Source organism: Littorina saxatilis, linkage group LG12, assembly GCF_037325665.1.
Source record: "Littorina saxatilis isolate snail1 linkage group LG12, US_GU_Lsax_2.0, whole genome shotgun sequence".
Lineage (NCBI taxonomy): Eukaryota > Metazoa > Mollusca > Gastropoda > Littorinimorpha > Littorinidae > Littorina > Littorina saxatilis.
The window spans coordinates 65,949,231-66,093,409 of record NC_090256.1 but is presented as its reverse complement, the minus strand read 5'-3'; the positions used below and the strand labels follow the sequence as shown (position 1 = coordinate 66,093,409).

The 144,179-nt window shown below is 41.1% G+C and overlaps 8 protein-coding genes across 8 annotated transcripts in view; 3 read left to right on the top strand and 5 right to left on the bottom strand.

The window, feature by feature from the left end:
• The window catches only part of LOC138982597 (major vault protein-like), a 41,873-nt gene extending 18,493 nt beyond the window's left edge, over window positions 1–23,380 (top strand). Inside the window, exons 15-26 of the mRNA XM_070355923.1 lie at window positions 615–671; window positions 942–1,038; window positions 1,615–1,694; window positions 1,972–2,031; window positions 2,550–2,628; window positions 3,180–3,322; window positions 3,984–4,084; window positions 5,840–6,066; window positions 14,793–14,857; window positions 15,613–15,693; window positions 16,933–17,013; window positions 17,716–23,380. Of these exons, the coding sequence (XP_070212024.1) occupies window positions 615–671; window positions 942–1,038; window positions 1,615–1,694; window positions 1,972–2,031; window positions 2,550–2,628; window positions 3,180–3,322; window positions 3,984–4,084; window positions 5,840–6,066; window positions 14,793–14,857; window positions 15,613–15,693; window positions 16,933–17,013; window positions 17,716–17,829 (1,185 nt within the window). The 3' untranslated portion in view covers window positions 17,830–23,380. The remainder of the gene's footprint in view (window positions 1–614; window positions 672–941; window positions 1,039–1,614; window positions 1,695–1,971; window positions 2,032–2,549; window positions 2,629–3,179; window positions 3,323–3,983; window positions 4,085–5,839; window positions 6,067–14,792; window positions 14,858–15,612; window positions 15,694–16,932; window positions 17,014–17,715) is intronic.
• On the bottom strand, window positions 23,187–34,346 carry LOC138983164 (sialin-like). The gene is made up of 9 exons (XM_070356574.1): window positions 33,945–34,346; window positions 32,586–32,822; window positions 31,842–32,025; window positions 30,213–30,366; window positions 29,327–29,492; window positions 28,453–28,585; window positions 28,047–28,197; window positions 24,646–24,736; window positions 23,187–24,092 (listed from the first exon to the last, which is right to left on the bottom strand). The coding sequence occupies exons 1-9, from the start codon at window positions 34,344–34,346 to the stop codon at window positions 23,844–23,846; spliced, it is 1,767 nt and encodes a 588-aa protein (XP_070212675.1). The 3' UTR covers window positions 23,187–23,843.
• Window positions 34,347–54,252: 19,906 nt separating this feature from the next.
• On the bottom strand, window positions 54,253–80,840 carry LOC138982596 (citrate synthase, mitochondrial-like). The gene is made up of 10 exons (XM_070355922.1): window positions 80,714–80,840; window positions 76,927–76,977; window positions 76,005–76,112; window positions 65,155–65,370; window positions 62,551–62,721; window positions 62,174–62,373; window positions 61,595–61,724; window positions 60,829–60,930; window positions 56,138–56,347; window positions 54,253–55,630 (listed from the first exon to the last, which is right to left on the bottom strand). Exons 1-10 carry the CDS (start codon window positions 80,768–80,770, stop codon window positions 55,466–55,468), a joined length of 1,410 nt encoding a protein of 469 aa, XP_070212023.1. The 5' UTR covers window positions 80,771–80,840; the 3' UTR covers window positions 54,253–55,465.
• Window positions 80,841–85,098: 4,258 nt separating this feature from the next.
• Window positions 85,099–95,347, bottom strand: LOC138982594 (kinetochore protein Spc25-like). Its single transcript, XM_070355920.1, has 6 exons — window positions 95,299–95,347; window positions 92,339–92,545; window positions 91,685–91,831; window positions 90,657–90,761; window positions 90,026–90,121; window positions 85,099–86,627 (listed from the first exon to the last, which is right to left on the bottom strand). Exons 2-6 carry the CDS (start codon window positions 92,487–92,489, stop codon window positions 86,503–86,505), a joined length of 624 nt encoding a protein of 207 aa, XP_070212021.1. The 5' UTR covers window positions 92,490–92,545; window positions 95,299–95,347; the 3' UTR covers window positions 85,099–86,502.
• Window positions 95,348–95,408: 61 nt separating this feature from the next.
• On the top strand, window positions 95,409–104,245 carry LOC138982595 (ras-related protein Rab-18A). Its single transcript, XM_070355921.1, has 7 exons — window positions 95,409–95,601; window positions 96,498–96,553; window positions 99,838–99,899; window positions 100,850–100,922; window positions 101,950–102,068; window positions 102,453–102,578; window positions 103,029–104,245. The coding sequence occupies exons 1-7, from the start codon at window positions 95,531–95,533 to the stop codon at window positions 103,125–103,127; spliced, it is 606 nt and encodes a 201-aa protein (XP_070212022.1). The 5' UTR covers window positions 95,409–95,530; the 3' UTR covers window positions 103,128–104,245.
• A 4,407-nt stretch (window positions 104,246–108,652) lies between these two features.
• LOC138982593 (evolutionarily conserved signaling intermediate in Toll pathway, mitochondrial-like) lies at window positions 108,653–111,175 on the bottom strand. Its single transcript, XM_070355919.1, has one exon. It carries the CDS (start codon window positions 111,011–111,013, stop codon window positions 109,790–109,792), a length of 1,224 nt encoding a protein of 407 aa, XP_070212020.1. The 5' UTR covers window positions 111,014–111,175; the 3' UTR covers window positions 108,653–109,789.
• A 3,862-nt stretch (window positions 111,176–115,037) lies between these two features.
• LOC138982588 (uncharacterized) lies at window positions 115,038–127,541 on the bottom strand. Its single transcript, XM_070355911.1, has 4 exons — window positions 127,416–127,541; window positions 124,275–125,023; window positions 123,146–123,351; window positions 115,038–120,499 (listed from the first exon to the last, which is right to left on the bottom strand). The coding sequence occupies exons 2-4, from the start codon at window positions 125,005–125,007 to the stop codon at window positions 119,303–119,305; spliced, it is 2,136 nt and encodes a 711-aa protein (XP_070212012.1). The 5' UTR covers window positions 125,008–125,023; window positions 127,416–127,541; the 3' UTR covers window positions 115,038–119,302.
• Window positions 127,542–128,172: 631 nt separating this feature from the next.
• LOC138982587 (protein MAK16 homolog) lies at window positions 128,173–138,924 on the top strand. Its single transcript, XM_070355910.1, has 10 exons — window positions 128,173–128,248; window positions 128,792–128,838; window positions 130,177–130,286; window positions 130,784–130,916; window positions 133,532–133,615; window positions 134,447–134,501; window positions 135,328–135,402; window positions 135,570–135,722; window positions 137,782–137,847; window positions 138,188–138,924. Exons 1-10 carry the CDS (start codon window positions 128,234–128,236, stop codon window positions 138,353–138,355), a joined length of 906 nt encoding a protein of 301 aa, XP_070212011.1. The 5' UTR covers window positions 128,173–128,233; the 3' UTR covers window positions 138,356–138,924.
• Window positions 138,925–144,179: the final 5,255 nt, after the last annotated feature.

Below are 144,179 nucleotides of genomic sequence, written 5' to 3'. Positions count from 1 at the left end.
GACCACATATTGATTTAACTTTTTCCGCGTTTGCTTTCAAAACCTCATCTTATGAGTATGACGGTAACTGTCGGTTGGATATGATACCCAGACAAAGTTTAGTCCAATTCTTTTGAAATGGAAAAAAAAATCAAGACATATTTTAAAACAACAGTCAAATGCTGCTGAAAGCACTTCAATACAAAGTTCAACATCTATGGAGGGCACCATTTGACTTTTGTTTGCTGGTTTGTTCAAGGGTGCAGTGTTTTTTTGCTATTATCTAACCCAACCATGCTTAAAATTGTTGGTGTCTGGGGTGTAAAATATGTTCTGATTTTTCTTTCAAACACCACTACTGTATCTTCTAACTGTCAATATACGCTTATGCAGTTGGCTTTACTAGTGTGCTTGATATCACCTCAGTTTTGCTACAAATTACCTGGTTTGATGCACTGTCCAGATTGGGAGATTTGACTTGTATTTATATTTTTTTACATTTAGTCAAGTTTTTCTTTAAAGTTAGTTCCTTGAAAACAAATATCAGTATTCTTTACAAATATCAGACAAGCTGTGCTGGCAAGTGATCAAATTTGATATTTAAAAAAACCTCTACTGTGTAATGTGTATTTCAGGGACGCAACAAGAGCCGAGTCATTACATACCGATGTCCTGGCAATACTGCAGTGCAAGTGAGTATGTTAGAAGTATTACATTATTGATGCATGTGATTTTCTTGTTTCTTTTTCTTTTATTTCCTGAACCACATTGTTAGTCATTTTGTATTCATGTGTTGCTTACGAAAGCTGAAGTTAATTATATTAGGTTGTGTTGTTAGGATATAATTTTGTATGTCCTGTGTGGCATGGGCCTTGTTTCCAAAGGTAGACTTAACTCACCTGTCCTGTCCTAGCCTACTCACCAACAATTATGCAGTCATTCCAATTTTTTTCTTTTTTCAGGTTAATAATTTCACGAGGAAAACCTCTCGTGCGATCTTTGGCCCTGACCTTGTGATTCTTGGACCTGATGAAAGCTTCAACGTTCTCAGTCTGAGTGGTAAGTTAACTCACAACTGTAAGAATCTGAAACATAGTTTTAAGTGTGATTATCTTGGGAGCTGTTAATGTTGCATCATAAGGGTGAAAAAGTGAAATTGGTTTGTTTAGGAAAAAAAAAATAGTCTGTTTACGGTATCCTGACCTACCCTATTTTTTCGCGCGACCCTTTGGGGGAAAAAAAGTCTTTGTTTTTTGGCAAAATAACTTAAAAATATGTTTTTTTGTAGAAAAAATAAATAAATCCCGACCTACCGACCCTATTTTTTTGGCCTATGTTATCGTAAACAGACTTTTTTTTTTGTGGCCTTAGCCTTCTTTGTGGGGTGGGAGTTAAAGGAAGTGTAGTGTGCCACTGTTTAATACTTCCTTATATTCAATCCTTTATTTCTTTATGTGTTTATCTATTTATAAGAAAGAAAAACACAGTAAAGTTAGCAATCAGGCATAATACTGACTGCTAGATGATATTTGCTGAAAGAAGATTGCACTGCCTTTTTGTAACTGGAGCAAAGGTGGTGCATTGAATTTGTAACCCATGATCGATATTTAAATGTCTAATTTTCTGTGTCTTCAGCTGGCAAACCAAAACAGCCGAATGCGCTCAAGTCACTGTGTTTGATGCTTGGACCTGACTTCATAACAGATATCATGGAGGTACAATACAATTGTGTGGGGTGGGGTGTGTGTGTGTGTGTGTGTGTTTTGTAGTGTGTGTGTGTCTTTGTTTGAATGTGTGCATGCTACATGTGTTTGTGTGTATGTGTGTGTGCATATGTGTATGCGTGTACAAGTGTATGCACATGTGTGCTTATGTGTGCATGTATGCACATTTTTTTTTGCATGCGTACATGTACGTGCATGTGTTTGAATGAGAGGAAACAATGCCCCAGACTTGCCTTGTATGTTACTTACTACACTCACAATGTTACAGGTGGAGACTTCAGATCATGCTAGACTCCGTGTGCAAGTGGCCTTTAACAACCACTTTGAGGTATGTGATCACAACACGGTTTACATTGACAATTGCTGTCTGTTCATATAACAAGATAGAGAACGTTGAATATAGAAAGCAAAAATGTTGCTGGGATATATTTTCTTTTGCAAAATTTGCCTAAATGACTGTGGAAAAAAGGATCTAAAGATCTGCAATTTACAAAAATGTCAGCCTTTTTGCAGACTGCCAATATCATCCAAAAGCATTGACAGAAGAAAAAAACCACTTATAAGTATGGCAGAAATTGTACTTACTACGCATCCCTCTTAGGGAAAAATAAACTTAATTACTCTGAATCATGTTTGAACTATTATTGAATTTATTATCTGTAACAGTTCTATCAAGAGCTTGTTTGTGTGATACTTCTGCATTGATTTTGAAACATTTTCGAATTGTCCGGGGAACGCAGAAGAAGAAGAATTGTCTCCGTTGTTTATCTGTTTTATGTCGCTGGTGATATGTTTTTTAGTCTGCTGCTCTGTTAAGATTTTGTAAGTGACTGAAAACTGTTACAGGTGGACAAGAAAGATCCAGACAGTGTGAATAAGATTTTTGCAGTTCCTGATTTCATTGGCTTTGCATGCAACCAGTTAGGTAAGTCATTGAGGCATTCACCTGTCTTTATAATTATATAGGCGTATGCTAGTTGTGAGGGTGTTTGTGCGTTGTTTGTTCGTTGCATGTATATAGGAATGATTCAGTTCAAACCCTTCTGTTTTACAAATAAAAAGACCAAATGCTGAGAATCAAATGTTTGATTTTATATATTGCGAGCACTAGTTGTGTTTCTTTTTTTTTATGTGTTCAGTTTATTCTTTCCAATGGAACTGAGGAATTATGCTTTCAATAGTCTTTTTATCGGGCTCACATTTTTAATCATTTGATGTTTTACAATTTATTTTTTTTTCTCCAATATCTTGAACAAGGTTTGGAGCAGCAGCAGTGGAAATTAAGTTCACATGTGATAATTAGCCTGCAGGTATTGTTGTTTCTTTAGGGCGGGGGGGGGGGGGGAGGGAGGGGGGTTCGACTGGTGGTGTTGGTGATTTTTTGTGTGTCTATGTGTGTGTGGTTTTTTTTTCTTCTGGGGAGGGCGGTTGAGAATTCGAAATGGTTGACATTTTCCATGTAATAATCTTCAACAGGTAGTCGCATCAGAGCCAAGGTAGCGCTGACGCCTTTCGATGAGTTCCATCGTCACTCTGTTGCTATCATCCAGGCCGCTGTCTTTGGCACGGACACAGGAGGAAAACTGAACCATTTCCTCAAGTTTGATGCCAACAACCTGGTATGTTTATTTAACTTCATTCAAATTGCATTATTTTTTTGATAGTACAGTTAAAATGTGAAAACCGCTGCAGTGAAACTTCATGTGATTAGTTACTTTCTTATTGAAGTTTTTAGGAATGAGTATGTAAAAGGATGCCTTCTGTGCAGATTCTTTCACTCTGCAATGATATCTGTCTGTTAGTCCTGTGGTTTTGAGTGTGTTGCGTGTGTGTGTGTTTGTATGTGTGTGTGTATGTGTGCATGTGTTTGTGTGTGTGTATGTGTGTATGCGTTTGTTTGTTTGTGTGTGTGTGTGTGTGTGTGTGTGTGTGTGTGTGTGTGTATTGCGTCTGTGTCAGTTGTTCTGTGTGTCAGTCTTTGTCTTTCTTTTGACTAGATTGCTCATTTTGACTGGAAGATGTTTTGTGTGTGATGAATGAGCCACTTTGGTGCTATGTGTGTGCCAATGACTGTGTTTGTTGTTTTGTCTGTCAGTGTCTGTCTCATGACAAGATAGTTCATTTTGATGGAAAAATGTTTTGTGTGTGATAATCGAGTCATTTTGTTGCTATGTATGTGCCAATGACTGTGTCTGTCTCATGACAAGATTGTCCATTTTGATAGGAAATTGTTTTGTGTGGGACAATTAAGTCACTTTGTTGCTATGTGTGTGTACAAAGGTGGTTAGCAGCATCGACATCCAGAGCATAGAGCCTGTGGACATTAAGATGAGGGACAGTCTCATGAAGTCTGTGCAGCTGGCCATTGAAATCTCCACAAGGTCTGTGCCATCAAACCTTCATTTTACCACTCTCCATTCCAAGACTTGTTTCAAGACTCTCAGTTTTAAAACCTGTTTTAAGATCTTCCATTTTAAAACTCTCCATGTCATATGGTGATATATTCAGATGGCAATGTAATGTATCTTTTGAGATTGTAACGTTGACCTTTGCCTTGAGAAATGTTATGACAGGGTTGTTTTATTTTTTGAAAGTTGCCATGGTACTTAGCCAAAAAGTAAACATTTACTAGGTTTTGAAAAAAATAAAAACAAGGATTAAACAATTCAAATCTCTGCATGTACACCACATTTACATTTTCCAGAGATTTGATTTTGTTTTTCCTTTTGGGGGAATTTCTGCTTGTTAACTCTGGTTTGATATGAAAAATTGAACAAGTTTCATTCATTGTGAATTCAGTAAACGGCCCCACCGTCATGTATGAATCATTGCCTGTCTTCTCTTCATTCAGAAAATCTATGCAACTCTTTATATTTTTCTCCAATTTTGATACTTCTATTTCCCACCTTTTTGACCACTTTTCATTCTAGTTTCATAATGATTTATGATCCTGTCTTTCAGATCTGTGAAAGGTTTGGCAAAATCTATGCAAATCTGGACATTTTTCTCTGATTTAGAAACTTGTATTTTCCACCTTTTTGACCCATTTCCATTCTAGTCTCTGATTGACTTATTATTCTGTATCTTGGCCTTTTTCTCCAATTTTGAGACTTCTATTTAATTGCACATACTGTGCCATACCTTACAATTGCCTAGCCCTCGGGGGTTAGGCAATTGTAAGGTATGGTAAGAATGCTTATTAAAACAAATGTTAAGAGAAAATCAGAGTTTCCCACCTATTTGACCCATTTTCATCCTAGTCTCTGATTGACTTGTCGTCACGCTCATAAGAAAAATACCTACTACTCAGTGTTGGCTATTTCTGCAGTGAGATTACAGGGGAAGCTACTGGAAGGGTACAGGCCATTTGTTAGAGAATAGAAACTCTCAGACCATCGGAAACTAGTGCCACAGTTACATGAGCAAAACTGCTGTTCTCGTTTCTGAGTTAGGTACTTTTTGGCTCACGAAGTGTAGCCTATGCGATCGTAACTTTGTCTGTCTGTGCGTTTGTGCGTGTGTGTGTGTGTGTGTGTGCGTGTGTGTGTATGTCTGTGGTAGAAACTTTAACATTTCCGAGTCTATGTGTGAGTGGTTATCCAAGACTATGGATAAAGCTCGCATAAGATTACGTCACGGTCAAAAGTGTTTGACGTCAATTAATGCATCATGACGGCATGCCTCCCTGTAGTCTTTCTCTCTCGCGTGGTGTGTGTGGTCTCGGTCATTGTTATTTTGAGCGGGCCGAGACTATTTGGCAGTCGTGTCCCTGTACATGCAGACACAGACAGATCTAGATCTAGTGTCTCTCTTTCTTGCACAGTGTCACCTAAGCTTACTGTATGTGTGGGTGTGTATGTGTGACGGAGTGATTGAGTTTGTGTTACTGTTTGTCTATTTCTTACGTGAGCCTTGAAGGCTTCGCCTCTTGTTCATTTTGGTACTTAAAAACTTGTTTGGAGAATGTGAAGGTATGCAAAAAATTTTCCGGGGTGGTTATGCAATTGTGCATTTTGATAATGTTGCTGTCAGCTCCTTATCTCATGCGTATACCGCTGTCAACTGCTCTCAAAACTCAAAAAAATTATATAGGCAATTATCTTATGAGCGTGACGTTATATTATTCTGTCTCTCAGATCTGTGGAAGCTTCAGCGGAGCACGAAGCAGCCCGGAAAGATCAAATAGCTAGAGGTCAGCTGGAGAGGCAGCGTCTGCAGAACGAGGTAGAGGCGGAGAGGGAGCGTGCCAAGCTGTACGACCTGAGAGCCGAAGCCTGTGCCGTTGAATCCTGCGGACAAGCAAAGGCCGAGGCGCAGGCAGAAGCGGAGAAAACGCTCATTGAGTGTCAGAGTGAAATCACAGGTGTGTTGGTGTTTTAAACGAATTCTAGTTTTTGCCTGCGTACATTGTCATGGGTGAAACTAGCCCGTCAATTGACTGAAATCCGTCAATCTGAAATAAGTCTGACGGAAATTCCGTCAATCCGTAATTTAAAAAAATGAGAGAAAAAACCATGCAACTACTTGCGGAACGCGTTTTCGAACTGCTATAGTGGACCGGTTGCAGTTTGCCCGGAAACGGAAGCGCTTTTGCCCGTGCTCGCGGTAAACCCCGTAGGTGAGGTTTCTTTGCTTTCGGATTCGCTCTGCATCACGATAAAAAAAAAGTTCTCTCGCGTTTTGGCAGGCATTACGAAGTGGGGACACGATTTCTGCGACAAAGATGCCGGTTTTGACGGAAAACGCACGGACAGATCTTATTGATGCTGGTCTAGCCAACAAATGGCGATGGGACTGGTTGGAGTTCATAAAACTAAAACTGTGTGTGATTGAAACTCAAGTGCTTTTCCTTGAGAACTTTGCAATACAGTGGAACCCCTCTCTAGCGACATTGAAAATGTTGACAAAAATCGGTCCTTATGGAGGGGGGTCCTTACAGAGGGAGGGGGCGGGGTCAGGGGGCCACAAAGAAAGTCACCTCAGATTTTCTTAAAAAAAGAAAACAGAAGTTTGAGTTGCTGACGACCGTTTCCTCAAGCAAACTGCTTCGATTTCATGTTTGACATTGTCGATGGTGTCCACCAGTTCTGGTGCATGTACTACCCTCAGATCTCAGTACCCTGGCCAAGTTTCCTCTCAAGACATCAAAGAGACCGCCCATAGGTTAAACTCGGTCACTGACCCGGTGCAGGAAGTGTTTCCTCTCTCAGATATATGAAAGGGGAACCACCTCTCGTAGCTAAAACTGGGTCAATGACCCCTGGGAAGAAGGGCACCCAGCTATCACAATGGACCTGCCTTTGATCTCGATGATTGGTTTGTGATGTTTACTCAGCCCACCCAACCATCACACCTCTCAGCGGTTTAGTGCCTTTGCTTAAAAGAGACGGTTATAACTGGTTATAACCGGTTTGTCAGTGATGCGTTAGGCTGACTGAGAGTCTTGGATTTTTCTGACAAAGTCGTTGCACAAGCTGTTAGGTCGGTCCTTAGACGTTGGTCGCTACACTGGTGACAACTATATAAGGAAACACATCGGTTAAAAAAAAGGTCGTTGTGGCGGGGTAGTCCTTAGAGAGGGGGGTCTTAGAGAGGGGTTCCACTGTATAAGAGATGCTACTGCTTAGTTGCTACTTTGTGCAGTGCTACATCATGCTGTTTGCATGTGTGACATTCTGTTTCATCATTTATTTCAATGCCTGTCTGGCAATGTTTGCTTCTTATAATTAAATATTTCGAACTTTTATTTCAGTTGTTCAGTTGTTCACTTTCTATTTCATGTAGTATGGCTGTTGTCAATGTTAATTGTTATCAATTGTGTCGTTGTGTTGGAAGATGCAAGTGTGAAAGGATACACAAACAAATGATTACTTCTGTGAATTGTTTTGATTTTGTTTACCCTTTTTACCATATCATTAGAATCTGAAGGTATTTTTTTGACCTGCATGATAGTGTATTTTTTTGCCAGGAAAGGCCACAAAATCACAATGAATAATGCAAAAATTTGTTTTCGGCCGGGGGGCGTTGCCCCCCTGGACCCCCTATCGGGGCCTGCCCCGTACCCCGCCAGGGCCTAGGCGGCCCCTGGACCCCTGCCTCAAAAAATATTTCACTCAATTTGATTTTCCTAGGTTTCACCCATGCATTGTGACTAGGCAAAGGCTCAGGCACAGGTAGACAGAATGCTCTTAAAGAGTCAGAGTGAACTTGCAGCAGGTGCTTCAGTGTGTTGAGACATTTGATTACGAAAGTCTTGCCAGAAGAACTGTCACACCCTGCACAACTGTTTTCAAAATTATGTATTATGACTACCGTATTTTCCGGATAAGGCGCGACTTTTTTCCTTGAGTTTGACCCCTGCGCCTTGTATAACAAAGCGCCTAATCCGTGTATGAAATACGAAAAAAAATAAATTGGGAAAAAATCATGGGGAACAAAACGTGACAAGAACTCACCTCCATCATACCGGTCGTCGTTTTTTTAAATTCCGTGAGCATCAAAGAGACCGCCTGAGTACCAGTCAAACAACTTGTGATAATGCATGTTTCAGCTACTAGGTACAGTAAAACCTGTCTCTAAAGGACACCCTTGGGGTATAGTAATGGTGTCCCTATTAGACAGGTGTCCTTTCTTCACAGGTGGAGGGGCCGGGGCAATTTTTACAAAGAGCACTGAAAATAGAGAGAGAGAGAGAGAGAGAGAGAGAGAGAGAGAGAGAGAGAAAGAGAGAGAATTGAGCTATTGAATACATAGGCTACAGTAGAACCCCCTGTTTACGACTTTGGAAAAACCTTGAAAATTAGGTCGTAAAAAGGGGGGGGGGGGGGGGTCTTAAAAGGGGGGGTTGAGTTTTTGGCCCGGGCGGTCATGAATTTGGTTGCCGTGTATCTACTGTCATGTTTACACACAAACACACAGTTGCAGTTTACTGTCATTATAGTGAACAGCTCAGATCATGGGTCAATAAAGTGTTACACAGATGGTCAAAATTAAAGTACAAGATATTGCACTGGAAGTGGTACTACACTGTTGCTTAGTGTCTGTATGAAGCTACAAGGTGAAAATAGAAAAAGAAAAACACGATTCTTGACTTTGATGGGCTTTTTCTGCTCGTAAACACACATTCTTCTGTTCTTCACAGCATGCCCCATTATTGAGTTTAAAACACCAATTAAATTTGTTTTGAATAAAACTCACAATTTTACAATAAGAATTTAGAGACCTGAATCAATTAGGTATATCATACTTAGTTTGACTTTTGCAAAACTAAGTAATTACACATTTAATTGAATCAGTCAGACAGACGGAGACATAGAGAGACAGACAAAGGGCAAACACAAATCTGAGAAAGAAACCCCTTTAAAAATGTTACCATGTTTGAAATGAAACATCGCAAGGTGAAGCCATAATTCATCACCTTTCAGTATGACGTCATGAGCGTGTTTCACACTTGAAATGACGTGCTTTTGGAGCTTGGAAGTATAATTTCCATTCAACGATCCGAGTTTGTTAAGTTTGAGCATATTTTCAACGTCAAACACCATGCAACTATATATATTTGGAATCAGAAAATGATAAGGAATAGATAGAAGTTGTTTTTAAGTGTCTTTTCTATCTATCTATACATATAATAAAAGAGAGTGTCTGTCTGTGTGTCTGTGTGTCTGTCTGTGGTCGCCATACCTCAGAGATGGCAAGAGGCAGGAACAAGATATTTTGCATGCACACTCCCTAGGTGCCGCAGATGTGCACCTGGGTTTTAGTTTCTCCAGACATTGTTTCCTTCCTCGGATAATGACCCTCCCCATCTATCAATACAGTCTACATAGTACAAGGGAGGTAAGTCATGCTTTGTCACCCACGGAAGGGAGGTAACTCTCATCAAACCAGTATACCGTGTAATTCTCAAGGGTTACCCCCCGCCCGCTATCATCCCGCCCCCCCCCCCCCCCCCCCCCCACACACACACTAACCCTGCCCCCTGCTGTGCAAGGCCAGTTCAGTGCCTGGTGATCACATGTAGCAAGCACATAATGCCAGTGATATTACAGACTCTCTATCGCTCCTATGAGGAGAAGAAATGAAGAAGAAAAAGTTAACCGGACAGTTCAGGAAATTTCTAGAAGCAAAGGGAGGTAACTCTTATTTTGTATACAGTGTGCATGCACACTCCCTAGGTGCCGCTGATGTGCACCTGGGTTTTAGTTTCTTGATTCATTGTTTCCTTTCTCAGATTATGGACCTCCCATTTATTGAATACAGCCTATATGGTGCAAGACCAGTTCAGTGCCTACTGTTCATCTGTAGCAAGCACATCATGCCAGTGATATTAGAGACTTGCTATTGCTCCTATGAGGGGAAGAAATGAAGAATGAAAAATTAACTGGACAGTTCCGGAAATTTCTAGAAGGTAAGGGAGATAACTCTTTTTTGTCTGTAGCAAGCACATCATGCCAGTGATATTAGAGACTTGCTATTGCTCCTATGAGGGGAAGAAATGAAGAATGAAAAATTAACTGGACAGTTCCGGAAATTTCTAGAAGGTAAGGGAGATAACTCTTTTTTGTCTGTAGCAAGCACATCATGCCAGTGATATTAGAGACTTGCTATTGCTCCTATGAGGGGAAGAAATGAAGAATGAAAAATTAACTGGACAGTTCCGGAAATTTCTAGAAGGTAAGGGAGATAACTCTTTTTTGTCTGTAGCAAGCACATCATGCCAGTGATATTAGAGACTTGCTATTGCTCCTATGAGGGGAAGAAATGAAGAATGAAAAATTAACTGGACAGTTCCGGAAATTTCTAGAAGGTAAGGGAGATAACTCTTTTTTGTCTGTAGCAAGCACATCATGCCAGTGATATTAGAGACTTGCTATTGCTCCTATGAGGGGAAGAAATGAAGAATGAAAAATTAACTGGACAGTTCCGGAAATTTCTAGAAGGTAAGGGAGATAACTCTTTTTTGTCTGTAGCAAGCACATCATGCCAGTGATATTAGAGACTTGCTATTGCTCCTATGAGGGGAAGAAATGAAGAATGAAAAATTAACTGGACAGTTCCGGAAATTTCTAGAAGGTAAGGGAGATAACTCTTTTTTGTCTGTAGCAAGCACATCATGCCAGTGATATTAGAGACTTGCTATTGCTCCTATGAGAGGAAGAAATGAAGAATGAAAAATTAACTGGACAGTTCCGGAAATTTCTAGAAGGTAAGGGAGATAACTCTTTTTTGTCTGTGGTCGCCATACCTCTGAGATGGCAAGAGGCAGGAACAAGATAGTGTGCACGTACACTCCCTAGGTGCCGCAGATGTGCACCTGGGTTTTAGTTTCTTGATTCATTGTTTCCTTTCTCAGATTATGGACCTCCCATTTATTGAATACAGCCTATATGGTGCAAGACCAGTTCAGTGCCTACTGTTCACCTGTAGCAAGCACATCATGCCAGTGATATTAGAGACTCACTATAATTGCTCCTATGAGGGGAAGAAATGAAGAATGAAAAATTAACTGGACCGTTCCGGAAATTTCTAGAAGGTAAGGGAGATAACTCTTTTTTGTCTGTGGTCGCCATACCTCTGAGATGGCAAGAGGCAGGAACAAGATAGTACATCATGCCAGTGATATTAGAGACTCGCTATTGCTCCTATGAGGGGAAGAAATGAAGAAAGAAAAATTAACTGGACAGTTCCGGAAATTTCTAGAAGGTAAGGGAGATAACTCTTTTTTTGTATCCAAACAAAGGAGGTAAAGCTAATGATAATGGGATAGCGAGCGTCTTAAATTGCTACAGGGCTCCGCTTACTCCCGGGCGAAGCCGGGGTTAACTGCTAGTTTCATAAATAAAGATAGTGGTTTTTTATCAGTTTTCTTCATTTTAAAGCATAATTATCAATACAAAACAACAAAACTAAACAGTTTTAGATACAGGACGCAATAGGGAATACACCAATATAAATTTTCTGTTTCAAATATTAGTTTTTAAAAATTTGAAAAAATGACATATTTCGAACAAACATTTCAATAACAAAACTTTAAGTGACCAAACTGAAATGCAATCCCATAATCCGGCCTAGATCTGAGATTGTGTGATAAGAAATTCGATCAAATTGATGAAAAACTGTAACTGTGAAAGTGCTGCCTCGACCTTTTGGCAAACGGTAAAATATGACGTCATCAAACTGTCCTATCAATAAACGGAAAAACCTTCTATGAGAAAATCCAGTCAAAAATATCCATATCAAATTTCATAAAGATCCACTCAGTAGGTTTTGAGATATGATCTGAAGTGTGAAAAAAAACAATCTCACGCCCATAACGCAAACTCATTTGGTCGTGTTCTGCCGATACTATAATGTTTTTCTTTCCTAAAACACACTATAATAGTAGCCCTTCCCAATGTCTATGCTAAAACTGACTTGTCTGTGTTGTCAATGATTTTGCTACAGTGTGAGAACAAAAAGTCTAACAAATCTCACGCCCATAACGCTGTGACACGAAAACTCATTTGGTCGTGTTCTGCCGATGCTATAATGTTTTTCTTTCTTAAAACACACTATGATAGTAGCCCTTCCCAAATGCAATGCTAAAAATGACTGGTCTGTGTTGTCAATGATTTTCTGCGAGAATGCGATCTATCTGTTTGTCGCAAAGACCGTGTGATACGAAAGTTATGAGCGGAAGACAAATCTGCTGAGTGCAATTACGTTTCAGAATAGAGTTGGTTAAAACAGTTTATCACTCAGACACGCAAAGGAACACTATAACTTTATTATTCAGGCCATATTTGCTTTCCTTTGTCATGTATGAAAGTACTGGCCTTGGTTGAAGAAAATGACCTGTCGCTGTGCAACAAATTTGTCGCCATTTTCCGCCGTGTTTTGTAAATAAAACGTGTTTACTACCCACACATACAAAACGATGTTGTTGGTTCTTTTTATTTTCTTATTGTTTGATTCATGCTTAGCAGTTTAGTATGCTTTGTTTTCTTCTCAATTCAATGGATGGCTATAAAATAAGCATTTAAATGTGAAGGTGTTAAAATTACCCATGATCTGAGCTGTTCACCATATCAAAACACACACACACACACCCAAACACATTACAGCAGAACAACTTGAACTCAAATTTCAAAGAAAATTTACTCATGGCGTAATACTCGCTCCCCGCTGAGTGAAGCACATTTGACATTGTGGCGCAACCAGTAAAATCCGAATGTCCTAACTCGATAGAAAGCATAACGACTTTTCTCCCGAATCATCTTTCCGCTCATATGAATGATTCTTCGCCTTGCATCGCTAAACTTGACGACGATCGTTGAGGTCTTTGTACAGGCTCCTCTCTTTGCGTACTTTCGCTTCGCTATCCTTCTCACCATCTAGATAACACCGAGTCATTATCCTTGACGACACACAGGATTTTCGTATTCCCGACTCCCAAGAAAGTCGCCGCGGATAGCCACTTCGCTCGATTAGCGATTACTTTATTAGCTCTCTACTCAAGAGTCAGCGCTTTTCTTTTTCTTTCGCGAATCTTCGTTTGTCAACAAGACAGTCGTCGTGACAAGATAGCGTGCAGAAAAAAACGGATGTATCAGGATCTCGCGCGCGCGAGATTTCATTTTTATTTCTTCTCGCGATAGTTGGAGGAGCGAGAGCCGCCATGTTGTGTTTTCGTCTGCTCGAAATATGCGCAAAAGTCGTAAATCATCCCAAAAAGCTCGGTCGTAAGTCGCGTTTTGGGTCATTATCCTTGACGATACACAGGATTTGCGTCTTCCCGACTCCTAAGGAAGTCGCCGCGGATTCTATCGTGCGCGAGATTTAATTTTTTTTTTCGTCTCTCGAGGAGCAAGAGCCGCCATGTATTGTTTTCGTCTTTTCGAAGTTGCGTTTTCATGTACGTATTGTCCGTTTGTGACAGTGTTTACACTTCCTACGGTCCGAAAAATCGTGTCCGCGTCCGTAAGTGGCAGGTGTCCGTCCGTTAAAGGTTAGTTATTGTTGAAATCGTGTTCGTTCCATGATAAACTGTCCGTATGTAGCAGGTGGCCGTTACAACAAGAGTCCGCTAGACTCAGGTTTTACTGTACTACCCTGGCCAAGTTTCCTCTCAAGACATCAAAGAGACCGCCCCATAGGTTGGTGCAAGAAGTGTTTCCTCTGTCAGATATGACAGGGGAACCACCTCTCTTAGCTAAAACTGGGTCATTGACCCCTGGGAAGAAGGTCAGTGTCTATAAAGAAGGCAACCCAGCTATCACAATAGACCTGCCTTTGATCTTGCCGCACACACAGAGCACACATATTTCCACTCTGTATTCTTCCTTTGATGTGCGGCTTATTTTCATTCTTCCCTTTGTTACCGGTATACTTTTTCAATTTTGGTGCGCCCTATCGGCCCCCTGCGCCCAATGGGTGACTGGATTACAATTTTTTTTAAAAGAAGGGGGTGCGCCTTATGCGCTGTAGCGCCTTGTAACCCGGAAAATACGGTACATAAAGAGGCTAAATCTTAGGTACAATCATATTCTTTTCCAGTAAAACAAAAACTGCAGAACTCAAATGTTGTCAATACAGATCTGACGCTTTTGTACTTTTGTACTATGTCCTATTCTGTCCCTTATCACTTTCCACCCCACCTATGTTGACCAAGTTTTTTTTAGCCGAGACCAGCTGTGCTGCAGCAGGTCACTCAGAATTGTAGTAACTGTGTAATAACTGTGTATCAACACGCTGGAATGCATGCGTTAGATGGACTTTACAGGAAGCGACTGAAGCTAACAGTCTGACCGGATATATCCGTACCTGGTCAGATAGAGCAATATGAGTGGCTGGGAGACAATGAGTTAAATATATATATACGATATGAATGTATGCTAGATGCAAGGAGTGTATGGATGTATGATTGTTTCCACACCAGGACAAATACCAATGGCTTTTATGCTATAGGGCAGATTGAATTCTTCTTCTTCTTCTTCTTCTTCTTCTTGTTAAGAATCTCACACTAATTGAAGAGTTACACCCAAATTAGAGGATAAAACATTTCTGAATACCAGAGTGTGAAGATTCTCTGCATGTTTGCACTTTCAGCTGTCACGCTCAAGGCAAAGGCTGAGGAGATAGAACATTACTGCAAGCTGGAGTCACAAAGCATGGTGAGCTCTAGTCTTATGATCATCTTCATAACTTTTATTGATAAAAAGAAGTTACATTTTTTGTTTCAAAGTCTGTTGTTTGCACTAAACAGATTATCATTGTTGGGATTCTGTAGTTGAATTTTGAAGATGAGATGACTGAGTGATTTTGTTGGAAAGTCTGTCTCTTGAACTAAAACGAAAAAATCATTAATCTAAACAACGAAGTGACTGTGGTAAGATGTCAACAAAGTTAAAAAAAACAAATGATTACTGTACTCACCAATACAAAGACGACACAAGACGATAACGAATTTTCGCTTCTGGAAGCTTCATAAGAAAAAACAAGAACACAAAAGACAACAAAAAGCAGACGCAACACGGAACGAACAAGGTTTGAAAGAAAATGGAGGGGGAACACGCAAAAAGGGGAAGGAACTCTAGAAACGGAAATGAATGAAAGGGGAGGGAAGTGGTTGGATGATGTCAAGGGCACAGGCATACAGACTAAAAGTAATACACATTCATAAAGGGGGAGGGGGGGAGAAAAAAAGGGGGGGGGGACACACGCACGCACACCACCGTGAAAAAATCATTGTCAAGGATTGCTTAATTGGGAAATAATGTTGAATAAAAAAAATAATAATGGCATCACATAAATTAAATGCTACATGCATAATTGAGAACAACAATTCAAGTCATGATTGTCTGTTTATCTGTTTTGCTACTTCTGCACTTGCTTTTATATTTTTATGTTTATGTTTCCGCAATTTCAGCTGCGTAAGAGTGAAATGGACTACAAGCGCAAATTGATGGAGCTGATGGTCAAGAAAGAGAAAAATCAGGCTAATATTGAGGTAAGCATAATTGGTTAATCTGTTTCCCATTTCTTTAAGGCGAGAATTGGCAAACAAAGCCAGTGGGGCGAGGAAGTACCGTTTCTTGGGCAATTCTCGCCGTGAGGAATGCTAGGATTTGGCGAGAGAACGCTAGCATGCCTTGGAGGTGCTCGCTATGCAAGAAAAAATGGTTGTCGCACTGCTGCCAATCCGATTGGCTGTTTGTGGCCGGTTACCAAACAGTGCAGATGATCTTTTTGGTATCAACCAATGGTGTTTAATTCTTGCGTAGCCAGCCATCAAACCGTTTCATATTCACTCTCGCTTCCTAGCTCCGCGAGAGGCTAGTCGCGAGCAAGTCTAGCCTGAAAGAAACACACATCTGGTTTAAACTGAGAAAGTAAAGTAGACCAAAGGTTCACTTTTTGTAAGGAAATGAGCCAGATTTGTTCCATGTGTGCCCTGGAAGTTGCATTCACAGAAACTGTTTGTTTTACTGGTTTAAACTAAGAAAGTAAAGTAGACCAATGGTTCACTTTAAATAAGCAAATGAGCGAGATTTGTACATGCCTTGGATCCACAGAAACAGTTTGTTTTACTGGGTTGAACTGAGAAAGGAAAATAGACCAATGCTTCATTTAAAGTCAGAAAATGAGCCATATTTGTACATGCCTTGGATCCACAGAATGTTTTTACTGGTTTGGACTGAGGAAGGAAAAAAGAACAATGGTTCACTTTAAGTCAGAAATGAGCCAGATGTTTTCATGCCTTGGAGCTACAGAATCTGTTAAATACACACCTCTGGTTAGCCAGGATTACTGTGAAATTTAAGATTTCAAATGTTTTTTTGGCAAGTAAGCTAAAGAAATTTTTTTTTAAAAAAGAGATGTGCATGCATCTCTTTTGTATTTTCTTTGAATTGATTTCGTAGATGATTTTTATTTTTAAATCATTGGGATAAAACTTGTCAACTCAGGCGTAGCATAGGAGCATTCATAAAAACATCAAGTTTCATGCATCAAAAGAATTATCTTTATTTTTTTCTCTCTGTTTTTTTTGTTGCCTCGGTTAAGTTAATTTCTGGGTAAACAAATTCTGCCCTTGGACCAAGTTGCCTGAATATATTTTCCAGTGTTGTTTTTCTTTCTTTTGTTGTTCACGATTCTTTCTTCTTTCCTTTCTTTCTTTCTTTCTTTTGTTGTTCTCTGTTTTAATATTTTAAGATGAAGTTGATTATACATGTACACATTTTTCCAGATCACCAAGTTTGGAAACATGGTCCAAGCCATAGGAGCACCGACTATCATAAAGATTGCCCGTGCCGGACCGCAGAGCAAGGTAATGACTGTGGTTGTTTTGCACTTATTGTATCAGTGCCATGTGTAAGATAGAGAGAGAGTGTGTGTGTGTGTGTGTGTGGGTTTGTGTGTTCTTCCTCATTATTTCTCGCCTCTTACCTCTCTCAATCTCTTCAATGACCGGCCCGGTTGGCCTAGTGGTAGGGCGTCCGCCCCGTGATCGGGAGGTGGTGGGTTCGAACCCCGGCCGGGTCATACCTAAGACTTTAAAATTGGCAATCTAGTGGCTGCTCCGCCTGGCGTCTGGCATTATGGGGTTAGTGCTAGGACTGGTTGGTCCGGTGTCAGAATAATGTGACTGGGTGAGACATGAAGCCTGTGCTGCGACTTCTGTCTTGTGTGTGGCGCACGTTATATGTCAAAGCAGCACCGCCCTGATATGGCCCTTCGTGGTCGGCTGGGCGTTAAGCAAACAAACAAACAAAATCTCTTCAATCTTCTACCTTACCCCTCGGCCCATCCCAACCCCACCACACTACTCTATGCCTTAATTCACCTCCCCTACTTACTCCTGTACTTACACTGCCACTCCAATACCTCCTTCCTTTTATCTGTGGTATCATGAAGATTATTATTATTATGAGAATGTAGCAGTCTATCCATTTCAGGTGTGTGTTTTTTGTTTGTCTTGCCCTATCATGCAATGATTTTTCCCTTTTCTGTTTTGTACATGTACTTGCAGCTCGATCTGCTCTCTGCACTGGGAATGGAAAGTGTTCTTCTGACAGACGGCTCGAGCCCAGTCAACCTCTTCAACACTGCCAATGGGCTGGTCGGAGGGGAGAGAAATACTTAAATTGCCGTCCACTCGACCATCAGCTGCTGAAAAAACACATCTGTTCTGACGCTTTTGGGCAACATTTTCAGGAAGAACAAATTCTGTGATGTTTATTTGTGTTGTTGGGTTGTACATTTACTATTTGTTTTTGTTGTTGTTGTTTTTTAGGTGATTCTGTTATTGTGAACCTGTTATCATGAACCTGTTATTTCACACATGTGACTGACTGTTAACTAACAAATATTGTATGATCATATTCAGTGAATATCCACATCCTAATGGAACGTTAAAACTGAGTCTGTGATAGTGATGTCTGTGCCTTTTAATTGCTGTTCAAAACTCTTTTTTTTATCTCTAAAGTCTAATGTGTGATTGTTGAGTTTTGAGTATTTCCTGTAATAATAATATTACCGCCAAATACACACTGCTGGTATGCAGGATAACGCTAATTTAACTGTTGAGCACTCTTCTCACTAAATATGCAAATAAAAATAAGAAAATAATTTCATAATTTGGAGGAAGGCTTATGAAAACTGCGGCATATTTTATCTTACCAATGGTGTTACTTATCCTTTTTTAAAAGTCATATATACTCTGATGTTTGTAAGAGAGTTCTGAGACATCCACAAAGAACATTAGAACTGACCTTTGCAAGTGAGTTCTGACATTGCACAAAGAACTGATTTTTGTCCAAAAGACAAACTGATCGTTGTCCAAAAGACAAACTGATCGTTGTCCAAAAGACAAACTGATCGTTGTCCAAAAGACAAACTGATCGTTGTCCAAAAGACAAACTGATCGTTGTCCAAAAGACAAACTGATCGTTGTTCAAAAGACAAACCGATCGTTGTCCAAAAGACAAATTGGTGTCAGGCGTTAGGAGACTGGTTCTGCATAACTCTCACTCGCTCTTGTTGCACATGTTGTATACACGTAGAGCGCTTACGTCCCTTTGTTTCTCATAATCTTTGTCCAGCAGTCTCTACAGTCTAATTACAGAGCTCCCACATGTGGGGTTTAGAAAAGATGCAGAATTCAAGCTTCTCAAAAATGATTGTTTTCCTGCTATACAGGGCTCTGTGCTTAGCAAAACATTACTGGTGTTAGCAAAAGGCAACACTTGATGTACTTCACAAAAAGTTACAGGTGTTAGCAACAGGCAATACTTTTGTCTGCAAGTGCTTTATCACTACATGAACATGTACATGTACTTTGCATGCAATGATAATCACACTTTTCTGTGATCTGCAATGGTCACAACTGAAGCTGTTCTTATCACGAATTGTGAACTGTTTTGGACATGAATTTTGTTTGTGTATGTTGCTATTCAAAGTTGGTTGTTGATTTTTAACCAAGACATGTTGACGACAAGATGTAGACCTGTTCCTCTGATGTTTACTTTCACATAGATTGTCATCATTCAAAAAAGTTCACAGCTTGCTTTTTTTTTTTATTCACTCTAAGGCGAAATTACTACATTTAGTCAAGCAGTGGAACTCACAGAATGAAATTGAACGTAGTCCGCCGCTCGTGCAAAAGGCAGTGAAAGTGACGAGCCTGTTTGGCGCGGTAGCGGTTGCACTGTGCTTCATAGCACGCTTTACTGTACCTCTCTTCGTTTTAACTTTCTGAGCGTGTTAATAATCCAAACATATCATATCTATATGTTTTTGGAATCAGGAACTGACAAGGAATAAGATGAAAGTGTTTTTAAATTGATTTCGAAAATTTAATTTTGATCATAATTTTTAATTTTTTTTAATTTTCAGAGCTTGTATTTAATCCAAATATAACATATTTATATGTTTTTGGAATCAGAAAATGATGAAGAATAAGATGAACGTAAATTTGGATCGTTTTATAAAAAAAATTTTTTTTTTTACAATTTTCAGATTTTTAATGACCAAAGTCATTAATTAATTTTTAAGCCACCAAGCTGAAATGTAATACCGAAGTCCGGCCTTCGTCGAAGATTGCTTGGCCAAACTTTCAATCAATTTGATTGAAAAATGAGAGTGTGACAGTGCCGCCTCAACTTTTACAAAAAGCCGGATATGACGTCATCAAAGACATTGATCGAAAAAATGAAAAAAACGTCCGGGGATATGGTCCAGTAGTTTACTCTGAATCGCTCTACACACACACACACACACACACACACACCACGACCCTCGTCTCGATTCCCCCTCTATGTTAAAACATTTAGTCAAAACTTGACTGAATGTAAAAAGGGACTTAAAACACCCCTTGTTTTTAGTGTCTTCATGTATGTATTTTATACACAATATGTATTACAGATATTTTCTGTGTTGAAGCTGAACAAAAGGACAGTTATATACTGATGATTTTTATTGAGAAATACTTTGCTATGATTACACTAATGATATGTTTATACATGTATCTTTTTTGTTTGGTTTAACTTTTGTGTGAATTCACTTTAAGGCAGGTCAAATGGAGACAGGGATATTACTCTTCATACACAAAGGGAAGCCACTGAGTTGTGTCGCCATTTTTTCCTGGCAGGCTGGGAATTCGAACACATCGAACAGGGAACGCAGAAGAAGAAGAAGAAGAAGAACACGTCGAACATTCGAATGACGTAAATAGAACAAACGTCACATTTTTCAGGCAGCGGAAGTGTGGTGACGCGGCCCAGAACAAATGACGTCAGAAAATGACGACACCGCCAGAAATAAAAACAATGCGACACGCCTACCAACCACGAGGTCAAAAACACGTGGGCATCTAATGAAATCGGTACAAAGCCGTTCTCTTTGCCAGTGACATCGTAATAATCACCAAAGCTAACATTGAAGCTCCGGTAGCAGGTAAGAGAGTGTCTCCCAACCCGTGATGCTCACAGCGTGATTGCATCAGAATACCACATGTTAAAACCGGTGTTTGAACTAGAATAACAGCCAGTGTCTTGTGTATGCAGCCCTCTTTCTACTGTACGCTGGCAGCAGATAATACAATAATTGAAGTCCTTCGATGCATAAGGGGCCCATAAGGCGAAAAATTGCTTTAATTCCACCCTCAAAAAGTCCCAGCCTTCAAACCGTAACAAATAACAGTACGCACTATTAAGCAAAATTATAAACCAAGCCTTGATTATTAATTTTTATTATTACACTTGTATCAAACAAGTGACCTCCACCTTTTGATTGGCGTTTTTATTACATTTGAATCGGACTTGTGGCCTTTCAAAGTTGCGGTGACCTTTGACTTTCAACAGAGGTCATATGTAACAGTGGTTTTTAAAAACATAATTTAGTTGGCTCATATATCTGAGACAAATGATCGGACAACAACCCTTTACATTATCGTGACACATATTTTTCTGAGGCACACTGGACAGTAATAGTGCAAAGGGTGGGGTTAATCAAGGGAGTGAACCCCCCCTAAAAACACCACCAACCTGTCGTTTTTTTTGTTTTTTTTAATGCCGTTTTGATCGCTCTTGCGTTTACAACCCATCTCATCAAATCGTAATTTATTTCCAGGCTACCAGCAATAAAATACCTCAACATGAGGAACAAATTTAAAATAAACTCTGGCAAAAGACGTGACGTCACAAAGTTTGAGTATGCGCAACATTTTCGTTTACCAGTGCACTTCGTTACCTGCCCATTGCTGCTTTGGGTGATATTTGTTAAATGACTATTCCTATGCAGATGTTTGTGTAATTGGCCGTTTTCAAAACATACCCATTTTTCGATTTTTCGGTCCAAAATTCAAAACGGGCACTGTCTTCCGAGACTCATAGCTCCGAAACGAACCCACTACCCTATATTTTTTTTATGCTGAATGCATAGCAGACAGATCGAACTTAAAAAATAACCAACTTTTGGGAGAAACCAAATTATATTTAACGGGTCCAGTGAACTACCTTAAACAGAATTGTGCGCATCTTCAAACATTTGATTCTGAGGTCACGATAGAATTTTCATGCAAGTCGCTTTTTGCGTGAATACTTGAAGCTTGAACGGATTTGTATAATTGTCCCAAGAAGAAAAAACACATTTTCAGCAGACCTCAGGTCTTGTTTTGTGACAGAAACATTCAAACCTCGCACAAAAAAGTCCGCCAGCAGGATTGATGCAAGCTTCTGGCTGGGGCAAATATGTGATAATTTGGGGTTGTTGTTTTTTTAGTACAATTTTGTTTTATTCCATTTGTGTTACTTCTTGGCTCCATGATAAGGTTTGCCCTTATGAGAATTTTACTGATTGTGATAGATATTGGTTTTGTATAAATTTTACAATGCTTCACAATCTGACACAATTTTTGTTATACATGACATGGTGTACTTTTTATATTGTTTGTTTTCTGTTTATTCCTCACTGACCAGTTTCATTTAAATCAACTTGGATGTTTAAGCAGAGACATACATTGAAGAGATGCGAAGTGAGGCCGCTCGCGTGAACTCGTGGGGTACCACGCTCGGTCAGCGGGACCTCGCGCGATTGTCAGCCATCTTCCCGTACTACGTTGTTGTTCGCTTGCTCTCTGACACCGATTTGAAGTGCTTTTCTGTCATATTTCTTTGGATATATCCAGCTTCAGACGAGAGATATCAGTGGTAAATAAACTTGATTCATATTCTGTAGCTTCAATAGTGTGCACACGAACGCATTTGAGACGATTGGGTTCCCGAAGTGAGTCAAAAACACAGTTCCCTCGGTTCTTGCGGCCATTGTTCTAAGTCCATGCCTTGCATTGTGCGTGGAGGCAATGTTTGGGAGCTAATATTTTCTTTTGTGCGCAACGTTACTTTCCCTTAACTGGCAAATGCATTACTGGTGTATACATTAATCTGTTTGTATAATTGTTGATGCGCTGTAATTAAATTTGATACCCCCCGCGGGTTAGGGGGAAGAATTTACCCGATGCTCCCCAGCATGTCGTAAGAGGCGACTAACGGATTCTGTTTCTCCTTTTACCCTTGTTAAGTGTTTCTTGTATAGAATATAGTCAATGTTTGTAAGGATTTTAGTCAAGCAGTATGTAAGAAATTTTTTGATTAGTGCTTTTGTGAACAAGAAACAATTAACAAGTGGCTCTATCCCATCTCCCCCCCTTTCCCCGTCGCGATATAACCTTCGTGGTTGAAAACGACGTTAAACACCAAATAAAAAAAGAAAGAATTAAATTTGATGCTTTTAAGTCTCGCTCAAGTGGTTCTCGCACTTACACTGGCGTGTGAATAAAAAGTTTTCAAGGAGAAATGAGCGAAATTGCTTACTTTAGGATTCATCTTCTAATCACCAAATGATGCAATAATCTTCTTCGTGTGATTTTCTGTTTCTCTTGAGTGCAAATAATTAACAGTTTGCATGGTTTATTATCTATGATTTTCTATGAAACAGTTATAATTCTTTAAAAACACAACAATTGCCAGCTTGGCGCCTGGGGGAGGATTACTTGCCCTTGCCGTAGGCGAAGATAACGCGAGCAAGAAGACAGCGCTTCGCATCTCTTCTATCTATGTCTCTGGTTTAAGAAAACAAAATGTGAATGTCCAAGCATGTTGCTTTTTCGAAGTTGAATAAACAAGAATCAAACTCTCTTTACTGAGGTCTTAATACTTGTTCCTTTCCATGATACATCAGAGTTTTTAAGATCTTCTTTGTGACAGTGTGCATGAACATTTTTAATTGTATATGCACTTTTTATATGTGCACTTCAGTGGGTTTTCCCCCTGAAATATGTTTCAAATGATGTGGGACATATGGTGGAAAAAGCCAGTTTTCTACTGAATAAAGCAGTTCTTTTAGCAGGTGAACAGAAAAAGATACCTTCCCGAATCCAGGGATCTATAATACGTTTTCGGGCACACACACATAAAATCTAGCCAATTCCAGCCAAATTCATTTAAACTCCCCTCTGGAATGTGAACACTCGATTTTTGCCTTTGACTTTGTGTATCCATGTCGTCATCATGGAAATGCCAGTCGTTTTCTTCTTCATCAAAAACTAGTTCACTTTCTTTCCTACTCTCCTGGGGCCTGTACGTCTTCACAGATTCTTCGTTAGAGTGAAGTACCTAGCTCCTCTTCAAGCGTCTTTTCAATCTCGTGTGTTCTGTCATGTGACGTGGAATCATGTGACGTAGAAGGTCCCAGGGTATCTACGTCACACACGGTGATGACGATATCACAGCTTTGCGGCAGAGCCCAGTCCTGAACCTCACCGCTGCTAAAAATGCAAAATACCACGCCCCCCACGATGTTCAGTGACGCCACGATGATGAACACTATCAGCCACTCCTCTTGCGTGTCCTGTGAAGCATAAACAGAATGGTCATGTTATAGTAAAACAGAGAGAGTGAGGCAATACTAGTTCAGACAACTTTTTTTTATTCTTGCATTTTCATAACTTTATTGTCCCATTGCTGGAAAACTCGGGTCGCTTCCTCCCAGTGGAAAGCTAGCAGCAACAGAGTCGCGCTGCCCAGGTGTGTGTGTGTTTAGGTGTAATCAGCCATGCACCTGCCCTAATGGCAGAATAACTGAGGTCTTTTACGTGCCACTATGGTGACACGGGGATGAAACATGGATACCGTCTCTCAGTTTGCACATAAAGTTGACATATGTCAGTCCCGGCCTGGATTCGAACCTGTGACTCCAGGATCACTAGTCCAGTGCTCTACCAACTAAGCTACCGGGCCCCCACATCTTCATTTACGATAGGCACGTGAACCTATGTCGTTTTTTGTTCCGTTTTGTGTGTGGTTTTTTTTCATCCAGCCCTCGGCCTAAAGAGGGTCAACTCAAATAACTTAAGAGAGAGAGAGCGAGTAGTATCTTTTGCGCTGTTTGTGCTGTAACTTACATTCTTGATGATGGCTTCTGTGATAGGCGGCCCGGACAGAGCAACACCCATGGCGCCGGTCACTGTGATGCCCATCATGACCCCAGCGAATCTGTAACAGAAAGTGTATTACTTTTATCACAAAAGCGAAGCTGTTGTTCAGACAGAACTATGCCCATCACACCCACAAGAGCTTGAATCAATGTGCTGTGCTTGGTCCAGTCGATCAATGCAACACTCCACAAGTATAACCTTCCACAATTAGAAGAAGCTTATGCGGGCTGTTTCTGTTGACTTGCCTATGCTAGGTACTTTAATATAGGCTCCTGTGGTAAAATCAGCAAGCCTTGACAACTTGATGAGGAACAGTGGAGACTCTGAGCAGGGACCTATATAGGTCTATGCTCTGAGGAACAGTCCAGACTCTGACGCCAAAGGGCAGGTCCGTTCCAATATTCACATTCATTTAAAGGCACACTCCTTTCCGTGTAAACAGTTCGGCATCAGCAGAGTTTATATGGCTTTAAAACTTGATAGTACAACCGAAAGTTTTGCATTTGACTAGAATTTTCACTAGCCAGCCGGGCGAGCTGCCAACGGGTTTCTACTAGCCCGGCGGATTGTTTACTCGCCCCTGGCGACTGGGCGATGGATTTGGCCATCCCTGGGGACATATGGTGATAGAACGCCAGTTTCTACAGAATAAAGCAGTTCTTTTAGCAGGTGAACAGGGAAAAAAACCTTTCTGAATCCAGGGATCTATATTACGATCTGAGATCTGGCGGGGATTGTCCATGATATAAGACCAAGCCTCAACTTGGACACATACCAAACACCAACAGCCTTTCTTTCTTTATTTGGTGTTTAACGTCGTTTTCAACCACGAAGGTTATATCGCGACGGGGAAAGGGGGGAAGAGGGGATAGAGCCACTTGTCAATTGTTTCTTGTTCACAAAAGCACTAATCAAAAAATTGCTCCAGGGGCTTGCAACGTAGTACAATATATGACCTTACTGGGAGAATGCAAGTTTCCAGTACAAAGGACTTAACTCTTTTCTGACGGGCTACGACTATAGTCGTAACAGCTAAACAGTCTCTACTGCCGGGCTACGAATATAAACGTAACAGCAAAACTCCGTACAAATCCACATCTGAGTCCATGTTTTCAGTGCATAAAAGTGTTTCAGTGGTTACTTCCCTTAACCACTTCCTGTGTTTTCCCGATCACGTTTAATTTGGAGCATTATCTGCCGAAAATGAATCGAAATCGAAGATTTTCTTTACAAGAGGTTGTGAGAGAGCTCCAACTTGACTCTGATAGTGACATTGAAGACGACGATGATATTGAAGTTTTTGAAAACTGTTTAAAACCGAAAAATCCGGTTTCTTAAAGTAATGGTTGATGGAGGCAAAATGTGTATTATTTTATCATTTATTGTAATTCAATCAAGTTTGCGTTTTAATGAAACAGATCCTGTGATTGGTCAGAATGCCCTAACTCATTAAAAATTACTGGTCATTAATTGTCGATATAACCACTCGCTAAAAAATCCATTAACAACCTGCTGGCGAGGCACATTGATACAGCTTCAACTAATCTCGGTTAGCTTTGAGGGTCATTTCACAAGTAGGAAATATGAAGACCAACGAAATACCGAGACCATAAGGTATGCGAAGTGATGACGTCGAATACGTGACGTAAGTTGATGCATGAATTCTTCCGGACTACGTCAGTCAATTCCAAAGATCGCTTTTGTGATGAAAAGAATTTGTTTTAGAGTTTGCTGTCCAGAAACTCGTCAAAAAAGAAGGGAAAATGTGTGTGAAAGAAAACAAAACAGGAGCAGAGTGATACGATAGGAATTCAGAGACATATATTTCTTGGGACTTGACCCTTGCAGGTAGGTGGACTGAAAGTAGTGTGTGAACAGAACAGAACCAATTCTGTCTGTTTACCATCGCATGAAAGCAGGAAAGAGATCGTCGTCAGGTTGAATTACAATAACATTAACATGCTTCCATTTGAAACTTCTCGGTCTTCATCATGGATTGACGCCCTCCCAAAGTCTAATTGAAGCCCTCCGTCGCTTCGCTCCGTCGGGCTTCAATTACCTTTGGTCTCTGGATCTAGATCTGGATAACCCGCCTGGGTTGGTAGTTGGCGGGTGCGCCACAGAAGCCGACGACGACTATCAACGTGACGTTTTTTGGGTGTGCGCATCTAAAAGAGTCTTAAGAGTTCACTGTACACAAGGTGGATATAGTGTACAACTCCAGCTGGTCTTCTTGCTGCTGTACTTGCGGTTTTAGTCCGTTTGCCCTAGAATGTAGGCTTTTCAAGCACAGTTAAAAACAAGAAGGGCAAAGCCCATACGACTCACATGCTTGACCTTGACCTTTACATGACCTTGACCTTCAGCTAAACCTAGCAATGACATCATACACTAAGAACTGCTTTACACATTTTTTCTACCAAAATACATGTGACCTTGACCCAAGGTCAAGGTCATCCAAGGTCATGCAACACAAAGCTGTTAATTCAAGACATAGGAAGTACAATGGTGCTTATTGGCTCTTTCTACCATGAGATATGGTCACTTTTAGTGGTTCACTACCTTATTTTGGTCACATTTCATAAGAGTCAAAGTGACCTTGATCATATGTGACCAAATGTGTCTCATGATGAAAGCATAACATGTGCCCCACATAATTTTTAAGTTTGAAACAGTTATCTTCCATAGTTCAGGGTCAAGGTCACTTCAAAATATGTATACAATCCAACTTTGAAGAGCTCCTGTGACCTTGACCTTGAAGCAAGGTAAACCAAACTGGTATCAAAAGATGGGGCTTACTTTGCCCTATATATCATATATAGGTGAGGTATTAAATCTCAAAAACTTAAGAGAAAATGGGAAAAATAGCTGTTTTTTAGACAACATTTATGGCCCCTGCGACCTTGACCTTGAAGCAAGGTCAAGATGCTATGTATGTTTTTTGGGGCCTTGTCATCATACACCATCTTGCCAAATTTGGTACTGATAGACTGAATAGTGTCCAAGAAATATCCAACGTTAAAGTTTTCCGGACGGACGGACGGCCGGACGGACGGACGGACGGGGGGGACGGACGGACGGACGACTCGGGTGAGTACATAGACTCACTTTTGCTTCGCATGTGAGTCAAAAAAGTGCTATGGTCGGGCGTCAATCCCCAATGAAGACCTCGAAGTTTCAAATGGAAGCATGTTAATGTGTAATTATCACAGCTATGTTGCATTTTTTGGCAGAAGTGTGCTTCTCAGAAATCGTATGCCGAGCGTTCCTATCAGACTTTGGCAAGAAAAGGTCTTCAAAACGGCGTCTGATTTCACCTTTAATCTCTCCATAAAACGTCTTCTCGATGCTTCTATACCTGAGTTTACCTGGGTGCAATGTCCAGATGATTGATACGGAAGGCCAGTGAGGTGACATTCTGAAAAGACATGGCCAGCACCAGCAGAGCCACCGCGACACCACGTGATGTGTGGTCCAAGAATCCCACAGCCAACGCGCATGCAGCACACCCCAGACATCCTGCGCACAATTTCATTCAATCAAGTGTTGAAAACACATGTCATTGTGGAAGCCACAAAACATAATTATGCTGACACCTCACACACACTGGGACAGGGAGTGTTACAGTGGAACCCCCTTTTCAAGAACTCCAAAATTCTGAGGAAATCCGACAGGTCTTAAAAAGGAGGGAGTCTTAAAACGGATGAAATTTACCGAGGTTATGAACAGAAGATCTGAGAAAATAGGGTCTTACATTGCTATAAACTCACTGACCTACTAACTGGAAGAGCTTTCTGCAGCTTCCAGTAGACAGCACACCCGAGTGTTGCAGCTTGTCAGAAAGGTAGCTGCACACAAATCCCGACAGCAGACGTCCCACGTATGGCAGGGAAGAGTACAAACCATCCTGCATAAAGACACACGCACGCGTGTAAGCACACACACACACACACACACACACACGCCCGCGCCCGAACGAACGAACGCACACAGAACGATCGCGGATAAACACATGCACGCACACACACATACACGTATGCGTACTTGTTGTTAACGCGGAACATACACGTATGCGTACAAACGAACACGCACACACATACACACGCACACAGACTGACACGCACACACACACACGGCACACACATACACATGCACACACACACACACGCCGCGCACACATATATACACGCACGAATGCACACACGTGCGCACAGACAGACATACACGGATGCGTATAAATATACACGCATGCACACACAAGCATACAAGAGTGTAAACACACACACACCACACACACACTCACATTGACACCATGTTAGGCTACGTCGATGCTTACTTATGTATGACGATGTTGAGATCCATTGTATTAATTCTTCAATACATGTTATAGTTATTCTGTCAAAGGTTGAACGTTGCCTGCACTAATTTCATGCGATTTCAGACATAATGACAATTTTGAGACAAGACAACGAAACATGACATAAGCAATGGTTCAAATGCCAACAATTGATGACAGAAAATATATGCATCACCGAAGACATACAAGCGGTTAAAGCTGGTGTTTACTTAAAGTTAAAAACTGGAGTAGTCTAGGGCTTGGACTAAAAAAAAGTTAACCTGATGGGAATTACATTTGTATATGTCTCACCTCCTCAACGTTAAACTTCATGACGTCACTGAGGTACATTGGCAGGTATGACATCATCCATGACGTCACCCAGGTGTAGGTAATGTGAGCTACGGCAATGGCCCAGAACGGTCCTGACGTCAACATGCTTTTCCAAGGAGTCTTAACAGTCTGTGGACAAAAGCACATAAGTAAACATGCATTTTTTCAAGTGTAAACGATTATGCTCACCATTTCAGATTTGTCAAGGCTATTACCTGGGATAAGATCATCTCTTCACTTGGACACATAGTAAAATCGACTGATCAACTGCTATCGATACAGCGTTGGAATTTTTGGATGAATTAATTACACATGCGAAATGAATTCATCACAAAATTTTAACTCTGCATAGGAAGCAAGCTGTTGGTTTGTTTGTTTGTTTGTTTGTTTGTTTGTTTGTTTGTTTGTTTGCTTAACGCCCAGCCGACCACGAAGGGCCATATCAGGGCGGTGCTGCTTTGACATTTAACGTGCGCCACACACAAGACAGAAATCGCAGCACAGGCTTCATGTCTCACCCAGTCACATTATTCTGACACCGGACCAACCAGTCCTAGCACTAACCCCATAATGCCAGACGCCAGGCGGAGCAGCCACTAGATTGCCAATTTTAAAGTCTTAGGTATGACCCGGCCGGGGTTCGAACCCACGACCTCCCGATCACGGGGCGGACGCCTTACCACTAGGCCAACCGTGCCGGTCATAGGAAGCAAGCAGGGTGTTGATTTTGTATATATGTTCAAGTGGAAGGATGCTCTGATTTCATGAAGATCAGATCTGTGATGGTTTACTGCAGCCGGAACTCCTATCAAAAAGCCGAATCTCAGGCTTCCGGCAAAGCCACATGCAACGATGCTAATTCTACCGAGCATAAATTGTGTTCTCTGCCTTGCTGCCTTCGCTGGGATCCTTTTCTTTAGCGATGAGGTTCAGCTCGTAGTCCAGGATACGTGGGTGTTGTTCCGGAGAATCGTACACCAAGAAGATCCAGGGGATGGAGCAGAAAAAGGCAAACCCACCTGAAAGAATACAAGTCGCGTAAGGCGAAATTACAACATTTAGTCAAGCTGTCGAACTAACAGAATGAAACTGAACTCACTGCATTTTTACAGCAAGAGCGTATACTCGTAGCATCGTCAGTCCACCGTTCGATGCAAAGGCAGTGAAATTGACAAGAAGCCGAGCGGGGTAGTAGTTGCGCTGAGAAGGATAGCACGCTTTTCTTTATCTCTATTCTTTTTAACTTTCTGAGCGTGTTTTTAATCCAAACATATCACATCTATATGTTTTTGGAATCAGGAACCCACAAGGAATAAGATGAAATTGTTTTTAAATCGATTTCGAAAATTTTATTTTAATAATAATTTTTATATTTTTAATTTTCAGAGCTTGTTTTTAATCCGAATATAACATATTTATATGTTTTTGGAATCAGAAAATGATGAAGAATAAGATGAACGTAAATTTGGATCGTTTTAAAAACAAATTTTTTTTTTACAATTTTCAGATTTTTAATGACCAAAGTCATCAATTAATTTTTAAGCCACCAAGCTGAAATGCAATACCGAAGTCCGGCCTTCGTCGAAGATTGCTTGGCCAAAATTTCAATCAATTTGATTGAAAAATGAGAGTATGACAGTGCCACCTCAACTAGTTTTACAAAAAGCCGGATATGACGTCATCAAAGGTATTTATCGAAAAAACGAAAAAAAGTCCGGGGATATCATTCCCAGGAACTCTCATGTCAAATTTCATAAAGATCGGTCCAGTAGTTTGGTCTGAATCGCTCTACACACACACACGCACAGACAGACAGACCGACAGACACACACACACACCACGACCCTCGTTTCGATTCCCCCTCTACGTTAAAACATTTAGTCAAAACTTGACTAAATGTTAAAAGTCGAGAAGGTTCACAAAGCGCCCATGTCCGCCAACCCCTTGAGAGACGGCTATCGATAGTTGTTGAAAGCCTCAGAAAGAAGTTCAGTGGTTCACCGTACCTTAATGATAACTGTATTATACGCATCGGTTCATGTGGGGTTCAAAAGCCCTGTCAGAACTTTCATGCCATAGAATCTTCCATTGAACTGGTATATATGCTTCTTCTTTCATGGGTTTAGACTCCCACGTTCATTCATGTTTTTAGCACGAGTGCAGTTTTACGTGTATGACCGTTTTTTCCCCGCCATTTGGGCAGCACACGCCGATTTCGGGGGAGAACTGGTAGGCCTATATCAAACCAGATATCTAAATGGGGACAAACAAGGAGACAGACAAACAAACAAACAAACAGAGTGAAACCTACACCCCCCCCCCCCCCCCCCCCCCGAATATAAAAAAAATTCCGGCTTCCGGCATATTCACATGCAACCCCTCCAGACATGGCCTTGTCCACTCGAGTAACTATGCGTTGTGACACGTTTCATAATCGAGCTGGAGTTCCCCAATAGGTGGATCCCAAGGCTTACCAAAAAATCCATCTTCTCACCAAAAAAGTAGAAAATTAAAGGCCATCCGTGGTTATTGTTTACGCCACAGAGTTTCCCTGAGATGTAGAAAGTGACAATGCCCGCCAAACTGAGACCCGAGTAGGAGCAAGTGGTCAGCTGGGCTTTCTCGTGCTTTGGTGCCCATCTGGCCCACAACGCCTGGATAGCTGGGTCGACGACACCCTGTGGAAAGATCAGAAATCTTTATGATACCTCTGAAATGATAAGCTGAAATGGGGAAGTTGGTTGCCACGTTGTTAGCTTCCCATCGGTACTAAACCTTAACTTTAACGAAACGATATAAGCCTGAACCAAGGACGACTGAAAACATGAACTATCTTGCTTAGCCTACCGTGCCTGCAAGAACAACAGCAACAACGAAATGACTCATATCAGCTGATCATGAATCGAAGGAAATTGACACACAACGTCGTCATGATTCATCCACTTGTGATTAACTGACTAACTAACTAACGAAATAACTAACTAACTGACTGACTGACTGACTAACGAACTGAGGTAACAGTGATGTCTTTTGTAAATCACCTAGTCGTCCATCTTCCCTTTTAACCCATGTGCACTTCTATTAACCTCACTGATCCACAATCGGCATCGTGAAGCAATCCGGCGTTAGATTATTTATCCTAAAAGCCAACTTTACAAAAAGACGGTGCGCACAAAACAAAAACAGAAAGCATGTTAGTGTAAGAGAAGTATGTTTAACTTTAATGCCTATTTCATACCAGAAAAACGCCAGCGAGGATTCTCAATACAATGATAAAAATATAATTGAAGTTCGCGGCCAAAGGGAGACAAATGGTGACGATGGATCCCGCTAGGAGCGCTACCAGCACCACGCGCTTGCCACCAAAACGTCCGGCAATATGGCCGCCAATGATGGGCGAGAAGAAAAAGCCGATGTTGTAAGCGTTCAGGATGAGCCCCTCAAACCCCGGTGTCCATTCCAAATCTCCAATCTTCTGAGGATGAAAAAAAAAGTCTGCATTATAGCTGACCTGGTGGCTGAAAAGTAAGTCCAGAATGACTCAGTCCAGGAACACACTTTGTATAACCTTTAGACTGACATCACTGAGTTATGAAGGTAAAACCTTATGCATGCTTCTTTCTGTGAGGAACTGGCTTTTGAGAACGTGAACAAAAGCGAAAGACTGAAGACGAACAGAAAACAAAAAATGTCGTGCTATCACGAGGTGGCTAACCTTAGCTTAAAGACGTGATTTCAAAGAAAACAGAAGCTGTACATTAAGTATTCACCGACGAGGCTCATAAATTAGTTAGTCTATAATCTAAATTATAATCAAGAGAATAGTTCGAACATTTTCTGCTGAATTAATTTCCCAAAATTCAAATAGGAGTCAGGTGACGAAATTAATAGATCAGAAATATTCCCACTCAGCAGAGACAGCAAGTGCAAGTGCAATGAGGGGGGCGATGCTTTACCACGTGCACCGGGAATGGGCTTTTTAGACGTAACGTGCATGGGCATGGGGAAATTCTCGTAGCGTGCACCGTGCACAGAGGTCACGGTCCGGCGTGCACCGTGCATGGAGCTTTTTCGTAACGTGCACCGTGGATCACCGTGCAAGGCACTTTTCGCCTCAACGTGCACGTGCACTAGTCTGCACCATATATCCTGGACCGCCAACTAGCTCTCTCTCCGCTCTTTCTCTCTATTACGAGGTAGCGCCTCTCGCATTTAGGAAACTACGCTTACATGGCCTTTCAGAAATCAGGGGGATGTAATATCCGGTGTCGATTGTAAACATGGACGAAGTTGCCGAGGTAAGTTCTGAAAATGCTAAAATAAACTAAGCAAAAGTGCATATCATCGGAACATGTTTTTCGATGAGGTTTGTTAAGTTTAGTTTGGAGTTTTGGAAAATCCAGTTCATTGTCACCTCCCATTGTCACAAATAACTGGAGCGTGCTTTCTTTTCACTGTCTTCGAATCGCTGGCCTTTCAAACTGGACGTCACGCGTCCTTGAAAGTCGAGAGTCGTAACCTCGAAGGGTCACGTGACGAGTTGGCGGTCCAGGCTATTTGGTCTATGTCTGCACATAAGGAACGTATTTAAACTCACCATTCCAGTACTGACGTTATGAGCTACAGTCCCGTTGAATGAGACGTTTTGCCCCGCCACTGTTTCCTGCAGCTGAGAGACTGGCAGAAAAGACTCCACCGTGGGTTTCGTCGTTGTCTTCTCAGCAGTCCGCACCATCATGCAGACGACGGCCATGCCGATACACTGACGGATGGCCGACTGCGAAAAACGGGCTGCGCAGCACATGTAACCAATCACCCAGCGACATGACGTCATCTTGTCGCAAAAACTCTCCACGTCATCATCAGCGACATCGTCGTTTTTGATGATGGCGGGCGTCTTCGGACCTTTGAGAGACGTTTTGGATGTGTGGAGTTTGTTCTTCTCTGTGCCTGCGAGAGAGCGAATAGCATGTAAAGCAAATACATGGAAGACATTCATGTTTTATTCTTTCTTACCGTTTCTGTATTTGCCTGTTGTTTATTATGATTATTCACTCCAAAGACGTATTAGTTGAAGATCTGTGATTGAATTTGTTTTGCATTGTATTTGAAATGGTACGCTTCAAAAATTAAAAAGTACAATTTTTACAAGAAAATGTGTCAAAAATTACAATTGTTTTTGACTTGATAATAAAACATTGGCAGTCGGTTTCGGATTTTTTTAATGGAAAATGTAGATTTTTTTTAATCTTTGCTTGAAACGTCCAAACTCGTATATCTAAAAACGTTTGTTTTCGTGCCTGTGTGCGAGAAAAAAAAAGATTATTTATCTTCTTCGGGATGGGGTTCAGTTGGGTCATTTGTGAACAGTGAAAAAGCGTAAGCAACTGGCGAACTTTGACTCCTTTTGCTGTAGCATGTGTTGAGTCGCAAACACGACAATTTCATCACCAGTCTGAGCTTGCAGTGGTTGTGCGTCAGACTACCACAAAGCATATTACGCAGACAAAGAAAGATATTTAGCTTGCAGTGGTTGTGCGTCAGACTACCACAAAGCATATTACGCAGACTAAGAAAGATATTTTTAAGTACTTGTGGCTAAAGGAATATGTTCCGCTTGTATGTGTGTTTCTTGTAGCCCAAACACATTGACATATTCCGTAATAAGCAAAGTGCAATGATCATCTTGTAATGGTACACTTGAAAACAAATTCTTCCGGTTTTTGAGACATTTGAATCATATGCCTTTTCTTTCGTGTGTTACCTAAGTAGCCTAAACCGCTATCGACATCATCATTCCTGATAAATGATAATGGAGTATTCATTGTGTCTTAATTAATTTAGACAAGCATGCCATGGATCAATCAACGGAGTAGGCCTATTCCGTGTAACGATGTACGACACCGACCCATGCACAACCTAGCGGCAACAATTTTTCAACTGCTAATGTGACCTAGGTTTTTTTTTAAAATAAATATTGACTTGACTTGGTCTTGCAGATCAACGTCATTCTCGAACCTCCCAGTTTGTTCAGATATAAACTGAAGAAGTGACGTAAACTTTACTTCATCATTTGCATTTACACAGACGACAGCAGCCTCTCTCACAAGAATATTAACAGCCGGAGAAGAAATTAAGGGGCCGTGTGTATGTAGTGTTATTGTGTGAATGAAAGCGAGTGTGCGGGGGTCTCAATCACTTTTTCTAAGTCTTACACCACAGTAAATGTATGACTGGGCCAGCTCCCCAGTTACCACACGATCAAGAATCCCTTGCCTGTTTTTTTGTGTTTGTTTTGTGTGTGTGTGTGTGTGTGTGTGTGTGTGTGTGTGTGTGTGTGTGTGTGTGTGTGTGTTGCTGTTTTGTTGTTGTTTTGTTGGGGGGGGGGGGGGGGGCAAACAACAAAAACACATAACTGCATGGCAAGGTCAATAATTTGTCAGATGCCTTCCGTATTGAGGATGCAACTAGTTATCCTTTTAAATATGTTGGTTAAACGACACAGAGGGGTGTCCGTCAGGACTGAAATAATGAAGCCAAGAAATGACACACCCAATTTGCAGCAGTGGCGATGAAATATTAATCAAACTCACTTCGTAATCCCTGCACCTGCAATAAATATGTAATACGAGCGTATGGCGGCACCCTTGCACCAAAAGTGGGAAATATGAAGAATATAGTAGCGGTTAAGTGTGCAGGGATGTGGGTTGTTGTTGTTGTTAGCACTACTTAACAGTTACAACTTCCAGCTAAGACTTGTGGCACTAGGTATATTCCATCAGACCGTTGAGTGACAAGTGTCAGTTACAAAGGAATATGTAGTTATCATCACCGATAATATAAACGGGAGTTAATGTTGCAATCGTAAATAAGTACACAATAATAACGTGATACACGTGGTACCATGCCAGTGTGCATTAAATAATTGCAGATAAAAGTGTTGGCGCTCGTATGGTTAGGCCTATCAAACACTGTACATTGTAGTTTCTTTGGGCCTATGCCGTTTAACCTTCGCCCCGCGTCCGGGTTATCGACTACACACGGAAGTCGTGGGGCCGTGCGGACCCATGCTTCTCGTTTCCTTCTTTGAAAAACATGGGTCCGCCCGGCCCCACGAAGTTTGTAGTCTAAATATGACCTTTTTATATTTAGTCAAGTTTTGACTAAATATTTTAACATCGAGGGGGAATCGAAACGAGGGTCGTGGTGTGTGTGTGTGTGTGTGTGTGTGTGTGTGTGTGTGCGTCTCTGTGTGTGTGTGTGTGTGTGTGTAGAGCGATTCAGACTAAACTACTGGACCGATCTTTCTGAAATTTGACATGAGAGTTCCTGGGAATGGTATCCCCGGACCTTTTTTGCGATAAAAGTCTTTGATGACGTCATATCCGGCTTTTTGTAAAAGTTGAGGCGGCACGTACTGTCACACCCTCATTTTTCCATCAAATTGATTGAAATTTTGGCCAAGCAATCTTCGACAAAGGCCGGACTTCGGTATTGGATTTCAGTTTGGTGGCTTAAAAATTAATGTATGACTTTGGTCATTACAAATCTGAAAATTGTAAAACAAAAAATGTTTTTATAAAACGATCCAAATTTACGTTCATCTTATTCTTCATCATTTTCTGATTCCAAAAACGTATAAATATGTTAATTTGGATGAATAACAAGCTCTGAAAATTAAAACAATTAATAATTATGATCAAAATTAAATTTCCAAAATCGTTTCAAAAACTCTTTCATCTTATTTCTTGTCGGTTCCTGATTCCAAAAACATATAGATATGATATGTTTGGATTAAAAACACGCTCAGAAACTTAAAACGAAGAGAGGTACAGTAAAGCGTGCTATGAAGCACAGCGCAACCGCTGCCGCGCCAAACAGGCTCGTCACTTTCACTGCCTTTTGCACTAGCGGCGGAATACGTTCAGTTTTATTCTGTGAGTTCCACAGCTTGACTAAATGTAGTAATTTCGCCTTACGCGACTTGTTTTTTATTACTTCTCGCTAAAATGTTAGGACATAAGAGCTTTTTAGGTGCCTGAGGCATTCTTAAAAGCTCATTAAAAAATTCCAACTAGTTTAAAGAGATATTTGCAATTAAACACCCTTCTGGGTCCCCACGGACCCTCGACCACCGGCGAAAGTTAAAGAGTGATCCACCTGTATGCAGTACAGGACTGATATGACTGCTCAATGAATGTCATACCTATAACAGTCGATTTGAGCGGTTTTCTTCCAATAATGTTCACTTCCTAGTCCAGATGCTAGCAGCATTCCAGCATGTATGCACCAAACAAATGTATCATGATTCTCATCAACCTGTCAAAATACCAGTAATACCTTGGACGTCGTACATTGTTACCTACCAAGATCTCAATGTTTTATATCGGCTTTTGACTCAAAGGGCGTTTTAGCTCAGGCTCAAACGATAACAACTATGAATAAATCACATGCACAACGTGAGAATTGCATGTAAACACAGCAAACGTCGATCTAAACTAAGCAACAATCAATCAATATATCCATCGTAATTAACCAGAAATCTTTAAACTTACCAAGGACAATAACCCTTATATGTCATACTGTTCACTATGATTTTTACTTCTCACGTCAGAAGACTGTCACACGCACGTCGACGTCATGTTAGCGGACGGTGCACCTTCCCGGTGTGCTCAGCAGGAGAGCAGGAAGGGATGGCTGGCTGACCGTGCAACGGAAACGGTGACTCATTATCCTCATTTTTCTGCGGTCTTTTGTCTACGATTATTGACCACTTGGGGGCAAAGACTGAACTTGTCAATAGGATGTTTTTCCGTTGAATTTTTAAAACCTTTTCCTTTCTACTTCAGGAAACGACTGAGACATGTCTTTGAAGTGAAAACTCCCCTATCAGTCGCCACAAAGCACCAGTACCAGATTGTATGACAGGCCTATTCCGAACGAATTCCTCCAAAATGTTGTGTGTGTGTGTGTGTGTGTGTGTGTGTGTGTGTGTGTGTGTGTGTGTGTGTGTGTGTGTGTGTGTTCGTGCCACTCATGGCCGGGTCATGGTAACATTTAACGAAATTCCATTTTTCTGTTCGTTTTGGAGGCGTTTCTTGCTAATTTAAAGCATATGAGGAATCCGGTGTACCTTCACCTAGACGCGCAAAGCCGGCACGAGAACAAAAAACCCACGAGTATTAATTAAATCAAAGTGAGTCAATGAGCTTCTAGGCGTCGCTTCTCTTCGGTGTTGGAAACAAAAATAGCACGAACGCACGCACACATAAAGCGAAAAAACCACATTCAGACAACATAACACACCGACACACGCAAGTGGACATTCCCGGTACCTCTGTAGTCGGTAGACAAACTGAGAATAGACCACTGATGCGAGAATTCATAAAAAGCGGAGTAGACAAACTGGGAGTACAACACGTAGGCCTACGAAAAGACTTATGCAACCATTTCCAACGATTTTCAGGCTGCTGCTCAAAATTCTGTTCTGTATAAATGCAAGGAATAAAATCGTTTAAAAAGCAACGTGTCACTTCTAGGGCCGCATCGACTAGCTGTTACTCTAAACTTTTAAGGCAAATGGCAAAAGAACTATGTAAAAAAAAAAATCTGCACTACACACAAACAGTTTCTAAAAGATCATCTCAGATCTGTATTCAAATGATCTGCTGTACTCGAAATTCTGAAATGAAAGACATGTGCGGGGGGGGGAGGGGGGGGGAAATCGCAGGGGGTTAGCTCATTTACATTATGTTTGCTCAAGCTTCTTCGTTCGCTCAGACAGGCACCGTTTGCTCAAGCATTTGCTTAAATGAACGTACTTTTAAGTAAAACATACTTACGAACTTGAAGGTTCATGCCTGCTGAAATTTGGTTAGAAATGTATACACACAAGGAGCTTAAGAATTGCTGCAGTGTAACGCAATCTGAAACATCGGTTTACATCTTAAAATTATCATCATGCCAAGATTATGCATACGCATTCCTGTTTTGTTTTTACGTCACGCATTTTCCGCGTTCTACATGTCGCGCTAGTCACGACGTGTAAAATGGATTCCGAAGAGTGGTCGTTTTGAAGACGAATGCATTTGATTCTAAACTTTCTCTGTTTGTACAATTTCAGCATTGTAAACTAACACTGTTGATGAACGGTTGTAGTGTAAGAATTGGTGGATTTCAATGTGCTGTTCTTTGGGGAAATACAAGTTTGATCGCATCGAAGAGAGAAGGCATTTCCGCTCAGGAATTAGTCGGAAGGAGTCGTGCAATCAGTCATTCTTGTGACGTCAACTGACTGCATTATCATTCTTATGACGACTGCTTCCTTATCGTTGATGTTGTCTGCAGTTCACTCGCCACGAGCAGACCCTTGTCTTCCGCCTCCGGACAGGCCACTACGGACTGAACAGCCACATAAAAAGGATTGGCATCAGACAGTCGGCCCTGTGCGACTGTTCAGGCAAGGGTAGGGCGGATGGTGGCGAGAGAGGTGAAGGGACGGGGAATGTTTACAGTGCCGTGTGTCGGGCTGTGAGCAGTGCCCACCAATGTTTAGCTCATTAGCTCAGGCACCGTCGCGGCAGACGCCCCTTAGTTCTATGCAGGAAAAGGCAGCGCGCTATTCTGTCCATCTGGCCAACTGTCGTCCTCGTGGTTGAAAGCGACGTTAAACACCAAATAAAGTAAAGAAACTGTCGTCCTCATCTCAGACTGATACCACGAGGTGTAAGTTACACCCGCCTTCAGGCTCAGGCATTTTCAAACGCTCGACTCAAGACTGTGTTGAGAGACAGACCAGACACCGCAGCAGACTGAGCAGTTCCTGCAGACCTGCCAACTCCACTGCAGCGAGAGGAAATAAGTCTGGCCCAAGGGGACAACGATGGATACCAAGCTGTGGGGCAGCACGAAGGACCTCGAACTGACAGCCCACTTAGTCAACATCGCGGGGTAACGGATATATATGTCACAGTACAAACGAGTATCCAGGACAATCCAGAATTGTCCCAGGACAATCGCGGATCCTTGTTTTTCCTAGGAGAAACAAGGCTCCCTGTTCTTCCTGGAAAATATCAAGTACAAATGCAGATCCTTGTTCTTCCTAAGAGAAATGAGGATCCTCATTCTTCCTAGCGGCCAGTAGAAACTGAGATCTGGTACAATCCAAGTCTTCATTGTTTCAATATGTTCTTTCAAAAGCCTGTAAAAAGTGTCCTTTTGAGCCATTTTGACACTTGAACAACTGCGCTAAAGTCAGATCACAATAATTTATCATCGACCAGCAAAAAAGTTGTGAACCTTACAGCTCAATGTCAATTTCAATGTCAGCAGGTATTCGAATACAACTCACTTCCCGAAGAAAAGTCCTGTTCCATGCATTGCACAGCAGGTATTCAATACAACTCACTTCCCGAAGAAAAGTCCTGTTCCATGCATTGCACAGCAGGTATTCAAATACAACTCACTTCCCGAAGTTTCCCACTGTAAGCAATATGTAAATAGGACAATCCGGATTTTTACTAATTCTTGGTTTCTACTGGCCGCTAGGAAGAATGAGGATCCTCATTTCTCCTATGAAGAACAAGGATCTGCATTTGTACTTGATATTTTCCATGAATAAGTGGGATCCTTGTTTCTCCTAGGAAAAACAAGGATCCGCGTTTGTCCTAGGACAATTCTGGATTGTCCTGGATACTCGTTTGTCCTGTGACATATATAGACACAACCACCATCGAACGCTGAAGAAGAAGAAGAAGAAGTCTGCTGCACTCCCATTCTGTGACGTATACTGTGGGATTCTCGTTTTTTTACGTCTACTGATTCAAAATTCGTCCGACGCTCACAGAATTAATGTTATAATGACGTTGCCGCGTTGTCATTCGGTCTGAGAAACAAAAGGACGTGAGCTCTCTAAATGCATACGACGTATGCAACGAGAGTAGGGGAAGGGCTCCTAATATGGACCACTTTTTGTTTCATGCTGATAACTAGCTTGTTTTCTTGCGAAAAAGTGTCATTTTGTGTTTGGTAGTCCTTCTCTCTTAGGTTAACCGTCAGGCCTAATTAGAGGGAGAAAGCTTTGATAGACATTTATCAAAAAATTAAATACAGACAAAATCACAAATGGTCCATATTAGGAGCCTGGGCGCTTAATATGGACCAGTGAAGCGGCCTTCACGAATCATTGTAAAAAGCCCCCTATACTTCAAAATAACACGATACAACTTAGTGTACAAGTCAGACTAATTAAAATATGCTTTAGATTTATCTATTTCGGGTTGATGAGAGCATTATTTGAAGCACACCAGGAAACTAAAGCAGCTTATCAAAAACAGAGTGAAAATAAGTGAAATTATCAACTTCCACGAAACAAAGACTTTGGTATATTTTTTTTTAAATCTCGAGGGCTAGTTATAGGTTATTTCCAGCAAGCTTCTTAATGAATTAATGAAAATAGCCTTTAGCTTTTATTTTCTTCGATTTGTTGAAGGTGGTCCATATTAGGGGACTCACACATACTTTGAGATTTTGCTATTATTTTTTGTTTGCAGTAGAAACTCGGGGTCAACACTGCTAAAATGTAACAAATACGGTTTTAGCTGTCATATATAGCAATTTTTGTGTGATAAAAGCTTTGGTTGTGGACAGAAACGATTCCGTTTTAGGCGGCAAATTTAGAGTGAACGCTGCCAAAAGTGAAAAAAATAGAAAAAGCCTAACGGTTTTGAGATTTGTGTTTCTGCAACTGTTTGGACATTCTTTCTTTATTTGGTGTTTAACGTCGTTTTCAACCACGAAGGTTATATCGCGACGGAGAAAGGGGGGAGATGGGATAGAGCCACTTGTCAATTGTTTCTTGTTCACAAAAGCACTAATCAAAAATTTGCTCCAGGGGCTTGCAACGTATAGTACAATGTATTACATTACTGGGAGAATGCAAGTTTCCAGTACAAAGGACTTAACATTTCTTACATACTGCTTGACTAAAATCTTTACAAAAATTGACTATATTCTATACAAGAAACACTTAACAAGGGTAAAAAGAGAAACAGAATCCGTTAGTCGCCTCTTACGACATGCTGGGGAGCATCGGGTAAATTCTTCCCCCTAACCCGCGGGGGGTCTGTTTGGACATGTGCAAGTTATCCAGAGAAGGTGAATACAGCGAATAAAACTTTTTTGAGCGCTCTAGCGCCGTTAGTTTGTCAGAACAGGAGGTGGTCCATATTAGGAGCCGGTCCATATTAGGAGCCCTTCCCCTAAGTGAGAGTTATGGGGAATCAATCTCCTGGCACCTGAGAGAATAACAAGCATTGAAGTGAACATCCTCAAAATAGGATGCTCGATGCAAGCTCATATGTGCTTGATTCTCGAAGGCATGCTATCTAACACTTACGTACACAGTCATACACAAGAATCAGCTTTTATTCCTGACCGGACAAAGTGCTGAGATCCTTCAGGACTGTTTTGTATGAAAAACACACAAATACAAACATTGTTACGGGGTTGCTTCGATATCATATTCGACTGAGAATCTTAATCAAATCAGGCAGAGCGTTATTATAAAATCTGAGAAACAATGGGACGTCAAAATATTGCATACGACGTTTGCAGCATTATGATTCTCAGGGAGATAAGATAAGATAAAATAAGGTAAGTCTTTTTTTCAGTTTGGAGTGTTATACAAATACACTTTCGTTCCTTCATGTTTGCATCCAGCCTTTGCCTAAACTGGGGGTCAGAGAGAGAGAGAGAGAGAGAGAGAGAGAGAGAGAGAGAGAGAGAGAGAGAGAGAGAACAAAAACATAAATTATGTATGTTTCAGCTTCAGACAAAAGTGTAACATCCTTTACAATGTTCCTCGCTGTGTAAGAGCTATAGTCTGCGCGATGTTTCACCTTACTTATATTGGTGACAAGAGATTGAATGTGTTGTGGGTTTTTTTGGTTTTTTTATTAATCGGTGACAACACCCTTCATGCAATTTGAAGAAGTGATGAAAGGATTTACATTGTTTTTTGTTTACTTTGGTTGGCTCGGAAGTGATTGAGTCAGAGTATGGTGTAAGCGTTCCTCTGAATGAGTGTACTGAGTTGCAGGTGCGTGTAATATGATGGGAAGAGGGGAAAAGGGTGTGTGGATGAAGGGTATGTGTGTACGCAGGTGCGTGCGTGTTTGTGTGCGTGCGCGGCAAAAATCATTTGTGGTTCACACAAACAAAATGTATGGTCGTTCAAAGACACATAAAAAAGCCCCAAAACGACACACACACACACACACACACACACACACACACACACACACACATAAACACACACATATATGCGCGTGCGCGCGAGACACCCGTGTATAGAGTATAACAAAGACATAAAATACGTGAACAGTTATGACTGAATTTGACAAAAAAACTTGTGCGAAAGAAGGAACAGAAGGAGGAGAAGACGAAGAACTCGAACACTTTATTACTCAAGGATAGTAGCGTTAGATCCATAAGCTTCTGTCCTACGGCTAGTACAAAACACACAAGCAAACAGACACAGAATTAAACAAACACCGCAACACGGTGGCCTAGTGGTAAGGCGTCCGCCCCGTGCATGAGCGGGAGGTCGTGGGTTCGAACCCCGGCCGGGTCATACCTAAGACTTTAAAATTGGCAATCTAGTGGATGCTCCGCCTGGCGTCTGGCATTATAGGGTTAGTGCTAGGACTGGTTGGTCCGGTGTCAGAATAATGTGACTGGGTGAGACATAAAGCCTGTGCTGCGACTTCTGTCTTGTGTGTGTGGCGCACGTTAAATGTCAAAGCAGCACCGCCCTGATATGGCCCTTCGTGGTCGGCTGGGCGTTAAGCAAACAAAAACCATTAAACAAACAGACAAATAAACACACAAACAAGAAACAAACACACATAAAACAAACGATGAAAACCAATAAATAAACCAAAAAAATTTTGAAGTAAATCAGTCAGAATAATTAAACAAACAAAAAACCCTCAGTAAGGTTAACAATGATGAAACACTATTAAACTCATATAGTAAGACAGACAATAAATGGATAAAATAGAACACTTTTAAGTAATATATGATACACTAGATGAATACTCGGCTTTGACGGCTTTGCCGGGTGGATCGCGAGACAGAGTATGCAGCGTGGCGGTTCGCCGGTTTAGAGCACGTTTTGAAAATTTTCATCGACCAGTTTGTGCCCGGGGTCCACCTGAATATGCCCACCAAATTTGATGCAGATCCGTCGAGAACTTTGGCAGTGCATCGCGGCAAACAGACAGACACACAGATACACACAGACTGCAGTAGTCGTACCTACTATCTACTGTAGAGCTTCTGGGTAGACACAGAAACACCGGCAAAGCTCCTGACTATTAATCGGGTTGCAACGAATATTTACGCCGATGGGAGGGGTAGTATTAGTGGCAATATTTTGAAGACTGGAGGGATTTTGTACACGAATTGCAATACTTAGATGTACTACCTGTGCAGAAAAGCGCTGCTTAGATTCGTTTTCGTTGTGTGGCGGAAGTGAAAGAAGTGAAGAAGTAGAGCCGAAAAAAAGTGTTTAGTTTCGTAATTCGTATCGCGAAACAGAGTATTCACCGCGGTTCACCGCGCCGCGCTTAGAGCACGTGTTGACATTTTCATCGACCAGTTTGTGCCCGGGGTCCACCTGAATGCACCTACCAAATTTGAAGCAGATCCATCGAGAACTTTGGCCGTGCCGGCATCGCGAACACACACACACACACACACAAGCCGTATATATATACTAGAGGAATACCCGGCTTCGCCGGGGTGAATCGCGAGACAGAGACAGACAGCGTGGCGGTTCACCACAATCACCTTTGAAGGCGAAGTCCTGTCAAACGGGATTGAGAATTTTAGAGCTTATTTCTTAGCCCTATATTATCTGTTGTGGCTTCTCAAATGCCAGAACATACAGACAGACAAAAGCCGCTAGAACCCATCACAAACAGAACTCTATAATCCACAGGTGTTGCTTACACACACACACACACACAAACACACACACACACACAGAGAGAAGCCGTATATATATATATGTATATCTATAAATATATAGAGATAGGTGACAGTGTATTTTTCGCGTGGCTTTAAATTGATTCGACCTTTTCACTGTGACAGTAAGAACAACTTACGGGTGCAAGGGAAGCGTTCTGGACAGCGCAGTGACATTCTAAAAATAGTAACGTAGAAACGGGAATGTGGATTGAAGCCACGCGAAGGAAGGGAGATGAACGGGGTGAATCGCGAGACAGACAGCGTGGCGGTTCACCACAATCACCTTTGAAGGCGAAGTCCTGTCAAACGGGATTGAGAATTTTAGAGCTTATTTCTTAGCCCTATATTATCTGTTGTGGCTTCTCAAGTGCCAGAACATACAGACAGACAAAAGCCGCTAGACCCCATCACAAACAGAACTCTATAATCCACAGGTGTTGCTTACACACACACAAACACACACACAGAGAGAGAGAAGCCGTATATACATATATATATATATATATATATATGTATATCTATAAATATATAGAGATAGGTGACAGTGTATTTTTCGCGTGGCTTTAAATTGATTCGACCTTTTCACTTTGACAGTAAGAACAACTTACGGGTGCAAGGGAAGCGTTCTGGACAGCGCAGTGACATTCTAAAAATAGTAACGTAGACTGAAACGGGAATATGGATTGAAGCCACACGAAGGAAGGGAGATAAACGCAAAACACTGGAGAAGATAAGGAAGAGTTACTGGGAATGGTGAAATGAACAGAAAAACCAAAATCGGTTCAGCGCTGCGCGCTGAGAGCACGTGTTGAAATATCTCATCGATGATATTGTGTCCGGGGTGTAGCTGAATACGGTGTCCAAATTTGAAAAAGATCCACCGAGAACTTTGGCTTTGGTGTATCGGTATGGGGGCCCGGGTAGCTGAGGTGGAACCAAAATCGGTTCAGCGCTGCGCGCTGAGAGCACGTGTTGAAATATCGACCAGGTTGTGTCCTGTCCCGGGTGTACCTGAATATGCCCACCAAATTTGAAGCAGATCCATCGAGAACTTTGGCCGTGCATCGCGCGCACACACACACACAGACAGACAGACACAAGTCGTATATATATATAATAATAATATATATAGATTTGTTTGTTTGTTTGTTTGTTTGTTTGTTTATTTGTTGCTTAACGTCCAGTCGACTACGCAGAGCCATATCAGGACGAGGAAGGGGGGGATGAAGGGGGCCACTTGTCTCGCGATTCCTGTTTACAAATGCACTAACCCATTACTTGTGTCCCAGCAGGCTTTAGTAAAACTAAATTAATACCTACTGGAAGATTACCAGTTTCCAGTATGTTAAAATAGGCTTAACCTATCTACTGCTGGACTTACATCAGAACACTAACAGATTAAACTATACATGAATCGCGAGACAAGCGGCAAGAGAAGAGATTTTTGGAAAAAATACAGGTGAATGAGCAAGAAGGCAGAAAAAAGAAAAGAATTCATGAAGAAAAAGAGAGCATGACAGGAAAGAGGAACCAAAAATCTACCTAACAGCAAACTAGAAAGCTCCTGCGGTTCCAAAAACAGGAGGGGCTTTTAATTTCATAACCGCAGTGCCCCACTGCGGGAATATATATAGATGATTAATTTGTAAATGTCAATGGGACGAAGAAGAAGAAATAAAATGCTTTATGTATATATTTACCTTTACGTTTCCTTTCATTGCCGTTGCCTGTAAAACCCACGACGCCACCGTCAAAGCCACTGCTGCTGCTGTTTTTGCTGATGTTATTGCTGTTGCTGTTCTTCGAACTCTTTGCAACACTCCTTCCGTAATCTTCTGATGGAGAGGATATCTTGTAAGTCCCTTCCATCCAGTCGTCGCTGCAGCCACTTATCCTATTGGGCCGAAAACGTTCACAACCAGAATGATATAGTTCAGTCCGGGAGAATGATGATTTGACAGCAGTCTTTGTCGGCCGGACGCGGTGTTTCAGAAGGTTATGTTTTGCCGGTGATCGGCTTTTGTCACACGCGTGTGGTATGCAAGACAAAGACGTCACACAGCTATCGACTTACTTTCCTGCTGGCTTTCACTTGTCGTTTTACATTTAGTCAAGTTTTGACTAAATGTTTTAACATAGAGGGGGGAATCGAGACGAGGGTCGTGGTGTATGTGTCTGTGTGTGTGTCTGTGTGTGTGTGTAGAGCGATTCAGACTAAACTACTGGGCCGATCTTTATGAAATTTGACAGGAGAGTTCCTGGGTATGATATCCCCGGACTTTTTTTCATTTTTTCGATAAATACCTTTGATGACGTCATATCCGGCTTTTTGTAAAAGTTGAGGCGGCACTGTCACACCCTCATTTTTCAATTAAATTGATTGAAATTTTGGCAAAGCAATCTTCGACGAAGGCCGGGGTTTGGTATTGCATTTCAGCTTGGTGGCTTAAAAACTAATGAGTGAGTTTGGTCATTAAAAATCGGAAACTTCTAATTAAAATTATTTTTTTTATTAAACGATCCAAAAACAATTTCATCTTATGCTTCGTCATTTTCTGATTCCAAAAACATATACATATGTTATATTTGGATTAAAAACAAGCTCTGAAAATTAAAAATATAAAAATTATGATCAAAATCAAATTTCCGAAATCGTTTTAAAAACTATTTCATCTTATTCCTTGTCGGTTCCTGATTCCAAAAACATATAGATATGATATGTTTGGATTAAAAACACGCTCAGAAAGTTAAAACGAAGAGAGGTACAGTAAAGCTCGGCGCAATCGCCACCGCGCCAAACAGGCTCGTCACTTTCACTGCCTTTTGCACTAGCGGCGGACTACGTTCAGTTTCATTCTGTGAGTTCCACAGCTTGGCTAAATGTAGTAATTTCGCCTTACGCGACTTGTTTTTTAGTTGACCTGTCATAATCTCTGTGTGTCATTGCTTTGTCCATCATTTGCAAAATACTGAGTATCTTTTTTATGTATTTATTATTTTGTGTGTGTGTGTTGTGTGTTTAGTGTTATAAAAGAGTACAGCAATGGAAAGAAGTCTCGATATTTTGTATCCACTTATTGTCAACTTGAAGATACTGAAAAAAATTTGCTCAAAACATTACAAATAGATTCAACACGCGGAGAGCCTAAAAATATTCTGTTTGTATCTGTTTTTCCAATATGACCGAAGATTGTTATAACATGAATGTAACTTTTTGTGCAGAAATCGGTGTTTTCACCACCAAGACGTCCAACAGGAAAATGTTCCAAGCTTTTATGCAGATAAGTGATGCTACTGCGCATTGGAAATAACCACTGAAAAGTGAGATACAGTGACGGAAGTCACACACGATATCCCTCACACCCACACAAGCACCATCACCACTGTCACCACTACATCGATTCTGAACAGAAACTGACAGGACTGCAAGCAAATGAGAAATGTAAGGTACTTTCGAAACTCTGTAGAAATGAAAGCTGAGATACGGGTGTGCCAGCAGAGAGGGGAGGTTTTTACCCCCACTGATTTTGCGTCGAAGTTTAAAGGGGAGGGAGGGGGGAGACAGAGACAGAGACAGAGAGCACACACCCGTAAAGAAAACACAGCGTTCTGATGCAAACATTTCTCCAATTGTTCGTGCTAGCCAAATTTCAACCTTCTTACAATGTGATTTCAATACAATATTCAACGCTCATTTGCGATTACACCCAATTTGTCGCGTTTTATCGTGCACATGTTTGACTTTGTATATTTTAGGATAGTCTCACAGCTTTGTCTGGCCGTCAGGGCTGGGTCGGAGTTGTAGTCTGCCAAAGTAGCAGGGTGACTGCGCTGTGATGTCACAGTGTAACTGTGTTTATCATTGCAGGTTTGTTATAATCACAGCACAGCGAATATGTCCCTTGGAAGTGACGCAGGCTTAGATGATTTTCGGAAATAACTCCGTCGGGTGTGTATACTGAGGCCAGTGGAAGAGTAAATACCCTTGCCAAAACCTCTGACAAGCATTGGACGGAGGGGCCAGTTACTAGCTAAGGTGTGTCGGAAACACGTGGACAGGAGCACAACTCAACCACTTCCACATGAGGAGATATAAGGACACGTTAAAAGCCTCTCTGAAAAACCTGGACATTCCGGTCGACACTTGGGAGCAACTTGCTCAAGACAGATCGAAATGGCGTAGCCACATCCATACTGGTGCCCAGACCGCGGAACAGGGAAGAATCCAAATTGCAGAGCAAAAACGCACACTCCGGAAAACCATAGCAGCCAGTACCCCAGCAGCTGACCCGTCCCATGTGTGCCCCACATGCGGGAAGGGATTGCTGACCCGGATTGGCCTCACCAGCCATCCCCGGACCCGCATGATCAGACCAGACACCCAAGCCTACCATGAGTCTGCGGTCATCTTCGAGAACGAAGGACGAACAACAACAGCCTTCCATGACGATTCTCGCCTTACATCAGTGAAGATTCTAGTCTTACATGACGATTCTAGCCTTACATGACGATTCTAGCCTTACATGAAGTGTCTAGCATTTCCTGACTAGCCTAGCATTTGGTCGTAAAACATTTGAGCAAATTAACAGCACGAACTTGGTGTGACTTTTGATAAAACCAACAACGTGCGTGGCCGGCTAAGCTCGAAGGAACGGCGTTTCTAACGGTTACGGTTGGTAGGATGCAGATTCATTGGGCCTAAAGAATCTACTCAGCAGACAGCAGCAGAGTTTCAGAATGTATTCTAAAGGATTAGTCAGATTACCCTTGCAAAGACCATACTTCAAAGAAATGACTTTTGGTTTAAACTGCAAGGTTGTATTCAATTGTATCCTACATACGTGAGAGAGACACTCGTTAGATAATAATCGTTCAAATCACACGTGTGTATATCATGCAAATGAGGTCATGTCAAGCAAGTCTGGCAGAGACCTGTTTTTCCACTGCTTAAATGATGCCAAAGTCACCGAGACAAACGTCATTATAGAAAAAAAACATTGCGCTCGCTAATTACCCTCGATGAATTTTTTGCACTAACACGTCACGCCACACTTTCAGAGTGACGTTTTTTTTACTTTGACGTAATAGATTGCACGAGGCTTTAGAAGAGATCGAGGTTCCAAAACAGGCGTCTTCAATTAGCTGCCTCGACTGCAGGACATTTTCAGTAAAATACACGATGTAGGATAAACAGAATACTAGACTACATGGCTTGCTGTGTCGTACCAGATTTACACTCGTTGCTTTTTCAAATAGTGAACTGCGAGCGAAAAATATTTTAAAAAAACAACTCGTGTAAATCTGGTACGACACAGGCAAGCCATGTAGTATTCTCTATGAACATGGTACAGTAATAAAACGAGAAATAATAGGGACACAAACTCAAGCGACTTTTCGCATTCATTCAATAAATTACGAAAGTTATGGAGGCGTCTTCGAGTAATGTGACGCAAGTCTCAGCTACAGACAGTGCAGGGAAGATCCCCTTCACTTTTGTAGGTCAGCTTCACAGTCTTCACAAGACGTCACCGATTGGGTGGCTGCGAGAGGACAAGCTTTAACGGTTACAGACAATGTTGTAACGATATGTAACATCAAATGAGCACAAATACGAATCGTTCTGTTGATTTTTTGTATTGTTTGATGAAACTCCTCGCCACATTGAGAGAAACCATAACCACTACAAAAGTTCTCTCGGAAAACTTTCCTGCTCATGTGATTTGCGTCTTCGATAATGGCAAGTTCTTCCGATCAATGTGTGGCAATGAAGGAATAACTCAACTGGTAGAGAGAAGATACCTAATAGCCTTTTTGTAACAGGATATCTTGTTGAAACACTGCTGTTTACTTTTGTTTTGACAAGTTAATACATCTTGTTAAAAGATCATATTTCAAGGTAAAACTTACGAGAAAAGCATTGATTTTGATGGCACTTTTCTGCAATTTTGCGCTCTTTGTTTCGAACAAATCAAATGTTTTGAACAAAAGGTTGCACGGTCAAGATGTATATGTATGAACTCCAAAACACTTGGGAAAGACAGGTTGGACACATTCACACACATATCAGGGGACACTATCCATGCTAGTCAATTGTGAACTCGGGCTGTGTGCTGTACTCTTCTTCTTTCAAGAGCGTGTTATTAGTAAAAATCTGTACTCTTCAGCTTTAACTGTGCAACTTAGTCACCGGCAAGTCTTTCCTTCCACTCTTACGTTCTTGTGTTGTACAGAAATACAAACCACCCAACAAAGACTGCTTTGTGATTGTTGTCAAACTAATTAATAAATATTTTATTGTGATCTCCCTGTCTTGTGTATAACATTTATATAAGTTTATAGAAGTCATTCTTACAAGATAGACGACTTATTGAAGCATACACTTTCTTGATACAAAAGTTAAACTTTTGAACTAATTACTGAAAAGTTTTGAACACTTTGTGACATAGTACATATACTGTTCAAAAAAAGAAACGCATAGCTTGTAATATTTGGTTAATTTAGTTATATGGCTACAAGGATATCCACCAAACTGCAGAAAATGTTTATCTGGTCGTCGACCTTTCGTCCATTGCCACAAGTGAGCTCTGCACGTGACGCATGCGTTATCAGTGGCTACAATGTCAAAATTGCTCATTTGGCATGACCACTCGTCATGCTTCAGTGTAATCTCGTGAAACTCGGGGAATATTGAGCTCTCACCATGTCTTCCAAAACCCATAAAAGCGGATTGTTCGCCACAAAGAAATCAGACGACAATTCAGCGACGAAAGATGGCCCGATTGAGCAGAGAAGACCGCCAAATTGCATTGGGTCGTTTACAAGCAGGCCAAAGTCAAAGTGCAATCGCCAGGCACTTCCACGTGTCCCAGAGCACCATCAGTAGACTGTGGGTCAGGTTTCAAGCCACTGGCTCCGTTGCTGACTTGCCACGAGCGGGAAGACCAAGGGCGACAACTGCTGCTCACGACCGCTTCATACGGCTCCGCCACCTCCGGAATCGTTTCCTGTCGGCCTCATCTTCTGTCCAGGCTCTCCCCGGGCCATACCGATTATCGGACCAGACTGTGCGGAACCGCCTGCATGAAGCTGGTTTGAGAGCTCGCAGACCTCACAGAGGAGCTGTCCTCACCCGCCGCCATCGCCAGAACCGAGTGCAGTGGGGCAACCAGCACCTTCGCTGGACCGTCCGGAATCACTGGAGACACGTGTGGTTCAGCGACGAGTCCTACTTCCTGCTCCAGCGACATGATGGTCGGAGGAGGGTCTACCGGAGAGTAAACAAACGTTACGCGCCCAACTGTGTGGATGAGGCACCCGTTCATGGTGGTGGAGGCGTCATGGTGGGGGGCGATCAATACCGCTGGAAGGAGCACCCTGGTGCACGTCCAAGGGCGCATAACTGCCCAGCGATACGTGGAGGAAATTCTGCGCCCACACGCCCTTCCTCTTCTGGCTGACCAGGATGCCATATTCCAGCAGGACAACGCTCGCCCGCACACAGCACGACTCACCACCCAGTTCCTCACCGACCACCATGTCCAGGTGCTTCCCTGGCCATCCATGTCGCCAGACATGAACCCGATAGAACACCTCTGGGATGAATTGGACAGACATGTGCGCAGGCGAGAAGAAGCGCCGGCAAATCACCGCGATCTATTGCAGGCACTTCAGGAGGAGTGGGACACCATCCCACAGCAAGATATCCGGCATCTGATCCAGTCCATGCCCAGAAGGTGCCGGGCAGTTGTTGCTGCTCAAGGCAGTCACACCCCCTACTGACTTGACAGCCTCGGCACCCAATCGTATTGATTGACTGATTGATTTGAAGATGCAAATGAACTGTGTGTGCATTCAACTGTGTCCATACCAAATTTCAAACAAATAATCTAAATATTGGATTTTCTGTTAATTTTTTCGAAAAATAAAACAAATTTGGCAAGTAGCAACTATGCGTTTCTTTTTTTGAACAGTATAGTTCTACAAGTTGCATAAGAGGCACACACAATAAACAGTGCTCATTTTAACTCCAGTGAACACTGTGTACATGTATGCTACTTTTGCCAGTAGTACTATATACTATTTCACATTGTTTGAAATGTTTTACAGAAATGTGTTCTGAAGTGGGACACATCTGTTTAGTTCAAACAGGGGCCACCTGCCATATGGTGATATTGTTGTGCAAAAGGTTTACTTTCCTTTCCCTAAATGTTGTCCTGAAGACGCCTCCACAGGCAAACATGATGACATCGGAATTTTGCTGTCCTTGAGATAAGATTCCTTTTGTTTTGTAACATTGCAAAAGGTGTTGCAGAATATAATCAATTCAGTGTGGGGAGCATGCAGAACTACATATGTAACCGAGTTACTTGACGGGCGCAGTGGCGTGGTGGTAAGATGTCGGCCTTCTAATCGGAAGGTCGTGAGTTCGAATCCCGGTCGCTGCCGCCTGGTGGGTTAAGAGTGGAGATTTTTCCGATCTCCCAGGTCAACTTATGTGCAGACCTGCTAGTGACTTAACCCCCCTTGTGTGTACAAGCAAGCACAAGACCAAGTGCGCACGTAAAAGACCCTGTAATCCATGTCAGAGTTCGGTGGGTTATGGAAACACAAAAATACCCAGCATGCCTACCCAACGAAAGCGGAGTGAGCTGACTATGCTCTCAGAGTATAGTTTGGGGAACCCAAATGGGCAAACGAGCTCACACGTAACCAGAAAGATTCTGGAACGCTGAAGAAGAAGAAGAAGAAGTTACTTGTGTGTGGGTGTGTGGAACAGTTGTGCCTCGTTCATTGGCAAAAGCTCCCATTATTGTGTGCATACAAGAATCATTCACACTCATACAAGCAACCGATGAAAAATACTAACAGAAAAGAACAGTTGATGGTCACTGTATTGAACTGGCAAAGTCACACTATCTGGCACTATCTGGACAATCAACCTTACAACACAGAATGGAAAACAGTTATCACGCATCATGTTACTAATGCTAGTATAGTTTGCACCAAATATTCTCACTAAGACACTAGAGACTGCTGCATTGAAAACTGATATTCCTGCTCACAAATATTTAGAGTTTACACACAGTAAATAACATAATCTGATTGGGTTAATTGATCAGTTCATCCATTTCTCAAAACTCAAAAAACTACAGACAATGTTCACATTACAATATGTCTTATGAAACGGTTTATTACCAGACATGCAAAATATCCCACAGTGGTTATTGAGACTTCTGTAGAATTGCAACTGTTGCTATAAAAGTGGTGGTTCTCCTACTTCATATCAAAGATTGGACTGCATTTGGTATCAGACATCAAAATGTGCAGGAAAAGCACTTCTCTCATAAAAAAAAACCACCCACACAAAACAAAGGTAGAAATTAATCAATGGATAAAAAAAAAACTTGAATAATTTACTACAACACAACAAAATAAAATGAAACAGACTTAAGGCAAAAAGATAACACATGAAAAGTAACATTAGAAAAAGACACCATAACAAATGCAGGAAAAAGATCTTTCTCAAAATAAATTTCAAACAAATGCTGAATATCAAATGCACACAACCAACCGCGCTCAGTACATATTTTCCTATATGCCAACAGATACATTTACATTGAGGACACAGAACAGACTTTTCACTTTAGTACAATAACTGATCACAGGGGTTATCCTCACCACTCACACACATTAAAACTATACACAAATTAACAGCGCATTCATCCGAAACTTATAGAAAACCCTTATTACAACCAGATCAACACTGTAAGCGCCATTCTACAAAGACTGGGGATATTTCTCCTGTTCCACCTTTTGATAAAATTTCCTTCATGATAGTAAACTGCAGATACTAAGTAACACAGAAATTATTCTGGTTTTGGGTAATGAGCTTGTATGTTGTTTACTCCTCAAAAAAGAAAAAAAAAGAGAAAATAAAACATTTAGTCAAAACTTGACTAAATGTAAAAAGCAGCAGGCTTCAGAGACTGTGATTACACAAGAAGTAAGGTGTATCACACAGTATTTTGAATCCTAACAAACTTCCTCTCATCAGAAAGTCCATGACTGAGCACACAACTGAAGCCTTTACGAGTCGCCAACCAGCTTGCGCAGGTGGGGTGTGTCGTAAGATTTGGGTCGCTCGATGGGCAGACCAAAGGCACGATCCCAGATGAGAGAGGCTAGGCAGCCCAGTGCTCGTGACACACCAAACAGCACCGTGTAGTAGTTCATCTCCGTCATCTTGTAGTACTGCAGATACAAAATTCGATTGTGAGTTATACACATCATGCAAGTTTTATTTTCTAAAAAAAACTTTTTATCTCTTACATCCATACACATAAAATCACAAGGAAGGACACACACTTCCAAGAATCAACACCTTCTTGCAGTAGTCAAAACTTGTGAATGAAAACAAATGGACCATTTTTTGTTACAAACCTGAATATGTACATTTGAAATTGAACTAAAATATTTGAGTGTTTCTGTCTTCTACCTGTAACAAGATTCCACTTGGACAGTTCACCTCTCACCTTCCAATACACAAAATTAAACTAGGAAGGACAAAACTTCAAAGAATTGCAACCTTCTTTCAGCAGTCAAAACTTGCACAAATGGACCCTTTCGTTACAAACCTGAAAATTTGAAGTACATTGTAACATTTGACCTGAAACTGAGTGTCCCTTTCCTGAACCTTTTTCTTGAAAACCCCATTTCTGAATATTTGAACTTGAACTGAAATACTTTTCTGTCCTTTACCTGTAACAAGACTCCACTGTGAGCGTCCACGTTGGGCCAGGGGTTCTTGGCCTTGCCCTGCTCGATGAGGATGTCAGGTGTGACCTTGTAGACCTGGGAGACCAGCTTGAACAGGGGGTCGTTGGGCAGGTGCTTCAGGGCAAACTCTCGCTGACACGTGTATCTGGGGTCTGTCTTGCGCAGCACGGCATGACCATAGCCAGGAACGACCTGCAAACCAATAAGTGACAGATGGGACTTGGGGTCTACAGACGTGTTTTACCCCTAGGTGTCCTTTGAGTAGTCTGGGGGTCCAAAATCAAACATTTTAGTAATACATTTTCATTTGATTAATATACTTACCCAACTCACATATAGCAATTAACCCTAGTTCAGTGCTGGTAACGCTGTACGCGTCCCCTTGGTAACAAGGGAGACAACTCTAAAAAAGAGTGACCAATACCCATACTGGTATCAAGGCCAGACCTATACTGAGTCTGTCTTCCGTATGCGTGCGCATATGCCACCACGTTTTCATTCCAACCGAAGCCCAACTCACTTCTTTTTTTTTTAAATATATACCCCCAACAGCGGGGAGGCGGGAGGGAATAAACGATGTGAGTTGGGTAAGTATATTAATCAAATGAAAATTTATTACTAAAATTTTTGATTAAATTACATATCTTACCCAACTCACATATATACAGCAGATTGCTACTGTAGGAGGAGGGAAATTGATAATATCAAGAACAGAGAACTTGTCCTGCTAATACCATAGCTGGTAGAGCGGAACTACCGTCCCGCAACATTTCTGAGGTAGTAAATGATAAAAACGTTCTGAGCGCCAGCAGGCTAATTCCAGAACCTCTGAGAGGAGACCGGAGCGGAGGACTGCTATTGACCAGGCCCAGGCTAGAACCACCTGAGCTCTGACCGCAGTAAGAGATAGGACTGCCTGATTGTCACATGACTGGCCTTCCCACAAAGATAGGCCTGTAGAATCAGTGTGGCTAACCATTTGGCCAAAGTGACCCATGGAATATCTTTATCACGAGCAAGGTTGATAAGAATAAGAATAAGAATACTTTATTATCTGATGGAGATAAAGAGAAGTTCTTTGACTTACGGAACTAAAAGGCAATGTCTGGAACCGGTATCTGACGAGGGCCCCAACCAGACGGTTAAACAAGTTATGATCTCGGAGAGCAAGTAACTTACTCAGGGAGGAGATGCGGCTACAAGAGGATGATAGACCGGATTTCTGAATTTAGTAAGGAAATCCGGCCTAAATTTGAGGGAGATAGAGCCCTCTAATCAAACCAAATACCAATCCCGGGACGGGAGCTGTGACTTATACCATGCTGCGTCAAGAGAAGAAGTGCCCTTGAGGATGCTAGCAATACTGCAATGTCGGAGAAAACCTCCTAGCTCATTGCAACGTCAAGAAAAATCCAGGGGCCGCTGTAGTGAAGACTACCAAAAGTGTAGCTTTTAACTAGCGCGAGAAAAACGCCCTGAGGGGCGTAATGCCTAAGTTGAATCACTGAACCAGAAGGAATGTGATTCTATGTATTATAGGTAAAAACAAAGATGATTGATGTCTTTTGTGTAAGAAGCACAAAAACAAAACCAAAGCTAAAAGCTTCTGTGCCAAGAACTAAGCTCAGCCACATGATGTAGTCCTTAGTTCTTTCCGTAAGTTCTTAAAAACAAAATGCTGAACCTAAGGAAGTTTATGAAAACCCTTTGTGTAGCCCAGCGAAAGTAGCTGGCATTTATGCCAGTCTTCTGGTACCCAGCACCGTAATCATCAAGAACCTCTACCGTAAGGGGTAGATTTTGCCGGAAATGTTCCATCCGTGAGGTCACGGACAGTGATTCAGTGACCTTAAAGATATTTGAGTCAGAATATGCACCAGTAAATGAGTGTGTTCTGGCGAGTTTCGTGAGTTATGACTTCCGGACAACCAGAGAGAGCGTCAACCTCACTGTCTCCGTCTTTGTTCCCGACTGACAAAAAGAGTGAAAAACCTCTTGCAATCAGCTAAAACAGGAAGCAGACCTGGGAACCCCTGTTTTGCACTTTGAGTATTCTCAAACAAACTTGGTGTATTTTCAAAAAAAATGAGCGTACTCCACACAGCGTTTGGACATCCATGATTAAAACATGCCTCATGCGCGTCCGTCACACCGTTAATTAAGTTTACCTTTATTTCACTTGTTTAGTCTCGGAGCCGATTTCGCCAAATACCGTACTTTCGTTTGCCTGGTTGTTTTGATTGATTGACACGATCCGATTATATTTTTTTCGACGGCGGCTAATATAGTGACGTAATCATGTGCCAAATACTGGATCGGCTTCAGGATGGGCTTGTGAAGAAAAGTAGTCTTGGAATTTTTCTCGTCGTATTTTTTTCCCACTGACCGTACCGAGCGTATTCTCGACAATCATGCGTACAAAATACGGCGAAATCGTTTGGGTTCCCAGGTCTGAGGAAGACAATCCTAACTCTAAAACGAGAGTTGTGAAATAACAGAAGACAACAGACCTGTCTTCAAAATCACATGAGTAGTGAAACCAAATTTTCACAAACCTTTAAGTCTCACTTAGGATCGAACGAAGAAAGATCCGACTGACCTTGCGTGTAAACCCACTCCGGGGAGTGAATCACTAAAGGGATTGAGATGGAGTAGCCAGAATGTCAATATCCATGGGATAGGCACTAATCGTTCACAATGAAACTAGAGGCAAGAAGACCTTGCCCCTTGTTCCCCAGCTAGAGGAAAAACAAGATGTCGCCAATTCTGGAATTTTCTAAAGTCCTGACGAAGAAGAGTCATAGAAAATGTCTTACCACCGAACCCTGGCGGAAAAACTTCCAGTTTCGGTAAATATGCCTCCTCCCATCAAAGATGGACAGCGATTCACTAAACAGATAACCCCTGCGCCCAAAATTGTTGTCAAACGAATTGACTGAGCTAACAGGAGCAAAATCTAAACTTGCGGTTCTCGCAAGGGAGCGCGAAAGCGGGCGCCCTGAAAGATTAGTACACAGTACAAAAACCGCCTGGTTAAGTGCGTCTCGGCAAACGCTGCACTAAGTGTTCCCAGCAGTCACCCATCCCAGTACCAACTGAGCTCGAAGTTACTTAACTTCCGTGGTCGATTAAGACCAATGCCCTGAGTAATCTAGATAGACTCAAACCACCGACTTGTCATGATCAGAGTCATGTGTTGAAACCAGTTCTGAAATAGAACAGACTTGATTCAGTCTAGAGGAGGCGAATCCCAAAGCGAATTAAGCGCTAGCGGGAAAAAATCTTAACATAACTCTCATTAGCTATGTAAAAACAAACAACCCAGAATAAAAGCAAGCGTCCTAAAAGACGCTTGCTGTAGTGCCAAACATGGAACGATCCGTGCCTAAAATTGTCCACTCAGAACTGAGTAGGACGAACTCTCAAGGTGACCGTAAGAACATCGTACCACCATCGTCAAACCTTGAGACGGTGCGAAGCCCGAAGGGCCTAGGAGAAAAACGTCCGCTCTAGAGAGGCGAGACCAATCCCCTCACGATAAGAGAGAGTGACGCCTGAGTACATGATACCAGAGTCCTTCTCGGCGAGGAGAAGCTCATGAAAGAGCATAAGCGTTCCTGAAGTTCCTTAAACTTTAAGAAACGCTTACCTTCCTATGAACCGAGGCTGTAAAACTCAGCCTGTTCCAATTCGGTTAGCCAAAAGAATAGGCTACTGCTGGTGCATGACCTGCTTCAAGTGCCTACCCAAGCCTGACCAAGAGTGAGACGTAGTCCTGCTTTTCTTCCTTAGGCCTAAAAAAAAAATAGGTGTGGTTACGGTAACCCGACCTACCCTATTTTTAGGGGCCGATCCTATAACTTTTTATTACATTTGTCAACAAAAAACAAAACAAAAAAAAAAACCGAGTGCAAAAAACGCAATGAAAGCGAAAGCGCCCGAGTCGCACACTTATTTCCCTGTCAAGTAGGTTTAATTTGTACACATTAGAAAAAAAAGTAAAAAAAAAAAAAAAAGTGATTGCCGACCTACCTACCCTATTTTTTTTGGCTATGTTACCGTAACCACACCTATTTTTTTTTTTGGCCTTAGAATCCGAGTCTAACAAAGACAAGGACTCATTGTATTCATGGGTTGTGACAGAAAAACACCTACGCGGCAATATGGCGGACGCGTTCAGATCGCGTTCAATTAGTTGGGCGCCCGCTGGTCACACTTAGAAGTACTGGCTTGCGAGCAGTGCTCGTTACGACGATTCTTTGAGGTGGGCGGCTGTGCTTCTGAACGTGACAAGCAGAGAAAAGACAGCTGGGCAAAAAGTTGCATCGTACTTTTGCCGCAACCGAAAAACGTAGTTGGAAGAAATAAAAATACGTAGAAAATGATCACAATGGATAGTTACGTAGTTTTAACAAAAAATCGTAGTTTTCTATGGTCAAAACGAAGTGTAAACAGGTCTGGGTCTATGTATACTTTTGGCCTGATGAGGCTTCAAGCAAACGAGCTGGTGCACTTTGACTACTTTCAGGAGCAAAGTTAACATTCTTCAGAAGACAAACGCTCCATATTAACAAACCACATCTGCAGACTGTACATATACATGTGTGAAACACACACACACCTACACACACCAACACAAACACGCATCACACACACTGACTGATGGTAAGTACCTGTCCTGATTTGAGGGTGTTCCAGATGAAGTCACGCAGCTGTTCATCAGACACCTCTCCGCCCAGGCTCTCTCTCAGCTTGGTCACCCACACCAACACCTCCTGAGAAACACATAGAAATGATGGTTAACACAAGGACACTACACAGGTCCACAACTGGAAATATTTATTGGCCTGGTTGTCTTCTGCAGATTTCGTCATGTTATCATTTACAGCAGCAACCCCCCACACAATTGAAGACTTCTCCCGTTTTTCTAGACTTGGCTTGGTCTGTCCAGTATCATTCATAGTTTCATGTTTATGATTTGTCTGTTTTATTAGGTAGAATAAGCAACTGGTAGTAGCCGTTAACTTAGCCTTAAGCCACATGTGGCATTATGCAATACAACGCAAGTGGTAAAGTCAGTGCTGCAAGGAACTTCAGAGGAGTAACGATGATGTGGCAAGTGAGAGGAGAAACATGTCACGTATTTGTGAAAAGGATTTGAATGGAAGCCGACTCCGTAAGGAAGATAGTAGCCGTACTGGTAGTCAAAGGCTGTGTTAGTTGCAAAATCATGGCAGAGGTCACCGCATTAACGTTGCCACAGGCCGTAAAACTAGGCAAGTTTACAGTCTCCAGGTAGTAAGCATGACATCTTCCTTCTGTTCAAGTACTTTTCACACATACGTGACAATAATCAAAATCACATGCTTATTTTTAACCCATTTTTCACACTGAATGAGCACAGCATACCAAATCCATGAAATGCAAACAAGAGCAAACCTGGTTGGCCAGCCCATGCAGCGGTCCAGCCAGTCCGTTCATGCCTGCGGCAAAAGACAGGTAGGGGTCTGACAGCGCACTGCCCACCAGGTGGCAAGTGTGGGCGCTGACGTTTCCTCCTTCGTGGTCACTGCACGGTGAGACAAAACGTTTTCTTCATAAGCATACAGAGATCAATATTCACTGTAAAATCATATCTTGGGCATTTCCATGACAAAAACAATTTAAGGCACCATCTTTCTCCTGTAAACGATCAGTGTATGATCACAGAGACCCCCAGGCTTTTACATGCAAACATTCTTTCGTTGGAATCCGTACTGCTGACAGCTCACCTTGGAAAGTAAGCTTTTTTGTGCTTTTGTTGTTGGAATCAGCTGACTTTCCCCATAGAGTAGCCAGGATGTCCCAGAGTGGAATGTGTTCAAATGAAAAGATGTATGTTCTGTATGTAAAAGCATGTGCGTCTCTGTGATCATTTACGATGGTTTACAGGAGCAGGATGCCGCGTTTAACGCAAGTCGCAACAAACCCCCACATTTTAACATCTTGCTAAACATTCAAACGCCTAAGGCCAATCACCTGTGGATGGTGAGGTAAAGACGCATGAGCTCAGTGAAGCTGGGTTCCTCGTAGCCGAGCATGGAGGTAAAGTTCCAGCTCCAGTCTTTGTTGTTGTCGATGGCGCAGGGCGTGGAGCCATCACGGTACAAGTTGCGATAGATGATGGCGGCCACTGTAGGCAGCTTGGCGATCAGGTCCATGGAATCTTCATACACCAGCTGCAACAGGGTACACAGAAAAATGTGCAGTGAAAATCAAATGTTGACAGATGTACATACAGTCCAACCATCCAAATGACCTTCCCACCCCCAGCCACACAAACAGAATAAAATATGGATTTGACTTTTGAAGTTCAGTAAATATTTCTTTTTAAATAATTTTAAGTAGCTTTTTACCTCCCAGTACTTTGATTTGTGGACTCCTTCAGCATAGGCCTTGGCAAATTTGCTTTCAGAGTTGAGGGCTGTGATAGCAGCACTAAACTGTGACATTGGGTGAAGGTTGCTGGGGAAGTTGTTCAGCATGGTGATCACATGGTTAGGGAGAGCAGCACGCTCAATCCACTCCTGCAATGACGCAGAAAAAGAAAGGCAAGTTTACTAATACACCATTCAACCATTTGGGCCTTATTTCCACAATTTTCCCCAGGTCCAAAATCAACTGAGTTTCCTCTGTAACATCCGCAACCTTGAAATTTGATGGATGTCACCCAAACTTTGTAGAACAAACAAGGATTAGGCCCCAAAAAAAAATTGTCTGTTTAGGGTAACATGACCAAAAAAAGTAGGGTCGGTAGGTAGGAAGGGTTTTTTTGTTTTTTTTGTTTTTTTGTTTTTTTGTGTGTGTGTGTAAATGCTATGTTGGCTGAACATTCACTTCTTATATTTGATGAATACATGTTTCAAAACTAACGTATAAATAAAACAGAGAGAAAGGGAGAGAAAGAAACGCCAAATGTCTCTTTTTAGCATTTTTACCTCTTTTTTTTTCTTGTTTTTTTTTAAATCAAAAAAAAGTTTTTGGGTCGGCGCCAAATCGATAGGGTCAGTCGGGTTACCCTAAACAGACAATTTTTTTTTTTTGGCCTTATAAAAGGTGATAAATAAGCCAAGTTTTAACAGCTTGGTAACAAATCTCCATGAGAAAAGCATATTTTTTTTATGCGAGAAAAGATATATTTTCAATTCCCAACGGTGAAATAGCCCCTGAGTGACATTGTCTGACAATAATAATGATAATAACAGAACATTTATATAGCGCTTCCCACAACTCAAAGCGCTTTACAAGTTCAAACAACAACATGATACATGCAAAATTACAATTTGCATTGATAATGTCTCAAAATGGAAAATATGCATCAAGGAGCACACATAGATACATACACACACATATATATGAATACTAGCATGCATACATACATCCATGCATGGAAATATTAAGAAACAAATAGTTTAGCAGTGCACCACTGTATGCACAGTCAAGCACACAAACAAACACATACAACAGACTGATACTCACAACACCAACACACACCAGGTTAGCTGCTCGTATGGACTAATGTTTAGAGATAATCAAAGAAATGTTGTTTGACAACTCTACATCACATTAAAGAGTCATCATTGACTTGGCTAAAAGACTGCTTAGCACTAACAGAACACATCAGATCTCTTCCACAACATAAATTATAAATCTCACAACATAAATTATAAATCTTACACCAGCACAAAAAAAAGTTTTGTAGAGAGCGGGGTGGGGTGGGGGGGGGGGGGGGGTGGGTGGAGCAGGAACAGGAACCTCATGCTAGGTTTAACAAAAACATCACATTTTTATCAACGTCACTGCACCAAGATGTACCGTACTTTCCGGGTGACAAGGCGCTTCGTTATACAAGACGCACCCCCTTCTTTTTAAAAAAAAATTGTAATCCAGTCACCCATTGGACGCAGGGGGCCGATAGGGCGCACCAAAATGACCCAGTTTTTGCCATGAGAGGTGGTTCCCCTGTCATATCTGAGAGAGGAAACACTTCCTGCACCGGGGTCAGTGACCGGTCAGTGACCGACTTTAACTGAGTGAAAATATGTGTGCTCTGTGTGTGCGGCCAGATCAAAGGCATTGTGATAGCTGGGTGGCCTTGTTTATAGACACGACCTTCTTCCCAGGGGTCAATGACCCAGATGTTGCCATGAGAGGTGGTTCCCCTGTCATATCTGAGAGAGGAAACACTTCCTACACCGGGGTCAGTGACCGGTCAGTGACCGAGTTTAACAGAGTGGAAATCTGTGTGTGCGGCCAGATCAAAGGCAGGGCAGTACCTAGTAGCTGAAACATACATTATCACAAGTTGTTTGACTGGTACTCAAGCGGTCTCTTTGATTTTTTTCGTATTTCATACACGGATTAGGCGCTTCGTTATACAAGACGCAGGGGTCGAACTCGAGGAAAAAAGTCGCGCCTTATGACCCGGAAAGTACGGTACCTGAAATCAGAAATAAACAAGAAATTCCTCCGAGGTAGGAAAAACACCCCCGTCCTTACCAGAAGTCAGAAGTCAGAAGAGAGAAAGTCAGAAGTCAAAAGTCAGAAGTCAGAAGTCAGAAGTCAAAAGTCAAAAGTCAGAAGTCAAAAGTCAGAAGTCAAAAGTCAAAAGTCAGAAGTCAGAATGTAAACACAGGGTCCATTGCGAAAGGTAAAAAAAACACCCCCGTTGGTCAAAGGGAAATAACCATTCTCACTGCCACCAACTGAGAAGGTTATTTCCCTTTGACCATTAATATGTCACTCTTAATCTTAATCCACCAATAACTCCCTAACCGTGTGTTTGACTGGTCCCAATTTTTGTAAGGACCGTCTCAGGAATGTATAGAACCTGTTCACCAAGTTTGGTGACGATCGGTCCGTTCATTCTTGAGATCTATATGCGAACACAAACACACAAACAAAAACACATCCAGTGAAACCTATACACACCCCTATACCGGGGGTGTAATAAATCTCACCTTGCTAATGGCTTTGACCTGCTCTTGTGTGGGAATGCTTCCAGTGACCAGGAGCCAAAAGAGACCCTCTGGCAATGGTTCCTCTCCTTTAGCACCTTTGGGTAACAACTTCTGGCAGTCTGGAATAGTGTATCCACGGAAACGGATTCCTTCATCAGGGTCAAGAACTGAGGTCTCGGTGACAAGAGCCTTGATGCCTCGCATTCCACCGTACATCTGTTTCAAAGATCCACACATTACAACTTACAAGAGACATACTCACATAGTTTGCACTGCATTACTACTACATATTGCACATAATTATGTTATACTCGAAAATTTCAATAATAAATTTTCATTGATTAATATACTTACTCAATTCTCATAAATGCATTGACCTCAATCTCACATGCTAGATGTCAAAAAACTACTCAAATTACCTGCCCTTGAAAGGGTGGTAACCAAGCTAAAAACAGACGCCATAGCCGTTGCTATGCCCTGAACCCACTTGGTTACCCATAACCCACCACGTGAGCGCCAGCATCCGGAATAATCATTCGAGACTTCTCAAAATCCCTTAGGAAATTAAATAGCGGGGATGGATGGGAGGGTATTAACAATGAGAATTGGGAAAGTATATTAATCAAATGAAAATTTATTATTGAAATTTTCGATTAAATTACATATTTTTACCGCAATTCTCATAAATGCATATTGCTCCTAAAGGAGGAGGGACTTAATTATGTCCCTGAAAGAACCTGTCCTGCCGAAACTAACGAGGGCAAAGAAAAGGCCTTGACAAGTTAATAGCAGGAGATGTCCAAGAGGTAAAATTTAATGGACACGTCCTTAGACCTCCCATGAGAACAAGAAGAGCAAACGCTCGATCGAGTCACTTTCGCAGTTCTGAATATTATATGAGGCATCAGATGGACAGGAAGAAATTGCTATTCACAACACAATGAGTCACGTTCACATAAAATTTGAGCCCGGTCACTTTTATAGTTTCCGAGAAAAGCCCAACGTTAAGTTGTGTGTTGCCGAACAGAAAAGGCTAGTTATCTCCCTTGTTTTTCTGATAACGTTCGTAAAAGGCTACAGATGTAAATACTTTGATGTAAAGAATAATCCTACAAAGTTTCAATCACATCCGATGAACTTTGTCAAAGATATAAAATGTCTAATTTTTCCTTTGACGCTGACCTGTGACCTTGAAAAAGGTCAAAGGTCAACGAAACCATCGTTAAAGTGTAGAGGTCATTGGAGGTCACGACTAAACAAAATATGAGCCCGATCGCTTTGATAGTTTCCGAGATACTTTGTCAAAGATATAAAATGTCTAATTTTTCCTTTGACGCTGACCTGTGACCTTGAAAAAGGTCAAAGGTCAACGAAACCATCGTTAAAGTGTAGAGGTCATTGGAGGTCACGACTAAACAAAATATGAGCCCGATCGCTTTGATAGTTTCCGAGAAAAGTCCAACGTTAAGGTGGTGTCTACGGACGGCCGGCCGGCCGGCCGGACAGACTAACACTGACCGATTACATAGAGTCACTTTTTCTCAAGTGACTCAAAAAGGCAAAACTTCACCTGAGCGACTGGAATGCCAGACAGATACATGGTCCACCTCTTCATCAGATAAAATCTGAGTCGCCACCATCCAATGTGTTACCACACAAAGGAGGAGAGACAGGAGAATCAAAAGCGTGCTCCAACCCCGCTTGCCAAACACCATCACTCCCCTGCCCTAAAGGGGAAGAGAAGAAGAAGCAGGCACAGCACCCTGCCGAGAGGGAGGGTGGCCGGGGCCACCAAACAAAGCCAAGGCAGGCCCATTGTTCGCCAACCGCTGTGCGGTTGACTGGGCCCAGTGAATAAAACTCGTAAGACAGAGTGAGGAAGGGACCGAAAACGGCCAACCCCACCCGTCTACCTGCTGTAGTCCTGTAGCCCCACCGCTCACCCACCCCGATGGGGGAGGAGGGCGATTGTCAGGCAAGGACAATAAAGGCACAGACTGTGAAGACAGTCCAACAGCGCCCACCCGATCTAGCCCAGAGGGAGGGAAAGGGTGGAACGCTGCTACAGTCCCCACCCGATCCTGCCCAGCGGGCGGGAAAAGGTGGGACGCTGATACATCCCCCACCCAATCCTGCCCAGTGGGCGGGAAAGGGTGGGCAGTCACAGCAGAAAACAGCCCCAGAGAGGGGTAAGACGAGTGCGAGACGGGAGCGAAAACTGCCGCCCCCACCCGTCCACCTGCTGTAGTCCTGTAGCCCACCGCTCACCCACCCCGATGGGGGAGGAGGGCGATTGTCAGGCCAGGACAATAGAGGCACAGACTGTGAAGACAGTCTAACAGCGCCCACCCGATCCAGCCCAGAGGGAGGGAAAGGGTGGAACGCTGCTCCAGCCCCCACCCGATCCTGCCCGGTGGGCGGGAAAGGGTGGGTCGCTGATACCGCTCCCACCCGAACGCGCCCGGAGGGCGGGAAAGGGTGGGAAGCTGACACAGCCCCTTGCCCCCATTGAGGCAGAGTGGGAACAAGCCCAGGCCGTGACTTACCATGCCCCCCCACTCCCCTATCCTCACGGTAAGGGGGCTGCATGCCCGATTCAGCTGTGCTAAAAGCAAGGTGAGCGGACAAAAGCAGGCGGGGAGCAGGCCCCCTCTCCCTACGGAGAGAGTGCTCGTGAACAACCCAGTACTACTAGAGGCAGAAAGGGCTGAACCGAACTGGTCATTTGCACCAGACCACGGTGCAAAGCTGAAGAATAAGAGGGCGGGAACCGCCGATCGTGCCTGAAACAGCTGAGAAATAAAAACACATATATCATTATAATCGTTAAGTCCCCCGCAAACACTTAAGAGGAGATGGGGGCTAGGGAGAAAAAAAACGAAACCTTATCCACCCGAATAGCTACCACAAAAGAAGTGCTACTCGAAGGGTCGACGACCCGCACAGAGGTTTCTAAGAAAAGGCTAGCAGCTGATTCACTCCCTGCCCCGCACTAAGTTACTGCTTGCTATCGGCCATCTTTGGAAAAGCTGAAAGGCCGAACACCGTAGTCCACTTAGAAAAGTAAATTTCTAAAGCGGCTGTAAACAAGCAGCTAACACAACATATCAATTCAACAACAAGTCGCGTAAGGCGAAAATACAATATTTAGTCAAGTAGCTGTCGAACTCACAGAATGAAACTGAACGCAATGCCATTTTTCAGCAAGACCGTATACTCGTAGCATCGTCAGTCCACCGCTCATGGCAAAGGCAGTGAAATTGACAAGAAGAGCGGGGTAGTAGTTGCGCTAAGAAAAAGCACGCTTTTCTGTACCTCTCTTTGTTTTAACTTTCTGAGCGTGTTTTTAATCCAAACATATCATATCTATATGTTTTTGGAATCAGGAACCGACAAGGAATAAGATAAAAGTGTTTTTAAATTGATTTGGACAATTTAATTTTGATCATAATACGAATACGAATACGAATACGAATACTTTATTATCTCATACAGAGAAATTTCAGTGTGGTGCACATTAAAAGACAAAACAAATAATAAGACAACAGATAAAAATACCATACGAAGCATACTACACTCGCGCACGCATATGTACACTAACAGGAATAGTAACATGATTCCAAATAGGTTAAAAGTTTAACGCTAAAAACTATCATTATCACAGGACTAGATATGTCATTGAACAATATTTATCACAGGACTAGTCATTCGAGGGTTATCACATTCATTCATCACAGAAATCAGTGCATATGTTCACCGGTACACATACTAGTTCTAACTCATTCGCTGCGCAGCTAAATTTCCCCTGTGTTCCCTGCCAACGCGCGATTTAGAGCCATTTTGAAAAAAATATTAAAAATCAACAACACAAGATAACCTTACATACCTTATGTTTTTGCAAAGTTTGAAACTTACTCTTTTAGAAAATATATGAAACATTTGAAAGTACATACCTTTTGTTGTCTTCATATCCACGCAAAATATCCAATTTGAAGCAAAACAAAAAAACTTTCTACGTCATGGGTTCATCATACTTTTGCCCGAATCATCACCCAAATGATCGTCCATTGGCACAAAATCGTCACCAGAATCTAAAATATCATCTCCACTATCATCATCACTGAGGTCAAGATCAGAACCGTACTGAATAACACGTTCTAGCACTCTTTTCAAGTTACTACGTCTCAGCAGAACGATCCGCCATCTTGGAAAAGTCAAAACACGTGGGTCGCACACCGTCAACAAAATTTTTATTAATCCCAACAATTTAAGGGAAGGAACTGTTTACAGTGAATGGTACCACTGTAGACAGATAGAAGTTCATTGCAGGGGTTGTTTCCCTTGGTCAGCAGGACCGTTTACACCGTTAAAAATTCGTGATATCCGTCGGAACTCAAGTGCCGGCACGCAGCCAACGCTAAACACAGGTGTCGGAATTCCAGTTCCGACGCGCAGCGAATGAGCTAATTAACTTAGGTATTTAAAAAGCCAGTTAGTTCTGAGCGTGCGGAATCTGGGAGTGCGGAGGCGACGTCCTGAGGGCAGGACCTCAAAGTGGTGAGCGAGCACATGACTACTATCCTGGATGATGCAACGGGCCTTTCGCACCACACGTCGTTCATACAGCACAGTCAATCCTTCCTGTCTCACCCCCACAATCTTACCACATGTGTTCACCACCCGCCCAAGCACATTCTTACTCTTCACACACAGACCTCTTAATTTTTATATATTTAATTTTCAGAGCTTGTTTTTAATCCGAATATAACATATTTATATGTTTTTGGAATCAGCAAATGATGGAGAATACGATAAACGTAAATTTGGATCGTTTTTATAAATTTTTATTTTTTTTTACAATTTTCAGATTTTTAATGACCAAAGTCATTAATTAATTTTTAAGCCACCAAGCTGAAATGCAATACCGAAGTCCGGGCTTCGTCGAAGATTACTTGACGAAAATTTCAACCAATTTGGTTGAAAAATGAGGGCGTGACAGTGCCGCCTCAACTTTCACGAAAAGCCGGATATGACGTCATCAAAGACATTTATCAAAAAAATGAAAAAAACGTTCGGGGATTTCATACCCAGGAACTCTCATGTCAAATTTCATAAAGATCGGTCCAGTAGTTTAGTCTGAATCGCTCTACACACACACACACACAGACAGACAGACACACACACACACACACACACGCACATACACCACGACCCTCGTTTCGATTCCCCCTCGATGTTAAAATATTTAGTCAAAACTTGACTAAATATAAAAAGGACAGGTCTCACCAAAAGGCGAACAGGTAAAGGCTCCCACGCGCCCGAATCATCACAAAGACGAGGGCTAGGGAAAGCCAAGTGAGCAGTCAAATTCCGCACGTCTTACGTGTGTCGTCGAAAGTCGAGAATGATTATTCCGGATGCCGGCGCTCACGTGGTGCGCGGTGGGTTATGGGTAACCAAGTGGGTTCAGGGCATAGCAACGGCTATGGCGTCTGTTTTTAGCTTGGTTACCACCCTTTCAATGGCAGGTAATTTGAGTAGTTTTTCGACATCTAGCATGTGAGATTGAGGTCAATTCTTTCTTTATTTGGTGTTTAACGTCATTTTCAACCGTTCAAGGTTATATCGCGACGGGGAAAGAGGGGGGGGGGGGGGGGGGGGGGTGGATGGGATAGAGCCACTTGTTAATTGTTTCTTGTTCACAAAAGCACTAATCAAAAAATTGCTCCAGGGGCTTGCAACGTAGTACAATAATACGACCTTACTGGGAGAATGCAAGTTTCCAGTACAAAGGACTTAAGGGCAGACCGGGTAGGCAAAATGAGTTATTTTTGGTCTCATACACCTTTTTGGGGTTGTTGCATTTTTCACACCTTTGAACATCCTGGAATGCATTCAATAATCTGCTTTTGTCATTTTAGACATGTATTCATGTAAATAAAACCATTTTCAAACCGATGTTTTGTTGTTTTTGTCTGTGTTTTATCAAAAAAATCGAAAAAATGGTCAACTTTGGATACTCCGTGCTGGTAAATGTGCGCACATGACATGACCCTTCGCTGTTCAAACTGTGTGGAAATTTCCGTTCTTCAAGATGACGTCATCACCGTTGGGGAATTTCCGTTGACATAGGCACAAAGAGAGAGAATCCGTTCCAACCGAAACCCCGGAATTAATATATGCAAATATATGTAGGTCAAAGGCATTTGGCGCAAGCGCAGTAGACAACTTATTAGTCCCCCGGTGTCAACAAATCCATGACGTTTTCACCGATTCAGCAGCATTTTTCAAAGTTTTGAGCTGCGGAGAACAACCCTAACATTGGAAATGTTCGGCATAGTGGCAAGAAATATCAGAGAAAGATGAACCAGCAGCAGCGAACAGCAGAAGGAAGTAACAACACTCCGAAATGAACCAACATTATCGTATTGAAGCAGACGACATTCTAAGATTCTTGACTCGACGAGGTGGGTTTTGCTTCTTTCTCTTTTCGATCTTGTTTGTTTGACAACGTGATTTATTGCACATTGTTATGTTGTTGTTGTTGTAAGAATGTGTTAGGGTTTGCAGGTAAATGATAAACAGTTTGTGTCTGAAGTATTTTGCGTGTTTCTTGATCAAATTTACTGACCATGCCGCCGCCGCATCCCCCCCCCCCCCCTCCCTCCCTCCCTCGATCATCTCTGTGATATCGTCTTCACAACCCCTATTTTATTGTTCTTCGCTGGCCAGTCCTTGAGAGCTTACTATGGTGTAACATGTCATCATTATTCTTTGTCTGGGGTCAAACTGAGAAGCAGCATCTGAGCGATGTACGACTGACACAGTTTCTGTTTCTGGTCATTGACCGTAGGAAAATAAGTACCCTACTAGAGAGCGTTCTCTAATTCTGAAGGATTGGTTTACACCAGCATGGCTGACCAACCTATCATTGACAGCAATATTGTTGTCAAATCTTTTCCATTAACTAAGGAATAAAAAAATAGATCCAATTTAACTAAAGGACTGGGGATGCAACTCATGAATCAAAAGCATAAAGATCACCTGCAAACAGTGCTAGGTTTAGGAAATCTGAAAATGTATACACACACACAGAACACACACAAAACAGACAACAGACAAGAAACAAGCAAATACATAGCAAGTGTGATGAAATAAATTAATTTTAAAAGAAAAATATGAAAAGAAAGAAAGAAAGAAAATAATTCAGCTAGTTTCAGTATTAGTTCCTGTGTGTATGTGATTGTGTGGTTACTCAAATCCCATAGTAAACTTGACATGTAAATTTTGTGATAGGGGCCAATTAATGAATGTCTTTTGTGTGTGTGTGTGTGTTCGTCAACCGACATATGTGGGTACGAGCCGCTGAGGTGGTTGTAAGAAAACCCGCCTGGTTCAGTGGTTGGGGGCTGATTGGGATTTCTGATTTACCGGCCTAGCCAAAAAGTTGAGGTACACCCCATGTAACATGGTCATTTGCAAAATAAAGTACAAGCACTTGTTGACGTTTATATTGAGTATTAAATTTTGCAGCTTATTACAAACAAAAACCATGGACAGTTGTATCAAATATTAAATCAGTGTTTGTGTATTTATTAGGTTGGAGCAAGGGGAGAGCCAGTCCTCCTGTGGTGGCAGCGAGGAGAAAGATTGACCTGATGGAAAAGTTTGCTAAACCGGAACTACCCTCTTCCACAGCAGAAACATCAGCTTTGCCATCTTCTGACCAACCATAAGAAGATACAGATACTTTGCCATCTTCTGACCCATCACAAGCAGATATGGATACTGGTACTGTGCAACGTCACTCCGCTGACATGTGTTGGGCTTTTGTCAACATTGATCAGCTCAATCTATTGCTGAAAGGTCTATATCCTGTACTGAATGCTTGTCTGATAGCAGTCTGATTATGAAAGAAGGTGATGCATCAGCCCAAGGATTTGCACAGGCCCTGCATCTGGAGTGCATATGAGTGTCCATTCAAGTCTGCAGTTGTTTACTCTTCTCCCGGTGTTTGCAACGCTTCGGGTGGTAAAGTTGCATTTTAAATAATCTGCGTATGACCATGTTGGTACATGGAAAGGGACATTCAGCTTTACAGAAATTTGCTGCAGTGTTAGGATTGAGCACAGAAATACTGTAATTAAAATGTTGCAACTTTTGAATGGCTTGATAGCTTTGTTCCATTTGTGTATATATAATTATGTAATGTTGTTGATGATTTGTGAAGCATCATTTCTATGCAATGGAATAAGAAATCAGTGCATCCGTTGGGTTTTTATGAGTCTGACAGTTTGGTTCTGATCAATATTTTCATATCAGCACAAACACAGATAATTGACTTTTTTAATGTTTTCATATGATTTTTTTTTAAATCAAAAAAATCTGATAATTTGATTATCAAATCATTTCCCCTTCATAGTTAAAGTGTTATTCTGGTTAAAAAAAAAACCACCCCATTAATTTAAGCTCTACTGTGGTACTAGTTTACCGGGGTACTAGTGAGACTCTTTTACATGCTGTTTTCTCTACATGTAATTTGAGACAAAATGTGGTAATTAAAATGTTGTAACTTTTGAATGGCAAGATGGATTTGTTCCAATTTTGTATATGTTGTTTATGATCTGTGAAGCACCATTTCTGTGCATGGAATAAGAATACAGTGGATTCCTTGTGTTTTTATGAGTCCGACAGTTTCGTTTTGATTCATATCTGCACTAACATAGATGAGTTTTCAAATGATTTTTTAAAAAAAATCTGGATAATTTGATCGTCAAATCATTTCCCCATCATAGTAAAGTGGTTATTCTTATAAAAACATATCAATTCAGGCTGCACTGTGCTACTAGTTTGAGGTACTGGTTGGAATCTTTCAAATGCTGTTTTCTCTGAATGTAATTTTCAGACAAACATCTGTAATTAAAATGTTGCAACTTTTGAATGGCTTGATGGATTTGTTTCATTTTTGTTTATGTTGTTTATGATTTGTAAAGCGTCAGTTTTGTGTATGGAATAAGAGTTAAGTGCATTGGTTGGGTTTTTATGAGTCTGACAGTTTGGTTCTGATTCATGTTTTCATATCGGTACAAAGAAAGATGGTTGTTTTCATATGATGTATATAAAAAAATCCTGATAATTTGATTGTCAAATCCTTTTCCCTACATAGTAAAGTGGTCATTCTGATAAAAACATATGAATTCAGGGTGCACTGTGCTACTGTTTTTTTTATGTACTGGTTCAAATCTTTAAAATGCTGTTTTCTCTGAATGTAATTTTCAGACAAAACGCTACAATTAAAATGTTGCAACTTTTGAAAGGCTTGATGGATTTGTTCAGTTTTTGTATATGTTGTTTATGAGTTGTACAGCATCAGTTCTGTGTATGGAATAAGAGTTCAGTGCATTGGTTGGGTTTTTATGAGTCTGACAGTTAGGATTTCATGTATTTTTCTTATCAGAACTGAACCGGTAACTGAAAATGCTAAATTAAAATAATATATTGCTTAGAAATGCTTTTCGATACACAGAATTATTAAACACACACATATTGCTGCAAAGAAGAAAAATTGGATCAAAACATGCACTGGTTCACAAACTGCAACATTTTAAAAAAAGCACATTTTATAACGTTTTTCTCACATTTTGGTGAATAAAACCCCCCAAAATTGCTTTTCACTCAAAATTTAAAATGGTTTCCCTTAATTAGGTTATTCTGCTTGCAAAAATCAAACAAGCAGCAAGCTGTTTCCAAAATAAAAAAAAAAAGTGCTTGCCTACCCTGTCCCCCCTTAAGGGTAAAAGGAGAAACAGAATCTGTTAGTCGCCTCTTACGACATGCTGGGGAGCATCGGGTAAATTCTTCCCCCTAACCCGCGGGGGGTTTTGAGGTCAATGCATTTATGATAATTGCGGTAAGAATATGTAATTTAATGACTCTCCAGACTTGGTGCTGTAATGAATTAATGAACACTAGCCACAATTTCATACTACTGCTGTTCTCTTAGGGTTTGCATGATCAAAATTAAGAAGGAGAGCTGAGTATACATGTTTGTCATCATTTTCACGAGTTTTCATTCACAAACACCTGGTAAATAAATCTCATGTTCCCAATGCAATAACTCGAGGTGGTGAATGGGTTTGAGCTTTCATGTGAAACGTGGATTGTCAAAGTAAAAGCCAATCGGGCTGATTGTTTGATGTGTGGAACCATCGTGGCTTTGGATTTGTGTTTCCAAGGACAACGATTGTAAGCATTCACTCTCAAAGACCCAATCAATGTTGATAGTTACCGCGGCGACTCATGGTCAATTTGCAACTTATCTCTGTAATCGCAAAATCCACAACGAAAAGTCATAAACACTTAAAAGAAAAGAAATATGCTCAACACTTACTGAATTCACAGGTATGATCGCAGCTCTGTACATTTTCAGACTGGAAGAAAAGCGTCAACAAGCTACGTTTGACGTCACATACAAGTTTGACGTGTTATCTCATGCTACTGTGACGATGCTTTGTGGCCCGGAGTTGGATTCTAAAAATTCGTCTCCCTGTGGGTTATTGTGCATTTTGTTGCACAACCAAAATGATGACAAAAACGATGTTTGGTAGCTTGTTGTCAGACCAGCACTTTGTTGTTGGTCCTCGGGGAGCATATCGCCTTTTGTCTCATATTTATCAACCGCGGCCTTCGGCCTTGGTCGATAAAGATGAAACAAAAGACGATATGGTCCCCTTGGACCAACAAAAAAGCTGGTCTGTCAACAAGCCACAAAACATCTTATATTTTGACACTGTCAATGTCATTGGTGCAAACTATATAAAAATGAAAAACCAAAAGACGTCCATGCTTACCATGTCAACAGTTACTTCTCCAGCCTTTGCTGATCCTTTACGTTTGCGGAATTCTACCACTTCTTTCTGTTTCTCGGGGATGAGTTTTTCCAGAACATCCTTCAGATTCTGTAAAAACAATATTGAAATACTGTAAGTTTGTAAAGAACAGAAAAGAAAAAACAAGAAGAAGAAAATATCAATTCACATTTTGCATAACATGTATTATCAATTGAAAGTGCCAAACCCACATTACTCAATATTTCACTTCATAAATGAATACATTGGCATTCAATCAAAGACACTCAATTGCTGGGTAACCTTTTTAAAATAGGCATACATTTATTCAGAAAATACAAATGTATACATGTCCTACATGACACAAACTGTAACATTGACAAAGTCCACAAAACCATAAGTCCATCAAATTCAAAGTTTCATAATTTGGGGGGGAGCTGTTTCGAACACAACTGTGGGATTTCTTCCCCCTCAAGGTCTTCCTTTTGGAAAGTCTTCCGTACGGAATCATCCCACTTGCTGGTCCCCTTCCAAGAGTGTCCAGCACAAAACTCAAAAGATGGCTTTTCACTGGGATTTGAGAAACTTACATAACAAAACTTTGATATAACAGGCCATGACACTGCATGTGCGTCTTGACCTTTTGTATCTATTACATCTATCGAGGTCTGTAGTTTGATGTAAAATGCATGCGTACCTGCTATTAGTATTAGCAGGCAAATGAGCGGTACATACTCGTGAATATGCTGTCCGTACATATTGCATTGGCTCTTTTTGTAAGCACACCTGGTGACTATCTTTTTTGTCTACATGGCTGAAGCATGTGCTTTTGCGTGACACTCAATATCACTGCTCAGGTATGCAAACGACAAACCTCGATAGAAATGATGAAAAAAATAAAATATGTAATATTAATAGTACATACTGTGCCTGAGACAGCAGATGCTTGTCGTACACCAGCTGCACTCAGCAAATTCTGCAAGGAAATAAAATTCAGAGTGGATTAGGAATGGACAACAGGATTACATTGCAGTCATGTTTAGTCTCTATAACACAGTGTTCTAGATGAGCGAACGTGTAGGTAAGACCCGTACGCGTATGTGTAAATATGACAATTGACACCACCCGTACACGTCTTGGAGAATTGGTCTTGATGATGCTCACCCTTCTCCGATGTTCCAAATGCAGTCATCTGTTTTCCTATACGTTGTTGTCCCAGCAAGACGTGTAGATCTTGGCAATAGCTAGCGCGACGTAAAGCCTAGATTTGATGACGTTACCCGTTCACATGCTGAAAAGTTTCACATCTACATCTGTCTGTAAGAGGAACTGTAAGAGTTGGGTTCGAATATAATAATTTGTAATTAAAAGGGGTCTTTGATAAAACGGGGAGGAATTGTAAGAGAAACTGAGACAATCAAGAGGTTTGCGTAAACCAAGACAGTAGACGTAATTAACACAGAGAATGAATGACGCAATGGAAATGACGTGCAGATTCTTCACTTACGAAAGATCGCAGTTGACTTTATTATATACAGACCAGAACATCGCATGTCGCCCGCGATCGAGGGATCTCTTATCAGGTACGTCTACGTAGCAGAAAATGGTCGCTCATATTCTTTGCTTGCCGTCTCTAGAGGAGAATGGACGCTAGAGACGGGTGGGCTATATTGGTCGAGGACCCCTTGCAGGCGTAGCACCGTGTAAAATTACATGTCCAATCTGTTACTGTAGTGTAATGTAACTAATTATACCTTCAGCAAGGTGCTAGACTTTTGTGGCAAAATGCTGACTTTTTTGTTGTTGTTTTCGTGACATGAGCAAGCATAATGATCGAAACACTCTTATCTAGCTGTACCCGCAACTATAAAACTGACAACAGAACCATTTTAATTAGTGACCAACTAGGCTGATTCAGCACAAGTGACAAAAGTAATTGCTTATTGTGACTTCATTCTTAAGGCTTGATTGACATTTGTTTTTCAATGGTCCTACCTTTTCTTCATTTTGTAAACTCCTCACTATAACCCCATCTTCCTGTAAGTCACGTTCAACGTACAACTTTTTAAAATGTTTGAAATATTTGTCTGCAGTTGTCCGGCAAGGCCGTACAGACCACGCCGTGGATCGTGTAACTCTGCATTTGCGCCACCGCAACTTTTTATCGCTTCACGCCGACGAAGAGGCAAGCTGCGAGGTAGATCTCTCGAATGATAAATTAAATTGTTAGAATGCTAGGCACTCAGCATGTTCTCAAGTGTTGCATTTCACATACTTATATCCTTAGCTATATTTCTGTATATATTTTTTGATGCTTTGATGGCCCTGGTGATCGTGACGATCTGTTTTTCTTCTCGTTTCCCCATGTTTTGGTCATATTTTCAGTTTCTGCGTCAAATGCAACAAAACGGAGATTACTGGTTATTCTTGGACATGTTCACTGATAACTTTAATGTTTTATGAATCTCCACGTGTAGTTTCTCTGTATATAGTTCCATATATACTTTGCAAGAAGCAGATAAAAACAGAGTGTCAACAACTCTCTGTAATTCGCCACCGCATCAATTCAATGTTAGATGTAACTCGCCACCGCATTTTTTGTTATTCGCCACCGCACTACGCAAATTGTTATTTTCAAACGCATCAACATCGTGGAGGCATTTAAACCTTTATTTTTGTCACAAAACTGACAGCAATTGATAGGAGCATTTTAACTTTAGTGCTGCAAGTTTTAAACTCAGGGGCGTGGCGTGATCTTGCCTATGCAAAGGATTTAAAGGCACCATGAGTTGACAAATCAAACTGTAGTATTTCTTCTTCTTTTTCTTCTTCTTCTTGGGCAGGAGTGAGCAAGTGTGTGTGTGTGTGTGTGTGTGTGTGTGTGTGTGTGTTGGTGTGAGCCTTGAGTGTTGATTTGTGTTTATACTCTTTGCCACAGACATCACACGCGTAGGCCCTACTTAGTGATTTGCACACATGTGTGGCGGTTTGGGTTTGCATTGCGTTTGCACGCACATTTTTTGTGGCACTTGGAGCAGTCGAAAGGTTTTTGCCCGATGTGCTGTTTGTTTACATGTGACTGGAGGTCTGCAGACCTCGTGAATGGTTTTTTGCACATCCCACAGGTAACCCTTGGACCCCCACCCTCTGTGTGATGGAAGAGCCTGTGGTTTCTTAATGTTCGTTGGTGTTTATATGTTTCCCCACATTCTGGGCATAAACACTGCTTTTGCTCTGACTTCTTTTTCTGCGGTTTCGAAGTCACTGGTGGTCGAGTAGTAACTTCTACCACATCACTGACATCAAGGAAGCTGTCAATGGTTTGCCCGGACTGTTCCAAATCCATCTGCAACCAAACCACTCGTATCCCGTCAGAAAAGTTATTGTATAAGCATATGTGATTGAAGAGCGCATTCTAGCAATAAACACTCAGTGGCTGAAATCACTAAGTTTGACAATATGGAACCTACCTCTTCCTGTTTGATTTGCGGTCACTTGAGTCTGAAACTGGGCCTGGAACGCTCCTGTTAAAAACATTGTGGGGCCAAATACCACATAATTCTAAAATTCTTAAGCTTCGTTGGTGTTTATGTGTGTGAAATAATTGTAAAATTCAGTCATTCCTATTACCAACGTCAACACAAAAACTCATCAGTTTGACGCTGGAAGAGAAAAGAACGCTTCTGACAGACGTGACGTTTTTCGGGAAAGAAGAATGTGGGAGTGAAACGCCGCCAGGTGCGTCTCAGAAACGTGTTCTACAAAAGCTGAACTATACACTGAACTGAACAACTCCAAATCAATATTTTCAATTGGAAGTGACAGAATCACTGAACTCTTCAACATATTATGCAATTCATTAGACAGTTGCGGTGGCGAATAACATCCAAGACGTGAAATTGCGGTGGCGAATTACACGAAGCATCGGTGGCGTATAACATGAAGTCTAATTGTTTGTGTTTTCTTTTGCCGCGTGCGTCACCCAAAGACAAAATTGTGCAACAGCATTCATCAAGAATACAAAGGACATGTTTAGCTCACAGGATATCATCACGGGAATGCATCAACTAGTCCTGTTTCGTTGAAGTTACGAAGGAAGGGACAAATCGTGCAATTTCAGCTACAATTCCAGCAGAAATCGGACTTCTGAACTGCCGAAACCTGACATTTCGACTAAAAAAGCACGTACCTTAGATCTTGAGTATATACTTCTTTAAAATGTACTAATGAAGAATCTAGATGATGCCTGAAAGTCCTACAAATTTTCATTTTCTGTGAGAGACCTACCTTGCAGCTTGCCTCTTCGTCGGCGTGAAGCGATAAAAAGTTGCGGTGGCGCAAATGCAGAGTTACACGATCCACGGCGTGCAGACGCCCCTGTGGAAGTGACCTTCATCGTTTCTTGTTAGGTCTTGCATTGGATCAACTATACGTGAATACTTCGCAAACGGCGTTTATTTGTTATAAAATACTCCAGCTCCTTTTCAGCAACTGCATTCTATTTGATTTAGATCAAATTCAGAGAAAATAAACAATCTAGCTGGCAAAAACAGACGGCAGCAGACATAGTCCGTCAAGTCGACACGACGTTTTGAGTGAAGCCTGAAGCAGTGAAGGTGTGGGTGCACCCAACCGAACGCCGGTGTACCGATGTCAATTTCTACATAAACGTTCGCAACATTTTTCGCAAAAGCAAAGGTTTAAATAATTACCTTATTATTCCGCAACAACTGCTGCGAAAGCGATCTCAACATCGTTGAATGCGACATTGTGAATGGGAAAGTTCTGTTTCGCGTACTTTCGTCTCGTAGACCCTGACCTCCACGAGCACGGATAATCGTGACGTCACGTTATCCGGGGCTTTTCGTGACGATTATGTGTCTGCAGCCCGTGTAAAACTAAAAATGACCTGAAGAGAACTTAATTTTAAAGCGCCTTATGTGTGATGTAATTACACTATTATTATTAGCATCATTATTATCATCATTGTTATCACCAAAGTTATTATTGTTGTTGTCGTTGTTGTGGTAATTTTCTCGGCGACTTTCATTATCATTGACATTGTAACTTCCACTTTGACTTTCTGCAGATGTAGTCTGGTCAAAATAATATTGCTCCAGTTTTTGTTCCTTGACATAAAACTTTTTTTTGATGCAAACATGTTTCTGAACACACACACTCACGAGCAGACATTGGTCGTAATGATCATTTTCATAACTTTTAATCTGTTTTTAAAATGGTAAGGGGTATATATTATGCAGCCTAGAAGCAAAGCAAAATACGTAACAGTTGAAGGGTATAGCCTACTGATAAATTTAATTACTACTGAGCTTTTGAAATAAAGAGGGGGTGCAATTCAGCACCGGTCCATCTTTAATTCCCCTGGATAAAATATTAATTATCAGTGACTGTCCCCTGACTGATGTGCATGCATGTCTCCCAACTGCACAGCCAATAGAATTTAAGCCCGAGCGGTTGTCACAAGTGCTCAGCCGTCTAACTGCAAACCTTGAACCTGTCACTTCTCTCTAAAGCACGCCAAAATAACTTGAAAAGATTCTTTTGTGCACTGTACAGCACAGTGAATGAAGTAATTAAGCCAGATACCCCAAATAGGGGGTCCTTAACGTCCTCACAGGAATATTTTCCTTTTAGGTACATGTACAGCTCGCAGGCGCGGCCTTTTATAGGGGCACGCATGGGAGACTTGGGTAGGAACATAGAAAAAGCTTAAAAAGATTATATCTATGGGTAGGACGGTTGGGAGACACACAAGCGCATCAGGGGACATTATCCAGTGAAATTAAAGATGAACTTGATTAGAGCTGAATTGTATCCTCTCTTGCTTTCAGTTTCAAAAGCCAATTTATTAGTTCTTACTTCTATCTGTACTCTTCAGCTTCAAGCTATCATCAGCCAGAGACATGCATGCTTATTTGCTGCAGTATAATTGTTGTAAGTTTTTACTTTTCGCTTCTATTCCTTTTTACATTTAGTCAAGTTTTGATTAAATGTTCAGTTAACACAGACGGGAATCAAGATGAGGGTCGTGGTGTATGTGCGTGTGTCTGTGTGTCTGTGTGTGTGTGTAGAGCGATTCAGACTAAACTACTGGACCGATCTTTATGAAATTTGACATGAGAGTTCCTGGGTATGAAATCCCCGAACGTTTTTTCATTTTTTGAGTCACTTGAGAAAAAGTGACTCTATGTAATCGGTCAGTGTTAGTCTGTCCGGCCGGCCGTCCGTCCGTAGACACCACCTTAACGTTGGACTTTTCTCGGAAACTATCAAAGCGATCGGGCTCATATTTTGTTTAGTCGTGACCTCCAATGACCTCTACACTTTAACGATGGTTTCGTTGACCTTTGACCTTTTTCAAGGTCACAGGTCAGCGTCAAAGGAAAAATTAGACATTTTATATCTTTTCTCGGAAACTATCAAAGCGATCGGGCTCATATTTTGTTTAGTCGTGACCTCCAATGACCTCTACACTTTAACGATGGTTTCGTTGACCTTTGACCTTTTTCAAGGTCACAGGTCAGCGTCAAAGGAAAAATTAGACATTTTATATCTTTGACAAAGTTCATCGGATGTGATTGAAACTTTGTAGGATTATTCTTTACATCAAAGTATTTACATCTGTAGCCTTTTACGAACGTTATCAGAAAAACAAGGGAGATAACTAGCCTTTTCTGTTCGGCAACACACAACTTAACGTTGGGCTTTTCTCGGAAACTATAAAAGTGACCGGGCTCAAATTTTATGTGAACGTGACTCATTGTGTTGTGAATAGCAATTTCTTCCTGTCCATCTGATGCCTCATATAATATTCAGAACTGCGAAAGTGACTCGATCGAGCGTTTGCTCTTCTTGTTTGATAAATGTCTTTGATGACGTCATATCCGGCTTTTCGTGAAAGTTGAGGCGGCACTGTCACGCCCTCATTTTTCAACCAAATTGGTTGAAATTTTGGTCAAGTAATCTTCGACAAAGCCCGGACTTCGGTATTGCATTTCAGCTTGGTGGCTTAAAAATTAATTAATGACTTCGGTCATTAAAAATCTGAAAATTGTAAAAAAAAAATAAAAATTTATAAAACGATCCAAATTTACGTTTATCTTATTCTCCATCATTTGCTGATTCCAAAAACATATGTTATATTCGGATTAAAAACAAGCTCTGAAAATTAAATATATAAAAATTGTTATCAAAATTAAATTGTCCAAATCAATTTAAAAACACTTTCATCTTATTCCTTGTCGGTTCCTGATTCCAAAAACATATAGATATGATATGTTTGGATTAAAAACACGCTCAGAAAGTTAAAACAAAGAGAGGTACAGAAAAGCGTGCTATCCTTCTTAGCGCAACTACTACCCCGCTCTTCTTGTCAATTTCACTGCCTTTGCCATGAGCGGTGGACTGACGATGCTACGAGTATACGGTCTTGCTGAAAAATGGCATTGCGTTCAGTTTCATTCTGTGAGTTCGACAGCTACTTGACTAAATATTGTATTTTCGCCTTACGCGACTTGTTACATTTAGTCAAGTTTTGATTAAATGTTCAGTTAACACAGACGGGAATCAAGATGAGGGTCGTGGTGTATGTGTGTATGTATGGATATATGTATGTGTAGAGCGCTTCAGAGAAAACTACTGGACCGATCTTCATGAAATTTTACATGAGAGTTTCTGCACGTATTATATCCCCAGACCATTTTTTTTGTTTTGATAAATGTTTTTGATGACGTCATATCCGGCTTTTCAGTTGTGAAAGCTGAGGCGGCACCATATTTTAAGCAAATTGATTCACATTTTGGTCAAGCAATTTTTGACGAAGGCTGGACTTTGGTATTGCATTTGAGCTTGGAGGCTTAAAAATTAATCAATGAGTTTGGTCATTACAAATCTGAAAATTGTAATTAAAATACTTTTTTTTTTAACCGATCTAAAAATAATTTCGTCTTATTCTTCATTATATGCTGATTCCAAAAACATATAGATATGTTATATTCGGATTAAAAACAAGCCGCTCAGAACATAAAAAATATGAAAAGTATGATTAAAGTTGAATTACCAAAATCGATTTAAACACAATTTCATCTTATTCCTTGTCGGTTCCTGATTCCAAAAACATATAGATATGCTATGTTTGGATTAAAAAGAAGCTCAGAAAGTTAATAAGAATAGAGATACAGAAAAGCGTGCTATCCTGCTCACCGCAACCACTACCGCGCTTTTCTGGCTTGTCAATTTCACTGCCTTTTCCACGAGCAGGCGACTCTGACGGACGATGCTATACGGTCTTGGTGAAAAAATGCAGTGCATTCAGTTTCATTCTGTGAGTTCGACAGCTTGACTAAATGTAGTAAATTCGCCTTACACGACTTGTTACATTTGGTCAGGGACCTTACTATATCATATATAGTATATGTTGACTAGGAATCGAGATGAGGGTTTGGTGTATGTATGTGTGTGTGTATAGAGCGATTCAGATAAACTACTGGACCGATCTTTATGAAATTTTACATGAGAGTTTCTGAGTATATCTCTAGACGGTTTTTTTTGATAAATGTCTTTGATGTCATATCCGGCTTTTTGTAAAAGTTGAGGCGGCACTGTCACGCTCTCATTTTTCAATGAAATTGGTTTAAATTTTGGCCAAGTAATCTTCGACGAAGTTAAACTGTGATCACAAAGCTGTTTTGTCTTGGTGAAAAAAATGTAGTGCGTTCAGTTTTATTCTGTGGGTTCGACAGATGAGATTGATTAAATGTTGTAATTTCGCCTTACGCGACTTGTTTTTTGTTCAGTTGACTTGAGTGAAACAACTTGAATCCAAGCCTATTTTTCAAAATACTGAAAGCTTAATATACGAATGTTATTTGCAGTTCCAGATGAATGAGTGTCAAATTCAATTCTTGTAATTCCAATAAACATTATTTTCTTCCAATGAAAAAGTATATCTGACGTCAGTGTATGATCTTGCTTTTCTTTTTTTTACTATAAGGATATGCATGCATATGTGGCAGAATCAAATGAGTCATGTTTAAAAAATATATACATACATGTACATATTTGTTGTTAGGATGAAAACCAAGCTCAGAAAGTTCAAAAGAATAAAGAAAAGTGCGCTCGATAGACATACTGCACTATACTGGCTTGTCACTTCAAGCGATCAGCCGGATCAACAAAGCTATTGTTTTGGTGAAAAAATGCAGTGCGTTCAGTTTCATTCTGTGAGTTTGACAGATTGACTAAATGTATTCATTTTGCTTTACACGACTTGTTTTTCTTTCTATTCATGTATGTGTGTGCACTGCTTTCTGCTTATGTCTTTTTTCAAGACGCACATAAGTGCAATCAACAGACACAGACACCAAACTATTGCAAATAGTACACAGATACAAGTGAAGTCAAATGCATTTATTTATCATTGGCATACTACATGTAGCAGAAAACAAGACATGGTTCTTCACATAATATAAATGCTAAATCATTACTTAAAGGCACAGTAAGCCTCCCGTAAACCATCACAGATACTGTCAGGCATTTTACACACAGTACAAACACCCTTCCATTTGAACGCTCACCAAACGGGAACATCCTAGGTGCCCTCCGTAAAGAGCGAGCAATTTTCAAAGAATTTATTTTTGCGTGGTTTATCTTACAGTAAACCCGTGTGATCAAGTTTCCCTTTTTCACAATGTAGTCGTCAGTTAGTAATTTGAATGCGACTCGCTGTGAGCTTATCTGCAATAGCACGTTATTAAGTACCTCTGACTATGCACGAAACAAACGGCTGTGGTTCACAAAAACTCTAGCGATGGCTTTTGACTGTTCCAAGGAACTTGCGATAGGTATAAACCGTCGTCTGCTACGAGAACCACGACCTTGCGTGACCCTGCTTCCGGGCTTTTCTTTGTTCAAACTGTCAAAACTTCGAATTGTACTGATCTTGTCTTGATGAAAAAAGAATTCTTTTATGATCTAAGAATGTTTGTTAAACAAGCTGTCAATTTATTATTTAGATTTTAAAAGTTAGGTTTAGCGCCAAAACGCACCACGGTCCGATTGTCTCTGACACAATCCGCAAAATTAATTCTTTGAAAATTGCTCGCTCTTTATGTAGGGCAACTAAGATGTTCCCGTTTGGTGAGCGTTCAAATGGAAGGGTGTTTGTACTGTGTGTAAAAGCCTGACAGTATCTGTGATGGTTTACGGGAGGCTTACTGTGCCTTTAATACATTATCTACATAATAACCACTGGTTTGACTTGCTCTTTCTTTCATAACAAAATGGGGTATTTCATGCAGTTGTTGTCTTCTCATAAGAAAAACAAATTGTAAATTGAAATGCTGCTACATGTACAAGGCTTTTTTCTCCCAAATTATTATTATTCAAATTCAGTGAATACATGCCTTCATACATGCATACACACATACATACACACACGCACTCACAGTCACACAGAGGGTAATATATTTCAATATCTGCATCACTTCTGCACCAGTTTCTTGAAGTGTTTTCTGATGGCAACTACAAAGGATCGGAGATTGTTCGAACTGTTCAACTTCTCAACAAGAGCATCCAAATCCGGTACTGGCGGTTCACAATCAGAAACTGAAACAGAAAGACAGACACTGATTTTGCTAAACACAAAATGCATATATACATCAAGTACACAGTTCAATAATGAGATAAATAGAGAATACTACATGGCTTGCTGTGTCGTACCAGATTTACACGAGGTTTTTTTTTTAAATATTGAACTGCGAGCGAAAGCGAGCTGTTCACTATTTGAAAAAGCAACAAGTGTAAATCTGGTACGATACAGCAAGCCATGTAGTATTCTGTTTATCCTACATACTGTACTTACGTGTTTTTTACTGAAAATGTCCTGCAGTCGAGGCAGCTACATTAAAGACGATTGTTTTGGAACCTCGATCTCTTCTAAACAATCGTGCAATCTATTACGTCAAAGCAAAGAAACGTCACCCTGAAAGTGTGGCGTGACGTGTTAGTTCTAAAAATTCATCGAGGGTAATTAGCGAGCGCAATTTATTTTTCTATTATGACGTTTGTCTCAGTGACTTTGGCATCATAAGCAGTGGAAAAACATGTCCCTGCCAGACTTGCTTGACATGACCTCATTTACATGATATACACACGTGTGATTTGAACGATTATTATCTCACGAGTATCTCTCTAACGTTCTTTCTTTCTTTCTTTATTTGGTGTTTAACGTCGTTTTCAACCACGAAGGTTATATCGCGACGGGGATCTCTCTGACGTATGTGGGATAAAACTGTTATTAAAATGGTCCTCAGGTGGCTGGTTATTGGAAACAGATCAACAATAAACAATGCATGCGTGCGTGGTGGATGAAAAGTCACCACAATATGACTGCGTGAGAAATGTTACTGCCTTGTTTATTGCTGATTGTTCTCATTGGTGATGTTTCATATTTTCATCTAACATTTAGCAAGGTAATGCAACTGAAGATCGTTTATGGAAAACTGTGACCATGTCATACTCTGAATTAGTCATATGCTGAATAAGATGAGACATGTCCTGAATAGATCATTTTAGGCCCACAAGAGTATGAACATTATCAACGAGAAATGCAATCAAATGAAAAAATGAAATGACGAGAGAAAAAAGAATGTGGTCAATACACATTTGGACAGCTAATTCTTCAAAGTTCACAGACACAGAACTTTTTTTCTAGATCTCGAGATCACATGGATCAACTTTACAACGGTAAAGGTTTAAAATAAAAAATAAAAAAAATAAAAAAATGAATTAAAAAAAAAATGCATAAATGAAGACCAATCAATAAATATATATATATATGAGTTGTTCTTTGCTACTGGTGACAAGTGGGGGTCAGCTCACACGGACGCATTTTTCAATACAGTCTAGGGGAGAAACTGGTCACAAAGCACCCAGTACATGCCAGAGAGATAGGAGAATCGCCACAATCAAAGAAAATACCACAATCATTCAATAGATATGGAAATGTTAAGATTTACTGTGAAAATGCTAGCAAAAATGGCGACCAAAAACGGGAACGCACACTAGGAGTGTCTTTGCCGACTTACCTCCCGTTCTGTGTTGTTGATAATAGTCGTGTCTGTGCTGTTTTTGTTTAAATAGTATCTAATAAAACTGATGCAGTTCTTGAAATGTTGCAAATTATTGTTGTCTTTGTGAAATGCGAGAGTGTTCTGAGGCGTAATCTGCATACGGCTGATGTCACACATAGGGTACCCCACTTCGATCAGCGTATCACTCCAAATGAGCTTCATAGTAGAAAAGCAGATACACTACCAAAACACTGCATAACAGATCTACAAGACTGAGCCAGAATCATTGAAATTTACTTCCTGTATAAAATATTGCAATCAAATTTGTTCACGCCGTCACACATGCAACGCAGGTTACCCTCGCCTTCGATTCAAAGTAACTCCACTCTGACTGAATTACCATCGAAACGCAGATAACGAACTGATTCGGAGATTACACGCCACACATTTATGATATTTTACACACACATTTCAACTGTGTTGTTTCGCGATAAACAGCCATAAACAAACAAATGTGGCGCCGTCACGTCGCCTCGGAAGGAGAAACGCAGGTTACCAAGAGGTTGTTTCCGATACCTGTCTGATTAAAATCATCGTTTTTCACGAATGAAGGCTCTTTGGCAGATCTGGTGAGTTGGAAACTGTCTATGAATGTTTCATTTAATGTCAAATGCGTACATTCTTGTCGATATTGTTACCTTTGGGCTCATAAATGAAGTCAATGGTCGTGTTTTCCTAAAGTGACTTTTGTCAGCATAGAACTTACTGTGCTTCGATCATTGACTGAGAAGAATCTTCCGATGACACTAGTTCATTTCACTACGCGACTTTCTTTCTTTATTTGGTGTTTAACGTCGTTTTCAACCACGAAGGTTATATCGCGACGGGGAAAGGGGGGAGATGGGATAGAGCCACTTGTTAATTGTTTCTTGTTCACAAAAGCACTAATCAAAAAATTGCTCCAGGGGCTTGCAACGTAGTACAATATATTACCTTACTGGGAGAATGCAAGTTTCCAGTACAAAGGACTTAACATTTCTTAATTACATACTGCTTGACTAAAATCTGTACAAAAATTGACTATATTCTATACAAGAAACACTTAACAAGGGTAAAAGGAGAAACAGAATCCGTTAGTCGCCTCTTACGACATGCTGGGGAGCATCGAGTAAATTCTTCCCCCTAACCCGCGGGGGCACTACGCGACTGCAGATCTACAAGGAAACTTATGGCAGGGGAAATAAGCTTAACTAAAGACGAATAAGCGGAGTAACTGTACTTCAACGGACTGCTCTCACTGATCTAAATATTTAGATCTTGTCGCCTGCTAGTCTGCTAGTAAGTAGTCTTCGGTCATGTGAAAGTCACATCTATTTCGACTGTGTGCATCGATCCGTTCAGTGAAATGTTGATCTTTGATGATTTGGCAACATAACTTCGCTAAATTTGCTTCGAGTGTATCTCCCCGTTAACCATTTGAAAACGTCTTTTAACAAGACCATGTTTCGACAGCCCAGACGAGGAGGATCCTCGATAGCTCACAGGGTATATAATGTTATCCGCCGTTTTTTAAAGAATCCTTTCAAATTTGCTATTCCAAAAGTACCCTATGACACGACTCGAGTGACAAAGAACATTCTAATCTCTGCAATTCCTGTCTCAGTCCGTGCAGCCGTTTCGGTTCCTATCGTCATCATACAAACACACACACAGACACACAAGAAACAGCTTTAAAAGTTAGATTATTTAAGAACCATGTGAACCAGTGTTTTTTTCTTATGTACATCAGATACTACAGTATTTCTGCTTTATGAAAAGCTATATTTCAAAAACAAAACTTGATTTGAATTTTGACCACTTTTCCCCCTTTCTGTCACCAGTACTGAAGAACAACTCATACATAAACATAAATTTAATTCCTACAAAACCTACTGATGTATTTTCCATTGTCCACTTGCAGAAAGAAGTAGAAAGGGCAATCTGGATCTTTGTGGTCAATGTTGGTAAACACGATCTGCAGTCGGTTGCCTTCAAAAAGATGAGCAGGCAAATATAAATAAATTAAGAAAGAAATTCATGAAAACTTGCCTAACACTTTGATGAGTTAGGGATCAATTTGGAAAGTGATCAATAGCATTTGGAAATGGTGTGTAAAAAAAATCTCTTCTTCATGATTTTAAACACTGGTTTGCTAGGGGCAAGTAAAATGTGCATAATTTTAATGTCAGTTCAACTTCAGTGAATGGTTGATTGAGTCCCTCTTCTTCCCTCTGAGTTTGGGATATATGCCAAGTGTATAAGTTTAGACCCTGACCTATAGATTGGCATGAACATCTCTGGATGCAAAAACAATATCACACACAGTTAATAATTATTATGACAGTCTCTTTTCTTATGCTTAGGTTCATGCATTCACTGTAGTGTAGCACACAAGAGTGACGCAAATGGCACAGAACTGAGGAGCAACAAACAAACAAAATTTAAACACAAAAAACACACACAGTGAGTTATACATCAAACATAAAACACACTTACACACTGAGCCATGCTTTGTTCTGTTTACCTGTTGTTTTCTTGAAGCTCAGCCCTAGCCTGTCTTTGAATAGTTCCACACCTTTCCGAAGTTCCTTGAGCTTTTCATCCACTGTCTTCTCCTGTGCTAGCAGCACTGTCAAACAGGCAAACACACTTGCATAAATGTAACATCACTCAAACGGAATACTGCTGGCAGAATTTGGGTAAAATTATAAGTAAGATGTAGGCCTTAACACTAACAGGGTCTCTTCAACAACAAAAAGTTTGTTTCTGATACATCAGAGTTAGTGATATAGAGTCATGCTGTATTCAAACTTGGCCACGGGCACCTATAAGTTTTATTTTATTTCTTAAAAGTTAAAGCTGAGCCCTTGAAAATATATTTAGGGTCTGACTAAGTTTGGAGAGTCCTGTTTTTTCAGGCCTTACATTGACATGTATCTACCTGTGTTTCTTTTTTTAAACAAACACAAGCAAAAAATGATTTTTGTTTGTTTGTTTGTTTGCTTAACGCCCAGCCGACCACGAAGGGCCATATCAGGGCGGTGCTGCTTTGACATATATAACGTGCGCTACACACAAGACAGAAGTCGCAGCACAGGCTTCATGTCTTACCCAGTCACATTATTCTGACACCGGACCAACCAGTCCTAGCACTAACCCCATAATGCCAGACGCCAGGCGGAGCAGCCACTAGATTGCCAATTTTAAAGTCTTAGGTATGACCCGGCCGGGGTTCGAACCCACGACCTCCCGATCATGAGGCGGACGCCGTACCACTAGGCCAACCGTGCCGGTAGCAAAAAATGATATGCCTGAAGAAAACAACCACATGTATGTGTACATTGTACTTGTATCCAACCTGATCGATCTGTGTCATAGACCCTAAATCAGTGAATGCGTTTCCTTTCTCATGTAAAATAAAAAGAAGAAGAAAGAAATTTTTTTTACATTGAGTAATTGACAGTTTAATTCAAAACTATAAACTTGAAAAGAATAAAGGTTGATTTGAAAATGAACTGCAGAATTTGAGAAAATTCTTTAAGCTTTTCTTACACTCCTGCTCCTTCTCAATGCTGTGGCGAGCATGCTCTTGTTCCTCAGCAACCAGTTCTTTCTCATGGATGTGAGTGTCCACAGTGCTGGTCAGGGCTGTCAGCTCTTTGTGCAGCGTCTGAAGACGTCCAGCTTTTTCTGGCAAATCTTTGGGCAAATATCAGCCACTTGAGATTTTTCATAAGTACATGCATGCATAGCTATCTTATCTAGATGTAAGTTGCAACTATAAAGCATACCAGCCATCATTTGGGATGTAACATATTTGTATCAAGGTCTGTCATTTGCGTACTTGAGCTGTGATTTTTGAGTGTCATTTGGAGGTATGGATCATTGGATGGCAAAGGCTCATCCTTCAGCAATTCAAACAAAAGAGAGAGTGGTCAGGTGTGCTAGAAAACAGAGCCCATACAATGTTTTAGGACAGTATATCTGACATTCATGCGCCGTTTGTGTTGTGCCCTCCATGGGTGTGAATTTTTTATATTTTTTAACTGTCGAACAACATGCATCAATACACACACTGATGCATGATGAAAGCACACACATACACTCTTCCTCTATCTCAGTCTCACTCACACACTTCACAGACAGACACACGCAGACAAAGTGCACCATGCTGACATACAGATTGTTTGTACTGGTTAAAATCACCTCTTTTGGCCTCCTCGACAGCCTGTACCTGCGCCTGGTTTTCACGCAGAATGCTATGCTTCTCTTCTCCAAACCACCGGTCCATCTTCGAGCTGGTCATGCTCAGCATGGACTTCAACTTCGGTAGCTCTTCTCTGATGTCCATTGTCATGCTTAGTGCAGACTCACTGATGTGTCCTTGGTTTTTTTTTTATACCTGAAGTGAAACTGAAATATGTCTTGTGTTAACAAATAGGCAGTGGTTATATTTTTTGACGACGCAATCTGGCTCAGCCATTCTACGGTTACACCACTTTAGTTTACAGCAGGCAGAGAGGCTTTACTCTCTTCACGTCGTAATTTGATTCCAGGATTTTAATGTTACGCCTTATTGATGTCATAATCTGGGACATAATTATTTGTTAGCTTAGGAATAGGAATAAATTTTCTTTTTTGATAATCGTAGTTATATCATTTAGGAGGATTTAACATAAAACTGGAAAATGTTCTGTGTACAGACAAGTGATATTATAATCTGAATTAATTTAGTGCGCATTCTATTTTTTCACATGTATTTGTGTGCAATCTAGCGGAACAAAAAACAAGTCGCGTAAGGCGAAAATACAACATTTAGTCAAGCTGTCGAACTCACAGAATGAAACTGAACGCAATGCAATATTTCAGCAAGACTGTATACTCGTAGCATCGTCAGTCCACCGCTCGTGGCAAAGGCAGTGAAATTGACAAGAAGAGCGGGGTAGTAGTTGCGCTGAGAAAGATATAGCACGCTTTTCTGTACCTCTCTTCGTTTTAACTTTCTGAGCGTGTTTTAATCCAAACATATCATATGTATATGTTTTTGGAATCAGGAACCGACAAGGAATAAGATGAAAGTGTTTTGAAATTGATTTCGAAAATTTAATTTTGATCATAATTTTTATATTTTTAATTTTCAGAGCTTGTTTTTAATCCAAATATAACATATTTATGTTTTTGGAATCAGAAAATGATGAAGAATAAGATGAACGTAAATTTGGATCAATTTATGAAAAAAATATTTTTTTTACAATTTTCAGATTTTTCATGACCATTAATTAATTTTTAAGCCACCAAGCTGAAATGCACTACCGAAATCCGGCCTTCGTCGAAGATTGCTTGGCCAAAATTTCAATCAATTTGATTGAAAAATGAGGGTGTGACAGTGCCGCCTCAACTTTTACAAAAAGCCGGATATGAAAAAATGAAAAAAACGTCCGGGGATATCATTCCCAGGAACTCACATGATAAAATTTCATAAAGATCGGTCCAGTAGTTTGGTCTGAATCGCTCTACACACACACACGCACAGACACACGCACACACACACACATACACCACGACCCTCGTCTCGATTCCCCCTCTATGTTAAAACATTTAGTCAAAACTTAATTGACTAAATGTAAAAAAGATGGTTGAAACAAAAAGTGCTTCAAAGATGCCATTAAAAAAGAAATGTAACATTTGTGATAGAGTGGAATGAATCGACAGATTGTAGATGACAAAACAACTTGTGAAACAGACACCAGGGTTCGACACTGGCGGGGGCGGGGGGTGGAACGCCCCAGAGTTTTGTGTTCCGCCCCAAACATTGCCGAAGCTTGGGGCCCACTCCGCCCCAGGATAAATTCCAACAATGACAAACCGAAAATTCTAATGCCAGAGCCAATCACTAAAAATCGCCAGTCAAAGTCGTCAGTGAAATTTGCGTTACGATCAATGCCGCAGTCAAGAAAAAAACATTGAAATCGTCGAAGGACAATGCCGCAAGGGAAATAACTCCCAGATTGCGCTCTTTAGCGTGACAGATAAGTATCGCCTTCAAATGCCAAACGCAAAATGTGGCGACACATCCCTGGTGTAAAATGACATGGAAATGAAGATGAAGAACAGGGTGGAGAGAAACGAAAAAAGGAGACCGATGCAGCCAAAAGCACGAAGCGCTGTCGTAATTTCAATGTCAAATGGTTGAAAGAATTTCCCTGGCTTCAGTACGATGAAGAAAAACAGACAATGCATTGCCGCACGTGAATACTGAGAGTGGGCCCCAGATTTTTTTTTTCCGCCCCAGCAATTTCCATCTCTGGGGACACTGGCCCCAGGCCAAATAAGTTAGTGTCGACCCCTGGACACTAACGATCCTCTGGTGCTTGGTTTGTGTGGAGAGTATGTATGTTTTCTGAACTATGTTTTCTCTGACTCAGAGACAGAAGACTGACAGTGACAATGATTTTGCAGACGACAGAAGTTCCTGCACCTGCAGTGTTTATATTATTATTATATGGCTTTAAAAGTCGATAGTACAACCAAAAGTGTTGCATTTGACCAGAATTTTCACTGGCCAGCCGGGCGAGCTCGCAGGAGCTTTCTACCACTAGCCCGGCATATTTTTTAATCGCCCCTGGTGATCGGGTAGGCGATTTAGCCATCCTTGCCAGGAAACGCTACTTCCTCGCCCCACTCGCCAAATCTTGCGTCAAAGAAACGGGGGGACTGGATAATGCAGTTATGCTAAAAAATAAATTTTAAAAAAGGGTAAAACTGTAAGTGTAACCGTGATCAAAATCATTTCAAATTCAATCAGCAAAAGCATTCGTTCCCTGTTTTAACATTAACGCCCTGATGGGTCGAAATGGCCACTGTGGGACATGCTTAGTGCTATGGTTATTTGATTAACAAGAAATCACTGGTCGTGGTTGGGTTTTCAAGCAGACGACAGAATGATTGACACTGTGACTGTGGTGAGTGTCACACTGACTGTGGCAACAGCAAGGCTAGGTTCCAACTTTCAAATTCACACTGCAGCAAAACGTATCCTTGCTGTTTTCTAAAATTGCAACAACATCTGGAGGTTGGGTGCTTTACCCCGATTCATTTTTTGTTTGTTTTTAAAAATAAAAAGGGCTAACTTACCAAGAGAAGATGCAAGAGATAAAAGCACCTACCTCGAATCTTACCGCGCAAACACGGAAATTGCAACAGCTTCTTCCGGTGAATCATTTTCTCCAATCAAACCTTTCGCCTAAAATAGGTACACATTCACTGATGACGAGTACACAATGTATGTGTACTTCTCGCCATTTTAACCAAGTGAAGGAAAGTGACAGCGTAGTTCAGAGTATAAACAAACAGATCGTGTGTTTTTGTTGTTCGTTCAAAGACTTTTAGAATATCTAAATGGAGGAACAAGAAATTTTGACAACCCTCAAGATCCTTATTATTGGAGAGAGTGGTGTTGGAAAGTCAAGGTGAGTCAGTGTTGATGTTGTGATTGTTCCAGCTGATTTTGCACAGCCAAAACACAGAATTTTTAACACGCTTATGAAAAGGCGAACGCAAACTTCTGCGTCAATTTCCTCTTCTTTTCTTTTTTTCTATTGAACAAGCAGACATTATTTGAGATGAATCACACGTCTCTGTCCTTTTTACATTTAGTCAAGTTTTGATTTTTTATTGACACCAACAGTGCTTGTAGTTGTAACAAACGTCTGGTTTAGGTTGCAAAGTCCAATCTTGACCTATTTTCGAGAACTTTATTTTGTTGTTGTATTTTTAGTTTTACAGAGCTGCACTGTACTAGTACTTCTTAGTGAGTCTGTCTGGTTTTGGGCCTCAGAAACTAGATATATATATATATATGTGTGCCTTTTTTTTGGAATTAAGATTGTTGAACACATAATCATGATAATGATATTGATAATGTATATTAGGCACACACAAAAAAAATTGTCTGTTTCTGGTCACCCGACCGACCCTAAATTTCGGCGCCGACCCTAAACTTTTTTTTTCCAAACTCAAAACATATTTTTTTTTTTTGGTGGTAAAGGACAGGGTGAGAAAATGAACAACAAAAACGTGTGAAAACGAAAGTCCGCTGACGATTTGTAAATGTGTTGAGTGTCTTGTCTCTATGTATAGTGAATCCAGTCTCTTTGCGCAATTTTTAAAGTTAGTTTTATTGGTCTACATTTGGGGTAAAAAAAATTAAAAAAATAAAAATAAAAAAATCCCTACCTACCGACCCTATTTTTTTTAGCCATGTTACCAGAAACAGACAATTTTTTTTTGTTGGCCTTAATATGATGACAGAGACTGAGAGTACAATTATAAGATTCCATTCTTCATTTTTCTTGTCCTGTTTCAGTTTGCTCCTGCGGTTTACAGATGACACATTTGATCCGGAACAGGCTGCAACTATAGGTAAAGCTGCTTTGTGTCTGTGTGTCAGTGTCTGTGTACGTTTGAAAGAGAGACAGAGAGAGATAAAGAGAGTGGTTATAGATGATTTGCGGAAATAATCAGGTCTGCATGGGTTCTGAAAGTGAAAGAGTGTGTACCCTTGTAGTTGCGCAGACAAACATTGCCATGTGCTTCCAGTTCCTGTACACGTATTTGAGACACAACCTCTCACTAGTGACTGGCCTATAATGTCACGTGGGAAATAATCTCACGTGGGTAAACTTTCCCACGTGACATAACACTAACAGACCATGGTCACTAGCAAGAGGGCGTGACTCAAACACATAGAATAGCATGTCTTAATTATAGCAAAATATTAATTGAGTTTGTGCTGGACATTCAATGAATGATAAATCATCTGCATGGATGGCCAAATCTTAAAAAATTACGTAGAAGTGCAACGCCAAGGCACTGCATACCCCAGCGAAAGACAAACTTCTCTCTTACTCTCTCTCTTTCTCTCTCTCAAACACACACACACACGAACACACACCAAGTTACACACGTACACACATACACACATACACACTCACTCACACGCACTCACTCACACACACACACCCCAAGTCACACACGTACACACATACACACTCACTCACACGCACTCACTCACTCTCTCACACACACTTCATACACACAAAACACACCCCCATACGCACATATAGACAGACGGACATAAACACCTTTACAAACAAACACACACACACACACACACACATTGACTCACACAAATCTCATACACACAAAACACACACTCATACGCACATACACGGTTGGCCTAGTGGTAAGGCGTCCGCCCCGTGATCGGGAGGTCGTGGGTTAGAACCCAGGCCGGGTCATACCTGAGACTTTAAAATTGGCAATCTAGTGGCTGCTCCGCCTGTCGTCTGGCATTATGGGGTTAGTGCATGCTAGGACTGGTTGGTCCGGTGTCATAATACTGTGACTTGGTGAGACATGAAGCCTGTGCTGCGACTTCTGCCTTGTGTGTGGCGCACGTTATATCTCAAAGCAGCACCGCCCTGATAATTATGGCCCTTCGTGGTCGGCTGGGCGTTAAGCAAACAAACAAACAAATACGCACATAGACAGACGGACACACACACCTTTACAAACAAACACATATACACACTCATACACACACAAACATACACACACACTCATGCACACACACATTCACACACACACACTCTTTCTCCCTCTCTCTCAGTCTTTCTTACACACACACACACGCACACGCACACACACACACACACACGCACACACACACACACACACACCCCCCAAGTTACACACGTACACACATACACACTCACTCACACGCACTCACTCACTCTCTCACACACATTTCATACACACAAAACTTACCCCCATACGCACATATAGACAGACGGACATAAACACCTTTACAAACAAACACACATGTACACACACATACACTTACGCACACACACCCACCCACTCTCTCTTTCTCTCTTATACAAACAGACACACACACACACACACACACACACACACACACACACACACACTGTACATACGCACGCACACACACACACACACACACACACACACACACAACCACACACACATTGACTCACACAAATCTCAAACACACAAAACACACACTTATACGCACATAGACCGGCACGGTTGTCCTAGTTGTAAAGGAGGTCGTGGGTTCGAACCCCGGCCGGGTCATACCTAAGACTTTAAAATTGGCAATCTAGTGGCTGCTCCGCCTGGCGTCTGGCATTGTGGGGTTAGTGCTAGGACTGGTTGGTCCGGTGTAGGAATAATGTGACTGGGTGAGACATGAAGCCTGTGCTGCGACTTCTGTCTTGTGTGTGGCGCACGTTATATATGTCAAAGCAGCACCGCCCTGATATGGCCCTTCGTGGTCGGCTGGGCGTTAAGCAAACAAACAAACAAATACGTACATAGACAGTCGGACACACACACCTTTACAAACAAACACATATGCACACTCATACACACACAAACATACACACAAACTCATGCACACACACATTCACACACACACACACACACACACACACACACACACACACACACACACACACACTCTCTCTCAAACACTCAAACACACACACACACACACACACACACACACACACACACACACACACACACACACCCCAAGTCACACACACACACATACTCACTAACACGCACTCACTCACTCTCTCACAAAAAACTTCATACACACAAAACACACACCCATACGCACATATGGACAGACGGACATACACACCTTTACAAACAAACACACATACACGCACACACATACACTTATGCCCACACACACACTTACACACACACGAGTACAGACTCATGCACGCGTGCGCGCGCGCACACACACACACACACACACACACACACACACACACACACACACACACACACACACACACACACACACACACACACACACAGTAACACTAACACATGTGCACAAAATGAACACAAACACACACACTGCGCGAGAGAGAAAGACTTCAGGGAGGCATGACGTCATGATGCATTAATTGACGTCAAAGACTTTCGACCGTGACGTATTCTTCTTACGCGAGCTTTATCCATAGACTTGGAAACTACGGAATTTCTACCCGTCCAAAACGGCCTTGGGTGGCGTTTGCTGAAAAAATGGGGGCGACTATTGCACCCACCGTATTTTTGTTAGTATGGTCCCAATTTTTGGTGAACTTCCATCTCCAACTGTGGCACGTAGCCGGGCACAAAGAATCCTTCTTTATCATGTATTATTCGGTGTGCACATTTCTCAAGTCGATTACAGTATAGCGTTCACGGGATACCTCCAGCTTCGCTGGGATTAACTAACCACATACTGATCGAGAGAGTCACTATATGTAGCCCACTAAAAACTGAGAAAGGAACCTTGTTCTTGTTTCACTAGAAAAGTAGAACTAGAAGTAGAACATGTCAGCGTTTTTGTAGACAACGGCAGTTCCTGCATGTGCAGTGTTTATATTGTTTTCGTACTAATCAAAGTCAAAAGTACAACCAAAAGGTGTTTGCATATATATGTATTTGACAAAAAATGTACGGGCGACCTACCAGATGGTTTCTACTGGCGTTACAGATTTTTTGTAACTTGCTCTTTGGAATTAAGGGGTTGATTTAGCCATCCCTGATCTGTAAGTGCAGGTTTAACAGTAAAACATGCTGCATACAATGTACATGTGTGTTTTTTGTACTTGTAGGTGTGGATTTCAAAGTGAAGACCCTGTCTGTGGATGGCAACAAGGCTAAACTGGCCATCTGGGTAAGCTTTTAAATTTTTACTTTTCATGGTTGATTTTTTTTTTTAACTCTTAACGCCCTATAAGGGTTTTAGTAGGTCTTAAGGCTAAATCCCATAAGGATTTGGGAATTTTGGTCAAAAATATGGCTGCTCCACAAAAAAAATCATAAAAAATTGATTTGAGAAGTTGCTATAAGTAAAGGAATGCATACTTGTTAACTTGCAATGTTGAAATTCATGTTACAACATCCTCCCAATCTCCATTTTCGTCAACATAGTCATCCGACTCGCTTGAAGAAACGTCGAAAGAATCCAAATCAGACAAATCACTCGTATGCACTGTTGAAACCGAAATATCACTCTGGGCATCATCGCCAAGTCCAACAGCTCTATTTGCGATTAAATCGTCAATAAGTGCTCCAAACACAAAGTCTCCATCCGAATGGCCACAAAAAGTTTCAGAAAAAAATCGCAAAAAAACCCATCAGAAATAGCTTCAGAAACGTTGAAACGAAACCAGCGCACGTGTGAGGTAAACACAGGCTATACAGGAAGTGACGACACACTCTCCTTCCGCGATAGAGAGCTCTGCATCCTGTGACATCAGTTTCTATAATTAGACCGTAGCAGGCGCGGTTTCAAGCGGTTCAGGACTACAGCCCACGAGCGGAACCGCGCGGTATAGGACGTTAAGAGTTAATTAAAAAAAACCACTAACTACTAAAACTCATTTTTGCTGTGGCAATATATTTGTTTCATTATTCAGTTGCATTGAGTGTACTTTTTAAGAAGTTCAATTACACAGTTTTTGTTGTTTGAGCTTTTAATGTGCAAGCACATTAATTTTTCAGTGATGAGATTCTTCATCCTTTTAAAAATATTGCTCCTTTTTAACTCCTCTTCAATGATACATGTTGGTAAATCGTCACTGTGGTTATATGGAAGTTAAACCTAATTGTGTGTGTTTTCAGGATACAGCTGGACAGGAACGATTCAGAACTCTAACCCCCAGTTACTACAGAGGCGCACAAGGTGTTATACTAGGCAAGTATCAACCATCATTCTTTCATTTAGAAGAACAGAGAGTAGAACCCCTTTCTTTCATACCGCCACAGATGTGGGACATGTTTCTTTTTCTTGTCGTTTTCCTATTTTGCGTTTTTGCGTGGATCTGTGGTTGGTTAAGGTGCGCCTATTGGCCCAGATCCTCCGACTTCAGCCCTTAGGTTTCTTTCGGGGTTACCCCGCCCTTAGTTCCTGGCTCAAAAACCTAACCCTGGGAACACATGGGGGATTTCTTACCGGGGGTCCCACCCCGTGGCTAGAGCTTTTAATGCGGCTCTTACCCGCATGGTGTAACCGTCATCGGACACGTAGGGCATTTATAGGGTAGTCAGTGCCATCTGCCAACCCACCCCGTCCTGGTGGAGACACCGCTAGTTGGTCCGGGACTGCTTATGAGAAGTTGCTTGGTGTGTAGAAGTGTTTTGTAGCTTTGGAATAACAGAATGTCCTGTTTTTTGAGTCACTTGAGAAAAAGTGACTCTATGTAATCGGTCAGTGTTAGTCTGTCCGGCCGGCCGGCCGTCCGTAGACACCACCTTAACGTTGGACTTTTCTCGGAAACTATCAAAGCGATCGGGCTCATATTTTGTTTAGTCGTGACCTCCAATGACCTCTACACTTTAACGATGGTTTTGTTGACCTTTGACCTTTTTCAAGGTCACAGGTCAGCGTCAAAGGAAAAATTAGACATTTTATATCTTTGACAAAGTTCATCGGATGTGATTGAAACTTTGTAGGATTATTCTTTACATCAAAGTATTTACATCTGTAGCCTTTTACGAACGTTATCAGAAAAACAAGGGAGATAACTAGCCTTTTCTGTTCGGCAACACACAACTTAACGTTGGGCTTTTCTCGGAAACTATAAAAGTGACCGGGCTCAAATTTTATGTGAACGTGACTCATTGTGTTGTGAATAGCAATTTCTTCCTGTCCATCTGATGCCTCATATAATATTCAGAACTGCGAAAGTGACTCGATCGAGCGTTTGCTCTTCTTGTTTCAGTTTACGATGTGAGTAGTAAGCAGTCATTCACCAAGCTGGATGCATGGTTGAGTGAATTGGAGACATTTGCCACCAAACATGACATGATCAAGATGCTCGTTGGAAACAAGATTGACAAGGTATTTTTGTTAACATTACTTTGTTGATACATGCAATGGTAGCCTTTCCGATGAGAGGACACCTTTTAATAAAGAACGTCTTGTCACTTAGTCTATCATTATCTTGACCGAAAGATACCTGACATGACAGTCCACCTGCGATATAGTGACACTTTTGGCAAGTCCCAAGGGTGTCCTATGATCGCAGGTACTACTGTATATATTGATATTGCTCAAAGTAAATAGGTAGAGTGGTGTCTTCACTTTGAGATGAGTTTAGAGAACTTTAAATTATGTACATGAATGTGTCCTTGCTGTGACTGATTTAAATTTTAATCTATCCTCTTCTTTTCTTTTCCATTCAATGGGATGTTAAAACTGAATTGTGTTGATTTTTCTGCGCAGGAAAAGAGGGAAGTATCAAAGGAAGAAGGCTTGAAGTTTGCTCGCAAGCATCACATGTTGTTCATCGAGGCCAGTGCTAAAACCAAGGAAGGAGTGCAGTGTGCATTTGAGGAGTTGGTGGAAAAGGTGCAGAGTAGTTTTGCGTTTAATTGTACTTTTTTAAATTAATTTTTTGTTTGTTTGTTTCCATGTGTCTAAACAGTGATTTCGCTATGACTTCTAGAACACACCCGTTGGACCATTCCACAAAGGATTTTTTAAATCATTAATTGTTTTTGAGGAAGCTTACAGTAGTCCAGAAATGTGTGGAATAAAACAAGGCAAATCACTACGAACTCAGATATATAGCATAATTTTAAGGGCAAGGGCAACCAACTTGACCTTCGCGAGGCAACTGATCATGAGCTGTATTCTGTCTGAACTTCAAATTCTTGAAAGTCTCTAGTGGCAAAAGTATTGAGCTGCTCCTTTGAGTTTGGCATGTGAATTTGCTGTAACCAAGATCCATACTGCTTGCATGAGATGATTTAACCCGCAAGACATTGCTTACCATTTGTGTGACTGTTTCACTTTCAGATCATACAGACGCCAGGGCTTTGGGAAACAAGTGGTCACAGTCTTCGTTTGGATGCTGAGGGTGGTCAAGCCAGCTCCAATTGCTACTGCGTGGTGTGATTGCCCTACTGTGCGGAACGTACCTGCGAGAACATTGCATCGTCAGAGAGCTGCACCTATGTGTCTTTCATACTGTGCTGACAAAACCCGATAGTTTCTGTGTGGAACAAGTTGGAGCTCTGTGCGTGCGTGTGTATGTGTGCGTGCTTGAGAGAGAGGAAGTGAAAACTCACAAAGAAACCGCTAAATGCATCTTACAAATAAAAAAAATTCTTTTTATATTTTATTTTAATCATAATGGTTTCTTGTTTTTTTTTTAACATGCAGGCATGGGAATTGAAAAAAGTCAAAAAAGGCTGAAAATTTGTAAGTAATGGCAAAGTCGACGGCCTGCTAGGGGAGTTCGGGGGCATCCCCCCCCCCCCCCCCCCCCCGGAATTTTTTTCTCCAAAGATCCCAAATGGTGCAATTAGGTGTCATCTAAGCTCCAAGTTTGCCATTAAATTCAGTTTTTAGAACCATTTTTGTCTCCCCCATTTATTTTTTCGGCGGACACTTTTGCTTTTTCAGCGGAACAAAAAAAAGATTCGGCGGAAATTTGCCTTTCGGCGGACAATTCCCATGCCTGAACATGACAACAATTTCAGATGTGAAAAGCATTCATTTAACAATAAATCTGTAGTTTCATTTAAATATTATACTAACTAAGAAGTTAATCTTGTGGTATATGAGCAGATTGTTTGTCCAAACTAGTTTGGTATCTTTTGTAACTATGAACATGTAGTTTTGTGTGGAGGTAGATATTCAGTTCAGGTATTGTTTTATTGAGAAATTGTGTGGCTCAAGCGAGTTTTGTGATCTGTCTATTTTAAACTGCAGTATACTTTAGTACATAATTCTGTTGTGAAGAAAGCTGCCTGCTCACCTTACACCTGTATTGTGAAGAGACAAAAACTAGGAGAATGTGTGCCTTTCAATGTTGAAGAAGAGGGTGTATAATTGTTTTTGATGAAATAAATAATTGAGATCAGTTGATTTGGGCCAGCTTCAAGCAAACTTTATGCTAATATCTTCAAAGCGTACTGAAAACTAGAGGTCGCTGTTAAGAATAAAACTGGCATCTGCATGGTAAAGAATATAGAGCGCTTTCTGTTGTTGTCAACGAATGGTCTTTTTTTTTTTAAATTTGTTTAACTCTCACTGATGGAACACTGGGTAGCGGTTTTGTACCATTGAACGTGATGGACTTTTCAGCATTCTTTGACCAAAGAGTAGTGAACTCTGAAAAGATCTGCTTCTAATTCACATTTAGTTATATCCAGCTTAAATTATCATTCACGAAGTCAGCAATTTAATATAGTAATGTTAGTCCACTACACAACCATAAATATTATTTCTCTGTGTGAACACATCTGCTTCTAAATCATATTTAATTATGTCCATCTTGAAACCATTTAGGAAATGGGCAGAATTAATATTTCAGTCATTTCTCTGTGTGAAAAGGGCCATAAACTACTTTTGGTGATGGCAGGTTGGAAGTTATTTTCAAGTGTAGAATAATATAATAAAAGCTTGCCAGCTTGGAAAAATGAAAAATATTCAGCTGCCAGTTATTTTTTCTTGGTGTATGTAAGTATTTCTCAAGAAGACTTTTCTCACAAACATTTCATTGTGTGGTTGGAAATGGTATGGTTACTTTGTGGTGTGGTTTATCTTGTGGCTGTGAAGATGTCATAACCTGTCATACTTTCAGGACCTTTTTTGTAAAATATCTTTCTGTTCATCCAGTTGGCATTTCAGAAGAAGATCCCCCTTCCCCCTAAAATTTCAGCTGTAACTATAGAATGTGTGACTGTGTAACATACTTTGCTTGTGCTTGGTAAATGTTAAATAGAGAAGGTAATTGCATATAATCATTTGACCTTATGAAACTAGTTTTACTGCTTCTCTATCCCAAGCTCGTGTCTGCTAAAGGTCCGGGTGTGCTTTACATTTTCCCATGCCAGACTCATTGTGTTTGACCATGCATTCTTTTGCTTGAGTTGGTTGTGAAAGTTACTTGTTATTTCTGTAAAACGGTGCTATGATATGTTCTAAAACTTTATTTTTATTGTCCAAGTTAGATAGAGAGATGTGTTCCTGACAACTCTGTAACCTCTGTAAGTAGAATTTTCTTGTTTTCCAAAAGTCACTGTAGATTTTTGATTGAGATTCACCCAGACTTCTACACTATTCACTGATGCAGATCTCTGTAGTTTGTAAATCTTCAAGGCTTAGGACCCTTCGCTAAGTCAAATAGGATCGCATTACCGTTTGAACAATCTGAAAGTATGTGGTTGTGGTATGGTTTTGTTTGTATGTCTCAAGCTACCAGATTTTAGATCTGTAAATAATTTGTGTGTGTGTATGTAAATACTTGTTCATATTGCTTGACCCTAAACATCAGCAGTTGAAATACACTACTTAGCCTCTTTCCTTATTTTCATTTTTGACCTTTAAGTTTTTTTATGTTCTATCAGTTACCAGAAAACATTTTGTACAATTCGCATACAACCTTAATTCAATTTGCTGGTACAAATTCATCTGAGTGCATCTGTAGGTGTGCTTTTGTTTATGTATCATGATCATATGCACATTACGTTATGAGATACAATATTTTACTATACTTTGAAGCTATTTTGCATACAGACAGAAGAAACCGATACGTACATCTCCACATGTACACATTTTGATGTGTTGGTTTTGCATGCAATTCTGTGTGTCAACTGTCATATGTACGCCATTTTGCATTGAATCTTATTTCTGCTGTTATTGCTGGCTTTGATGTTGTTGTCACTTATCTCAGTGCGAAGTGTAGTTTTTACCAGGCATTTGGCTGGTTCTGGGGTTAGGGGATTTGCTAGTGAAGGCAGTCAGAAACCATCCTGGAAACTCACATTTTTCATGGAGAATTCTGGAAGATTTCTTTGACAGCCGATTATTTTTTGTGTATATTTATTCTCAAGATGACTTGGCTACCAAAACAAAATGTATCATGTTTGTCAGCTACATTTTTTTCCGCGTTGCACATTCTTCTCTATTAGTGCTTTTGTGAACAAGAAACAATTAACAAGTGGCTCTATCCCATCCCCCCCTTTCCCCGTTGCGATATAACCTTGAACGGTTGAAAACGATGTTAAACACCAAATAAAGAAAGAAAGAAACATTCTTCTCTAGTGTGAGGTAGCGGGTCCGTTGTTTTGCTCAGGTAGACTTTATAGCAAGAATAACAGGGTATTTGCTAGTTCTTCTTAGAGTGTCACCCTCTGCCAGGAAAAAAAGGTCTTAAGGAAAAGGTCTAAGATCAGCCAGTGATCCCAGAGTTGGGGTTAATATTTATACAGCTTTGAACGTCATGCAGAAAGTCAGGTGCATTGCGGTAGATGAGTTTAACTTTAAAAGATATTGTCCACCTTCAGATGTGCTTTTTGAGTCACTTGAGAAAAAGTGACTCTATGTAATCGGTCAGTGTTAGTCTGTCCGGCCGGCCGGCCGGCCGGCCGGCCGGCCGTCCGTAGACACCACCTTAACGTTGGACTTTTCTCGGAAACTATCAAAGCGATCGGGCTCATATTTTGTTTAGTCGTGACCTCCAATGACCTCTACACTTTAACGATGGTTTCGTTGACCTTTGACCTTTTTCAAGGTCACAGGTCAGCGTCAAAGGAAAAATTAGACATTTTATATCTTTGACAAAGTTCATCGGATGTGATTGAAACTTTGTAGGATTATTCTTTACATCAAAGTATTTACATCTGTAGCCTTTTACGAACGTTATCAGAAAAACAAGGGAGATAACTAGCCTTTTCTGTTCGGCAACACACAACTTAACGTTGGGCTTTTCTCGGAAACTATAAAAGTGACCGGGCTCAAATTTTATGTGAACGTGACTCATTGTGTTGTGAATAGCAATTTCTTCCTGTCCATCTGATGCCTCATATAATATTCAGAACTGCGAAAGTGACTCGATCGAGCGTTTGCTCTTCTTGTTTTAAATAAAATCTAAACTTGTATGATCTTGTGGGGTGATCATGCTTTGGTACTGGAAATATTTTTGGAACAGTTTTTCAGTGTTCGAATGATATACCTCCTCTTTCATAAGTCTGGCAAAGAAGAGACTTTGCGATAAGAGAGTTCTGTACTGGACAAAAGTTAGGGCTGAACCACTATTTCCCCATATTTAAAAGCTTGTTCCCAAAACACCCTGCAATTCTTTAAATTGCAGCATTTGAAAATACTTGTGTCAGTCTTGAGGATGACACATTGTTATTGTTTGCTGCTAATACAGACTCACAGAGTGTGAGTTAAAAGTGTGACTGTCATTTGATTTTTAATTTTTATTCAGTTATTCTAACAATAATTTTGTGTGGTTTTGTTTTGTTTTTAAATCCCATGCCTGTGTACAAATAATGCTGCTGCATTTAATGGAGTATAAAAGATGTATGTAAAGATATGACAAATTTTGTTATTGTTGTGTATTTTAGGCATGATGTATTGCGGTAGGTTTCTTTGAATTTAGTATGGATCATCTGTAAATGTTGTTCAAAATCTGTCACAACTTTGAAGTAAATAAACCATTCACAGAAAATGTCAACCAATGTGTAATTGATTCAAACTATATATTTTTGCTTCTTGTGGTATCATGTAAATGGCTATACATTGATGTTAACACCACAGGAGCTTGTATCCAATCGCCGGTCGATCATTATTTACTCCTTATTCCATACAGTCTCCTTACTACTACTATTTACTACAAATAAATAGTAGTAGTAAGGGTAAGCATGCAGCAGTAAATAATAAGCATGCAGGAGTAAATAATTATCGACCGGTGGTTGGATACAAGCTCCTGTGGTTAACACACAGTACATTGGACATAATCTGTAATGCAAATTCTGCAAGGCTTGGAAATGGTACTGTTTGGTTACTCTTGTTCTCCTGTAGTCTGCAGTATCAAACTGTTCATGTACATATTTTATTTTACTGCATGAATTTGCTTTGTCTGTTTTACTTTTAGTATTTTTCGAGCTGAGCCTTTGCTTCTTGTCAGTTCTTTAGCTGCCTTCTTTAATGAGCGAATTAGAATGTTTATAGTATTAGACCAAATGTTGGCTTCTTTCGCCTTCTGTTTTGGGAATATATAATATAGTGCACACTATGAAAAAGAGGGGCAGGGATACATGTACCAGCTTTAGTTTGGAAGCCTTCTGTCATGACCGAGATAAATATGAAGACTTGATGAATCATTACACTTCCATAAATTCAGATTCTGTTAGGTATGTCATGGTATCTTGGTTTGTCATGAAATATTGTATGTGTATAGTGTAGATAATTTATGTAACTGAGTGATTGTGTGTGGAAAAAAAAATCAGAAAATATAAGTGCAATGGGAAGAATCAGTTTTTTATTTATTTTGTCTTGTGTGTTCTTCTAGCAAAGTTACGACATATTGAAGGGTCATTTCCTTTTCATACTGTACTTACAGACACTCTGTCTGTGGACATACAACCACACACACGCACTAAGCACATTACAATGACCCCAAAAAATCTCAAACTCTCTCTTATTAGTCTGCATTTTATATTAAGTCATTCAACCAGAAGAAAACAACCTGGACTTGCTAAGGACATGAAAAAGTGGGAGCACTCATTTAAGTTCTTGTTCATCTGATCATCATGTGATAGATACATGTGTAACTTCAAACATTTAATCTTCATACAAAGTGAACATAACTTTGATAGTAATTAGTCATTCATGTGTTTAACCTTCGCCGTAGGTCGTGAGTACTTTAGTAACAGTCCGGACTTTAATTGCGAATATCTCGAAAACTAGGTGGAATTCTGTAATGAGCTTTTGGAAATGCCTCAAACACCTAAAAAAATCTATTATCTCCTAAACCCGCATTAAAATTGATTGACAGGTAATTAAATAAACAAAGGTCAAACATTGACTATCTTCGCAGCACGTCGTGAGTACTTATGTAACCATACTTCTAACAGTGTAAGGGAGATAATTGTGGGTTCGATGTCAAAATAAAAGCTGAGTTATGGTTCCTGTTTATTTCAGGTAAGAATTAACTTGGTGCGTAATTACACACGTAAAAGATAAATGTAAGTACAAAATCGGAAATATATTTAGTTTGATAATCTAATTCAATGAAAAGCCTGATTTCTGTATTTTTTTCTTTTTTTGTTTACCCGTGCATGTTTTTCCTTCTTTGAGAAGTATGGTTACATAAGTACTCACGACGTGCTGCAAAGAATGTTTTTAGCAACCTACGGCAAAGGTTAACATGCAGCAATGAAAGGCTTGAAAAACTGCACAAATTACATAACAGCTATCACTACTACCGGCCGGGTCAGAATCTTGGATGCAAGCTTCACCAATGACCATCATGCAATAAATGTGAGGCACACACAGAGGAATATTAACAGCACAGTTCTGTTTTTGCTGTCCATGTCAGTTTGTCACATTGTGTATCGTGGTACCGAGTTGAATATTAATATTCCTGCAGTACTGTATTACAAAGAACTGTGCAGTCTTGGTACCAAGGTTGCCGAACAGGATGTCAAAAGTGTGAAAGTTTGCTTGTGTGTGAGCACTCAACCAATTAAAAGCTTGTTTTTAGCACTCGAAGATATTGTTGTTTACTAGGAGGGAAACTAAACTGAGATGACAAGTCATTGTCACTGGAGCTCCAGCACCTGCAAACCATCATTTGGCGTCTTACTGCCTATCACCTGCACCTCAGAATCTGGTGTGCGAATTCTGAACACAACAGGTATTTGCTCCAAGACTGGGTTTGCCTTCTGCAGACACCTTATCCAAGTCACAAGCGAGTCTTTTGTGTCAGTGCCAGTTATTGTCATGGCCAGAACTGTACCATCATCTTGTTCATGCACTGAGCGAAGCGGCACTAGCTGCCCACCTTCCTCTTCTTCCCAAATGTTAGTCCACTCAAATAAACGTTCGTCTTTCTCAATAGCCTGCTGTGCTTCCTTCAGATTCTTCAGAAACTCCAGGTCTGGGTCAGCACGGAGAATGAAATACATGGTGGATTTGTGACGCAGCCAGCAGGAATAGCCTCCTTCAACAAAGAGAGGAGTTTCAGGGTTGTGCTTCTGTATGAGGTTCTGCTGGATGGGGCTCTGTGCGCTGGCAATGAAGGTATCCTCCTTGGCTTCTGGGTCTTCCTCCATGCTATTCCAGACATTGATCTTGTTCTCTTTGTCCACAGCCATTCGTCTCAGTGCCAAAATAGCTAAGGAGATATCATCATCAGGAAGTTCTTTTGGCACAGGGTAGGGGTTTGCATGTTTGAACTTAGGCATCCAGTACATCATTCGCCGATATTTCCTGAAAGCATGCGCATCTGTGCCAAACACCTTCATGAGTCGTACACCAAAGTCATGATCAGGAATGACACCATAGTCTTCCATCTGATCCATCAGGTCTATTGCGCATTGTTGTTGCTTTGGAAAGTGCATGAACTCCACTTGCCACATACTGCCAGGCACCAATTTCTCCTTCGGAAACACCTCTATCAGCGCTTTGTATACTGACAAGTCCCGATGTACGTTAAATTTCTCCATTGACTCCATTGCTGCGTAAATGAATTCGACGTGTCCTCGACGGTAAATGGATTCTTTCGTAACGTACATTTCAACAGCAGAGCGGAACGTAAGTTTGTCTGCTTGTCGTTTTGCGGCTAGCTCTTCAAACAGTCCAGCAGATTTAGCTATTAACTGCTTCGATACATCAAGACTCTTTTTGTCTCTTCCGCACAAAGCAACAGCACTATGAACTGAACGCTTCTCTGTTATGAGTTCTAAACGACCCTGGCGAAAACGTCCCATCAGAGGACGGGCAAAAGGTCGCACACCTCGACAAGCCACAATAGCTGATGCCATTTTCAAACAGCGAGGTATCTCTTGTAGTTCAGTTCCAAATCAGCGTAATGAATAGGTACAGCCGGCAGAACGTTGTAATTCATGTGGAAACTTTCGAGATTATTTTCGTTGCAGACGACGCCATGTTGGAGATCAAGGCTTCCGGTCTGCCAAGGGAAAGAACTCTGTTCACGTTGGGGAATGTATGGTTGGCACAAAATGTCAAAAGACACCCCCTCCCCCGAGCCTTAAAAAAAGTAGGCCTCATTTTTAATGTTTTCCTTTCAAATATATATTCATAATCTTGAACTTTATTGTGTTAAATTCATGCAGAATCCAGTGGCATTCTTGACTAATAGTAATTTTTGATCCAAGTCCCTGTAATCAAGCCAAAGAACATTTGTCCTGAAATTAATTGAGGGATTGAGCTCCAAACTTAAGCATAGTTAATTAACTGGGTTGTTTGACCGACGAAAGTGCCGCTAAAATGGCGTACGTTGTCAACTAAGGGATATCATTTACACTATAAAGTTGCCTCCCCTGTCCGCTCATACGGATAATGCCTTCTTTGACGCATGTAAGCGAAATGCATTCAGACAGTTCATCAGAGTTCATTCCGTGACTTGAAAGGGATCTAAAATAACCTGCTTTTAAATTTGGTTAGGGATAGGACTTATACTATAGGGGGTTGGCCGATCTGCGTGTGGGGGAAGGCTGGCCCGGGGTGTCACTCGGATGCTGCCTGTTCTTCAACCGCCCCCCTAGCCCCACAAACTGACCTCCCTAGAAAAAGAGGATAGGCTAGGATCAAATAATTCCTATTATTACAATTTTTCATTTTGGGGGTTGCGCTCTCTCATTTCCGTTGCGATGATAACCTAAAACGGTTCCTGCAATGTATCGATCCTGATCCTGATCCTGACTTGTTATGATTACAAGTGCGGGTTCTACAAATTTGGAGGCTTAAATGCCTCTGAATTACGAGCTATGAATTTAACACACTGAAGTTCAACATTACCGATATAGGTATATCATTACTTCGATATATTGTATTATCAGTGTTGACATCTATAATTTTGTTTAGTTTGTTTGTTATTGTTTTCTTTTTTAGCTGTATCTATTTTACATCTTAGTTTAGCATGGACAGATTGTAAGACTTGTCATAAGCCTAAAATTTCCATCCTTGAGTGATAAAGATTGTTTGTTTGTTCTCTCTCAGTCTCTTTCTTGGGGCAAGCTATCATCACCGCAACAAATCACAATTAAACTCTGATGTGTATATTTTCGACAGATATTGGGGCTATAGAGCGGACACTACATAACATACACATCGGGGGCAGTTATTTGCTGTGATTGTGGTTTTAACTGGTCGATCACATGTTATTGTTTGTCAGCCTAAAGCGGGGCGCAACTCTTCCACAATGCTTGAGTTTTTCCCGGAAAAAGTCTATTATTACAATAATTTACCTCCATTTTTGGATGGAAATGAATAATAATCTGCATGAATATTCTGCATAACATTAAGATGTTCGATTGTTAGACAGCTCTTTCAACATACCCTCTCCCTTCACACACACACACACACGATTACAAATATTCTTGCTGACAAATATAATACTAGCTGCGAAAAGTACAAAGCACTCATTTATGTGTTATGTTTTGTTTATTTATTAACAAAACTGCTGAAAAACTGTTGTAAAAGCAAAATCTATAAGAGTACTAAAAAAACAAATACATAAAGTAAGTTTACGGAGGTACAACATATCTTAAAATACAAAAACAACGAAAACTCAACAGATCTCTTGGCAACATTGTGAAAGCCCATCCTTGCTCAAAACATCATCTGCACTTCAATATCCTCTTCTCTTTCCTTTAAACAGAATTATACCTGTACATAACATGATAAAAACAAGAACAAATGCCGACAGTATAGACATCGGACATGTGCAGCAGGTACACAAACACTCTATCTCCTTTCCTTTCTCCGATTGTGATTATGAAGCACAATACCATCAATGTTCTCATTTATTTACAAAACAATCAAAACGAAACAAAAACAATGCTCCATTGAGGTAACATCAAGTAACTGACTAGAATATAAAATGCAAAAGGAATCACTGATCAGCTCTTTCTTTCTCTTTCAACAGCACCAACTTCCATCATACTACAGCTAGTGTTCCAAAGTTTTAAAACAAATCAGTGCTGTACAGCCCTATCTGTAACAACAAGTAGGTGTATGTGTAAGAAGTAACCAAGCAACAACACTTTGGTACATTGCAAATTAATGTGCACAACACCAAAAGAAGTAAAGTGTCCTTGAAAGATCCAGTGAACAAAAGCACCCAGTTTCACTTTATGTCATGCTATTTACACCGCCAGAAAACATGAGAAATATTATGGCAAAACCTGTTCAGCTGAATGAAAAAAATCAGCAAAACTAAATGTATACTATAAGAAATGAATGTACATATACCAGCTTGTGTACTTGACCACAGCTTTACATGGTTGTATACCTCCAAACACTACTGTGCGGTATGACCTGAGTAAGTTACACACTCTGCAGTCAACAACAATACTTAATGTGATCATAACTGAGTAACAACTGGAAAGGGGAAAGTTCTAGAAGAAGAAGTTCTGTTCTTCAGCAAATAAAAATCCTTCAGAAGCATTGTGTGGGTCGTACAAGGAGTACAGGAACTTTACAGGTAGTTTGTCCTCGTTAAACAAAGCGCAATACACAAGCCTCCGAAGTACAGGTCACAATTCAAGCCTAATTAAGTCTCTGCCAGAAATATATTTCACGGTTTTACTTTTTTTTTTTAAACAGGAAAATAAAAACATATCAACAAAGAACCACAACAACAAAAAAACAAAAAAAAGTGACCAAAAAGTTCAAACAATTGTAGCGGTCTCCACCTTTAGGTTCAGAATTCTGAGATCTCCTAAAGGCTTATATTATGGTTAACATTTTCACCAAAAAAGCTTCAGTGGTTAGAAAAAAACAGGTGGTACAAAAACTATAACAAACAATTAGGCAGAAAGACACAATCCTGTAACACAACAATAACTATGTTTTATATACTAAACAAGAAGAGCAAATGCTCTCACAACGCACCTTCGTTTACCTTCACCGTGCTTCCTGGGTCGTGGACGATCCAGAGCCTCACAAAAGTGTCTGTATCTCTAACACTATGGGGAGTTTTGGATTGAGACTTCATGTAATCCTTCCTATTGACCTATTTTTAAAGGATTATCTTTGTAAACAAACAAATAAACAATGACATTTGAACTAAACAGTCCGGATGTCGTTGGTCGTGGACGACCCATATGGAATTAAAGAAGGCATTTTACGGTGTTTATCCCTCTTCATTTGGCGTTGGTCATGTACGACCCATACTTTTTACGTTGATTTCTTCTTTAGAAAGTATGGGTCGTACACGACCCACATCATCCGGACTGTGTAGTCCAACGCGTGATCCGGTGAAGGTTAACCAGACAAAAACACAAAAAAAGCTCACTTGTGTAGATAGCCTGGCCTCCACGAACACGCTCTGTTGCACAAGTACTTGTATAAATAGCCAGTCCAACAACACAAGTGACTTCCCTTTGCTATTTGAAAAGAAGAAGTGCGACTTCGACAGGAGCTCAAGTCAGTGCTGGTAATTTGAAGCCCACTGTCTGTTTTTGACGGGTATGTTCAGACGGGCGCTGTGGCGGGGTGGTAAGACGTCGGCCTCTTAATCGGAAGGTCGAGGGTTCGAATCCCGGCCGCGGCCGCCTGGTGGTTTAAGTGTGGAGATTTTTCCGATCTCCCAGGTCAACTTATGTGCAGACCTGCTAGTGGCTTATCCCCCTTCGTGTGTACACGCAAGCACAAGACCAAGTGCGCACGGAAAAGATCCTGTAATCCATGTCAGAGTTCGGTGGGTTACAGAAACACGAACATACCCAGCATGCTTCCTCCGAAAGCGGCGTATGGCTGCCTTAATGGCGGGGTGAAAACGGTCATACACGTAAAATTCCACTCGTGTAAAAACACGAGATTTTTCCGATCTCCCAGGTCAACTTATGTACAGACCTGCTAGTGGCTTATCCCCCTCCGTGTGTACACGCAAGCACAATACCAAGTGCGCACGGAAAAGATCCTGTAGTCCATGTCAGAGTTCGGTGGGTTATAGAAACACGAAAATACCCAGCATGTTTCCTCCGAAAGCGGCGTATGGCTGCCTAAATGGCGGGGTAAAAACGGTCATACACGTAAAAATCCACTCATGCAAAAACACGAGTGTACGTAGGAGTTTCAGCCCACGAACGCAGAAGAAGAAGAAGAATCATACATATCAATCACACATGTATATATATGAGTCATTCTCCAAAGCTTATGACTACTTAGGTCGGTCACTTAAAAGTAAATGTTCACAGAAGTGAATGTGGCTAGACTTTCCCCCCGTTAGATGTTTTGCTGTTGCTGTTGCAAAAACGACTACAGCGTTTCAGGAGCAAAATCAAAGCGGACCCGGAGAGGTGGAAGCTGTATCAAGAGTCTGAGAGGAAAAAGTTCAGAAAAATACGAGCGAAAAGAACGCCGCAGCAGAGAGGATTGCTTCGCATTTGCGTACAGTGAAATGTAAAAGAAGAAAAAAGCGTTGGGACTTCCATTGAATACTAAACCCATGAAAGATACACCTAGACAGGGAGATCTCCTCAAGAGTCAGAAAAATGCAGAGCGGCAACGAAAGTACAGGGCCAAATTGTCACACCGAAAAAAGGCTGCGATCGCTTTAAAGCGGAAGATGAAGCGAGAAACAGAGAAGTCAGCATCCCTTAAATTGGTGGAGTCATCCACAAGCTCTGTGTCATCAATAAAGCCTGAGAACACAAGCTGTAAGACAGGGAGCACTATGAAAGAAAACGAAGAATACAATGCCAATGAAATTTGCTAAAGGGCTGGACGTCCGGACTAAAACTACATCGCCAAGAAAGAAAGCTGCACTGTGCAGAAAGGGGTTGCGTCCCCCTAGTCAGAGAGAACTACTGGCCTTATTATCCATGGTAGTATCCATAAGTGACTAATGTGTTGTTGTAAGTTTAATGTTACGTTATTTTTGCTAGAATGTATATGTATTTGATGTCATGTTAAATAGTATGTTCTTATTCATAGTTAATATGTAAAGTGCGGAGAGCATAAATTACTGTGGTTCGCGTTATATAAGCTGTCATTATTATTATTATCCGCTGATCTGCAGGTGGATATGGTTAATGAATTTGAGAGACTCGAGCAGTCCAAGAATTCAAAGAGCAGTGTTCAGAGAGCAGCAGTTGGGCAGCTTGTTGCAAAGGCCTCAAGAAGTGGAACAACAAAGAGAAAACTGTGCTCAAAATACGGGATGAGCTGAAAGTTTCTGGTGCGCTGCATGAATGCTGCTGATGGTGAGGTGGAACCTGAACAAAAACAAAACAGCAACAAAATTTCACCTGGTGACCAAAGAGAGGTTGAAAACTGTTATAATACGGGCGATATCTCTCGTGATAAACCCTGCAGTCAAATATCTCTGCTCGCGCTGGAGAGCCTACATTGATTATGGAGAAGATGCTTTCGGAGGCCTATACACAATACACATCTGAGATGCTACCCAGGGAAGGACAAAAATGTCTTTCTCAAAGTTTGCGAAACTCAAACCAAAGCGTACAAAGACTTCAAAGCACAACAAAATCAGAAGCTGTTTCTGCGAATACTGTACGAACGTAGAACTGAAGATTGAGACCATGGACTCATGCCTTCAAGCAGCTGGCAGGCATGACCTGAGCTTGGGGTCAAAGCTCACTAAACTTGGCTATACACTTTGTGAGAAAACAGGGACAGTCTTTCACAGCAAGACCTGTGTGGATCGAGAGTGTGGGCTGTGTGCGTATGTGTGTGATAATGTGTTATACATGTAGTGCAATGTGTATTATAGTGCGCGGTGTGTGTGTGCGCATGTATTGGTGATAATGCCTTATAGTGCAATGTGTAATTCATGGATATGTGTGTGATTGCACTGTAAAAAATCTTGATACATGCGCTTTATAAGTTTATGCATTATTATTATTAATAATCAGCCTGTTCTTGAAGCAAGTGCAGACAAGATTGTGACCTGGAAACGTTCTTTCTTTCTTTCTTTATTTGGTGTTTAACGTCGTTTTCAACCACGAAGGTTATATCGCGACGGGGGAAGAGGGGATAGAGCCACTTGTCAATTGTTTCTCGTTCACAAAAGCACTAATCAAAAATTTGCTCCAGGGGCTTGCAACATAGTACAATATATGACCTTACTGGGAGAATGCAAGTTTCCAGTACAAAGGACTTAACATTTCTTACATACTGCTTGACTAAAATCTTTACAAAAATGGACTATATATTCTATACAAGAAACATTTAACAAGGGTAAAAGGAGAAACAGAATCCGTTAGTCGCCTCTTACGACATGCTGGGGAGCATCGGGTAAATTCTTCCCCCTAACCCGCGGGGGGTAGCCAGGGAGAGTACAGCCAAAGAGATTGACAGCTGTGGACTGGGTGGCCGAGTGGTAACGCACTTGCGCTTGGAAGCGAGAGGTTGCGAGTTCGACCCTGGGTCAGGGCGTTAGCAATTTTCTCCCCCCTTTCCTAACCTAGGTGGTGGGTTCAATTGCTAGTCCTTCGGATTAGACGAAAAACCGAGGTCCCTTCGTGTACACTACATTGGGGTGTGCACGTTAAAGATCCCACGATTGACAAAAGGGTCTTTTCTGGCAAAATTGTATAGGCATAGATAAAAAATGTCCACCAAAATACCCGTGTGACTTGGAATAATAGGCCGTGAAAAGTAGGATATGCGCCAAAATGGCTGCAATCTGCTGGTCGATGTGAATGCGTGATGTATTGTGTAAAAAATTCCATCTCACACGGCATAAATAGATCCCTGCGCCTTGAGTCCGAGTCTGGAGATACGCGCGCGATATAAGACTTCATATAATAAAAAGAACATCAAAACGTTTGCTTTCAACTTGTCAAGGCCCATTTGATCAACTGCTGTTTTTTTGTTTTTTTAAAGTCCCGTCAACCTATTTGGCTATTTGGGACCGATTCAATTTTGTTTTCTTTCTCATTTGACATAAGGGTCTCTGTGTTAGAAACTATTTACATTTAATGGAGCCGTTACCGATCAGTGGACAGCAGAGACTTCTTCTTCTTCTTCTTGTCGATCACTCTGGACAGCAGAGACCAAAGCAGGGTTGTGACAATAATACTGTCAACGTAAAAGCGCTAGCAAATACGAATAGAGATCTATGCAAACTATGGTCGGGGGTTGTATCTCTTATAATGGGATGGGATCACTGGCATTTGTGGAAGGCAATATGAACTCTCAACAGTATGTTCAAGCACTCGAACAACACCTTCAGTTCGTCGATTGTTTTGTTTGCGGCCTTGGACACAGCAAGAAGACAATGCATCTGTTCACAAGTCAGCATTTTTCAATACCTGGAAGAGACAGCACAACATTGCCATATTACCATGGCCTGCACAGTCACCAGATCTAAATCCCATCAAAAATGTGTGGTCCGTTCTCAAGAATAAAGTGAAAAGCCGCATGTTTCGGATTAAACACCATTGAAGACCTCAAGGAACAGTTGCTGGGCGCATAGAATGAACTGCCTATGTGGTACATCAGGAACATTTCTGATTCCATTCTGCAGTGTGTAAGGAAGGTTCTGAGTCAAAAGGGCATCCTGACCAGATATTAGAGATGCTGACTGTGATTCTATGAATCAATCAAGCCTCTTGACGCCATCTTGAAAAAAAATTTCCTTTATTCTGGCATGGGTCTGTAGGACAAACATGGGGAGTTTCCTGACATCTTTGGCAAAATAACCGGAGTTTTCCTAGAATACACAACAAACTGTACAGATAAACAGAATTAATTACATTCATGGAACTTCTTTTAGAGAAAAAGAGGCCTAACATCCAACAGGAAAAGTAATCCTTTGCTAAGTAAAATTTAAGAAATAGGGATTTAGTGTGGGACTTATCAAGAAAACGTACATAATCAATCAAAAACAGGTGTGCCATGCGTCATAAACATGCATTCTTGTGTATTGTGTCTCCGTTTGAACACGGAGATGAAGGGTGCAGGGCTAAGCTATGTTGCAGGTTGAACAGTAAAATGTATAGACATACACTGACATCACAAAAACATGTTTAAGTTAAAACACAGCAGAATCATATCTACCATAGAGTACTTCACTGACATGACTTACTCAAACTCAAGTCATTAAAATTACAGCTAGCAGATTATGACTTGACTTCCTCTATGAAGGACAGGATTTCATCTCTGGTCATGTGCTTTCCGTGGGACTTGACATGGCTACGCATGTTGTCCATTCTAGTGCCGCGTTTGCCACAAAAGCGACAGGCAAAGACCCTATTAGGAGCATGCACAGTGCGGAAGTGCTTAGACAAATCCCCTCTCTTAAAAAAGGCACTGCCACACACCTGACAGGCAAAACTCTTCTCAGAGATGTGACTACGCTTGTGTGCGCTGCACTGCGACTGGGAATAGAAGCCCTTGTTGCAGATGTCACAGATAAAAGTCAGGCTGCGGGTTTCTGAGCTGTGAGCAGAATCGTAGTGAGACTTGAGCTCTGAGGCAGAGTGGAAGCCCATCTTACACCTGTCGCAGAAGTTGGTGATAGCGTGTGCGGAGAGGTAGTGGGCGTGCAAGGCTTTCCAGGTGTCGAAGGAACAGTGGCAGATGGAACAGGCCCCTTGGCTGACCACTGAGGTTGTGCCATGCTGCAGCATGCAGTGCTGTGTGTATATCACCTGAGACCCAAACACCATGCTGCAGTCAAAGCAAGAGTAGCTAGCACAGGTAGAACCCTCTGCCTCAGAGTCCTGCATACTGTCAGCCTGACTGTCCGCTCTGCTGCCGTCATGGAACACCTCCAGTCCATCTCCCTGCTCCTCTGTACCAAGATCTCCATGTGCGGAGGTGAGATGTGCGGCGAGGTGCTGCCTGGATGGACACAGCAGTTGACAGACAGGACAAGGAAGCAGGCCGCGGTACGCGATGATCTGTTCCATCAGGCTGGTCATACCGCCCGCCATCATGCCTCGGCCTCCAAGCAGTGTTGCTGCGCTGAGGGAACTGGACCCCGCTGAACAGGCGGCCATGGAAACGAGGGAGGCAATGGCAGACATGGGGCCATAGGGAGAGGCGGGGACCAAGGCCTGGCCCAGCAGAGGGTCAGTAGCGACGGTGGTGGCCAGGGATGGGAACAGACTGGGACTATGCATGGTGCTGAGGTGAAGCAGCAGAGCGTCCGAGGTCAAGGTGTTTGCACGGCACACCGAACAGGTCGAGCGCAGAACATGGCGGTGGGCATGCAGGTGGCTGCTCAGCTCTTGCCTGCTGTGTAAAACCTCTCCGCACACAGGGCAGTCACTGCGCTCCAGGAGTATGGCCAACTGACGAGGATCTGCACCACCCTACAGAAAGAAGATGTAAAAACAGTTTTACTGTGTTCATGTGATGTTACCCTACAAAACAGGGATTAGGCCCGAGTCAACACTGAAGGTGATTTGATCGATTTATCATGCAATCAATGGGTCATTTTTAAAGTCAATGGGTCAGCCTACTCCACTTACAACCAGGACAGACATTTTTTTCAATTGGTCACTTGACTGAGCAGAACAATCAGTCAGTTCAAATTTGAAGGAGTTAATGATCAAAGGCTTATTCCTGGATTGTATACATCTAAAAGAAGAAAAAAAATCACTGCACACGGATATGGCTTTCTTAGAGACCTGAAAGCATATATGCTCCTTAAAATACTTCCACTTATCCCATTTACAACACTCTGAAAATGGTCTTTTCTGTTAACTATCTACTTTCCGCTCATATTTGTCTAAACACTGCTTTCTTCCTGACTTTACAATCAGATAGACTAACTTGTCCAGTAACATAATTTCCAACTGCTTAACATGAACTTAGAATGTTTCAGCTACAGTGGAACACCCCTTTCAAGACCTCCACAAATCTGAGAACATCAGGCAGGGTTCCACACAACCCCAAAAGTCTGAGAACATCAGGCAGGGTTCCACACAACCCCAAAAGTCTGAGAACATCAGGCAGGGTTCCACACAACCCCAAAAGTCAAGGATATTCATACCCTTTCAGGAAAAAAGTAAAGGGTTTTTATACCCCTTCCAGATTTTTCACAGGGTATGAGTGACAATCGGTGTATCCATGAAATGTCATTTTTTCCCACATGATTGCCTGTCTGGTAGTTTTCACCTTTGCCATTTTGACGTTGTGACAATACATGTATATCATAGTGTATCAATGCATTCGGTCCTTTCAAGCCACGGAAACTCATTCATCCATTTTTATATTTAGTCAAGTTTTGACTAAATATTTTAACGTAGAGGGGGGAATCGAGACGAGGGTCGTGGTGTATGTGTGTGTGTGAGTGTGTGTGTGTGTGTGTGTGTGTGTCTGTCTGTCTGTCTGTCTGTGTGTGTGTAGAGCGATTCAGACTAAACTACTGGACCGATCTTTATGAAATTTGACATGAGAGTTCCTGGGTATGAAATCCCCATACGTTTTTTTCATTTTTTTGATAAATGTCTTTGATGACGTCATATCCGGCTTTTCGTGAAAGTTGAGGCGGCACTGTCACGCTCTCATTTTTCAACCAAATTGGTTGAAATTTTGGTCAAGTAATCTTCGACGAAGGCCGGGGTTTGGTATTGCATTTCAGCTTGGTGGCTTAAAAACTAATGAGTGAGTTTGGTCATTAAAAATCTGAAAATTGTAAAAAAAATATTTTTTTTATAAAACGATCCAAATTTACGTACATCTTATTCTTTATCATTTTCTGATTCCAAAAATATATAAATATGTTATATTTTGATTAAAAACAAGCTCTGAAAATTAAAAATATAAAAATTATTATCAAAATTAAATTGTCCAAATCAATTTAAAAACACCTTCATCTTATTCCTTGTCAGTTCCTGATTCCAAAAACATATAGATATGATATGTTTGGATTAAAAACACGCTCAGAAAGTTAAAACGAAGAGAGGTACAAAAAAGCGTGCTATCCTTCTCAGAGCAAGTACTACCCCGCTCTTCTTGTCAATTTCACTGCCTTTGCCGTGCGCGGTGGACTGACGATGCTACGAGTATACGGTCTTGCTGCGTTGCATTGCGTTCAGTTTCATTCTGTGAGTTCGACAGCTACTTGACTAAATGTTGTATTTTCGCCTTACGCGACTTGTTGCTGGAACACCTGGTCTTTCCCTGACTCACTGCTCTTGCTGCAACCCATAATGATACTGACTGATACTGACTCACTGCTGCTCTGGCTGCAACCGCCAAACGACAATTTTGTCTGTTTGGGGTCGGGTTTTTGTTCTTTCGTTTTGCGAGGCATTTTTTTGAGCAGGCGACAGCACCGGATAGGCTAAAGCGAACAGTGCCATCGAGATGATCAGTTTAAATATATCGTGCAGTTTGAGGACAAGGGAGGCAACCTCTGCTTCACGGCGTGTCAGTGTCGACAGAGGAGTGGCACGAACACGGCGTGTACTTTAGTGGTCTCAGTAGAGCAGGCGGCCTGCGTGCTGTTGCTTGTAAACTAGCAAAGGCTATACCCTTTCAGCGTTTGACTCGTACGTTTTTTTTACCTCTTTGGAAGAAAACAGTTACGTATTTATACCTCTTCAGAGAGCATCTCGTACGTGATTTGGAGGGTCAAAGGGTATTATACCCTTAATTCTACGTGATGTGGAACCCTGACATCAGGTCTTACAAAGAAGGGAGTCTTAAAATGGAGGTAAATTTACAGGGGTTATGAACAGTAAATGTGAAAAAACAAGGTCTTAAAATGGAGGTAAATTTACAGGGGTTATGAACAGTAAATGTGAAAAAACAAGGTCTTAAAATGGAGGTCAATTTACAAGGGTCATGAACAGAAAATGTGAAAAAACAAGGTCTTAAAATGGAGGTCAATTTACAAGGGTCATGAACAGAAAATGTGAAAAAACCAAGGTCTTAAAACAATAAAAGGGAGGAAGTCTTATATTGGGGGGGCTTAAAATGGGGGTTCCACTGTATGAGCTTCATCTCACCATTTCATGCCAGTCACTATAGTGCTTCCGGTCTCTACGTTGACTCTCTCGCCTACGTCGAGGGCTGGCGTGTTGCTTGGAACTACGAGGCACTCTGTACCACAGGGAACGAGAGGGGGACGCTTGAGGCAGACTGCGGAGGTCCTGCACACTGCTGTCAGCTGTGTCATCATCTTCATCATCTTCAATCAGGATGGACTCCGGCTCTGGTTGTGAAAAACATTCATAATACAAACGTATGTAGGATAAAATACATCTATATACTGAACACTATAAAATACATGATACAAACGTATGTAGGATAAAATACATTTATATACTGAACACAATAAAAGTTCAACACCAGCCAAAATGTCTCATCTTCAATACAAAATACCAAATGTTCGCCCCGAAGGGCTTTATCAAGGTGCAGATGAAGAGGAGTTTTTGAATTCGGTGTATAATTTATATGCTTTAGATTTATGTGCATTAGAGTTGAACCTGCCCTGGTGATCTTGTTTTGATAATGATCACCTGCCCACAATAACAACCTCAAAGGACCCAAAGCATTTTTTTCCCTATAAAATTCATCTTTAATTTCACAGCTACCACCTGTCTGTAACGACCACTTTTAATCCGTCTCTTGGGTGGTCGTCATGGACAGGTTTGACTGCATCACAATATTGATACATTTGCTCTGTTTCTTTTCTTCCGCAGTATGTAGTACCTTTATTATAACTAAGACACCACACCTGACTCAGTTATGTCTCTGAATGACAGTTTATGTAGATTATAGAGCTCCAAATAAAGAACATCTTTTTGACACAGGGTTATTGCTCTGTTAACAAATTTAAAGGTGCTATAAAAGAACACTTTTAAAGTATGGGCACTTTTGGCAGGTTCCAAGGACATCCTTTCACCACGGGGCCACCACTGTATTTCAAACAATGCTCTCAATATATACATGGATACATGTACAGGTACAAGTATATTTCTGCAGATGTGTTTTTATTCTGAACACAAACATCCCCTCCCCCCTGTGAAAGATTTTTTGTTGTTAAAAAGGACATGATAGTTTTACAGTGTAACTGCTGCACAGATTTTAAACATTAACAGTGAACTTGCTTTTTTTTATCTCATTACTCAGTACCTTTCTTTACCACTGATGGTGCAGGTGAGTCTGCTTTCCCTGGTGTACTGTGTTGGGACGTCTCTCCTGCCCCGTCATTAAAGTCATAGTCATAGTTCTTTGGTTCATGTACTTCACCACAGTGTGATTTCAATGAAAAAGGCAAAGAAAAATCCACAGGGAATTCTTCTGGTTCTGTTTTCACAACAATCTGCTCAGTTTCTGTAGCTGTTATTTCAGTTGCTGTAAACGTTTCTAGATTTTCTGAGACCGCATGGTTTTTCTCATTTTGATAATTAGTGTCAAACTCTTTTGGAGGCTTCACTTGTTTTTCTAATGCTGCATGAGAGCTCTGTGTTTCTGTCTTGAATTCTGTTTCATGAGTTTCACTTTTGATCTCCGTTTTCTTCACAATCTTTAGTTGAATCTTATCTCCACTGTCTTCTTGTTTTCTTTTACCCAGCAGCTCCTTTGTGTGTTCTTTGTTGTCACTGTCAGCGCTGTGATTATCTTCCAGCAGGGCCTCCTGTGCTGTGTCATCACTTGGCACTTCCTCTGCTCGTTGCGCTATCTCATTTAATCGAATAAGGAGAGTTTCTGTTTTGTTGATGGTGAGAGTGAGAGTGCCCTCCAAGGTGACAGCGGTGACTGTGTCTGGGCTTCCGTGGCCCTCATAAAGCTCCAAGACTCCGTCATAGAATGCACGACGTAATGCTCGTTCTACCACAACTTTACAGCTTTGGAATCGGCCCATGCTACGTCCTTTTTTTCTGCAACATACCATATATGATAGTTTCAAAGTAAAGTAGCAAAATAATGTGCATACTCAGCTATCTTCATTCTTACACGAGAAAAGCAAAAGAAAAACATGGATTCAGGGAAATGGAACTGGAAGGTTGTCATTTAACATCCTCAATTTGACCACAATTAACAGCTGAAAATTGAAATGTGATAAATGTGTAACCGAGTGCCGAAACACAACAATGACCTTTGTAGACAAAGTCCAATCAAACAGGATTGAGAATTTTAGAGCTAATTTCTTAGCCTTATAAAAACTGTTATGGTTTCGCAAAGGAAACCAAAAACATACAAGGAGGCCGCTGATGATAAAATCGTTTATTTAACGTCACTCTGTAAAAACATTGGCGACATTTGGAGGTCGCAGCAGTCAGGCCCTAGCTATCACAAACAAACTCTACAATTCACAGGTGTCTAGCCAGCGAGCTATAAATAGCCCCCAGACAACTCTGCAGTGTCTACCAGTATAACTATTTTACTGATCAGGTCAACTATGAGTATGAATAATAGTTTTAATGGCCGTGGCTGGACAACCGATACGTCAGTAACAGAGCCCCGGCATTCTTGACAAGCTACCCTTATTTTTGTTTTTGAGGACCGATCAGTCATGCATTAAAGTTTTTTTTATCGAAGTTAAATGCAAAGAACTGTGGTCTTGGATTTTTTTCAGAAAGTTTTAAGGAGATCAGTTTTAGACCCAGAAAGACTTGTATCTCGGCAACAGCATGATATCATATGAGCGACTCACCGGCCCAAGGGAGAGATGCGGTTCACAGGTGTCACCTCTTTTAGTGTTAAAATAACTTACCGATGCAAAGCAAACTAATGTTTTGTCATAACCGATTTTTTTGTGTTCCCAGGTTTATGATTTATGTGCTGCATTTTGTTGATAAATGCTGCTTCTAGCCTAGGATAAGTTGTAATTCAATATTCATTCCTTCACAAAGTTGATAAACCACTGAAACGATTTCTAATAAAGAAGAAGGGAACGAAATAAAAGAAAGGAGGGTTCAGCCAAGAAAAAGGTTGAATGATTTAACAAACAAAAACAACAACAATAAATATACGCAGGGCACAAATCCCTGACCTCACGATTCTCGGCACAGTGCACTATAACCACTGAGCTATATATGCGCACCTAACCATCAAGGTAGGCAAAAAAGGAGGGTCTATTTAGTGAGATGCTGCTGACTGTCGGTTCCCGAGCCTGGGGGCTCCTTATCGACTGGACGGTTGCGGAGCCACTCCGAATTTTGATATATATATATATATATATGGGACACAAAACATGATATATAATAACATAAATCCACAGCAATTTGAAAAAATTTATTCTTTAAACAGATAAAACTTCAACTGGAATAGCAGCGCAATTCTGCATACAACTAATCACCCCAATGATGATTACTTCACAAAAACTACACATACACAGGGATGTCGTTAGGCGTCGTACATCGGACATAGACTGATTAAGACTAAGAGGCTTAAATGTCCGATTCACATAGCCGCATGGCGGTCAGATGTCCTATCGTTTTCAACTGAGCGCTGGCATTGTCCGATAATAGCTCAATTCCTTCGGACAGCGCGATATTCGTTAGTGTACCTTTCAAGATACACATTTTCAAAAAGCGACCAAGCACTCTCGCGTACACCTGCACTGAAGTTATGCAGTGCGGATCTTGCGTTTGGGTGACACCCGTCTGCAGCACATTAAAGTTAGGAGTATGGGAGACAACTCCAACTGACTAAGTCTTGCGTCTGCTTTTGCTTTCAGTTCGATACATATTGACGAAGCGTACTGAGTAATGCCACCGAAAAATAAAAATAAAGCCTGCCAAAGTTCAACAAAAGCTGAACACGTTTGGCTATTCAACGGCATCCTGTGCTACATTAGGGTCAAAAACACATTTAACAGTGGGGAACACGGCGAGCGTCATTCTTGCAAAATTTTCTGACGTCCTATTGAAATTTCTGAAAGCGATCCTATAGGTATGAATTTGTAGCAACATCCCTGCATACAAAAAACACACCTGAAATTTGCTTATAAACTACATGTGTACCATGTCTAAGGAAATATATATATATATATATCCATCCCCATCCCCACGTTTCAATGATTAATAAAAAGCCACCCTTAAAAATGAGTTCCTAGCATTTACCAAATTTTTCCTACAAAACATCCAAAGAACTAACAGGCATGAAACAGAACTTGTTGATGTATCAATCTGTGCTCTGCATGCAGCAGTCACTGCAGTGCAGGATTTTGCTCCAGTCCAGATCTTGACTTTTAGACCACCAGTTGCATTCTCTTCAGAGCCGGAGGCGCGTGCGTTAACAGTAAACCACAAGCAATGAAATACGTACTATCAGTCATAAGCGAGCTTCCATCCTACAAGGAACACTATTTTTTTATGCGTCCATGCACTGGAAAATACAGCTTGGACACAAGACTGGGTCCGCAATCCCATTCCACCATCTTGCATAAATTTTCGTCCGAAGTTGTCTCCCCTGAAAGAAGAAAATATCGTCTGCAACAGGGAATCTGCATGCTTTGCATGCTGAATAAACCACTCCAAAGAGCCTGCATGCTCGCTTGCTTGAACGCAAATGTGTGTATGTGTGTGTGTGTGTGTGTGTGTGTGTGTGTGTGAAATTAGGCGCACCAACCCAATTGGGGATAGTTGCCCTGTACAGGGGTTTCCTCACGATTTTGAAGAAGAAAAAGAAGTGTGTGTGTGCGCGTTAGTGTGTGTTTGTTATGCAAGCCCATCCCGCACATTGACATGCGGCCCCACATATTGGTCAGATGCATGAGTTGACGAAGAAGAAAAAGCAGTGTTTGTGTATTTATACATAATATGCCGATTAACATCAATGCATCGACTTTTAACATGCCTGCCACGTCCAATTTTCAGTTATTTAGTGTAATTTTGTCAAAGCTGTTTCAGGCGCTTGTTATCCTTGGTATGTGGATTTCTAGGGGGTCAGGGGAATGGGGGTGGAGGGCATAATGCAATGAAATAACTGAAAAGAAGAAAACATTCATTGAATGATGCAGTTGGGTCTCTGTAGATTGCACGGCCACTGCGCCATCGCGGACTCAAATAAAGAATAAGGAAAGATCACTCTTGGCACCCACCAACCGGAAGCTGTGTAAAACACATGGTGGGAGATTGATCAACATGCAGCACGACGATGTGAGTGAATTGAGAGTTTTTAAATAACCTTTTCTTGTGTTTAAAGAGTGTGTTGTTGTGGCAGTCGTGGTAACATTGAAGTAAACTCACCACCACAGTCGAACAAATAAGATCAACAGCTGTGTCTTAGTCAATATGTCAGTGGGTACTGGAGGACCCAAAATGTTGATAATTTGATTGCACATGACTGTAGCTCTAACTCAAAACTGTCTGTACTGATGGATCGCAGGAGAAACACAATTTGGGATGTTCTGATGTGAACTTAGGGCTGTACACTTAAAGATCCATGTCGATTGAAAACTCACTCAATGCTTTATTACGTTTGTAAAAGGTCCGTATTTGTTCATATTTCCTGATTTAGCTATACATACATGTCCTGTATACATGGTATCTCGGACCAGAATTTGTCCAGTAATATTTGTTGAAAGAGGGAGAAAGGTACTATCATAGAAGTACGTTGGAAGAAGTCTACAAACACAGCTTATATAAATCTTTAGGAAAAATCGATAATTTTTATACTTGATTACTTGTTGCCTGTTTCAGGTCATATGGAGCATCATCAATGGATCTTTTTGCTCTTTCATGACAAGGTAAGTGTACAATTTTGGTCAGGGATGGCCAAAGCTGAAAATTTGAACTCGCCAGCCGGGCGAGTAACTTCAAGAAAGTCACTAGCCCGGAAGAAATTTAGCTTGCCCGGTAGATGCCACGGTTGATCTGCTGTGTTTATTTGGCTTTGAAACTCGATATTACAACCAAAAGGGTCGCATTTGACCAGAATTTTCATTGGACAGCCGGGTGAGTTGCCAGGCGTTTCTCACTAGCCCGGAGGATTTTTTACTCGCCCCTGGCAACCGAGCAGACGATTTGGCCATCCCTGTTGGTGTTGTTGCACAGTTTCATTGTGTCATTTTTAGTTTCTGTCAATTTATATTTGTATGTAATTTTCTTGCCTCTTTTTCTCATCTGTGGAAGAACAGTCCTATAAGGCCAAAAAAAAAAAAGGTGTGGTTACGGTAACATAGCAAAACAAATAGGGTAGGAAGGTAGGCAATCACTTTTCATTTTAAACTTTTTTTTCTAATGTGTACAAATTAAACCTACTTGACAGGGAAATAAGTGGGCGACTCGGGCGCTTTCGCTTTCATTGCGTTTTCTGCACTCGTTTTCTTGTGTGTGTTTTTGTTGTTGTTGACAAATGTAATAAAAAGTTATAGGGTCGGCCCCTAAAAATAGGGTAGGTCGGGTTACCGTAACCACACCTATTTTTGTTTTAGGCCTAAGCTAGAAGTGGAAGTTACAGGTACAGTCAAACCTGCCAATAGGGCCACTCAAGGGACCGACCCAAAGTGGTCGTTATACTGGGCATGGGTGATTGATATATATATAGATATATGGAAAGGTGAATCATATATTATACTTATAGAATTTAGAAACAAACTCATGGGGGGTCCTTTGGGGTGGTCGTAATGGGCAGGTACTCACCAGGGCAGCAGGGTTTAACCTGGGAGAAAAAGGCAATGGGACATTTGTCCCCCTCAACCAAATTCCGATGGGACATAGTCGATGGCAAGAAGCGCCAAAGAGGCCTGTACACGTTTTGACCAAAGATGCAAAATGGTGCAATTCGGTGCAAGAATTATCCACTATATCGTGTTATATCTGTGTGTGTGTGTGTGTGAAGTGTATATTTGGTGGCGCAGTGGTACGTATTCTCAATGCGCCCTTTGACGCACTGAAGGGAATTGTGATGGGACATTTTCAGATTTAATGCGCCAATGGCGCAGGGTGCACTAGTAAATGAAACCCTGGGGCAGGTACAACTGTACAATAATTATGTTCTCACCTATGGAAATATGTATGTGTGTGTGTCCCCTGTAAAGACAACTGTACGAATTCCTTTTTTACCCTATCATTTTTGTTTCCAGGACAAAGTCACAGAAATTCTGTCGCAATGAGTTCAACTTGACAGGTCTGTGTAACCGCCATTCGTGCCCTTTGGCCAACAGTCAGTATGCCACAGTCAGGGAGGAGAAAGGTGGGTTTTGTTTTTTGCTGAAGTCTTTGATAGTGATAGTGACGAAAAGTATATCATCATACATTGTATAATCATTGATAGTGATGGCATATATATATATAGCCACTGATAACTATACATATTGTTTCAATTTATGCATCAGTATAACAATAAAAAGAATTAAGCATAAATTACAGTTAAAAGATGTTAATTTCTTATTAATCATGCTAAGTAATAGTCACAGTCACACCTCAATTTGTTTTTGTTTTGTTTTTTTCTAACCTGTTCCTATCATATCTTTCTGAAAGTGACTATTTGGTATATAGTGAAATACAAATTATAATCAAACTATAAAACCTAACAATGTCCATTCAAGCCTATTTTTTTTTTTTTTTTTAGATTTACTTGATGTTTGTATGCATACTAATATATTACTATTACTATATTGATGCAGCACACTCATGATTACTGAAGAGTATAGCTGATGTTCAAATTAATATGTGTCCTTATTTTTTCAGGTATATCTTACCTGTACATGAAAACAGTGGAAAGAGCAGCCTTTCCCAGGAGGATGTGGGAGAAGGTGAAACTATCCAGGGACTACAAGAAAGCTCTGGAGCAGATCAACACTCATCTCATTTACTGGCCAAAGTGAGCCATCAGTGCTTTCTTTTATCTCATTTATAGAGCTGTGTACTGGTGAAAAATTCCCAAACCAGTTTTATTTCAGGTTTCTTATGTTGTACAGATATTTTGTACCAGTTTACCAATACCAACATTTTAGCATGAGGGACCCGCTAGATAGTTTTCCATCAATGCATTTGTCACGTTTTAGAGTCAAATGAATGACCTAAAACGGTCAATTACTGCTAACTGACTAACCACACCACGATCCACTCTCGCAGTCACACAAAAAAGTTAGAATCCACAAAAGTATAAGTTCTAGATGTTTGTTTATATATACTAACTCACCACCTCCCTCTTCTCGTGAAGCAAAAAGTGTTTTTACGACCAAGTTGTAAAACAAAAATAAGTGACAAAAGCCAGTTAAAGTTTATGAAATAATATGAAAACGCTGAACCGTGTAAAGTTAGGAAACACATAGCTGCTCTGTAAAAAGTCTTAGCCTGTACAGGCGTTAACACTCCACTCAAAGTTCTTCATAAAGGGTTAGAAAGATGACAAGGTGGGGGGCGTTTACGCATGGGTGCACTCAACTCTCAGTGTAGCCAGGGTCCATTCGATGAGGCGCAGTGGTGCATACAGGTGAAAGTCGTAGCAACAGCCGTAGAACAGCAACCGTACAGCAAATAACAGCAACCCTCGTCCAGCAAGACTGTAGCCAAAGTGTAGCCCGTCTCCAGCCAACGTGTAGCCAAAGTGTAGCACGTCTCCAGCAACCGGGTAGCAAACCTCCAGCAAGTCTCCAGCAACCGGGTAGCAAACCTCCAGCAAGGTGAAACAGAGTAGTTGGTGCAGTGACCATGGCAACAATCCCCCCTTTTTCCACCTTTAACCCAATGCCCCCTGAACCGCCCGGCATGGCCCGCTGGAAGTGCCCTATGAAATCCCTGAAACGCCCCGCATGGCCCGCTAAACACTAGGTCACCTACTTTCACTTTCGCTTTGAGCCTTACCCATAAGGCCTTGCGACCGGATGTGATTAATGCACTTCCTTCCGGCTGCTTCATTCTAGCGTTTGCAGAGTTTGAATCGATGCAATAGTGTGTTAGCTGTGAATTTTCAAAGTTTGAGATTTTTTTTTCTGACAAAATGGCGTTGAGCGAAGGTTTGGAAGTATGGTGTTCGATCATGGGGAACTCAGATGACGATTCTGACACGCCTTTCGAAGGTTTTCTACTTGAAGAGGTGAAAGGGGATGAGTCTTGACATCGATCTGGGTGTTGTTATTCGACAACAGGACTTTCGGGAGGATTTTTCTGGGAGTTTTCAACATATATTGGTGTAAATGAGGACTGAAGGCTGACACGTTGGACGTTTTTGAACACTTGCTGTGGTTTTTTTTTAAACAACATTTATTACATCGGAAGTGGACAGAACATACTTGCATATGAAACTATAGTGTATTCTCGAGTTATTCTGCCATCTTCTATATAAATGTGAGTACTCTATGATTTTATATGAATTGTTTTGTTTTGTATGTATGCATGTTGTGCGGAGTAGTTTCCCTTTGCTCAGGATTTAGAAGGCATCCTGCCATTTTTTTGTCAGGGGGCATTGGGTTAAACATATCTAACTTCCCCCTTCAGCGAGCACGTGGTACCTGCAAGAATAGACTTTTAATAACAACTCAAGATATTTTCTCCTCCTCTCCATATCTGCAAAAACCATATACAGATTACAATTTAGCGTTATAATGAGCAAGTTATACGCTATCGTGGAGAAACAAAACAGAGTTTACATTTCACAGACATTGGCCGGTCACCAGCGTAAAGTAACGGCTAATTACCTCAACAGCTTGTAAAACGTAGCTCTCCCAAGCAAACCGCTTCAATATTTGGCTCCCGCTCATCAGCAAAAATATGTAGCCAAATCCCTCCGTCCTAAGCCTTCTGTGTATTGCACTCACATCAGAAGCCCGTTGGTAGACCTAAACCAGTCTTTCAACGCGTTGGAATCCTCCAAATTTTAGTCAACGGAAACCCAGACCCTGTCGTCTGCAAAGGATGTGTAGAAAAAGAAAGCAAGACGGGGAAAAGAAAAACCATGTGATCTCCCTGACCAATCAGCAATCGCCTGTCCTAGAACAGGTGATCTCCCTGACCAATCACTGGTCGCCTACCATACACAGGTATAGCGTGCCCGGAACACGTGATTTTAAGAGTGAGCGAAAAATCACCCCATGAGCTCGCACGGATTTCACGCCGGCAAATTCCTCGTGCATTTCGTGATTTCAGCCAAAACTTTTCCGCAATGCGGTAGCCAGCACAGGCGCATTGCATTGCAATTTGGGAAAGGCGCCCCACAAAGAGTTCCTTTCCCACTCGTGTCACTGAAACCGTGACAGCATTGAAGCCATAGGTAACACCCGACTGCTAACTTCATGATTGTGTTGAGAAAAATGAGGCGGTGTACATGCTCTGCCTTCGGTGAAGCTCTTTGGTCAGCTGTGTAAGTGATAACCTGAATTTTGTGGGTTTTTTTTATGACCAGGTCCTTTTGCCTTGCCTGTTGTACCTCAGAGGTTCTTCTTTCATCATGGAGCGAATACTTTAGTCTCATCAAGTCTTAAATCTTGTTTTCAGGTTCGTCAGAAATAAGTGCAAACAGCGGCTGCTGAGGATCACAAAATACCTGATGAAAATGAGGAAGCTGACCTTGAAGAGATCGTAAGTATTGTGTTTGTTTTGTTCCAAGATATGATATGTAAAGTTATCAATCTTTTACCCCCAACCCCTCCTCATGAAATAAACATTTTTAGGATTATAGTGCCTCGAGACTGATAATCTCATTCAAAATATACCCCAACAATTTGGGAAATAGGTAAGTAAGGAACCATGGTTGTTGTACAGGTGCAGAGGTCATAACAGATATATCTGTTCTTGCTTTCATGTGTGTCAATTGGTTCAGTGGTTGACACTTTCGTAGTCATAATAATAATAATAATAACTGGATATTTTTAAGTGCCTACCCTATGGCTGTAGGCCCTTTACAGAATGCTGTGTGAGATGGAATTTTTTGGGCCAGTAGATCGCTGCCATTTCGGTGCATATTTACCTTTCAAGGGCCTATTATTCCAAGTCACACGGGTATTTGGTGGACATTTTTATCTTAAGCGAAAGACACAGACATGTTATCTTAAGCCTAAACAATTTTGCCAGGAAAGACCCTTTTGTCAATCGTGGGATCTTTAACGTGCACACCCCAATGTAGTGTACACGAAGGGACCTCGATTTTTCGTCTCATCCGAAAGACTAGCACTTGAACCCACCACCTTGGTTAGGTAAGGGGGAAGAAAATTGCTAACGCCCTGACCCAGGGTCGAACTCGCAACCTCTCGCTTCCGAGGCAAGTGCGCTTACCACTCGGCCACCCAGTCAAGCATATATTTGGCTCTTTTACAAAGAGTGAGTGTGAGAGAGAAATGAGCATAGTGTGCGTTGCCTACTGTGTTAAAGGTCTAACTTCAGCTAAAAAAAAAAATCTTCATTTCATTTTAGTACGAAATGGGTGACTGTGAACAAGAAGGTGGAGAGGAGGGAACTGAGGAGAGAGGTATGTATAATTATGAGCACATTGTATACATATCAATCAATCAATCAATGACGCTTATATCGCGCATATTCCGTGGGTACAGTTCTAGGCGCTCTGCAGTGATGCCGTGTGAGATGAAATTTTATACGGCCAGTAGATTGCAGCCATTTCGGCGCATATAGCATTAAGACTGACCCAGACCTTAAAAAAAAAAATCACATACATGTTCTTTAATTCTTTTAGTACCGCAAGGCTTTGAAGTTGTGTGTTCATTTCAAGGCTTCTTATTCTGTCAGGTTTGTTTGTTTGCTTAACGCCCAGCCGACCACGAAGGGCCATATCAGGGCGGATTCTGTCAGCTGCCAGGAGGACGATTCCATGTAGCTCTCATTAACTGTCAATGTCTATATTTAGAGCGCTTGCTTCCCTTTTCTTCTTAACCACTGCAAGGCAGGATTTTTTTCCCTCGACACCTGCTGTCTTCATTCTGGTGGCATGCTGTGAGTGGCCAAACAGAGAAACGTTTGTTATGTTCATGATTACTCTTGTACAAAAATATGATCAGTGTTTTTTCTAGTATGTTGACGTTCAAGCAGTCTTTAGATCAACAAACCTATACTTTCAGGCACACATTCATTGTCCGAGTTCATGCTGAAAATAAGAGGGATTGCATTTCTGTATCCATCACAGTAAGGCAGACAAAAGCATGGGAAATCCTGATTAAAGCAGAGGTTTTGTGTCCTAAATGTGAAGAGTTTTGATTTTGTCACTGTTGATGTCTGAGAGAAAATTGTTTCTTTAACACCCCAATCAACAAAACCTACGCATTCTTTGTTGTTTGTTTCAGCAAAAAGCTCTGGTTGCAGCTAATCTCAATCAAGAGATAGAAAAGGAGCTGTTGGAAAGACTGAAGAACAACACAGTGAGTACCATATTTACCGCTACTTATGATGCACACTTCCTGTCAAGGTTATTTACAAAGTGATGATGACGATGCCAACGACAATGTTGCTGCTGATGACAATGGTGACGTTTGCTGCTGATGACAATGGTGACGTTTGGTGGTGATCATGATTATTCTTTCTCCAGTACAAGGATATCTACAACTTCCCTGTGGCAGCCTTTGAGAAGGTGGTGGACGATGAGGAGATAGAGGAAGAAAGCGAGGAAGAGAGAGAGGAAGGGGAGGAGCTGGAAGAAGAAGAAGACATGGACGATGGGGAGTTTGAACTGGAGGAAGAGGTGAGAAAGAGATTTTTCTTTGTGGCACCTTTATAAGCTCCTTTTTGATTCCTCTTGTGTGAGATGATCAGGGCTTCCTAAAAGGTGCGTCCCTGCATCCTATAACTTTATAAGCATTAGCAGCCAAAAAAACGTACTAGAAATTTATAGAGGGTGTCTTGCAACGCAGTAAACCTGAAATGAGTGGGTCCATGGAGGCATGAGATACGTTATCATGCATACCGTCGGTACTGTTTTCAGAAAATGTTCTGTTCGATCTGTGTCGACGCAAATTTATGGAGTTAATCTCACCAATATGAAGAAGAACAATTTGTGAAGGGCTAAGAGAACTTCTAAAAGTTGACATTACATACTTTCGTGAACCCCCTATGCATTACTGTTGGGGATCCCTGGATCCTCCAGGGGAGCGTCTGTGGGGAGCAATGATGAAGATCAGACATGAATATTAATGCCCCCTTTTATCCCAGTTTCAATATGTGAAGGGAGGTAAAAGGGGACAACATTAGTTGACAGGAGATTTTTGTGGGTTAGCTCCCTTCATCTATTTTATGGTGTTCATCAGACTGTGCTCTGCCGAATTGCAAGTTTTTGGCACAAACCATTAAAAATAGTGTCATTCATTCGCTCATTTTGTTTGTGTGTGTGTGTAGAAGCAGAAAGGGCACTTCTACTGACTTCGCAGTTTGTGCAGAACTTTCACAATTAAAGATCAACCATTGGTTCAGTTAACTGGTTATTTCATTTTGTTGTTGTTACTGGATTATTTTCACAGATTGACGTAAGTGTCATTTGTGAATTTGATTCAGAAAAAAATTCCACTCCTCACAATAAGCAGCAAGGCTGTTTGTTTGTGTAAGTGCCTTCAGTCGCCTTGTGGTGAGATATGTGCGCGTTATAAATTCTCGTATTATTATTATTATGTGTCTCGCGGGCTGAAGTCCCTTAGTGCATGTAAAAGCCTAGAAACACCTAATAGTGTACATCTTCTTCTGCGTTCGTGGGCTGAAACTCCCACGTACACTCGTGTTTTTTGCACAAGTGGAATTGTACGTGTATGACCGTTTTTTTACCCCGCCATTAAGGCAGCCATACGCCGTTTTCGGAGGAAGCATTCTGGGTATTTTCGTGTTTCTATAACCCACCGAACTCTGACATGGATTACAGGATCTTTTTCGTGCGCACTTGGTCTTGTGCTTGCGTGTACACACGGGGGTGTTCGGACACCGAGGAGAGTCTGCACACAAAGTTGACTCTGAGAAATAAATCTCTCGCCGAACGTGGGGACGAACTCACGCTGACAGCGGCCAACTGGATACAAATCCAGCGCGCTACCGACTGAGCTACATCCCCGCCCTGACTGAGCTACATCCCCGCCCTGACTGAGCTACATCCCCGCCCTGACTGAGCTACATCCCCGCCCTGACTGAGCTACATCCCCGCCCTGACTGAGATACATCCCCGCCCTGACTGAGATACATCCCCGCCCTGACTGAGCTACATCCCCGCCCTGACTGAGCTACATCCCCGCCCTGACTGAGCTACATCCCCGCCCTGACTGAGCTACATCCCCGCCCTGACTGAGCTACATCCCCGCCCTGACTGAGCTACATCCCCGCCCTGACTGAGCTACATCCCCGCCCTGACTGAGCTACATCCCCGCCCTGACTGAGCTACATCCCCGCCCTGACTGAGCTACATCCCTGCCCTGACTGAGCTACATCCCCGCCCTGACTGAGCTACATCCCCGCCCTAATAGTGTACATGAGAAGGGAAGTATATTTAAACTAAAAGAACTGAATAAGTTCGGTGAAACCTCTTTTTTAAGACCCTCTATTGTAAGGCCCAGGGACTCTTTTCTAAGACCTTGTTTTCCAAGATTTTTTCATCATAAGGTCTGTAAATTTACCGCATCAGTTTTCCAGATTTTTGGAGGTCTGAAAACAGGTTTCACTGTGAAATAGTATGTTCTTATCATCTCAGCCCCTTGCTGTTACAAGATGCTATACTACAGTATAAAAACATGGAAGATCTAAGAACATGTATGTTTTGCTTTGTGCAGGATGACGAAGGACAAATTGAGTACGTGGCTGATGAAGACTTCGATGAGAGCGATGATGACATAGAGGTAATGTTTCCTTTCTTTCTACTGCGATTTTCTTTGCTGTCGATTTACTTTCAGTTCCAGCTTGTGCTATTATTTACTGGGGAGCAGGGGAGAGACAGAGAAAGGCGCAAATGTTATCGTCATTAGGTGATGTAAATCCAGTATTGTGTAAAGATATTTTTTTCTTGACTTTATTATTGTGCCTTTTTTCTTTTTTTTTGAGGACTGTGCCGTTATGACTTCCTTCCCTTGTTTAGACCTGATTTTCTCAGATTTTGTGGAGTCTTAAAAGGGTGCTTCCACTGGGCTATTATTGCTGCTTTCGTGGTGTGAGTCATCAGCTGGGATTCTGTATTTTCAGGATGGAGAGCCATCAGCTGAGAGTTCTTCATCAGAAGAAGAGGAAGTGAAACCCAAGGGCAAAGGCAAAGCTAAGAAGGTCAGATCCAGGAAACGAGTGCACGTACAAGTGGAGTATGAGGACGAAGGACAGCCGTCTACGTCAAAGTTGCAACTCCAGCACACATAATCACTCTGATCTGATTTGGACAGGATTTGTGTGTGTGTGTGTGATGGTGTAGATGTGTGTGTGTGTGTTTGGTGGGGAGAGGGGGGTGATGGTGTGTGTGTGTGTAAGTGAGTGTGTTTGGAAGGTGAAAGTTTGCAGGGATTAAAGTTTCCATCTGAAATTCCAGGTTTTGAAAATGGTTTCCATGTAAGTTTCCGGATTTTTAAAGAAAAAAAAGTGTAGTGGAAACCTGTAAAGATTTGTAGATTTTATTGCATTTCCTTGCAATTTGTAGCTCCCAATTGTGGCAAAAAACACTGAAATGCTCTAGTTATCTTGGGGCTTTGCCCAGTAAACCCGAGCAGGGGCACTGCTCCTTGACCCCACGGGGTCCTTGTAGACCCCTTGTTCACCGTTATTTTCCATATTTTCCCATCTGTCATCCCTGTGAGTGTGTGAGGAGAGGAGTGTGTCAGAGTATATGTGTCCGGACTTTGCATGTAAATGATGTACAATATGAGAATATCATTCTCAATGGAAGTTTCGACCCAGGAAAACCTTCTCACAATAAAGAATGTATACTTGAAAAAGGTTCTGATTTTCGTTTTTCTTTGAGCAAGAATTGAATTCAGTGCTTTGTGTCGGGTGTCCGTCCTTCATTGTCGTTCTGTTAGCAGGGCTCCCCACGGACGCTCCTCCTAGTGCGTCCCGGGACCCCCACTGTCAATTTTTAGAGGGTCCATGGACCCCCACTGCAGAATTTGTGAGGGTCCTGAGGGTCGAAAAGCCCCAGTGATTTTGTGTGTGTGTATGTGTGTGTTTATCTACGGTACGCACGAAGGAAATTTAGTGCGTCCAAGGACCCGCTCTTTTGAAATCTAGTGCGTCCCGGAACCCCAAAAACATTTTTCTAGTACGTGTTTTCGGCTTCTAGTGCGTATATGACGCAGGGACGTGCGCTATGGGGAGCCCTGTGTTAGTATTGTGTGTCCATCGAACGCAGAAGAAGAAGAAGTATTGTGTGTGAGACTGATCATTTAAAATGTCTCATGCTCCAAGTGAGGTTCTACTTGCTCAGCTTTGTTGTTCATCAGTTTGCAACTCAGAGAGGAATTTAAAGCTTTCAATCGGGGAGAAAAATACATGTACATGTAGCGTGTTGAAAAGTGAACACTAACACCTATACTTGACAACAAAAATATTGCCTCCCTTTTTGCACCTCAACTTATTTCCTACTTGTGCCATTTTATTGAAACTTTCTGAGCCATAAAAGGCACATGTTTTGGCTATTTCGCACAATTTTCAGATGAATATTCGTTTCGAAGGATTCATGTAATGGCAAAGGTATTGATTCAAAAATCGACAAAAACTCAGAATAGGCAAAATTCAGCAAATGTTGCTAAACAGAAACAGATCTAACTATCCAGTGCAGGTAATTTGCATAGCCTTCTTGCACCCGTTTGGTGTTAAAAGATTCTGACTAAAGCCGGTGTTGGTAGTCAAAATTGGAGGTTTTTGCGTAAGTTTTGAGGGGTTACACAAGAAAAGTGCTGCGTGTCAGAGATGACCAAGTAGATAGTTTCAAACTACATGTACCCGCATTTATTCTTTATTGCTTTCTTCCTTTCTTTCTTTCTTTTAAATTTTTTTTTCTCTTTCTTTCTTTCTTTCAACAATACGATTGCACGCCCACTGAAGCGAAGGAAACTCCTTTTGCTTTGCAAGACCGAGGTCTCCTCAAATGTATGAATGCTAAACGTTGATAAGAATATACGCACAGGCGGCACGGCAAAACCAGCTTACTGTGATCGTGAGGATTAAGTCCGAAATAATCAATTTTGACTCAAACGAGTCAAAGTAAACCAAAATCACAACTACAGACTATTTCAGACTCTATCTCTTCTCTGCTATCTCTTGATGAACGTCTGCAATGTAAGGGACAGCCTCACATACCCGCGAGTAAATGGTAATTTGATGATGACACCGACGCCATCGGGAACCCCCATAGACAGATCTGTCTCTGCTGAAGGATGGCTTTTCAATGGATTTCTTTTCAATTCGGGGGCTGTCTCAGTCTAGGTTGGACAAACTATTCTTAGAACTTGAATTATCTCATTGTCAACGACAGTGATACTGAAGTGCATGTGTGCGTGTGTGCGTGTTTTTGTTTGTTTGTTTTTTACAGCCATCGTTTGTTTGCAGAATTGTCTCTTGCAGCGAATGTATGACCTTCATTCGTGTGCATAGGTACGGTAGTGGCCATGCATCCCAGAAAAAAGTCTGTAAAAATAAAAGTAAAAAGGCTAAATTATTAGACTAGAAAAAATCATTTTATGGAACGATATATTCAGAACACAATATGAAACATTCAGCGGTCGTAAGGCTCCTGACCCCCGAGTCTTGCAAAGTGTGTGTGAAAATAGAATGAGAAGACAGGCTATCCCCTCTCCCAAAGGCTAATTATTTCCACCGTGATCTGACGGAGCATCATACTGAACGTCTATATTTCAGTACCGAATGAATTGTTGTTTTTTACAATGTGTTCAGCAGACAGTTTGCAGAAAATATTTGACAGCCACATCTCTACAGCATTCGCAAACCGGGCTCCAGTCGCAACTCGACAGAGAAACGATGTTCATGTCCAACACTAAGCCTTTTCATTCGCGAGTTTAACTTTCAATATGTTTTTGGACGGAGCAATCTATACTGTAGCGTGAGTGCTGTCGCAAACATATGACAACAAAAACTGTTTATTGATGATCACCTCGCAGTTAACGCCACCTTGCAGAAACGCTTTCCGATGATAAATGTACCATCGTATAGCCTAATTGTGTGTGGAAGGGCTTCATGTCTTAAAGATTTCGTTGCTTTCACCAACTCTTCTGAACATCAACATCAAAAGCAAATGAGTCATTCCTACGTTTGTCAATTTCATTAACAGATATGAATGCAATCTCCCTGGCATTGTACTATTGTAGGTAAAAATATGAGAATCCTCGGACCTGGATCATAGTACTCTATTGTGTGCTCTTGTCAAAATGAAGAAGAATTAATCGCAGACAGATTTGTGAAAAGCAGGGATGTCACATGTTGAATGCCCTGTGATTCTAGCAACCTCATTAACTTTATTAAGGTATCACAAACTTAATTATTGCATATAATAGTGTACCGATTCGTCTTTGCTGGCATGACTTTTGTGTAACATTGCATAGCAGAACTGGACTTATAGATAATTATAAACAAGTCGCGTAAGGCGAAAATACAACATTTAGTCAAGTAGCTGTCGAACTCACAGAATGAAACTGAACGCAATGCCATTTTTCAGCAAGACCGTATACTCGTAGCATCGTCAGTCCACCGCTCATGGCAAAGGCAGTGAAATTGACAAGAAGAGCGGGGTAGTAGTTGCGCTAAGAAGGATAGCACGCTTTTCTGTACCTCTCTTTGTTTTAACTTTCTGAGCGTGTTTTTAATCCAAACATATCATATCTATATGTTTTTGGAATCAGGAACCGACAAGGAATAAGATGAAAGTGTTTTTAAATTGATTTCGACAATTTAATTTTGATAATAATTTTTATATATTTAATTTTCACAGCTTGTTTTTAATCCAAATATAACATATTTATATGTTTTTGGAATCAGAAAATGATGGAGAATAAGATGAACGTAAAGTTGGATCGTTTTATAAATTTTTATTTTTTTTTACAATTTTCAGATTTTTAATGACCAAAGTCATCAATTAATTTTTAAGCCACCAAGCTGAAATGCAATACCGAAGTCCGGGCTTCGTCGAAGATTACTTGACCAAAATTTCAACCAATTTGGTTGAAAAATGAGGGCGTGACAGTGCCGCCTCAACTTTCATGAAAAGCCGGATATGACGTCATCAAAGACATTTATCAAAAAAATGAAAAAAACGTTCGGGGATTTCATACCCAGGAACTCTCATGTCAAATTTCATAAAGATCGGTCCAGTAGTTTAGTCTGAATCGCTCTACACACACACACACACACACACACACACACACACACACGCACATACACCACGACCCTCGTTTCGATTCCCCCTCGATGTTAAAATATTTAGTCAAAACTTGACTAAATATAAAAAGGATGGATTTATTAGTTTCCCAGAAGCCTGAAGTAAGGGGTGTCAAGAGGCGAGAGACATTTAATTATGTGTGTTCTGCTATGCTGAATGAGATGCGCTCTTTGTGTGTTATCAATGCGTGTCAGTGTACAAAATAGCCATTATAGTCATCGGAGACAGATAAATGCATGTAAGGCACACAACAACAAAAAAAGTCTGTTCACGGTAACATAGGCAAAAAAAATAGGGTCGGTAGGTCGGGAATTGTTTTTATTATTTTTTTTTTTTTTTCCCAAAAAACATATTTTTAAGTTATTTTGCCAAAGAACAAAGATTTTTAAATTAAAATTTTTTTTTTCCAAATGCCAAAAATAAGTCTAGGGTCGCGCGAAAAAATAGGGTCGGTCGGGATACCGTAAACAAACTTTTTTTTTTGTTGCCTAATCAATTCTAGTATGGAAAGATACAGTTCCAATGTGTACGTCAGTATAATAATAATAATAATAATAATAATAATAATAATAATAATAATAATAACTGGACATTTTTAAGGGTCTAACCTATGGCTCTAGGCCCTTTACAAAATAACATATACATATATACAGAATAGAACAATTAAAAGTACAACCTACATAAAACAAATTAATCATACAGACACACATCACCACAAGTATATATATGTGCTGCAGAGTAGTCATCTGCGACGCTTTTAATACTCTGTTCTTGCTAGTCTGTTCCGATCACGAAGAGCGAATGAAATGGGTGTTGCCTAACACTAAAACAAAAGTCATTTGAATGCATGTGACATGAAATATTTGGGTCATCACAATTTCAGATGAGATTATTAGGCAAAATCAAAACTAGTTAAACGTAACTTTGTTTCAAGTCCAATTCTTGCTTGTAAAACAGACAAACATGTTTGCAGAGAATTTACTTGAATTAAATTAATTCAAAAAAGTATTGGAAGATATTGGAGGACCTATGATCATGCAGCTGACACAAATGATCATGCTAGCGGTTCTTTAACATATTTTTTTACTCATCTCATCAGGAATAACATCATTTCAGCGTGTTCAAAGCTCGGGACACTATGCGAGTATTTAATGACTCGCAGGCACTTTAAAACTACTATAAACTAAATTTGGGATAGTTTTCAGCAGACAGATTTTTGAAAAGCTGTGAACGCCATGCATTGATCGATGAGAATATCCAATACGAGGAACTGCCCCTCTTTGGAAATAAACATGAAGAAAAATGAGGTCTGGGCAAAATGAAAGGAGTATAAATGGTTTATCGATAAAACAAATACTTTTTGGGCCAAGTTTATGACGCCAACGATTTTTTTTTTCTTTTGGACACCACTGAATAAAACCCCATGTTTATCACTGTATGTATACCTTCAGTTTAAGATGTTCATAGGCATGATTATCTAGATGCACTTTCTATTTTTACGACTGATTTATTACGATGATAACAAACAAACAAATTAAAAAATCACCTACACAAAACCAACAACAACAACAACAGACAACAGACAACGAACAGAATTATGTAGCAAAGTATTTGATGTAAGAGAGGGAAAAACTAAAGAAGGATGATTGGGAGGGTAAATTATTCTACTAAAAAGTTTGATCTAACTGACTATAGCTGCCGTCATCTCACCTGTCGTGGACTTAGAAACTCTACCATGAGACAGAAAGTCGCTCTTACGCTTCATGCGCTTCCCGTACGCATAAGTCCCAGGACAGTTTA

What these genes read in the sequence shown, in the direction of transcription:
- LOC138983164 (XM_070356574.1), bottom strand. Translation starts at nt 34,346, where the DNA reads ATGAATGTCTTCCATGTATTTGCTTTACATGCTATTCGCTCTCTCGCA. An exon ending in GAGAACACAATTTATGCTCG is followed by an intron (nt 29,493 to 30,212) that starts GTAGAATTAGCA and finishes ATGTTTACTTAT; the next exon opens with GTGCTTTTGTCCACAGACTG. An exon ending in TGAAGTTTAACGTTGAGGAG is followed by an intron (nt 28,586 to 29,326) that starts GTGAGACATATA and finishes GTCTTTATGCAG; the next exon opens with GATGGTTTGTACTCTTCCCT.
- LOC138982596 (XM_070355922.1), bottom strand. Translation starts at nt 80,770, where the DNA reads ATGTCGCATTCAACGATGTTGAGATCGCTTTCGCAGCAGTTGTTGCGG. An exon ending in CATCTGCTGTCTCAGGCACA is followed by an intron (nt 76,113 to 76,926) that starts GTATGTACTATT and finishes TTGTTTTTACAG; the next exon opens with AATCTGAAGGATGTTCTGGA. An exon ending in AGGTCAAAGCCATTAGCAAG is followed by an intron (nt 62,722 to 65,154) that starts GTGAGATTTATT and finishes GCGTCATTGCAG; the next exon opens with GAGTGGATTGAGCGTGCTGC.
- LOC138982594 (XM_070355920.1), bottom strand. Translation starts at nt 92,489, where the DNA reads ATGACAATGGACATCAGAGAAGAGCTACCGAAGTTGAAGTCCATGCTG. An exon ending in CATTGAGAAGGAGCAGGAGT is followed by an intron (nt 90,762 to 91,684) that starts GTAAGAAAAGCT and finishes CCTGTTTGACAG; the next exon opens with TGCTGCTAGCACAGGAGAAG. An exon ending in GGACAATGGAAAATACATCA is followed by an intron (nt 86,628 to 90,025) that starts GTAGGTTTTGTA and finishes TTTCTGTTTCAG; the next exon opens with TTTCTGATTGTGAACCGCCA.
- LOC138982595 (XM_070355921.1), top strand. Translation starts at nt 95,531, where the DNA reads ATGGAGGAACAAGAAATTTTGACAACCCTCAAGATCCTTATTATTGGA. An exon ending in AGTGGTGTTGGAAAGTCAAG is followed by an intron (nt 95,602 to 96,497) that starts GTGAGTCAGTGT and finishes GTCCTGTTTCAG; the next exon opens with TTTGCTCCTGCGGTTTACAG. An exon ending in TTGAGGAGTTGGTGGAAAAG is followed by an intron (nt 102,579 to 103,028) that starts GTGCAGAGTAGT and finishes TTTCACTTTCAG; the next exon opens with ATCATACAGACGCCAGGGCT.
- LOC138982593 (XM_070355919.1), bottom strand. Translation starts at nt 111,013, where the DNA reads ATGGCATCAGCTATTGTGGCTTGTCGAGGTGTGCGACCTTTTGCCCGT.
- LOC138982588 (XM_070355911.1), bottom strand. Translation starts at nt 125,007, where the DNA reads ATGGGCCGATTCCAAAGCTGTAAAGTTGTGGTAGAACGAGCATTACGT. An exon ending in ACCATCAGTGGTAAAGAAAG is followed by an intron (nt 123,352 to 124,274) that starts GTACTGAGTAAT and finishes TTTCACAACCAG; the next exon opens with AGCCGGAGTCCATCCTGATT. An exon ending in ATAGTGACTGGCATGAAATG is followed by an intron (nt 120,500 to 123,145) that starts GTGAGATGAAGC and finishes TTCTTTCTGTAG; the next exon opens with GGTGGTGCAGATCCTCGTCA.
- LOC138982587 (XM_070355910.1), top strand. An exon ending in CACAGTCAGGGAGGAGAAAG is followed by an intron (nt 130,287 to 130,783) that starts GTGGGTTTTGTT and finishes TTATTTTTTCAG; the next exon opens with GTATATCTTACCTGTACATG. An exon ending in AAGCTGACCTTGAAGAGATC is followed by an intron (nt 133,616 to 134,446) that starts GTAAGTATTGTG and finishes ATTTCATTTTAG; the next exon opens with TACGAAATGGGTGACTGTGA.